The 143,392-nt window shown below is 45.7% G+C and overlaps 4 protein-coding genes across 11 annotated transcripts; 2 read left to right on the forward strand and 2 right to left on the reverse strand.

Moving 5' to 3' along the window:
• The first annotated feature begins 299 nt into the window (after positions 1-299).
• On the forward strand, positions 300-13,788 carry IGFBP6 (insulin like growth factor binding protein 6). Its single transcript, XM_028721258.2, has 4 exons — positions 300-1,008; positions 11,528-11,679; positions 12,352-12,471; positions 12,867-13,788. The coding sequence occupies exons 1-4, from the start codon at positions 657-659 to the stop codon at positions 12,978-12,980; spliced, it is 738 nt and encodes a 245-aa protein (XP_028577091.2). The 5' UTR covers positions 300-656; the 3' UTR covers positions 12,981-13,788.
• Positions 13,789-15,112: 1,324 nt separating this feature from the next.
• Positions 15,113-29,231, reverse strand: NEMP1 (nuclear envelope integral membrane protein 1). Its single transcript, XM_028721260.2, has 9 exons — positions 28,965-29,231; positions 27,054-27,169; positions 24,843-25,062; positions 23,624-23,696; positions 22,941-23,034; positions 21,337-21,451; positions 19,946-20,171; positions 18,026-18,202; positions 15,113-17,625 (listed from the first exon to the last, which is right to left on the reverse strand). The coding sequence occupies exons 1-9, from the start codon at positions 29,071-29,073 to the stop codon at positions 17,433-17,435; spliced, it is 1,323 nt and encodes a 440-aa protein (XP_028577093.2). The 5' UTR covers positions 29,074-29,231; the 3' UTR covers positions 15,113-17,432.
• Positions 29,232-42,927: 13,696 nt separating this feature from the next.
• NAB2 (NGFI-A binding protein 2) lies at positions 42,928-60,472 on the forward strand. Of its 4 annotated transcripts, none has more exons than XM_028721267.2 (7): positions 42,928-43,149; positions 46,225-46,990; positions 47,929-48,062; positions 50,429-50,480; positions 52,583-52,709; positions 56,463-56,663; positions 57,816-60,472. In XM_028721267.2, exons 1-7 carry the CDS (start codon positions 43,064-43,066, stop codon positions 57,914-57,916), a joined length of 1,467 nt encoding a protein of 488 aa, XP_028577100.2. In that variant the 5' UTR covers positions 42,928-43,063; the 3' UTR covers positions 57,917-60,472. The 4 variants fall into 4 exon arrangements, with proteins under 4 accessions (XP_028577100.2, XP_028577102.2, XP_028577101.2 ...); XM_028721269.2 differs by having other exon boundaries at positions 56,469-56,663; XM_028721268.2 differs by having other exon boundaries at positions 52,586-52,709.
• Positions 60,473-60,792: 320 nt separating this feature from the next.
• STAT6 (signal transducer and activator of transcription 6) lies at positions 60,793-115,175 on the reverse strand. 5 transcript variants are annotated; one of them, XM_028721263.2, is made up of 21 exons: positions 114,946-115,175; positions 88,972-89,102; positions 86,897-87,035; positions 85,994-86,074; positions 85,625-85,763; positions 83,995-84,047; positions 82,927-83,084; positions 81,358-81,477; positions 80,193-80,378; positions 78,984-79,071; positions 77,033-77,155; positions 75,716-75,808; positions 73,145-73,351; positions 72,968-73,062; positions 72,275-72,411; positions 67,644-67,781; positions 66,033-66,093; positions 64,842-64,937; positions 64,126-64,203; positions 62,299-62,466; positions 60,793-61,694 (listed from the first exon to the last, which is right to left on the reverse strand). In XM_028721263.2, exons 2-21 carry the CDS (start codon positions 89,100-89,102, stop codon positions 61,598-61,600), a joined length of 2,388 nt encoding a protein of 795 aa, XP_028577096.2. In that variant the 5' UTR covers positions 114,946-115,175; the 3' UTR covers positions 60,793-61,597. The 5 variants fall into 5 exon arrangements, with proteins under 5 accessions (XP_028577096.2, XP_077779883.1, XP_077779882.1 ...); XM_077923757.1 differs by lacking the exon at positions 114,946-115,175 and adding an exon at positions 114,853-114,873; XM_077923756.1 differs by lacking the exon at positions 114,946-115,175 and adding an exon at positions 102,132-102,279.
• Positions 115,176-143,392: the final 28,217 nt, after the last annotated feature.

Here is a 143,392-nt window from a genome sequence, read left to right on the forward strand (position 1 = left end):
GCTTGTATAGGCAGGCGCCCTCGGGGCGGGACGGGCCACAATCCCGGGGCCCGAGCCGCGCTCCGCTGCGGCGCCCTGCAGGCCCGCGTTGCGTTTTCGAGCGGCAAGGAGCCTGCAGGGAGTCCGCTCGGCTTAGGGCGGCAGGCGGAGGGAGAGGCGGCGGGCAGATGGTGCCCTCTCGGGCCGCGCGGAGCCTCCGGGTGAGACGCGAGGCTCGATGCGGTAAGCGCCCCCCGCCCGCCCCGCCTCTGCCTACAGGATTCTGAAGCGGGGTCTTTCCTCCAGTTCCTAATTCCGAGCACTCCGCCTCCCAGGTTTTCCGCGCCTTGCTCGGAAGGCAGTTCCCAAGCCGAGAACCGGGCGCATGGCGCGCTTCCTCGGCCGGCCGTTGGACGGGGCTCCCGCGCCGCGAAGGGCGCCTGGCAGCCCCGCGCCTTGGAGCGGCGGGGCCCCAGCGGCCCGCCAGCTCCTCGCGGTCGCCCGCAGCCCCACCCCGCGGGCTGGCGCCCTTCCAGCCGGGCAGGCTGCGCACCTGGCGCGGAAGGAGGCCGGCAGCTCGGGGGCTGGCGCTGCGCGCTGCACGCATTTAAGGGCTGCCGCGCGGCGCTCCAGCCACTCTCTCCGCGACTCCGGCACCGGGCGCCCTGCGGACCACCATGCTCCCGGCTTGCTGCTTGGAGACGGCGCTGCTGCTGCTGCTCCTCTTGCTGACCGAGGCGGCGGCGGGTGGAGGGCGGCCGGGAGGCGGCGGCGGCGGCGCCCCTTGCGCTTCCCCGGCGGGCGGCCGCGCATCCTCCGCCCGGGACGCGCAGGCTCTTCGCGACGAGCAGGGCTGCGACGCGCGGGCGCTGGGCGAGCCGTGCGGCGTCTACACCCCGAGCTGCGCGCCCGGCTTGCGCTGCGTCCCCCGGCCCGGCGAGCGCACTCCGCTGCACGCCTTGCTGCACGGCCGGGGGGTCTGCGTGGCCGGAGGCGGCCGGAACCAGACGGAGGCGGCGCCCGCGGCAGGTGAGTGCCGTGGGGGAGCCGCGCCTGGCAAGCGTGGAAGGGGGGGGGGCGGAAGGCGGTAGAGAGTCCCGCACGGGGGTTAGACTAGATGACCCTGCGGGGTCCCTTGCAACTCTACAATTCTATCCTTCCATGAAATATCGCGGGGCCAAGATTGCCAAGCAAGTGATCATAAAGTATGGAGGGTGAGGAAGTATAAAGGGGGGTTGGGAGCATATTGGATGCAGGAGAGGACTGAACCTCCTTAGCCTTTCATCGAGATTCACATGTAAGATCCTCGGCGCAAAGGGAGCAAAACCCTATTGAACACTGTGGGATTTACTCCCAAGTAAAGAGCCATAGGATTGCCGGCAGCGAAGGTGATGGAGTGAAACGATCAGCTATCCTCTTCCTGCACTCCCGCTGTGCGATTCAAGTGCTCTTTCTTTACATTTCTTTAATTTTGTAAATACAGCAAAGACAAAAGAAGAAACATCACCAGCTCACATTAAGAATGAAAATGATCCACACAGTCTGATTTAAACCTATATATTAATATAAGCAGTCCCTATTCCCCAAACAAAATTGAAGATTGTGAAGATGTACAATCAAGGGCAGAAAGGGAAGAGAAGTCTTTCGGGTGCTGAGTAGCGAATGCTGGCTGCTTCTTTTTCTAGCCTTGAAGCATAAAAGCCATAAGGGCTCATAGATTTCCCCCCTGTGCTTAAACTACAAAATTTGAATCTGAATTAGTTACTTGATTTGGAATCATGTTTGTGCAGGGGGAGTAGGTACTTTTGAAATGTGTGTGCTTTGAGTTCTTTGCTCAGCCGTTCATGTTTTGTTCCAACTTTGGAAACATTTAATGCCTCTCTGGTAACTCGGACCTAACTATATGCAACCTGAGGTCTAGAAGCCTCCATAGCCCTTCCAAACCAGGTATAAACACCAGGGACCCCTGAAATCGGTTAGGTCAAAAGGGTGTGAAAGGGCTGTTGTGAAAGCAGCTCCTCAGGTTTGGGAATGAATACCTTAAGAGCAGAGAGGAGCTAAGTGTTTGCTGTCAGGAATGTTTTGGGATGGGGAGATTCTGCAGTATCTTCTTCTGTTCCTAGACTTGTGTGTGAGCTGAACACACCATGGCCACCCTTGATCTCTCATGCCAGGCCTGAGTCACCTTTTGCTCAGACTAGTAGTGGGCGCAGTGCCAAACTTGTCTTGCAGGGAGAAGACTGCAAAATCATCTCTGCCTACCTGGACTGCACCTTCTCCTCTTCTCTCTGGGGAGGGTTCGCAAACAGTTCTTTACGGCTTCCCTTTGTAGACTGCAAGAATCCACTAGTTTGTGGGGTGGAGAGAGGAACCCTGGGAAGAAGAGCTTGGGCTTCAACTCTATAAAACTAATATACTGTACTGTGCAAGTAAAGTTTGGATCTGGCAGCTCCTTGTCATGAACCTACTTTATGAGTTGGATTTATGATTAGACTTGTGATTTAAGGACACTGTGCCTCAGAACTCTTGAAATGCTAGTACTGGTCTGTGGCAACAGGAGAGGAGGGGATGTGAGCATGTCTGGCAGCGTGTCCAACTCTGCACAGGAGCACAACTCCCGAAAACACGTTTTTGCTTGCTTCCTGGGCACTTGCTGACAGCAGTCTGTTTTCTTTGATTGCATGAAATGAGCCATAATCTGCAAACTGGATTACTTGCAAGTGCCCTTGGTTTTGCTTTTCCTCTCTAGCAAGCTGAAAAGGAGCCATTCTGCCAGATGATGGAAAGATGCTGGGCAACTCACATGGGTACTTATTTTCACGAGCAAAATTTGGCTCTTATCCTTTGTGTTGTGACACAGAGCAGTGGACAAAGAGAGAAGCTGGCCCTGCATTTTTCCTTTTTCAAAAATCTTGGTTACGCTTGGCTAGACCTTCTTGCTCTTTTTGCCAGGACCAGTTGGGGTGTATAACTAGCCAGAGCAGAATCCAGATTTTGGTCTGCTATTGAACTCCCAGGCTCCCTGGGACAACAAGTAAGCAGTTCATCTGGATCCTGAAAGTGCAACAGGGACTGTTGCTTTTGACCAGGGATTTGACCCTGGTTCTAGTACATAAGCCTGGCCTGGCCAGTCCAGAGGCTTATACTGCCTATAACAAGGCTGATACTGTGCATTCTTAGTTCTTTCTGCTCCTGATGCTCTCTGAAGTTGAACACATCCAGTCCATGGAAACAGCCAAGGCTAAGTGTTAACATCAGGCCATGAGATTCCTGGCTTCTGTTGGCATCCATCTGTCTCGAGAGATGAAATCAACCACTGCATTAGTAGCACGGATGTGACCTTCTCAGGGTGCAAGCCTGGGCAGTGTGTCTGGAGGTCCTGGGCAAACTCCCTCTCTGCCTCACTGATGTGGTCCAAAGGAAAGCAGAGCAATACGTTTGGCACCAGCTGGGCTGCAGGAGTTGCCACAAGGCATACAAGGCACCATCCAAATGTGGATTTCTGTAGGGTATAGCCTTTTCTTCCATAGCCTGTGCTGTGATGCGTTAACTAGCACAATGTTTCTGACAATACAACCCCTCGGGTGACTCCATAGCCTTTTCTTCTCCTGAAGATATCTCCCAAGCAGCGGCAGAGCGTATGCCTGCACTGCATGGGGTGTGCTCCCAGTGGTGCTGGGGCTGGAGGGTGCCCTTCTGAGTGCCACAGTCCAGGGGAGAAGGGGGGGGAGCTGCTGCCCACTCTCCTTCTACTCTCCTCCTCTGGGTCAGACCTGACCCAGTGGCACAGCTGCTGTGGCTGGGCACAAGGTGCACCGTGGCCAAGGAGGGTGGGCCAGCAGCATTGCTGCCCACTCTCCTTCTGCTCTCCTCCTCTGGCTCAGGTCTGACCCAGGGCTGAGCTGCAGACAGGCAAGAGCACCACAGCCAAGGCACAGCTGCTTCTTGATCAGAGTCAGGCTCTGATGAAGGAGCCTGCTGTAGGGTGCCTGTTGGTGCCCCCTCACAAAATTGTGCCCAGAGCCACAGATCTCACAAGGCAGCAGAGATTTAGGTTCAGAGTTTTCCTTCTCCTAGAGGGGCTCCCTTCCAGGTTTGACAAACCCCATCTGCCCCTCACGTCCATGTTCAGCACGTGCAGAACCTCCTTCTTGACCGTTGGACCCACTATCGGTCTCGTCCATTCAATCCACCAGAGCCTGTTTTCCCATGCAGGGGAAGTCCCTAAATCGCCAAGGGTCTGAGACCCATCGGCTCCCCTCCCCTCGTTTAGCTGGCCAATCGAAGCCGTTCCCGGGGTGTGGCTGCTGTCACATGCTGACAGCTTCTAGGCGAGAGCTGAGTGCAGGGTGGGGGCCAAAAGGGGGCAAACTAACTCAGAAGGAGCATGATGTGTCCCCCACCAGAGGTGCTATCCCTCTCCTAACATCCCATACACCCTGATTCCTGGCATATATGGCCCTGACATTGCCTCCGCCCCCCACCCTGTGGTCTTATTTATTAAAACATGTATTTGCTGCCATTCAACTCATTTGGATTTCAGAGTGGTATACAATCGGTTTATAGCATAAAAAGATAATAAAACAAAATTTTAAAATGCCTGAGCGAGTAAAAATGTTGGTTGGCACTGGAAAGACTGCAGTGTTGGTGGAAGCTGAGCCTGTATAGGGAGGGCATTCCATAACTGGGGTGCCACTGCTGAGAAGGCCCTTTCCCTTACTGTTGAATAGCAAATCTCTGATGAAGGAGGCACCTGGAGAATGAACATCAGCAGAAGATTTTAAAGCACAGACAAGTTAATATGGGAAGCCATGGTCTTTAACATTAAAAAAAATGCAATGCAGATTAAAATCCTGCCATTCAGCTGTTTGGCAGGAAAAATAGCAGGTCTGAATCTATTCTATTTTGCTCTCCTGAACAGGTGATATGCAGAATTCTCACCTTTTTCAATAGAGCTCCATAGATGCAGGGGCAATAATGGTGGCAGAGCAACCAAGAAATACAGAACGGTTGGGGTTTGCCAGCCTTAGTAACAGCTGCCTCATGGACCACTCCTCTGTGCTGGGTGAGTTGAGGCTAGCACTAGGATTGTACTAAAAGTCAGACAATTTGCAGTGAACTAGGTCTATAAAGTCAGAAAGACAACGGAGAGAACACTGGAACAGAATGATGTCATACCAACATCATCTGGATTCTCCAACATTCCCAAGTGAGCAAGTTATGTCACTTCTGGAGAAAACAGCTGTATTGGTAGCCCTTCCAGTGCCATGGATTTCCAATGTAATGTCTAGTTGCTTTGTCATCATTTTGTAGAAGGTATGCAGATTTGAGCTTAGCTTGGCACTGAACATGCAAAACATGTGCCCCAGTTACGCTGGCTGATATAAAAATAAAAAGATCTCTTAGTTTGTTAATATGGAGAAGATGAAAACCACAGTTGGCAGCAAGGAATTGTGGTCAGCATGTCCCTCAAATGGCTTGTGCAATAAATTGTCATTCTCTTCTCAAAATAAAATCCAGAGGTAAGAAGGGATATTGGAGATGTGGAGATCATGCCAAACCCTTCCCTCTGCTGAGGGATTGTGGTTGGAGAACTGCTTGTGTTGAGCTTGTAAAATTCACTCCGCTCCTGATGACTAAGAAGCACTGAATGCCACTGTCCTGATGATTAAGAAGCACCGAGTGCATCTTCCTCCACCTCCTGCTTTAAAATATTTTAAATGGCAACCTTATTCAGGCCTCTTGGCGTCAATTCAAGTATGTGCATGCATGCAGTTCAACAAACCCAGAAATGAGACATCAATTTTTTACATTACAAATTTAGCACTGAACATTGTTTCATGAATTTATGACAGCTTTCTGTCCTTGTAATACACTTGTAGCCTGACATTGTAAGGAGGAGCAGCATCAAACCTTGCTCAGAAACATTTACTGCAGCCAAACATTGTGTGAAAATCAGAATAAACCTGCATTTCAAGCTGCAATCCTATGCACGCTTATTTGGGGAATAAAGTGTTCAAGGATGCTTATGTCCAAGTAAACATGCAGAGGATTACACAAGTGGTCAAAACCTAGGAACACTGGGGGACGCATGTGGTGCTGTGGGTTAAACCACAGAGCCTAGGGCAGGGGTCTGCAACCTTTAAGACAAAAAGAGCCACTTGGACCCGTTTTCGAAGAAAAAAAACCTGGGAGCCGCAAAACTCATCATTATAAAAATAACTTTTTTGTCACTTTTTTTTATTATTTCTTTGTTTGACCCCTCAGAATTACTCCTCCTCATAGAAATAAACGTTAAATTAACAAGTTACCTTTTTGTGTGTGTGTGTTCTTCACTCCCCTTCAAAACAGTGACCAGCGTACATGCCCCCTTTCAATGCAGTGACCAGCGTACATGCCCCCTTTCAATGCAGTGACCAGCGTACATGCCCCTTACAATGTAGCGGGCGGGCGGGAAGGTGACGTCGGGACGGTGCGTGACTAACGCACGCACCGCCCCCATGCGATGTCACAGCCAGTACAGCGCCCGCCACAGTGAGGAGTGTCGGGGCGCACAATGCACCTCCTCCCCTCGCTAGTATCCACCTCAGAGCCGCGGCAAAGGTGTAAAAGAGCCACATGCGGCTCTGGAGCCGCGGGTCGCAGACCCCTGGCCTAGGGCTTGCTGATCAGAAGGTCGGCGGTTCGAATCCCCACAACGAGGTGAGCTCCCGTTGCTCAGTCCCTGCTCCTGCCAACCTAGCAGTTCGAAAGCACATCAAAGTGTAAGTAAATAAATAGGTACTGCTCCAGCGGGAAGGTAAACAGTGTTTCTGTGCACTGCTCTGCTTCGCCAGCAGTGGCTTAGTCATGATGGCCACATGACCCAGAAGCTGTCTGCGGACAAACGCCGGCTCCCTCAGCCAGTAAAGTGAGATGAGCGCTGCAAACCCAGAGTTGTTTGCGACTGGACTTTAACAGTCAGGGGTCCCCTTTACTCTTTACCTGAGTTGTAAAAGCTGGCTTAGAGACCGCAATATCCAACAAATCCTTTGGAATACTAAAAAAATCCACCTTTTTAATATCAAACTTTTAGACACTATTAATGCGGAAGTAGTTTTTGAAAGATGAAAGCAGTGTAGAGTCTAGGCCAGTTGTGATCTCGATGGGACCTTCAGTAACTCATGCATACATCTCTCTTCCTATTTTGCCATTTTACCCATGCCTTGTTTTTGCAGTTAGGAAAACACTTAAGCAACATCTGCCTGCTGTTTATGCTAGGCTAAGTGGAGCTTTGTATCTAATCGATTGAACCTTGATTCCATTTGATCAAATGACCTGGGTAAAGGTATAATTTATCATGTGGATAATTTGCAGATTGTCAGGGACCACCCTGAAAAGAGCTGCACTGAGGAGGAATGGTGGGAGCCGCCACCCCTCTCCTGATCCTGAATCTTCCCAGGAGCAGGAGGACAGTATAGCTTTGGAACGGTGGTTTGCAGAGGGGCATAGTTCAGAAGGCAGAAGCTGGGAAATACTGGATGGGGAACAGCTAGCAGATCTAACACTAGAAGAGAGAGAGTTAACAGATTCACAGTCTCTGGGTACTATCCACCCCCCTTCCCCAAAGTCCCAGAGAGCTCAGAAAGTGGCAGAACAGAAAGCACAGAGGCTAGAATCTCAGATTACAAAACATAGGAGTGACGTAGATTAATAGGGACGGAGGGGGGAGTGACCTTAATTGGGAGTACCGCCATTCTGGTTAGATGCTTTCTTTTGACCTTCCCTGTGTTTATTAAAGAAACTAACTGGTAAGAATGCCCTTTCGTTTGATCTGCTCATTTACGGCCACAGGGGAGGAAGCCGACCCCCCAAAGCCTGACACCGGTGCAGGATCCTGGATTTATCAATCACTGGTGAAAATGGTCTAGCATTTCACAGCCAGGAAGCCCCTGGAGTTTTTCAGGATAAGACTGCAGTTCTACTCATCCTTAGATAAGAAGGCAAGTCCCACTAATCACACTGTGAATTGCTTCTGAGTTAAACATGTATGTGATTGGGCAGCCTACAAGCACCCTGAGTTTTTAGATTCATCGTGCTCTCTAATAAATATGCATGTAGCCTCTTAAAACATGCTAATCTTTTATGGCTGGAACCTGTTCTGTCTTTTGGTGCTGCATGGAACTTGTCATTATGGCCTACTAAGTAGGCTTTGCCCATCGTTCTTCCTGCTGCTACCGTTTCAACAGCATTAAATGGTCTCCACTGAGCCAGGGTGCTATATGTACAATCCAGACTGAATTGGAGCTACAGTGGTACCTCGGGTTACAGACGCTTCAGGTTACAGACTCCACTAACCCAGAAATAATAATAATAATAATAATAATAATAATAATAATAATAATTTATTATTTATACCCCACCCATCTGGCTGGGCTTCCCCAGCCACTCTGGGTGGCTTCCAAAAAAAATTAAAATAATGTAATACGTCAAACATTAAAAGCTTCCCTAAACAGGGCTGCCTTCAGATGTCTTCTAAAAGTCTGGTAGTAGTTGTTCCTTTGACATCTGGTGGGAGGGCGTTCCACAGGGCAGGTGCCACCACCGAGAAGGCCCTCTGCCTGGTTCCCTGTAACTTGGTTTCTCATAGTGAGGGAACCGCCAGAAGGCCCTCGGCGCTGGACCTCAGTGAAATAGTACCTCGGGTTAAGAACTTTGCTTCAGGATGAGAACAGAAATCTCGCAGCGGTGCGGCAGCAGCGGGAGGCCCCATTAGCTAAAGTGGTGCTTCAGGTTAAGAACAGTTTCAGGTTAAGAACAGACCTCTGGAACGAATTAAGTTCTTAACCCGAGGTACCACTGTACTAGCAGTACAGGACCTCACAGGAAATGGGTTGATGCAAGGAAGCTCTGCTTCCCCCTTGAGGAGCTGTGTGGAAAATGCAGAAGTCTCATGTGAGAGCTGAGCCAGTGGTCAGCTGTGGAGCAAATCCACAGGTGGTCAATGATCACAGTCTGTAACGTGCTCCACATGTGTCTATAGACGTAACCAGTGATAATCTTCAGGTCCTCTGTGTGCTGCTGTAAGGGGTAATGTGTATATGATTGTGTTTTACCCACATCATTCATGTGCAGAAATTTTTAGCAGAGCTAATTTTACATCTTCATTATTGACTACTAGAAGCTGTCTATTTCACTTGGGCCTCATGGATGGTGGAGCGAAACAGTTTTTTCAACTAAACCTCCGACTGAGCTTTCCTTTAAGTCTGAAGTAGAAGCTGGGAAACCTAGAAGTTCCTGCCCACCCACAATGCCATGTTGGTGGTGGTTGGGGGTGCATTAAGGTAAAGGGACCCCTGACCATTAGGTCCAGTCGTGACCGACTCTGGGGTTGCGGCGCTCATCTCGCTTTATTGGCCGAGGGAGCTGGCATACAGCTTCCAGGTCATGTGGCCAGCATTATTAAGCTGCTTCTGGGGAACCAGAGCAGCGCACAGAAACGCCGTTTGCCTTCCCGCCGGAGCGGTACCTATTTATCTACTTGCACTTTGACATGCTTTCGAACTGCTAGGTTGGCAGGAGCAGGGACAGAACAACAGGAGCTCACCCCGTCGTGGGGATTCGAACCGCCAACCTTCTGATCGGCAAGTCCTAGGCTCAGTGGTTTAACCCACAGCAGTGAATTAAACATCTTTAAAAAGGGACTAACTTGCACAGATGTTCCAAACAAAGCCATGCATGCTGTGTCAGAAGGGCACTTAAGCCTGCTTCCTGGATCTGCCTTTTGGGGTTTTGTTTCTTTAAGTGTCTTCATTTTCAATTAACCAAAGCCTCAGGACAAACACATAGATCAACATGAAGTCAATGCAACAGCATAGTCACATTTGTCACCAAAGAGCGTCTTTCTGGAAGTATCCCTTTGTTGCTGGTGGGAAAAATCCATGCTCCTTCATGACTGCATAATTATTAAGACTGCCCCAAATGATACTAAAATCATCTGTCATTACTTTGACACGCCTGGACTTGGTGAGTTTCTCCATTATTCCAGACTTCCTGATGCCAGTCAGTTATTAAATGAGCATGCAAATTTCTGCAGTTCCTGGATCAAAAAACCCAATGGGACTTTTTTAACCTTCTTTTTCCCCAATAAAACAGCAAAAATATACTTCTTGGGTTGGTTGGTTGGTTTGTTGTTGTTGATTTTTGTCTCAGGTGCTTTTTGCGTACAGAAATGCTCACTTAAATGGTAAGTGGCTGGAATTTGGGGACAGAAAGGCTGCATTATACATCTATTTCTTCTCTAAATTCTACAGTAAAAAGCACAACTGGGCTAAGGTCCTGAACACACACACACCCCGGAAAAGCATAACTTGACAACAATATATATGGGCGTGAATTCAGCCAGCCTCCATTCTGGTTGAGGTCACACAGGGAGAACTGAAGTGTTCAACACTTACTGTCCCAAGTGACAACATTATGGGGCTGGAGGAGATAGGGATAACTAGATTAGGATTTTTTTATATATTAAAAAAATGGGAAATGCATGTGACTGTTAAGATTCCTCCAAAACTACCTTCTGGAGAATATTAGCTTTAAAAATTGTCCTTTGGACGCTGCTAGTTCTTGGCTGGAGATGGACAAATGGTTATTTGAAATAGCTGTTGGGCGAAACAGTGCTTTCCAGTCTACATTTCTTTCCTACATTTTTATCCTACGTGCCTTTCAGGGCAGTGTAGCTTCATGGCTGAGGGTTTTCCTGGATGAGTTGCTTCTAAGGTCTTTCCGGCTCTTTGAGTATGTCCCAGTTGCTGCATCCGGCAAAATACCAGGCAAGGGTAAGATTATCTGAAATGTCAAGGAGGAGAAACTAACCAAAGTCTTTGGCTGTATTGCAAATCCCATCTTTAGAGAGGTACTGCTCACTGATCACAACTTCTGATACCTGGCATAGAGGCACGTTTACTTTGCAGTTAATGCGAGATGGGTTTCACACATGTATTTTCTTGATCAGCTTCCAGAACAATGGGCAGATATAACTGCAGGGCAGTTTAGTTAACATCCCTACTGTGTCCTGCTTCTCTTTTGCCCAGTTACAGGACTCGAGGCAGGGCTGGACTTCTGGGATCCCTCAGACCCCGTCAGCTGCAGCTCATGAAGTGCATCCTTAATCACACCCCCTGCACAGGGTGGGTGGGTGGTGGTAAATGTTACCAGTTATATTGATAGAAATAACAGAGGCTGACTGTTCCATTCATCTTCTAGTTACAGATAGGTAGCCGTGTTGGTCTGCCATAGTCAAAACAAAAAAAAATTCCTTCCAGTAGCACCTTAAAGACCAACTAAGTTAGTTCTTGGTATGAGCTTTCGTGTGCATGCACACTTCTTCAGATACATTCATCTTCTGTTTTCATGTTCTGTTTGGAAGAGAATGTGGATGCACCCAATACTTCAACATTGTTCTCTGTAGAGTTTGGGAACTGCTGTCCTGCATCTGGTCCTCCCTCCCTCCCTCCCCTTGTCTTCCTTAAGAAGGTGACTGAAAGGCTGAAGCCTGTTTCCATCTCTCTAGGTGATGGTTGGGAGGAGACTCGCCATGCCGGTCAATCAACAGCAGAGCCTCTCCTGTTACAGAGCCAGGATCCACTGCAAGAGGTCACGGTTGGCAAAACCCAGCTACAGCAGCTCTCCCTGGGCAGTGATGCCAAACAGGAGCGTGATATGGTATGTGGAGCAAGCAGCCTGTACTTTCCCACCCAGAGAAAGAATAGAAGGGACTGCTTCCCTGCTGGCATTCTGGCTTCCTGCTCTGTACGGACCTTCCTGCACAGGAAAGTGATGCTAGAAGAACTGAGGAACCTGCACATTGTTGCTCTTAACTGTCTGCTTCTATTTCTCTCTCTCTCCTTCTCACACCACCAAATTCCTACTTACAGAAAAGCATGAGGTATAATCTTTCTGGGATTGCATATTTTCATTAAGCCAGAGAAGGATCTCGTAACTGAATACTTCCTCATGGTTTAACACATACTCATAGCCTTCCTCCCTATATGGGAAGCCAGCGTATCGCTCCCTGCCATGCTAGCACTTTTATACGGTGCCTTCTGTATAAACCCTTGACTTGTAAAGCAGACCCAAACACTTGTATTTAAAGTACTGTTAAACCCAGGCTGAATACACTGCTTGACTCTTCTGGCTTCTGTCCACCTATGGGTATCATAGCTCTTTTGTCAATCCAATAGCAGGGAACCTGTAGCTCTCCAGATGTTAGACTACAGCTTCCATCATCCCTCTCCATTGGCCATGCTGGCTGTAGCCAATGGAGTGATCTAATAACATCTGAGAGGCCACAGGTTCCCAACACACCTTAACTACTGTCCTATTTCTGTTTGGCAGGCTCCTTGCCGCAGGCACCTGGCAGCCATCTTGCAGGAGTTGAAGGCCCCGCTCTACCAGAATGGTCAAGACATCTTCATTCCCAACTGTGACACCAAAGGGTTCTACAGGCGTAAGCAGGTATACTGAAAAGTTGCCTAGAGGCAAAGTGAGCTACTCTTGGGCTTTTATAGCAAGCCATAACTCTGAGTAATAAGCTGAGTAATTTCTCAGTTGGTTTAGTGTTCTGGTTCTTTTGGCTTCAACTTTCCTACCAGAATCTTATGTTAAAAATATCCAGTCTCTCCCACTGTGTATACAGGCAACTCCCCATATACACAGAGGTTGTGCTTTGAGGCACTGTGTGTCAGTGGGATGCATGTAAGCCCACCCTACCCCGTCCTGCCCCATTGCAGAGCCGAAGTGGCTTGCGCATGCCGATCACGCACAGATGGGGAATTGCCGGGATCCATGGGCTAGAGAAGCTGCTGTTCCACAGTAGTCTTATCTTCCACTAACATCATTGCCCCCTACAGTGTCAGGCATCCAAGGGACAGAAGAGAGGCCAGTGCTGGTGTGTGGATAAGAGAGGCCGCCGGTTGGAGGGCATGGAAGAAAAACCCCTTTGCCTGCTTCCCAATGTCGACTGAGCGGTTGGGAGTAGAGTGCTCCAGCAGCAGAGATGCTTGTCCAGGAAGAATCGCTCTACTAGAACTGTTGCAAATATTTGCTTTTAACTTATTGTGCTGTTGCTGCCTTGCTGGGACCTTGCATTCCCTGGAATAACCTTGGAGCAGCTGTTGCATCTGATAATTTACAGAAGGGTGGAGGAGCCTGGACTGGCTGCATCACAACACGGGCCAAGAGGAGGCTTCTGACTACATGACTAAAGATGTTTTCTTGGATAAGCTATCAGTGGTTGCACTGCAAAGATAAGCTGGCACCTAAGCCAGCTTTACATTTAGTAGATGTTGCGTGCATCCTATGTTCTAAGCCGGTAGGGAGACAGGAGTAGCCAGCTACTGGGTGTGGGGAGGAGAACCAGGGCTGATCTAAAGCTTTTTACCAAGCTAGAAGTAATAGGAGAAATGGGAAAGGAGACAACTTTGTAAAAACAGATGACCATAGAGAGCCCGCAAGGGCACTATGAAATGGGAAAGGATGAGAACAGCAACCTCACACCATTACCAACACCTAGAATTATAATGAGATAGTGTGGAAGGGATAAATGGTACGGGGCACTGGGACACTCGTGGTTGTTCTTTTCCCACTAACACCTGCTTGGTCCTTAGCCTGCCCTCTGTATCATGTTGCCTTACAGCTTCCTCTCAAGTGGAGAGAGCTACATGGTTGCCTGGGTTTTCCCTATTCTCTGCCATGTGCTTCAATTGGGCGGGGGGTGGATTCTGTATGTTTCACTGGCACTGGATTCAATAAATCTGAGGACTATATAACATGCTTGCTATTAGTCCTAAAGACTGGTTTTTCTTTGGCTTCTGAAAATCTCCTGGCACCAACAATGAAAAGGATCCAGCTAAAGAAATAAACCTTGTCCCTAAGAAATGCTTGGAAAAGATGAAAAGGTCATAATTGCATCTGGTAATTAGATCTACACCAGCATTTTTGTGGGGGATTTTAACCGTTATTATTGTTTGCACCTAAGCATAACCTGCCACATTGTTTACTCAGGAAACCTGTCTGCTCAACAATTAGTAACAAGTAAAGTAAGTTGGGAGGCTACCATCAGTTCTGAGAGGTCTAGGTTCTACAAGGAGGAGCCCTGTAGATGCTACTTTACATAATAGCATGCTCTGTTCCTTCATGGATTTGTGGCATCAGTCTCCAGTGAACTCACCGAAAAGGAAGCTGAACTCAGGTAGGGCTATCCCAAGAGCTACTATGGTTACATGCTTTTCCTCTTCTCAGTAGCGACCACCCTTCTGCGTGTGACAAGACAGAAGGGTGTGGGATAGAGCTGGCCTTCTATCTACTCTTTTTCTCCCCCCCCCCCCGCCATGTCCTTTCTGATGAATGTGGTTACTCTATATTACCTCACTTGTATGTTTTTTAAAGGAATCAAATTCAACAAGTGAACACTTGTGCCTGGCCTTCTGTTAGAACTGCATCTTGTCTCTAAGCTGAGTTGTTTAGAAGTTCTTTGTAGTCAATCTCTTCACCATGCTCTGGAAGCAGAGAAACTAGTCTGGGGCACAGAGTTCAGTCACCCAAGTTCAGTCTTGGGCTTGTGTGTGTTTTTTAAAAAGCAAGTTTCTCGCCCTTAAGGTTGAACATGAGCAGATTTGATTAGAGGGTTGCTATTGCTACCCTTCCTTGGGCACTAGACGTGTGGGTGCCATTACTATTCTGCAAAACCCCTATGGCCTTGCATGCCTAAGGCACATTATTCCCACCGTAACATAACTCCAGAAATTACAGCTTGACCAGTGCCTTTAGCCCTTGGCTAAAAAATAATGTGTAGAAGTTAGATCCACATAAATTGCAGGCTTGCTGTATAAGGAAGCATCAACCAGGCCTTTCTGATCAAGCAATAACAGCAATCACCACCTGCAAGAAGATTCTCATGTTTGGGGGCAGGTTGTTGTTCTTCAATAAAGCTTCCAACTCACAAGTGGTTTATTGTACATAATGCTAGAGAGCAGTCCAACAAGCAAATAGCTGCTTGGAACAATCAAGAGGCAATTTTAGACAAAAAACAAAGCAGAGGTTTCTACTAAACCTTCCATAAGAAGGTGGAAAGGTTTATCCCTCACACCATCACAAGTTTCATTTTCTACCAAAAAAGACTTTATTAAAAATCTTAACCGTCACTACACAACCGAGAAAGCATTGATATGGCATATCAGTACATTCACAGTCAAAAGTAACTTTTTTAAAAATACTGACCACCTCCTAGGAGAAATAAAAGAGAAACACACACTTATTGAAACCTGTCTGTAGGCAGTTTGACCACAGTTAGGAGGTATTCCCCTCCACCACTACCCCAGAAATACGTAATGGCTTATATCCCCAATTTGCATAGATCAAGTATCTTGCTTTTGTGACAAAGTGAACTCAGCATTTTGTATTGACTGTAACACTTGGAGGAAGACATTTTACACATACTGTTTTCATAGAATGTAGAGCAAAAACCCTTGTTTTAAGTTTTGAACAAGTTAACTTTGCAATATACAAGGTCAGGTGCTTCTGTCTGATCAGATCTGTTTAGCTCTCAATATGGGGAAAGGGCATCAGCAATTTACTCCCCAGCCCTGAAATTTGGAACTGGAAAATCTTAAGGCAGTGGCCAAGGCCAGCCCCATGACATGTCTTCTCTCTTGCTCTTCCCCGTAGAGTCCAGTACAACTTGCTCTGGTCCCATTATCATAATGCTTCCCATTTCCTCACTGTGTTCCACATCACTAGCTGCAGCTAGTGGAGAAAGCACGGCAAAGTACATCAGGGCATGGGATAATTTGTACCATTTTGGATGCAGACGGGGGGTTGTGATTTTCAGAAGTAGTCCCATGTTTCTTGTAACACTAAATTCACTCAAAATGTATACCAACAGCATGGAGTTCTCCCCATTTTCTGACCAACTATATTGTTTTTATGATCTCTGAATATGGAGAAAAGGAAGAATTCCGATCCCAAAAATCCTGCTGACCAGGTTCTGCCAAATATACTGGGCAGCATTTGCACAAGTATCAGGCTACAGAGAAGAAACAGAATAGCCAGAACACAGGACATGACAGCTATTATCACCTTTTTGTGTTTGCTCATGTTGCTCCAAGACTAGGTAAATAAGGCACATATAACCAGTCAAATTCTCTGTCATATGCTGTCAACTATTTTGAGGGAGTTATTCCTGAAAGAACTTCATGGAGCCTCGTGCCACCCACTCTTGGAAGATACAATTCAACTGATCTCTGGAAAAACAACCATTTTGAAAATGTAGGCCTTTGCTACATTTCTCTGTAGAAACTAATTTGAAAAAGGCTCAAGGAATATGATAATAAGGACCTACACCTAAGTGAATCGGGTTGCCATTGTGTCTGTAATTCTTTAGGAACTATCCCCGAAGTTAAAAAGGTGGTAGAATTTGATAGGCTTAGTCGCCTATAACATTTAACAGCTCTTTATTAGATTGTGCCAAGCTGCATCTGCTAAAAGGAACAAACCCCCAAGGATCCAACTCAGCTGTCAGAATTTTTAAAGCCAGGTGGTAATGAGAGGGCCAAACAGGTGCTTGAAAGTAGCAAGGCAAAAGTTATATCCTGTTATAGTACCTGCATCAGTTTCAGAGAGCAGCTTCAGAGAGCTATACAGGCAAACTTATGTTGAGAGGAAACTAGTTCAAAACAAACAAAAACATAGAAAGCAGTAGAAGGCCACCCAAAAAAATTGGTTGCATCTTGTTTGCAAGCAGACAAAATCCTGTTTGAGCTGAAACATGCATAATGTGGGTCATCTGCTGTTCATTAAAGAACTGGGCCAAGCACAAGATCAAGCTTGATAGCATAAGAAAGAGTTGTGTAACAGATGATAAGCACAGGAGCCACCAAGGGGGCAGTATCTCTACCAACCACCACAGACACCATGAAAAGTCAGACCTCGGACGACAGCATCCTGGGCTTCCAAGAAACAAAGTATGACACCAATTAAGGTACTTACGGCAAAGCCTAACTCAGCTGGACATTACACATTGCTGTAAGCCCTTCCTCTGGAGCCCCTGTCTAATCAAGGCAAAATAATTCATTACCGGCAGGTTTTAAATAGATTGTCACAACTCCACCTTGCTCCCCAGTTGCCTAGCCTCATTCACTCACAGCCCACAAGATACTGAGTCCAGGACTCTGCCCCACGTGTAGCTCACTGCACGTTCGGTTCATTGTTTAGTGCAGGCAGCAGGGCTTTAATAGAACCCCAGCCCATTTGCGCAGTCTGCCAAGCATATACACCTTGTTCTGTATGTGCCATCCACAGTAGACTAGGTATACATGTGCTCACTCTAACATGAGAGCAGCATCACTGCAACTCCTACCCCGTGTCAACAAGGGGCATTACCAACCAATCTATTTGCATGAATACTAGCCGGCTTTGTTTCAGAAACTCAGATGGTTCTGGGGCCAAAAGGTGTCCACGCGTTCCTCTTCTTCAAAGCTGTAGTCTCGCTCTCCATCTTCCTCTTCAAAGAGCTGATCCTCCAGAAAAGAACCTCCCAGCCCATATTCCTGCTCATGGACAGAGACCTCATTGGGGACCACATGCGAAGCACCTTCTACAAAATCAGCAAATCTGGGGAAAAACCAGCAGAGAGCAGTGAGAGTACTGCAGCAACCAGCTGATGTCTGACTATTATTTAATGGCCTGCCATGAAATGCATGTAACATGGGCCAATTAAACATTTGTCAGACAATGTCCAAACTGCAGGCACGGCCAGGGGAATAGCCCCCATGTGTAGCATGCACTCAATAAAGCAATGCACACTTGGTAGTTTTTCCTGGCGTGTGGCACTAGCAGAGAAGCCAGCTTCAAACCTGCATCTCACCCTCACCCTTAACTACCCCAGATCCCACCTCCCTCCTATGGCTGAGTTTGTAACCAGGCTATCCTTTTGAAGGCTCCCAAAGGGTATAAGGACCCCATAGCACCATGCAGCTTTCCCCTCCCATCTTCCAATCATCTTGGACAGTACCTCTTGGGAGACTGGATGCGGGAGACTGCTTTCCAGGCAGAGAATTCTGGGCTGCTGCAGTACTCCCGCAATTCCTCCAGGGCTCTGCGTGTCTCCACCTCCCCCTGTATCCGGTACTCCTCCTCAGTCAGCAGACGTGGTGGGCTGGGCTTTTCTGGGGCTGTGGAGACCTTCCTGCTAGGATAGCAATGACATTAGTGGCAGCTGCAAGTCTGAACATCAAAGTCTGGTGCCTTCCAAGAACCTTTGAGCAGCTCAGGAAACAGTGTTTACTCTGGAGCTTCACTAGAATAGGGTGCAACTGGGAGTCTGTACCAAAAGGGCACAAGACTGTGATTTTGGGCTAGGACTAGACCTTCTTCAGAAAGATTCTATCCCACTAGTCTTACTGCATTATCTTGATGGTTCTTCCCAAGACAGTCTTGTGATGCACAACAACTAAACACAATTTGGCAGTAATCGGAGTAGGGTATTCTTTGAATTAGTGAACACTAGGTAGACATTTGAACGGACCTCAGACCTGTGTGTCATTTTCTTACATCAGACCCAAAGAGAGACCTTTTACAGACTGACTGTCTTTTTAGGGCGATTCGCTCCCAGACTCAAATTTTATGCCTTGAGCAGTCTTACGTCTCTTGTGTCTTACTGCTGTAAAGTTCAATTGAAAAGATGTTTGCCAGGTATTGTAAATATATATGTTCTCATATGCTATGCTCATAGGCCCACCTGACAGAAGAAAAGACACAGAGAGCAGGAGGACCCAGGCATCTAAACATGATGCTAGTCTTTAGAGGGAGATAGAGCTTGCAAAAATCTCTTAAGGCACCATCTAGTGGTATGTTTCAATCCAGCAACTGAAATCCCAATTTTAATGGTTTCAACACAATATCCATTTGACCATATTTGCCATTCAACATCCAGAGCAAGCTCACCAACAATTCAACCCAGCTTCCACCATACAGGCTGCAACCCAGGCTGCATGGAGCAAAAGCATACCCATTAATTGGGGGTTAAAGCATTAGGTTAGCTATTCCCCCTCCCACAACCTGCTTCCATCAGCTACCATTTCACCTGGCTTCACCTGAGGGAGGAAAAAAGAGATAATGGGTGTGTTCAAACATCACTGTAAACCATAAGTAATGGCTTACTGTAAATATGTCTGCTTCATTCATTTGTTTTATTCAAACAAACCATGATGAGAAAGCAAACTTTGGAGCAAAACAAACCATAATCCTTGTTTGGACACAGCAGTGAGCCAGGATCATGGTTTGTTTCTGCCCCACCTTACGAAGGAGGAGAGAATCGGGGAGGAGTAAAACGATGGTTTACAGTGGCACATGAATGCTGCGATTGAGGTCTGACTGAGCTGGCTGGGATCCAATCAATGGGTCCTCCTTTTTCAACACTGTCCCCATAGCACCTATTTCAACTGGTCATTAGAAGAAACTTTACCCAATTACATAACTTGCTATAACTTTTAACAACTGGTACATGAATTTGCCTGCTTTCCTCTCCATTCTTTACACTATTATATTAAAGAAACAATATAGTTTTGCAATCTAATATGCTGCACAGTGCCCCAGAATTTTAAGTGCTTAAATAATTAACAACAATCATCCCATTCTGAGCAACTATCCTCTACAGGAGTATATATATATATATTGCATATATATATGCAAAAGTATTCATTCTCCTTCTGATTATCCAGATATAAACTACAGACTTGGCCAACACTGAATGAAATATAGTAAGTGATCTTTGAATAGGCAATCCTTGTTCTCTCGTACATGTTAGAAATTTCACTGTGTTTTGAGTACATACACACAAACACAAGCACACACCTTATCTTACTAGTCTATTAATGTCTATTATTGGATTGTGCCTTCTAGGATGAGTAATGCCCTGCTTCCCATCCGTCACCTGTAGATAGCATAGGCCCACATGACTGGGTACTCCAGGTTTTTAGTGCAGAATGCAATTACGATCAGTGCGATGGCGATCTGCCGTATCTGGATGCCTGCGTAGAGGAAAAGCAAGCCAAGAACCTGCAAACCCCAAGTGAGGAGATTGATGCTGCGTTCGTTCTCCAGGGGCCCATATTTGTAGCACACTGCAAAGCTGATACACCCTACAACGAGCAAGTAACCTGCAAAGAAAGGAAAGGAAATAAAGGAAGAAACATAAAGAGATACTCCAAGAATTGTTTTTAATCTGGAGCCTAAACTATCCTCATGGTGAGTGACTTAATGAATGAAGCACCACCCCAGGAAGCAAAACAATGTGCTAAATCAGCCAGAAATAGATAGAAAACATTGACTATTCCCTAACAGCAAGAGGATTAAAACATGTTGCCAACAGCACGATTCCAGAAGGCAACAAAAGCCAGGAACTCAGGTCTTTTACACACTCTAGGAAGACTGGACCAAAAAGCCTAAAAATGAATGGGATGCTGATCTAGAAAGGTTGTATCATACCAAGTGTAATTAAATCCATGACTCCTGTGCTCACAGTGCGTGCTTCTCACATGGGATATTAAAAGGAAAAACCTCTCAAGATCAAAACCAAGTCAGGGTTTGGTACAGTCGACAAGGACTGCATAACTAGAAGCCTGAAACAGGTCAATTTCAAGACACATGCAATACAGTGGTACCTCGGGTTAAGTACTTAATTCGTTCCGGAGGTCCGTTCTTAACCTGAAACTGTTCTTAACCTGAAGCACCACTTTAGCTAATGGGGCCTCCCACTGCCGCCGCACGATTTCTGTTCTCATCCTGAAGCAAAGTTCTTAACCTAAGGTACTATTTCTGGGTTAGCAGGGTCTGTAACCTGGAGCGTATGTAACCCGAGGTACCACTGTATCCAGTAGTATAGCTGATGCCATTATTTCCTTCATAACTCCCACCCCAGTGCCTCATCCCACTAGGAGTCACCATCCAAATACCATTTTACTTAAATTTCTGTTTAAGTGACTCCCAATCATACTTGAACAGATTTTGCTGAACACTTTTTAGCTGTCATTTTGGTGTGAACAAATATCAGTGCAGCTAAATTTGCCTTAATTAGATCTCTAGGTACTCTTTACTCAAGCTAATTGGGAGCTGAGGATGAAGTGTGGAGGCTAAGCATTTCCCAAGTGTGAAGGCAATGCATTTTCCTGCATTACAGTGGGTTGGACTAGATGAAACTTGGTGCTACTTCCAATTCTAAAATTCTATGATTCTATAATTCTAGATTCACTCAAAAATATGAAGAATAGCCTAAGCCACAGGCTTTGATGAAAAAGAAAGCACAGAAAGTCAAGAAATACTCACCCAGCAGATATTCCCAGTACAATTTACAGATCTCCTGCAGGTTTCTGAAGACCAGCTGAATAAGGTAAACAGAAAAAGACCAGCCTCCCACTAGCATGAGGTAGATGGGACTTTTCTAGGGCACAAAAAGAACAAGCAAGCTATTTTTGCATTCTCGACAGAGCAGACAATCCAGCTTGCCCTAAATTAGGCATACAACACTACTAGGTTGTTACCATATGCAAACTGCACAATTTAAATTCTATAGCTGGCTGGGTTCTGGCAGGCAGGCATATTTCAGCATAGCCTGGCAAGATAAAGTTAGGCCAGATTCTTTGGTTGGGACTGATGAGAAGCATTTGGCCTAGTTCTCACAACAGCAAGTGGAGTGGCAAACCTGTATGTAGACTGTACTATGCAGGTTGCAGGTGGGGGCTCACACAACATGCCCTACTAGAACCCTTCTTCCCAGCACTCTACATGCAGGGAGAGGGTCTTTTTTTTTAACAGAAGAGGATTAAATCATTTGATGCATACCACTGAGAGACAGGTTTACCCATTTTACCCACTTATGAGAACCAGGTCTTAGACTACAGTGGCCAATTCCGGTGCTGAATGAGGGATTGCAGGGGGCGGGGCAGCCATGGCACTCTACTTAAACCCCACTGAACTGTGTATCTGCACTTGACTTGGTCCAAATGCTTTCACAAAGGACACACAAACACTTTTCACAACTCCACAATATGAAATATGAAGCACAATAAGAAACAGACAATTTCAATTCAAGCAGCTATTTAACTATCAGATGAATAGACTTGTCCAAAGACGGGCATTTTCATTTGCTGAATGTCATTTTTTTTCTCATAGGGAAATATACCATTTGAACTGTGCGGCTGATGGCATGGGTTTTCCTACATTGCAAAATACCACAACTGGGATTTTTATAAGTGGTTGCACAACCACTAACATTTGAATTTGCATATGGTAAGCTGGCGGAATGTAGTCAAGCAAAAATGGAATATACCCACTAACACACACACACTGCCAAAAAATATTTTTTCTAGTATATATGGCAACCACAGTAGTAAAGTATTTATCATATTAAGTTAGTCCAGATTCCAACAAAAACGTGCACTGAAGTGCTTCTGAGCTACTATATATCAGGCAAGAGCCATATATTGAGAAGGGAGCAATAAAAATCCCACTCTGTGATGATGTGAGCCATGTTCATCTGCCCACAGCAAGCAAATGTTTCTCTTTTCCCTATTTTCAATTATTCCCCTCTCTAGGGTCAATGATTATTACGTCTGTCAGTTCCTCATTTGCAAGGGAAAGAGCACCGCTGTACATCCTACTTCCTCTCCTCTTGCTTCTGCCATCTCACTCATTCCTCTTGCTGACTTAAAACAGTGAAAGGAGGAATATGGACAACAAAGCTGTATGGAAGACAAGCCAAGACTGGGTGGTCAATGTGTCCTGCATGTTCTTTAAGCCGTGGACAGTCTGAATAAGGCACTTGAAATTAAAGCTTAAGCATTTTGAAAGATGAACTCTGAACTCGTGGCTTTCTGGATGCTTGTTGTCAAAGAGTCAGGTATTGTCAATAGAACAGTACTTTCACTCACCTTGGGCACCATTCTGGACATTACATAGATGACAATTAGCAATGAACTTAGCACACCAATGCTTATTCCAGCCGAATAGAAGAAAAGTGGACTTCTGCAAAGACAATTGTTATTTCAGTTGCTGTGCAAGAATAACATTTATACGTCCACAAAGATTGTCAGGAGCAGCAAATATTCAGCACACGCCACAAGAACAAGGGAAAATGGCTGGAATACACCAAGAGCCAAAACCTTTGGCTGGCCTTTGGGTAACAAGCCGGAGTTTACAGTTGCCATGTAGAGGTGGAGATTGTTCTCTCTGTTGCTTCTGGCAAAGCCCACAAAGCCATGAGTCCACAGAGACACTGGGGGCAGCATAGCCATGATTTAGCAGAGCAAAAGGCAATTTTCTGTGGAACAAAGAAGCAGCATGTCCTTTGCTAGCCATGGCACAGCTGGAGACAGGCAGTCCTGAGTCCCAGGTCTCAAAGGCCAGATAGAGAGCCCTGGGATGGGGGAGAATATTTTGCTCCTGAGTCTGAGGTTCCCCACCCCTGCATTAGCCTTTCATTATTAAAACAAAAACCATATAACCTACTACCATTGCTTTAGACAGGAAAGATCAATCTGGTAGCTGTTACAAGCCAAGCAGATGGTTGCAGTAGATTATGTCTGGCATTTCTGCCGCCCATTACAGTCCTCACCTGCTCATCAAGTCAGCACAGAAAAACAGCAGAAGGCCCAGAAATGTAACCACGAAGAGCTTGGGATCAAATGCTGCAAGAAAATGAAACAGTTCATCCGTTGTGTTGAACTGACCTTTGAGCTGCTAAATCTTTTGGATCAGGGTGTAAGGTGACCTCAAATGCTGTCAGACCAAGTGCCCATTTATGATGAGGCTGCATATAGCAATACTGCCAGACACACAACACTTGTGATGACCGCTTCCTGTCTTTCATAGGGCATCATCCAAAACCACCCTATACTCTTTGTGCAAATCTAGAATTAATTCAAAGGGCAGAGTACAAAGTTCCTGTGCAGCAACATTAAGAGTGCTGATCTACTATAGGAACAAGCACACTACATCCTAACTTACCAAGAAGAAACAACACAGCATAGCACATAACTCATTCAAGCAGTTAATACTTTCCCTTAAAATACTAGTTCTCATCATCAACATCCCTCCCAAATAAAATACAAAAATGAATTGAACAAATTTTGACTTTACTCAAACTTTGGTACTCTGAGATAATACGCACACAGCTGTTCACTAATTGCAAAAGGTGCATGCATACTGAAATGGCCAAGCTCCTGTGCAATATATACAGGATCAGTGCATATGTGTCATTGACAAGTGATGGGTATTTGCACCCAAGTATAGAAGAATGAACCATTAATTGAAATTTCACACTAAGCAATAGGATCTCCTTTTAAAAAACATTTGGTATACGAGTGTCATGTGTCCATTTTGCAATAGAACATATTCTAGACACATAGGTTTTCACAAGGAATGGTAAGAGATCACTAAAACCAGAAGAATACCATATAAGTCAAGCTTACATCTCGTTAAAAAGCTAAAAAAAAAGAACTTTGGGTCACTGCGACTTATTTGGCCCTCACAAAATGAATCAACTTCTCCATTAACCTGACATAGTGAAGCTTCTGACATCAGTATGAAATCCTAATATTCATCCTACTTATGGCACCACATGTAGTACAAAGCATCTAGATTACGTAACTCACTTGCCCAGCTAGTGTCCTGATATTCCTGCCCTCGCATCACTACTACATTTCTGTCAACCAGAAGGCCTGCAGTTCACAGTATCAGGAAGTAAGCAGCTTAATCTAATTCATTTAGCAGTATTAGATGCACAACTAACAGCTTCCCCAGTAAGCCAGCAACTAAGGTAAAAGAGGACATACTACGAGCAACGATGATGGTGTAGTTGGAGCCTTCTTCAAGCACATCAACTTTCAAACAAGTTTTATTACTGTAGAGACCTACAGTAACATAGGTGTCATTGAGTTTTTCTTTGAAGAAGGAGCCGATGTAGTTCCACACATTGAATCCCTCCAGTTCCTTAAGTTTTTCCTCATTTTCCACCTGGATGACTCGGATCATCTTGCTGCTTTTTACTCGTATCTGCAAAAGACAGAGGTGGGAAAGGGTTAGCCACAAGGGAGATTCCAACATTAAAACACAGAAAAATCAGAATATCACCACTCAAGTGGTATCTAAATAAACAACACAAAACTTATGTACCATTATGAAATGCACGCTACAAAGATGAATGACAGGCTGGTTCAGAGGAAAGTACCAAGGAAGAGAAAGGGGCTTTTGGGAAGCGTGCCAACAAAGGAAGCTGATAAGATTGGTATAATGTACAATTATTATAAAGGAAAAGTATAAGCATTCACTTGAAGGAACAGGATCAGAAAGGGAAAAATCAGGATCAGGATGGGGGCGGGGGCGGGGAGAGAGAATGAGGAGACAGATGGCCAAAGTTCCAATGCTAAACTTCATTATGCAAACAACTGAGCAGCAAAACAAGTTTACAAGAGACTGTGTGAGTATTCCATTCAATCAAGGCTGAGGGCCTTTCCAGACACCGTGGCTCAAGTGGGTGGGCAGGAGCAACAGTCATCACTAAATTATTGATCCTGTTATGGAGAAACTGCTGTTTCCCAGGACACAAGCAGTTAAGCACCGGTGATAGTAACTGCAATCATTGCTACAAGAAGTATGAATATCCATTGTTCAAAGTGATGCGAGCACTTACTTGACCTTGCCTATGACATCACAAGTCCCTTCCCCCTGGCTATCGTGCCATCTTCAACCAATCTTTTCTATTTTCCAACTTCTCTTCTTCAGTAGCTGCATAGTCAACCCTCTCCCACAAATAAAAAAGGCAACTACCCAGCAAGGAAGAAAGATTAACAGCATAATCCTAACCTTGTCTACTCAGAAGTAAATTCTACTGAATTCAACAGAGTTTACTCCCAGCTAAGTGGGGTTAGGATTGGAGCTCAAATAAGCAACATTCCATTACCTGGGTATAAGAATACTACTCAGTTTATGTAATGCTGGTAAATACTGTGAAAAGAATAGAGCCGCTCCAATAGGGGAAGCACAGACATCTGCCAACCATTACTGTAGTTGGGTAAATCACAAATAGTGTATGGAGAGTTTGCATTACCCATAGAGATAGATAAGTAACTAACTAAGGGATAGGAAATCTGTGGCCCTCTAGATGTTGATGCACTCCATATGCCATCAACCACAGCCAGCATAGTCAATGGTCAGGGATGATGGGAGATATCATCCAACAGTATCTGGAGGACTACAGGTTCCCTATTTGTCAGCTACATCAATCTGCAGCATAACTGGGGCTCCAAGAGATGACCTTGTCTTTGACTTTCATCTCCAACCATGATAACCATCTATTTTTCTCAAAGCCTGAACCTATGAACATCATTCTATAACACAGAATGCTCTTTTGAATAAAAGTTTCTTTTAACGACTGTATAATACAACTTGAAACAGAATGAGAAGGCACAGAGAAAACATTTGACTATACTGTACAATGGTACCTCTGGTTGTGAACGGGAACCGTTCCACAGGCCCGTTTGCAACCTGAAAAGAACGCAACCCGCGTCTGCGCATGCGTGGGTTGTGATTCGCCACTTCTGTGCATGCGAGTGATGTCATTTTGCGCGTCTGCACATGTGCGAGCAGCGAAACCAAGAAGTAACCCGTTACGGTACTTCCGGGTCGCCGCGGGACGCAACCTGAAAACGCTCAACCTGAAGCAAACGTAACATGAGGTATGACTGTATACAAAACTAGCTTCACAGTAACACAGTAGAGCACTTCAACAGTAATCATGGCTCCAATTCTGAGCCTTGAGAAATGCATTACACAGCACCCCATATCGTTCATCCACCACACACTCCCAACCAGTATGCTGAGAAACAAAAGACAATGGAGGTTTTTATGAAAGCTACATGTAGCTACTTAACAGAGATTTACATAATCTAGGATTAGTTCCCTTGATTTTTGTTAGCAAGTATGCAGACAGAAAGTTCGGCTGAGGTTCGTCAACTGCCAGAAACTTAAAGGACTCCATTTCTTACCTGAATTCTGGTCCATATGTCATGCCATTTTGGGGTCACCTTGTTTGTGTAGCAAAACTGCTTAGAGGAATTCTCTTTTTGCATGCGATGATCTTCAAGAGGCAACACTCGATCTACTGAGTTCAAACAATAACCAAGGACTGCGTTAAAGACATTTGCAAGATCTTTGCCTGAAATCAGAGTTGCTGCCTGAGAATTGAGAGAACTGGGTTGTTTTATACAAAATGTAGATCAGGATTAGTCTATTCAGTAAGGTGCTGGAATGATGCTCTCTAGCCTACACCAAGAAAGCACTATTTCCGAGAGCAGTATTAGCAAGAGGACATAAAAAATTCCAAAACATCACTATTCATTTTCACACAAGTTATACCACACCAATGAACTGCAATAGGCAACTTAAAAGCAGCCACTAACACAGGGTTTGGTGGCCCAAAATCTTCACGTAGTGGACAATGAGAGGGAGCCTGCACATTCATGGACATGCATGTACACACGCACCTTCTACACATACCACCATGTTTTTTTCTCCTACGTTGAATTTGAAATTTTAAGATCCTCAGGGCAAGCACCTGATTGTGTAGATTCTGCAAAGCACTATAAAAATTATGTGTGCTTGGCAAAGAGGAAATTTCAAATAATTCACAAGCATGCAAAAAGTAACTTGTGAATCCTGGGGGGGGGGGGGGGAGGGAATACTTTTATGAATATAGCACCCAACCTGGTGTCCTTCAGAAATTTTTGACTACAGTGCCCATCATCCCTCACCAACAGCCATGCAGATTGAGGTTGATGGAGTTGTAGTCCAACAGCATGTGGATGGCACCAGGTTAGAGAAGGCTGCTTTGCAGAATAACTAAAAAGGTTCCTATCTCAGGAAGTTAGAAACTAAATTTCACTATGGAGTGTGTGCATGCATGAAGGAAAGTGGCAAGCATTAGCAAGGGATGAACAAGCACAATACAGTTAAATATACTTAGGTTTTAGAGCCACTGGAGATGCGGATAAAGCTATTGTTTTCAATTGATTAAAATTATACTCTGCGCTGATTTCCTGCGCCTCCAGGAAATGGCACTGCTGGGGGGAAGCCTTATCAAATTCAGATGGACCTCCTTCCAAGTTAGCAGGCACAGGACTGTGCTGTCAGTGTCAGAAGTTTAGTGAATCCTGCCTTTTACCAACAATTTTTCACCTGGGCTGTTCAAATCAGACACTTGCCAGTAAACGAGTGCCATCATTTACAGCTAAAGGAAACTTAATATACCCCAAATTCATAGCCAAGCATTTCTGGCATTTCCAGTTTGCTCTCTTGAGACTTGCTGGAAAATAACAGAAATGTAGTGCCTGACAACATTTATGTTTTTATATACAGTACGTTGGAAGCCGCCCAGAGTGGCTGGGGCAATCCAGTCAGATGAGCAGGATACAATTATTATTAGTAGTAGTAGTAGTAGTATCTTTACATACATAACAATTGTTATAAAGTTGTTTCACATAGAGCTAGGTCCTTCAGTTCCAATTCTTTGGTCAATTAATTATGAACGTTTTGGGAAACACCAAACTAACGCCTCTTATGTTGAAGCCCAGGAACAAATCACGTCGCCTTTCTGCCTTCACTTCCCAAACAAGACCACGGATAAATTATGCTGTCTAGTTTTGGCTGGAATTTGCAGCATTTTAACGAAACTGTACATTTCGTGTGAATTGTTTTTATTAGTAGTAATGTTCATTTATTAGGTCTCTATGGCGCCCTTCACCCGAAGATCACGGGGCAAAACCTGCCTTGGGAAGGGAAGGCAGCTCAGCCGAGATTCTGGCTCCCCTCGCAGCTCTGCGCTCCTGGGATTCCACGAGGGGGAAGCAGCCGCCCGGGGAGAGGGGAAGGGGCCGCCCTCTTCCCGCCCGCCCGCTTACCTGAGCCGCCCACCGGCACCACGAGAACCACGGCCCCGAGGAGGAGGAGGAGGAGGACGCGGTGGCCAAGCCTAGGCCGCCCCGAGGCCGCGTTCGTCCCTCCCGCCATGGCCTTCACCCGCCGCCCATCCGAAAGGTCGCTTTCTCGCCGCGGTTCCTCTGGCAACCTATCGGAGAGCCGAGCTCGCCGCCACGCGGCCTCCCCTGCGCATGACCGAAAGGGATATTAGCCAATGGCAGGCTGCTCGAGCGCGGCCGCTGTCGGGAGTTCGCCTTGCCTGACGGTAGCGCTGAATGATGTGCCAGCAAGCCTATCGCCGCGGCGGCCTCTGTGAGGTAACGCCTCTCGGCAAAACGGCACATTAACCTGCTGGCTCTCTGGCCAACGACAAAGTCAAATCGCCCGACATTGAGCCCGCCCCCAGACTCGTATTGGGCTGCGGACGTCCCTTGTCAGCCAATCAGAGAAACAGTTTTTAAAGCTAAGCCCCCGCCGCCGTTTTCAAGCGGCTGTAACACGGCAACCAAGGCGGAATGTCTGACGTAGAGCGAAGCGACTTTCGCTTCACGCGCGCGCTGCGCAAGCAGCTGTTGAACCTCGTTGCTGAGCAACCGCCTGAGTGACAGGTCGCAGTTTCAGCTCTCGCTTTAGATTTCAACTATTAGAATTCAGTATCTCCAAGTGGAGGGAAAGAAAACGACTCCACCTTGTGGGAATGTTCAGGGATGCAGGAGAGGATATATTGTTTGATTATAGCCTTTCCAACTTGTGTTAACAAGTTCCACAATTTAGCAGAGTAACATTCCCCTTTTTAAACTTGCACAGCGAATGCGTTTGCTCAGGCTCACTAAAGCCTCTAAAATACGTTTTCCTTTTGGTAATTTCCCATTTGGTCCCTCATAAAAAGATAGACACGACACAGTCTTCTATAAAAGTATAAAAAGAGTTTACTCACACATTCTGTTCACAGATGGATTCCAGAAGGCAGACTTTAAATTACAAAAGTAATATACACCTGGAAACTGTCCCATAAGGAGACAGTCCCTTTGTAAACCAATAAAATCTTTAATAAAAATTAAGTTTTATAAAACTCTGTAAAGTATAATTACCACAAGATCTAGATCAGGAAAAAGAGAGGGAATAAAGATCTGCATCAGAATCTGCTGCCCCTGTGGATCCTGCCGCCTGAGGTACCCAACTTGTGATTCCCAACAATGGCACAGTGGCTTTCAATTGCTTATCTTCCAATAATTTATCTAATCCTCTTTCAAAGTTAGTGGCCATCACCCATCTTTTGAGAGCGAAGCTATGCGAAGAACAGATAAAGGAGCTCACTGTGTACCTGGTTTCTCTCAGCTGTACGCCAAGTGTGTTGCCTGTCAGCTCCCTCCTAACATGTACACATGATGGGCAGGATTAATATAAGGAGTCCCATCAGTGGAAGCCCTGCTTAAGAATATATGCATGTGCAAGAGGACTTGCCCCTTTTTCTTACCCCATGCCTCCTGAAATTAGGTCTAGAACAATATACCCGTACATAGTGTATAAAGTACATTTGAAACACATTTTCAAATGTGTTTGTTAAGGGCTGCTGGGATTGTAATTCCATGAGGGATACTCCTGGGAGGAGTGCAGGAAGCGTTTGCATGACACACTTACACACTGCAGCTGACACGCTAATGTGTTGTGGCACACAGTTTGGAAAGCTCTGCTTTATACCATAGACAAACAGGGAGAGTCCATATTTTTTCCAATGGCTGGATGTCTCCAATGTAGCTCTTAATATAACAGAACACACTATACATGTTTTGATGGGGAAGTTAGCTCACATCACATAGGTTTCAGTTCTCATTTGTCAGCCAAGGCTGACACTACCCATTTCAACCCCCCAAACTCAATCAATATCTCACTTCCCTGTAGCTGTAGAGGAAATAAAAACGAGCACACTAAACTTAGAAAAAATAAAGTTCAAAAGACAACAGAACATTGTTACCTAAAAGTGTGGTTTGAGGTCATAGGCACCTGGTCCTGAGTTCTCCAGCTCCTACCACATTCCCCATGAAGGGGCTGGCACCTGAAAATGTTTGTGCTGGGGCTGTGCACACCACGAGGACTTGTGCGCCTGATGTCAGCACGTCTGCAGCAAGTGCGTCCAATATCACAATGCCCCGCTGATGTCACATGTGCACATCAGTGGGTATACTGACGTCAGACGCATGTGCGCATGTGGCGTGTGTAGCCCCAGGCACCCACTGACCCAGGGCCAAGTTCGGGGTCATTTAACACAAATGCTTCTGCTAGCCAGAGGCTATATCCAGGATTGTTCATTTTATAGTTTGGGTACACTTTATTGTTTTTCCAAAAATATAAAGAGTGGTGGTATACTCCCTCTAGTGAAGTCAAAAATATGGATGCATGATTGAATGGGGAAATTCCAGTGTTTCCTGCAGTAGGAGGAAGGAAAACACTAAGACGAATTCTGGAAATACTTAACCTGAAAGTGGGGAGTAAAAATGACATTATATTAAACCATTAAATGTTAATGGGCTTTGTTTCCTATTGCTTTTGTAATCATTTACAATTGTAGAAAGAAATTAATAATTTTCTGATGTAATGCATTGTCATATTGTCAGAAGCTAGGGCAATAAAAAGAGCAAAACAGTAACTGTTGCAATGTAGAAATAATAGCTTCCAAGAAGCCCAGCAATCCTTTGCTGCTTTCTCTAGTGCAAAGGTGGGCTACCTTTATTTTGTGGGGGACCACATTCCCCTGGCGGTGGCAATGGCAGGAGGGGGGAGTAATCTCTGTGGGGCTGCATGCCAATGATGGGTAGAATCAGAGACAAAAGTGTTCTGGATTGACTAATCCAGAATAAAGATTGCCCTATTCCAATTTTCACCATTGCTGTCTCAGATTAGAATTCCTGTTCTTATGCAAGTCTACTCAGAAGTAAGCTCAAATGGGCTTCATAAGACAAGCAGCACATGGTATTGATCACACAGAATTTTTGCATGATATTGATTGAGGTTCTATCTTACACAACTTAAGAACATGATAGGATACAATATTTATTTATTTATTTATTTATTTATTTAGTAAGCAGTTCTCCCACTTTCATGCTGCTTATCAGTTTGCAGGCCATTATTTAAGGGACTGAGTGCAATCCTTTTTGTTGTTTAGTTGTGTCCGACTCTTTGTGACCCCCTGGACCAGAGCACGCCAGGCACTCCTGTCTTCCACTGCCTCCTGTAGTTTGGTCAAACTCATGCTGGTAGCTTCGAGAACACTGTCCAACCATCTTGTCCTCTGTCGTCCCCTTCTCCTTGTGCCCTCAATCTTTTCCAGCATCAGGGTCTTTTCCAGGGAGTCTTCTCTTCTCATGAGGTGGCCAAAGTATTGGAGTCTCAGCTTCAGGATCTGTCCTTCCAGTGAGCACTCAGGGCTGATTTCCTTCAGAATGGAGAGGTTTGATCTTCCTGCTGTCCATGGGACTCTCAAGAGTCTCCTCCAGCACCATAATTCAAAAGCATCAATTCTTCGGCGATCAGCCTTCTTTATGGTCCAGCTCTCACTTCCATACTTCACTACTGGGAAAACCATAGCTCTAACTATACAGACCTTGTTTCAGGACTTTTTGGTGTAGGATGTGGGTCATAAATTTAATAAATCTAACCTGAGCTAACCTACTCAGAAGTAAACCCCATTTGATTCAGTGGAACATACTGCCAAGTAATTATGCAGCTTTTTAGTGAAATCCTATGTTTATCTACTCAGTACACCCCAGTGACTTCAATGGGTCTTACTTCTCCTAGGTAATTGGCTCTAGGAGTGTAATCTCAGTCTCTTTCATTTGAAAGGGAATTATCAAGAGTGCATGAACAGTTCAGAGGCATAACTAACTGATTCACTTCAGGGTCAAATCTTCCCTTTTGCTTTGTTATGTTCATTGTCCTATTTTCATACCGTCTAAGTCTCCCCAGCAGGGATAATGACTGTCAAGGCTCTGTGAGAACAGCATGTTCACACCCACACTATCTAAAATATATGTCTATGGATAACCCTTGTTCCCGTGCCAAGGTCACATCGCTATCCTACCGGTCCAGCAGTCCAGAAAGAGAGAGACCCTCTTCTTCAGAGGAACAAAACATGATGGAGAGAGGAAAAGAGACCTCCACCAAAAAAAAGTGCTAGGGTAAAATACGGGGATTCTTCCTTATGTTTTGTTTGCCTTGGAGCACAACAAACCTCACAAGAATTAAGGAGCACATTCTAGCTGAGAAAGAAGCCATTCAACCTGTTTTGATAGTCCAGCCTGATGTAATTCAAGATGGCTTTCTCATAAATCCCTCTCTATAACTGGTTTGCTGGTTGAGTTTATTGCTGCAAAAAGTGACTTGACGAAAAAGGAGATTGAGGTGCTCAGTCTGGCACGTCATGAAACAGATACCTGGACTGATAATGATCAGTGGCTACTGTTACCTGAACTTTCTGCTGGTGCATCCCTTTTCCAACAAGAACATACAGTATGTACTGTAAAAGCAAATCTCTTCTTCAAAGAAGAACCTTCAAAGGTTGCTATATAAGTGCAGGTGCTTGGGGAATAAAAAGGAACCAGGCAAGATTAACATCCTAGAGTTAAGTGTCCAGTGCTGGCTGAGACACCTTAAGCAAGGACAGTTGTGCAGCTCAGGGAGGGCTGCCGTTGAGTATCAGTCCTCCTGCTTTAAATGCAAAATGTAGCTGAGTGTCAGCGCTTGGAATGCATCTCCTGATACAGCAGAGGTCTGAAACACAGGAGAGCTGCTCTCAGTGTTGACAACACTGAGGTAGAAGGGCTAGTGATCCGACTCAGTACATATAAGGCTGTTTATGATGTTTTTAACACTGGCAGAGCCAAAGTCCCAATGTTTTCCTCTGGGCAGCTGGAGATAGCTTTTCGTGCAATGCTCATAACTGAGAAGCATAGGTACTCTATGGTGGGATGTAGTGCCACCAAGGCATCACAATGTAGCATGCATAGATGGATATCTGACTTGGTTCTTTTGCAAAAAAGGTAGGCCTTTGTAGCAGCAAGAGGAATAGCCTAAAGCGTGCCTGTGTGCGTAAAATTCATCAAAGCAAGAAAAGGCTTCTTTGTCTTTGGCTTCAGAGTGTGAGAAATTAAGCAAGTGCCTAAGAGCCTTTGTAAGGAAAGAAAGCAACAACCCTACTTCAGAACGGATCTCAATTGCTTTTCGTTTTTGATTCTCTCCGGGAGGCTCATATTAGTGGGAAGGAAAGGCTCAGGGGGTGGACGGCAGCCTTTTCAACAAGCCTATGTGGGCTGCAAATGCTTCACAATCCCATCCTTTCAACCCGGCTCTTTAATGCCAAATATTTTCTTAATAGCATAATTGTCAAGGCCCTTCCCACGTGCTGCCCACTGCTCTGCACTTGGCTTGCTGCACCTGGGTAGGGAATTTCACACTCACGGCGATAGTGGGAGAGGAGGGATAGCTTGTAAAGTGAGCTGATGGGAAGTGCTAGGACAGTCCTATTGCACACCCCACGATTGGCCAGCTCTCACAAGAAACCATGAGCTTCTTCAACCTCAGTCTGACCTCAGTCTCTGAGCTCATCCACTTCTCTGTGTTATTCCGACTTGAGTTGCCATATACTCAAGCTTGTGGAAATGTGGCTGAAGTTGGTTCCTAGCTCCTTATTCAACACGGAGCTACGTGCATGAACCGCCCAAATGAAGAACTGATGTTTATATGCCCCTTCATCCTCGAAATAAACTTTGGTCTACCTACATCTTGGGTGCATCTCAAAAGGAACAGTTTCTCAGTAGCAGAGATCTATGACTGGCACTCTAACTTATCACTCTAATTATCAGCTCTAAAGAGTTGATAATTTTGGGGATAACTAACTAGAAACTAATAATCAGATTAGTTGCTTTCATGATACAGTATTCTCAGGAAAGTCTTCATCTGACGGCTGGCCATTCAGATTAGTTTAGCTTCAGATGGGAACAGATCAGTTGGCATTACCTTAGCAAATTTAACTGATTAAGTAGTTGGAGAAATACCTGCAAAGCATTAAAGTAGGCTATCCATGTAGGCTACACGTTTACCCGGAAGAAAGACCCACTGTTCAATGGGATGCATGGGATAGCAGCTCTAATACATTGCCAAGTTGTACTAATTAATGTCCAAAACTCTTTGTCTGTAATTGTAGGATTGCTGCCCATATACAGTGGTACCTTGGGTTAAGTACTTAATTCATTCCGGAGGTCTGTTCTTAACCTGAAACTGTTCTTAACCTGAAGCACCACTTTAGCTAATGGGGCCTCCTGCTGCTGCTGCGCCGCCGGAGCCCAATTTCTGTTCTTATCCTGAAGCAAAGTTCTTAACCTGAAGCACTATTTCTGGGTTAGCGGAGTGTGTAACCTGAAGTGTATGTAACCTGAAGCATATGTAACCCGAGGTACCACTGTACCTAACTACAGTATGTGACACGTATGACTCTCTGGTGCCACATATACACTGCACCTATTTATTCCATATTCATCCAGAATAGTATGTCAATCCACTTCTACCACTTCCTTCCCCTCCCCGACATTCTATATGAGTGCACGGGGGTGGGGAAGAACTAGCCCCTTCTGATTGTGGGTGTTGTTGTTGTTGTTGTTTAGTCGTTTAGTCGTGTCCGACTCTTCGTGACCCCATGGACCAGAGCACGCCAGGCACCTCTGTCCTCCACTACCTCCCGCAGTTTGGTCAAACCCATGCTGGTAACCTCGAAAACACTATCCAACCATCTCGTCCTCTGTCGCCCCCTTCTCCTTGTGCCCTCCATCTTTCCCAGCATCAGTGTCTTCTCCAGGGAGTCTTCTCTTCTCATGAGGTGGCCAAAGTACTGGAGCCTCAGCCTCCACTGATTGTGGGTAACTACCGGTAATCCATGGCTGGTCACCTTGAGTGGGGCAGGGAACACAGAAGCACTGCATGCATTCCAGCTGTAAACATGAGGCATTTCTTCCTCAGTTAGAACTGGGGAAAGAACCCAAGGCTTCCTACATCACACACCCCTCTGCTATAATGCAGTAGGTGATGCTTCTTCTGAAGAGCATAGGAACTGCTTTATGCTAAACAGGCTTTATAACAGATTGGGAACCTTTTTGGGCCAGATCCTTCTCTGTCCTCACCTCCCTGGGCCAACTCTAACAAGTGGGTGGGGAAAACCACCTGCCAATCACCTGACACCAAATGATTGACAGGTGGGTTCTCCCACTTACCTGTCAAAGCTCGTTGCGCAGCTCTTCCCAAGTGCCCAAGAGCCACATGGATGCTGGGTGCCTGGGAACCGCAGCACAAGGGGTTTTGCTGGCTGTGAGCTTGGTGTTTCCCAAGCACCAAAAACAGGGTTGGTAAAGTTGTTTTTTGCAGTGATCAGCTGCACAGCCAATCCAGCTGTGCCTCTTTCTGTCCCACAAGATGTCAGGTATGGGGAGGAAGAGCATGGTTTGGCAATCAATCAATCAATCAATCAATCAATCAATCAATCAAGGCCTCACATGCCAAATTGGGATCTGTACCAGGGCGAACTCTGGCTCACAGCTCTATACTGAACAGGATGACGATTTATTGAATTTATATACAGCCCTATACCTGGAGGTCTCAGGGCAGTTCACAGGATTTCAGGAAGGAGCTAACCAGCTCCTAACTAGATTTGCTAGCTAAGGAGCCCGGGACCTTCTGCATGCAAAGCAGGCGCTCTGCCACTTAGTAGCCAGAGAGACAGGCCGCTCTGCTGGCACTTTTTTTGGGGGGGGGGGGTGCAGCACCGTGCATCTCCACCTCCAGGTCCAGCTTGACCCGGGGGTGGAGAGAGGAGAGTGGGCAGCAAACAGGCCGCCCTCTCATGGGCTGCGTGGCGCCACGCGAGGATGCTGCCAAGGCAACTTTCTCCGGGTCAGGCGTGACCAGAGGGCGCAGGGGGCTCCATCCGCGCCCCGCCCCGGGAGCAGAAGGGATTCCAGGGCCGCCCTCAACGCCTGCCTGCCTTCCTGTTAGAAGAACTAGATGGTGAGCCTTCAGGAACTAGGGGGGGGGGGGCTAAAAATCTCTCCTTTCTGCTGCTACTGCAGCTCCCCAAACCTCCAGAAATCGGGGCGGGGGATCTGCAGGCCGGCTGTTATTACTTGCTTGCTCCCCATTTGAGAGTGTGGGGAGCGGTCCCCGCCTCGGGGCTCTTTTCTTGAGCGTGGGCGTGGGGGTCTCTTTCGCGCCCGCGCCAACTTCCCTGCAGCGCCAGGAGGGGCGGCGAGGCCGCGCGTGGGCGCGCTCCTTTCTGCCAGCCCCGCGAGCAAAGCGCGCCACTGGCCGCGTGGGAGGCAGGATGTGCGTCAGTCCCGCGCGGGGGAGGCCAACACGTGGAAGCGAGCCCGACCGCAGCGCTGGTGGGGAGGGAGGCGAGGGCGGGAGCCTGTCCTTTAGGGAGGCGAAAAACAGGATTTATCGGCTTCCTTTTCAAAAGCCCTAAACTTACCTGTCACTGGCGAGAGCGGCCCATCCGAGGCGATAGAATGGGAAATCCAGACCACCACCCCCAATGGCGGGTGGTTGAGTTTCGAGTTTGTTTGTTTTTCTAATTGCACTGGAATTGGAGCATTCTTCTCCCTAATATGATTGCCCTCTTGCATCGCGGTGGGAAGGCGTAGACTGAGAAACGTCGGGCCGATGGAAGGCTGACTGTTGCTTACAACAACCCTGCACTGTCAGCCGAACGAGGACGCTTTTTACCATCACTGTCTTGCTCAATTAGACATTGAACCTCGATTTAATGATCTCTTAAGTTAAAGCTGAGTTTCTGCAGTCTCATTTAATCATGGGACTCTTCAGTTTACCACAAGATTTTCCAACCTCCATGTTCGCTGATCATCTACAAGTTGAAAGAAAAAGGTTAACCGGGGAGCTAAAATTATTTCAGGACAGTACTTTTAGAAATGCAGCAACTGCTAAGTGTTACTTACTCAATGATATTAAGAAGAAAGAGCCCCCCCCAGGGTTATTGTGCTCCTGCTGCCTGTGCTCGTGCACACACCTGCCTGGGGGTGGGGAGGCGCTAGTCTTTACAACCCCAACCTGTATTCCACCCACAGCAAAGTGCATCCCACACCACTATAGGGCCCTTTCTCTGCTGCTGCTTTTCAAACAGAAACAGTGGCAACAGCGGGCTGTCCTTTAGGTGCTTCTGTAGTCGCAAGTTAAACAGCCAGCAAGAGGCAGTTGCCAGAGTGATGGTCTTGGACCTGGAAGACCAGGGTTCAAATCCCTACTCCACTCTCAAGCTCGCAGGCTGGATCTAGACATGTCAAAGAAGCGATTCGTTTAAACTCCTTGTAAGCTCATGCAGGGAAGCCTGATAGGGAAAGATGGGACTCCACAGCACCAACTGGTGTCACAGTGTTGTATCGCATATGCAGCACATATAAAACGCTTTTTCTTTACCAATCTAGCTGAGTCCGCAGTCTCTCTCAGCCTAACTTACTTCACAGGGTAAGCATAAAATGGAGAATGGGAGAACCACGTATGCATCTTGTGGTCCTTGGAGGAAAGGGGGGGATATAAACCTACAAATAAATAATTAAGCATCTACCTTCCAGAGTCTTGTCTCCACCCAGAACATGGCCAGCTGCAATGCTCTGGTACTTGGCTGAGTCACTGATTCATAATGATGCCACTTAGGTTGTTGAACTGGCACTGTTGCACACCACCCCAGTCTCTGAGCAGTGCAAGATTCCAGGGGTTCCAGGCACATTTGCCCAGGGCCTGGGCTTCCTTTTGGAAATGAGGCACAACAGAGTCTGTGGTGTCTTTACGATATATGGTTTATATAGTACACATATTCTACAACCTGAGCCTACAATGGAGGGGCTCCCAGCATTCACACGCCAAGAGGGTCCTGCTTCTCCCACAGCTGCAGCCCTGGATTCAGGCAGACAGCAGCCATGGCTCTGACCCTCTCTCTAGCTTGCTGCGTTTTACTGACTGCTGCCTTTACCAGACTGCAACCGTCTACTCCTCTCTTCCATCATGGCCAATGTTGAAAACCCAATCCTAAACACTACTTCAAACTCTGAAGTTTGGTCTTTCTAACTAACTCAGAGCTGGAGGAGGGTCTCTTCTCCTTGGCTTACTTAAAGGTCCATTACTTTCCCTTAGTTCTTGGTTAATGGCTCATCTCCCAGGTGATTACCTCATGAGGTGTGGCTCATATTTTGCAGCAAACTGAATCCAGGAATTCATTGTCCAGCACTCAGTTTAATAACAAGCATTAAATTCTAAATCTTACTGGGCCCAGGAATTTAGGGGAGTCTGGAACCCCCGAACTCATATTGGTATGTTAACTCAAATGCAGGTCCTCCACTGTCCTTGGGACGTGTGCATAGAATTGCAACCCAAATCCTGTTTTCCCCCAAACACCTGCTTGTATGAATACGGCTTGCAGTTCTGACATGCAGCCTAGCTCTGTAGCATTATTCACAACTGGTTAAAGAAATGAAGCTGGTGTTAGCTCAGCCCTGGCTTGTGTGTGAGGAGCCCTGGTGGCAGATGGGGATTCAGAGCCCCTGCCGAGGTTGTGGGACTCAAGGATGGGATAGCTTGTGGGCCAGCTTGAAGAGCATTAGCACTTTGAATCTGCCCCCACCTGGGTAGATGCTGTCACCATGCCCGTGGGAGGTTGCACAGTGGGAACCATATGTTACTGCTCAGGCCTCTCTGAATAGAAACCTTTTCTCAGCAGCTAAAGCTGGTCAGGAGGATCCGGCCTCCACAGAGGCAGCTCCCTGCCTACGCCTTCCTTTGCATGCAGGGAATAGCTCTGACTTCCCGGGGCCTCTGTTGCTTAGATGAAGCTGGGAGGTTTCTCTGGGCCTGGACACTGCTGAAGGGAGGCAGAAGGGGAGGGGCCCCCAAATGCAGTGAAAGGGTGGCACAAAAAGTTGCTGAACTTCCGTTGCTACAAAACCCACAATGGACATTTCCTGTGCTGCAAAGAAGATGCAAAAATAAACCCACAATCAATTCCCAGCTGCATGGAGAAAAGATAAATTTAGCTTTGGAGGGAGGTGGGAGTCAGAGCTGAGAGGCCAAAGCACGAGGGAGCTTATAGCTGGGGTGGCAGAATAGGGGAGGGGTGGCACAGCATTGGCCTTGCATGCAGGAGGTCCTCAGTCAAGCCCCAGGTATGGCTGGGAGAGACCCCTGTCTAAAATCCTGGAGAGCCACTGCTAGTCAACTTGCTGAGTTAGATGGACCAACAAACATATTGCGCAGAAGACAGCTTCCTATGTTCCTATAATACTGTTGGTGGGGTATTTTATTCTGATCATCCTTTAGATGCAACTTTTGGGTCTTCAAGTTGTTTCTCTCCTTTGGATTCTTGGGGTCATCTCTATTGCCAAGTTCTCCCCAGAACCTCTGCACATGCTCACCCAATTCAACTGAGCTATATTTACACAAATGCACATTCTTTTCATGCCATGTGGAACAGGCTGAGATGTTGAAGTGAAAGGGCAGGATTTGGCAACTGGCCAATCCCACCCACATATGGCTACACTTTAGGTACAGTGTTCCTCTTTTTGGTGTGAGTACATCTGCAGTGTAAAGATGCAATCTGCAGGAATGGGGGCCTATTAAAGTGGCATTTATGCACTAAGCGCATGTGGATATACAACCCATCCCTCTATGTTCTATGGACATTTCCTCTCATTTACTGAACCCAATACATTGACTACTCATAAGTGTTGCAACATTATAGCCCCTTTTACTACAGCCCCTCCATCCTAGCCCACAAACCTCCAGCAGCTCCCTTTGGGTTTTCAAGTCTGCAATATCAGAAACTCTCCTTACCTGTAGCGGAGATGCTTGCTTTGCTCATTTAATTTTAATTTAGTATTTGAAACCCACTTTGCCCTGTGTAATGAAGCCCTAAGTAGGTCCAAGCAGCGGCGTAGGGTGGGTTAATAATAATAATAATAATAATAATAATAATAATAATAATAATAATAATAATTTATTATTTGTACCCCGCCCATCTGGCTGGGTTTCCCCAGCCACTCTGGGCGGCTTCCATAAAAACCAAAGATACAGTAAAATATCACAGATTAAAAACTTCCCTGAACAGGGCTGCCTTAAGATGCCTTCTGAATGTCAGGTAGTTATTTATCGCTTTGACATTTGTCAGCACCCGGGGCAAGGCAAGTAATTTGCGCCCCCTAACCCGTGGATTTGCGCTCCCTAACCTGTGGATTTGCGCCCCCTAACCCATGGATTTGCCCTAACCCCAGATGTTGCGCCCGGCCCCCCCTGCACCCCCCACGCTACGCCACTGGGTCCAAGTGTACAAGATCAAAAACGATTCAGGTACCTTTTCTATTGGATTGGATTTGCTACAAGCTGAGTAGCAAGTTTCAGAATGGCTCAGAAAGAAAACTCACCAGAGTGATTGCTGAAATTCTGCACCTTGCAAATGGAGAATGCATATGTGCTATTCTATGGGGCAAAATATGATATTTTGAAGTGTACATCTTTACAAGACTCGTGACGCTAGTCATCTGTCAATCCATGGAATCTCCAGGTAAAATGAAAGGCTTCAGTCAAAGACTCTGTTGCCAGTCAGATTAGATAACACTGTGCTAGATGGACAAAAAGCCTATTCCTAATGGGCTAGCTATCCAATATCTAGTTATTAGTTATTAGATTCTGGTATCACAGTCTCCACTCCAAATTTTCAGTGGAGTCATCCCCACTCTCCCAGTGTAATTCTTTGGTCACGATCAGGTCATTTAAAAAAAAAAATTAAGGCATTCAATTTTGCTTTTAAAAAGGCAATCCAAAAAAAATTGGAATGAAAGAATAATCCATTAAGCTTGTTTCCAGTAGAGTGAAAATTTGAATATATTCAACTATGGGCATAGTCGGGGGGGGGGTTGTGGGGGGGGGCAGGACTTTGTTAGGGGGCAGAAACGACGTGATTGGTCAGTTAGTTAAGTATTTCTATTGTTTTACTTGATGGGGGGGGGGCAGATGCCCTCCCTTGCCCATGTATTCAACTACAATGACACCACCAAGGGGAGGCATTTTTAAACAAGAGGAGCATGTATCTCAACGCTAGTCCCATTTCAGTTACCAAATCTGGCCACTAAAATATTTGTAAAATCATCCAGCAGGATTTCGACAAGGAATAATTTTATAATACGCCCCCCGCCGCCTCGGCACCCTTCAATTCACCTTGGAAGCTTGTTCCCCACAGGCACACTTCACCCACGGACGTCCAGTTCACACAACAGCGGGCAGCACGCCCACCTCACCAGCACTTACATGCGGGACCATGCGCGTCACTTGCACTTCCAAACACAACATCGCACACGTGAAACCCAAGCACTCACGCAAACGCAAAGCCGTGCACGCCTGCCACGAAGGGCGGGCGGGTGCGGGATATTGAGCGCGCAGCCCCACCCGCGAAACCCCTTTCTCTTTTGCCAGGTACTCCAAAGTCCTGCGCACCAATTTCTCCCAGGCGGGGCGTAACGCACAACGCCCAGAAAAGGGAGCCTCGTCGCCGCCCCCAGCCAGCGCGGCGGCGCCCGATCCTAACCCTGGCCTCGGGAGGCGCGCGGAGGAGGCCGCGGACAGCCATGCGGCGAAGCAGCAGCAGCAGCCCGGCGCGCTCGGCCCCTGCCCGGCCCGCGCGTGGGCAGAGCGGAGGGGCGCGCGCGCGCGCGAGGAGGCGGCGTTTTCCTTCGCCGCTGCCGCTTTTCTGGTCCGAGGCAAGAGCCGCCTGCCGCCCCCGACGCCTCCCACGCGCAGCAGCACCAGCAGCAGCAGCTCCGAGCCGCCGCGGCTCCATTGTAAATCCGGCGGCGTGGGAGGCGATTCCGCGCCAGAGGCTCCGCGCCGAGGCGGAGGAGGAGGAAGGAGAAGGGGGAAGGGGCCGAGGCGCGGCCAGGGACGGGCGCGGAGAGCCACCCCGGCGGACAGGCGCCACTCGCCTCTCGCCCAGAAGAGGAGGAAGGCGGCGCCGCCAGCGAGGCTCGAAGGCCCGGGGTCCATGCCCCACCACCCCGCCCCCCGGGACGCCTGCGAAGGAAGCCAGCAGCCCCTCCAGGTCGCGGCCAGGACGGAGCGCGCCCAAAAGTAAGCGGGGAGCGGGCGGCGGGGGGGGGGGGGTGAGGGTCGCCTCCCTCCGTTCTCGCCTCTGCCCCAAACTCCGCTCCCGCATCTAGTCAGGCAATTGCCCGCTTAGGAGGCCGGGGGGGACGGGGGACGTAGCTTGAAGGGACCGGGGCGCGGGGGGGGGGGGAGAAGAGAGGTGCTGGGACTCCAGGCTTTCGCGAAGGCGCACCTCCTGAGCCGAGCCGCTCGGGCTCCCAAGTGGGAGATGCGCGGCCCGGTGCTTCTTCCGTGCATTCTGCACACGCTCAGAGACGCGTCGGCCTGTCATTTTTCTGCCCCTGTTCGCGGGCTAAGCATTGCCCTTTCGGGTCCATCAGAAAGGATCTTCCCCAGCACCCCCGCCCGCAAATCTCTTACCGCAAATTATGCCCAGGGGTATTTTTAGGTTGGGTTGTAGCATCCCGAATGCACCTAATCAGGGTTTGGACGGTGAGTATCTGGGGAGGGGCAGGCAGGGCGAATCGTGGAGCTAAATGTCTTTGGGAGATGGGGAAAGTGTCTCCTAGGCGCTTCAAAAAGGACTTGGAAGCCTTCCTAGTCAGCTGGAGAGAGCAGAACGTCCCCATAAACTCCCAGTCCGAAATCCTCCTTCCAGAAGAGTGTTGGCAGGAAGCATGATGTGGGAGGAGGGCAAGGAAGTTTGGAGCTAGCAGTGCCTTCCCCCACCCTGCCTGCAAGCTTCATTACCCAGCTCCCTTACACCCCCCCCCCCCAAATCATTCACATTTCCACATTCCAGCACTTCCCCCTAGCATTGCTCCGGGGAAAAGACACACATAAACACATATGGGGGGGGGGGAGAGAATGGTAGTTTACAGAACTATCCTAAGTGCCCCAGTGCCTTTCATTTTGACGAAGACAGGCAAGGAGTGGGTGTCTGCAGAGTGTGGGTGGGTGTGTTTTAGGGGAGACAAAGAGCATGTGTTTGTGTGTGGCCTCTTCCTAGTTTGCAGAGAAGATCCAAGTAATTTGAGTTTGTTTGAAATGTCCTTGGCTTTAGTGCAGACAGAAGGTCCCATTCAGCTATTGGTAGTGCATCAGTGGTGTGGGGGGTGGGGAGAGCTAAAGGTGAGTTTTGTACCTTCATTTCGAGTAATTCAGGGCAGGGACAGAGGACTCACCTTGCATGCCATGGTCTGAGTGCAAAGTGGGTAAAGGGGTAAAGTAGATGCACTTTGCTGCCTGGGGTGAAGGACAAGACAACACCCCCACCTCCCATTTCCCATTCCATGCCAATTTTGAACAGGCTCATAGCTGAGTCTTCCTTCCACACCAGGCTTTGCCCCACGACTGAGGGGGCCGCGGCCGCGTGACACCACCATGCTGTACATGCATGAGCTTGGAGGTGGCCCCTTAATTGAAAGGGGGGGGGGCTGGCTCCCATGGCCCCGCATAGATGGCGCACGTGTTCCACACTGTGCAATGGGACAGCATTCTTCACCACTCCTGAGGGCAACAGGCTAGTGTAAGAGGCACAGGGCACACCTAGCACTGCCACCCAGTGTGAAACACTGCAACTCCCCGCTCACCAGCACCCTGCTCCCTGAGGCATGTGCCCTCAAGCTTGTCTGGCCCTCAAGCTTAGGACTGTCTACGCGGACTAGTCGTGGTTCTCTGGAGTTTTAGGCAGGGGGTATGTCCAGCCCCACCTGGAGGTGCCAGGAATTGAACCTGGGGCGTTCTGCACACCCAGCAGTTGCTCTACCAGTGAGCTGTGACGCTTCCCCAGTTTCAGCATGCATTTCGTGTAGATCTCACTGAATAGGCTCAATGACAGTGCAGAGGAAAAAGTGACGTGGGGGGCGAGCTCTTTGCTTTGATGGGAAGATGGCTGTGTGTTACGGTTGGAGGTTGTTGTGTAGGATGTGGGTACGCAAGATGACACTTATTCCAGGCGAATTCATCCAGAGAAAATGCCACCCTCTGGCCTCGGGCTCACAATCACTAATGATGATCCGAATCACAGTCGCAATGTTTTACAGGGCGGCACGGAGGTGGGAGGTAGACCTCTGGAGTGGGGGGGGGGTCTCTTCCACCCCCTTTATAGAATCACAGAATTGTAGAGTTCGAAGGGATCCCGAGGGTCATCCAGTCCAATCCTCTGCGATGCAGGAATCTCAGCTAAAGTATCCCTGACAGATGCCCAGCAACCTCTTCTTTAAAACCTCCAAGGTTGGAGAGTCCACCATCTCCTGAGGGAGTCTGCTAACAGCACTTAGCATCACAAAGTTCTTCCTCATGTTTAGTCGGAATCTCCTTTCTTGAAACTTTAATCCATTGGTTCGGGTCCTACCCTCCAGAGAAAGAGAAAACAAGCTTGCTCCCTCCTCCATGTGACAACCCTTAAGTTATTTGAAGATGGCTTTCCTATCTCCTCTTATCCAGGCTAAGCATACTCAACTCCCTCAACCGTTCCTCATAAGGCTTGGTTTCCAGGCCTTTGATCATCTCGGTCCCCCTTCTCTGTGCAAGTTCCTTGCTTAGGACCAGTTCACACAGATAAGTGGTGCTTGTTTCCTCTGCACAATCGTCTTCTGTGGTATGTTAACCACATGTAGAGACTTCAGTGTGAATTAATAGCTTACATGGGGACAGTCTAATCAAGGGCCTCTGTGTTAGCAGAGTACATAACCATTCACTTGCAGAAAACAAACACCCCCATTTTAGGGGCGAATCAGGCCTCAAACCAAATGGATTGTGGGTACAGGTTAAATTATCCATGTTGGTAGAGCATAAGACCCTTAATCTCAGGGTCATAGGTTTGAGCCCCAGGTTGGGCAAAAGATTTCTGCAATCCAAAGGGGTTGGACTAGATGACCCTCTGGGTCCCTTCCAATTCTACAGTTTTATGATTCTATCATTCCAAACCTGGTTGTGGCTAATAAGCCCCAGCACGTGCTCTCCATTTGTCCACCAGTCCCATGCCTGCCTTCTCTCCCCCATCAACCATGGGGGCAAGACAAGAGGGTGCGACTTCATCTCTCCGTTTCGCCCACCCTTTCTGCCGGCTCACCTTGCACTCTGTCCCTGCTGCAGGCCTCTGGCTATGGCCCTGTCCCTGCCTCGTACCCTGGGCGAACTCCAGCTGTATCGTGTTCTGCAGAGAGCCAACCTCCTCTCCTACTATGAGACCTTCATCCAGCAGGGCGGCGACGATGTGCAGCAGCTGTGTGAGGCAGGCGAGGAGGAGTTCCTGGAGATCATGGCCCTGGTTGGCATGGCAACCAAACCGCTCCATGTCCGGCGCCTGCAGAAGGCCTTGCGGGAGTGGGCCACCAACCCAGGGCTCTTCAACCAGCCAGTGCCTTCCATACCTGTGAGCAGCATCCCTCTGTTCAAGATCTCTGAGTCTGGGGGCCGCAAGTCCCTGACCAACGGGCACACCAGCCCCGGAGAAACCCTCAGCAAAGCCAGCGCTACCTCCCCCGCCAAGAGCCCCTCGGATCCAAGAGAGAAGCTGTCCCCCTTGCCGGCAATTCAGTGGGGCAATCCAGAATCGGAAGAGGAAGGAGGAGCCTCCTCGCCCAGCGAGCACCCCTCATCCGCAGAGCACCTGGATCCAGAGCTGGCGCAGGCGGTGTCGGAGGGTGTGGACCGACTGCTGCGCAGCTGCCCCCGTGGCGGCGAGACCGAGCTGAGGACCCTCATGAAGCTGAACAAGAAACTGGCCAAAGCAGTGGGGCACATCTTCCGGATGGACAGCGGGGACCCTCGCAAAGAGGAAGAGATACGGCGCCACAGCGCCATCTACGGACGAGGCGAGACCCGGCGATGCGAGGGCAAGCAGCTCACGCTTCATGAGGTGAGCCAAGGAGGCTGGCTGGGGAGGCAGGATTGCTCACCATCAAGGGACTCCTCCAGGCCCAAGCAGAGCTGGCTCAGATCCAGAGTTTGCAGTGGAGCAGCCCCATGCGGTGCACATGGGGATAACACTTTGGGGCAAGGGGAGTGCATGTCTGCTAGTTCGTATTGTTTTGTTTTTAAGATGGGGTTTGGGCGCTCCAACTCTAAAGGGAGCTAAATTAGCTGAGAGCCAGGCTTCCTTTTCCCTGAACGAGAGGAGCTTTGATCCGGCAGACACTGCCAGTGGTGGAAGGGTTGTGGGAAGGAATTTCTCCCAGTCCCCTGCAGCTTTCAGGGTAGGTTTTCAGGGGGCTGAAATTGCTTCCTTCACCTTTCCACCCACTGGGAGTATTGCATGAACAGAGTTCTGCCTGGTGATCTGTATATCACAGGCATTTTTTATCCAAGAAACTGGTAATAAAATATTGATTCTGGATTGTTACAGAAGAGGGGAGTTAGACTTGCTGTTGTTCTTTGTCTGCCCCCTTCACCCCTCCAGCGCCCCTCCAGTCTTCCCCACAGCATTGTTACAATGGGGAGCTTTCCTTTAAAAGAGACCTCAAACTGGCAAGCGATTGTGTGGGGTGTGTGCCTGGCACTCCTCACCAATGTTGCCCAGTGGTAAGCCATGTGCTGCTCTCCAGATGGCAGTGATTGGCTGCTCTTTGCTCATGAGTTCCCCAAGAACCACAGGGGTAGACAACATGGTGCTCTGTGGGTGTTTTCGTACTCCAGGTCCCACCCTCTGTGCTCATGGGCCAGGCTGGGTAGGGTCGATGGGAGCTGGAGTCCAGCATCGTCCAACGTTGCCTCCCCTGGCTGTACCGCAAGAGCCCTGTGGACTCAGTATCCTCATCGCTTCCCCAGAGACTCACTCTGCCCTCTCCACCCTCCCAGCTCACCATCAACGAGGCTGCCGCCCAGTTCTGCCTGCGGGACAATTCCCTGCTGCTGCGAAGGGTGGAACTCTTCTCACTCTCACGCCAGGTGGCCCGGGAGAGCAGCTACCTGTCCTCACTTAAGGGATCCAGGTGAGAACCAAACCCTCTCGTTCTTGCTAGTGGTAGAGCCTTGGGGGGGGGGTTACCTGAAAGTGAGGCTGCGGCCTCCGGCTGTAATGCGACTGTGGGTCAGGGGCGCCAGCTCCTGGGGACTGAGCCCTTCTCCTCCCCCCATCCCAGAAGGCAGAGGCGAACCGCAGAGCAGTGCGCAGCGCAGCTCCAGTGGCAGCTCTTCCTCCTCATCCTCCTGCTGTGAAGCAGCCTTCTGCTGGTGCCAGCGCCAAGAGGAGGCGGATCAGGAGCCGCCAGCCACTGAAGTGACGTTGCCCCCCCCATTGCCCTCACAAGCTGGCGCCTCTGCTGTGAGGCGGGGTGGGGAGATGGTTCAGCAAGCAGCCTAAAGATTCTCTGCCTGGTGGAGAGCCTTTGCTTCTGTTTGAACCCTCCCCAGCTGTCCTTCCAGATTGGCAAGAAGGGAGGCGTCAGTGCCTACTTTAGTTAAAAGTAAATACAACCAAAACTCTTGTTTATCTGGAAACACAGATTTCTGATCTAGAAGCCCTGTCCCCTAATTCCTGATAGGTGAGGATGCTTTGCCATTGCTCAGTGACAGAAGAATGTTTCTAATGATTATTTTTCCTGATATTTTTGTGCCCCAACATCACGGAGACCTGGACTGAGCTTTGCTGGGTCCTGGGACAAAGTGAGTTCTGCCGAGGGATGTCCACCTAGCCTGTTTATCTCACACACTGGCACGGCCTTTTCTGCAGTGACACCCCAATTTTGAAATACCCTGACTAGTGATGTCAACATTAGAATATTTTCAGTGCCAGATTAAGACTTCCTTGTTTGCCCAGATAGAGCAGTGCCTAGTGGGTGGCGCAGGTGGGGCTCCAATGCTCTCCCAGCTTCCCAAAACTTTAACCCGTCCCCCTCTTGGCAGGTGGTAGTGACTGAGTATTGGGAAGCCAGGAGAGCAACAGAGCCCCACGCGTGCCTCCACACTGGCTGCTACTGCCCAGATATTTTACAAGGTCTATATTTGTATTTTATCTGCTTTTTGCCTGTTAGTTTGTTTTATGATAGGTTATGCTTTGCTTCGTAGGATGCGGGTGGCGCTGTGGGTAAAAGCCTCAGCACCTAGGGCTTGCCGATCGAAAGGTCGGCGGTTCGAATCCCCGCGGCGGGGTGCGCTCCCGTTGCTCGGTCCCAGCGCCTGCCAACCTAGTAGTTCGAAAGCACCTCCGGGTGCAAGTAGATAAATAGGGACCGCTTACTAGTGGGAAGGTAAACGGCGTTTCCGTGTGCTGTGCTGGCTCACCAGATGCAGCTTGTCACGCTGGCCACGTGACCCGGAAGTGTCTTCGGACAGCGCTGGCCCCCGGCCTCTTGAGTGAGATGGGCGCACAACCCCAGAGTCAGACACGACTGGCCCGTACGGGCAGGGGTACCTTTACCTTTACCTTATGCTTTGCTTCAGTTGTATTTTGTTGTTGTTGTTAGTATTATATACTGCCTCGGGACCTGTTTGGATGAAGGGCAGAAACTTTAGAAATGAAGAGCTGCTTCCCCACTGCTCCAAATAGTAGTTTGGGCACCCAGTAAATGGGCTTGGCACTCTTTGGCAACTGGAGCTGACCCAGCTGTGACTGTGCAGTACATGCACATTCTGCCACCCTTTCTGCTTATGGCCCTTGCTGCTGCTCTCACTCATGGAAGGGCCTGGTTCAAATGTAAGAGGAATCCATTGTTTGGCACTGAAGGTCAGGGCCGTGCATGAGCCTCTGGTTTGCAAGCACTCCCTCCACACCCCTCCTCCTTCTGTGCATGTGCAAAGAGATCAAAAGCTTCAGCGTTCACTTTTGAACTAACCACAGTTCGCAGTTCTGTCCAAACTTGAGGACCCGTGGTTTGTTCTAATTGAGGCAAGTTATCAAACCAGAGCATCAAACTACAGATCACAGATTCCCAATGTAACAGAGAACTGTGATTAGTTCAGAAGGGAAAGCGGAGGGCACAAATCCAACACCCACCGCAACATGTTCTCGTGGTTTCCCATTACAGTGGAATCAATGTGGCAGTTAATGGGCAAAAAGAGTTTATCTGTGTGATATTGTAGGTGCCCAGCGTCTCACTTAAACAGGCCCTCAGCTGCTGTGCCTGCAGCGTCCAAGGCTGCAGAATCATGTATGCGCTAAACTGGCATGTTCAGGTGAGGGGCTCAGTTTAAATGTAGGAAGGCATGCAACGTTATATGGCTGAGTTCCTCACTACCTGGCAGCATGTTTAAATCATTCTTGACACCTTTTTGACTTCTTCAGTGCCCAGGCCAGGGACAAAATCCTGGCCCCTTACCTAGCAGAGTGTTCTGACTCCATGGTGTCTTTTGTCCTCAGGCTGCATCCAGATGAGAGCGGTTCTGGGCAAGCCAAGCGCTTCAAGCAGGAGGTAAGCTTCAGAGCCAGCCCAGTTGCGCCTGCATGAGATTGCAAAGAGAATGAATGGGAAGCCCTGTGGATCCCCAGAGAAACTGCTACATAAATGGTGGTGGTGATTCACATGTTCACACACATAGAAACTGGCAAGTATATGGTACGATGGACCAGGGAAAAGCACTCGCTTTGCATGCAGGAGATCCCCAGCTGAATCGCCAGCATGGAGGTCTCTTGCCAGTCAGAGCAGAGACAGTGCTCAGCTAGATCAGGGGTCAGCAAACTTTTTTTGGAGGAGGCCGGTTCATCGTCCCCCAGACCTTGTGGCGGGTTGGACCTCGCATGCAGGCGCACATGTGTCAAAGGGAGCTTCTCTCCCCCAGCCCCTCCCCTCCCCCTGCCTCCCTATGCTGCTGCCATCGGCACTGCGCTCTCCCAACCGCGGCTCCTGTGCCTGCCCTTGTGAGCGGTGGAGGGACGAGCGGCCCAAAAGGGCTGGCTGGCTCCGGAGAGGCGCTGCCCAAAATGGCGCTCAGCCAGCCCCCTTCCTGCACTACAAAAATGTGAGTCATTTTGGACTCACAGCTGTCCATAGAGGCACAGGTTAATTCTGTGTCCAGGGCAGCTCTCTACCAGCTCCATCTGGTACGCAGGCTGAGACCCTACCTGCCCGCAGACTGTCTCACCAGTGGTGCATGCTCTGGTTATCTCCCGCATGGACTACTGCAATGTGCTGTGTGTGGGGCTACCTTTGAAGGTGACTCAGAAACTATAACTAATACAGAATATGGCAGCTAGACTGGTAACTGGGAGTGGCCGCTGAGACCATATAAAACCAGCCCTAAAGGATCTTCACTGACTCCCAGTATGTTTCCGAGCATAATTCAAAATGTTGGTGCTGACCTTTAAAGCCCTAAACAGCCTCGGCCATGAATACCTGAAGGAGTGTCTCCACCCCCATTGCTCAGCCCAGACACTGAGGTCCTCCTCTGAGGGTCTTCTGCTCACTGCAAGAAGCCAAGTTACAGGGAACCAGGCAGAGGGCCTTCTCGGTAGTGGCACCCTCCCTGTGGAACACCCTCCCAGCAGATGTCAAACAGATAAACAGTTATGTGATTTTAAAAAGACACCTGAAGGTGTCTTTAGGGAAGGAAACTTTAGGGAAGTTTTTAGTTTTTAGTGTGTGATGTTGTATTGTACTTTTACAATTTTTTCTTGGGAGCTGCCCAGAGTGGTTGGGGCAACCCAGTCAGATGGGAGACATGTAAGTAAGTAAGTAAATTAGTAGTAGTAGTAGTATTAGTAGTAGTTTAGAGTTCATTTCATCAGATCTCTGAAATATTATCCTCAGTTGTAACATAAGCTGCAGCTGCAGGTATACATGTGGGGGTGGAATCATAAGCAGTGGGATTAGAGGATAATTAAATGCAAAAAGTACTGGTCATAGTGACAATTCAATTAAAGCTGGAGCCTCTGCCGAAATAAGCTTCCTGGCTCTGACTTTTCCCTAGCAAGGTTCGAAGCTAGAGAGCATCCACCCGCCTTTAAACCTCCCCAGTTGGCCTCTCCTGCCCTGTCCCATCCTGGGCCTGCCTTCCAACACCCCTTCCCCAATCTGATTCAGGGCTCTGGGGGACACACAGGAGTCAGTGGAGACGCTGTGACTGCTGTATCTCTTGCAACATCAGGAGATTAGGGGCCAAACTAAACGGGTCATTAAATATGTACAGGGGTCTAATGTGCATTTTTATCTTTCAATAGCAGCTGCAGTGGGGGGGGCGCGGGGGGAGGTTAACCCTTTCCATGCATCCATCTCTTCCCGTGAAGCCATTAGTCTCATGTGGGACGATTCCATCGTGTCAACTTTTGGTTGAGCATTAATTCCCTTCCCCAGACACCACAGTCCCATTTCTGCTTGAGCATGGGGTATAGCTGACATTTGCAGATAAAATAAAGTGCACATTGAACAGTTGCATGCATTTCAAGTCACTTTTAAGTGAATGGTCTCCAGCATTGAATCTGACAAACCTAGTGGGGGATGTGTTTACGGTGGAGGCAAAGTCTTTTGCCAAAGGACTATACGCCCAGCTTTAATGCCTGCCTCCCTTGTCCTTCCAGCAGGTTGCTGAGCACAGCCGTCCTGAACTTCCCTTGGTCTGCGAACCCTTCCTTCCTCAGTACCGGTCCAGCGTGGAGGAAGACACAGCCAGCTTGTCAGGGGAAAGCTTAGATGGACACCCACAGGGTGAGTGGACTGAGCTCCAATTAAATGTTCCAGCTGCATGGAGAAGTAAATTAGGGTGCCTCAAGACTGTCACTGTTTTGTGGGGCAGGTGCAAGTAAGTTTAGGTTTGCACTGTTTTGTTTTTTATTATTTTTATTTAGAGCATCCGTTCCTTGCTTTTTAGCCAAAAAGGCTCCAAGAGTGGATTACATGCAGTTTATTCAAACAAAGTAGTACCTGCCTGCAGACTTACTATCTAAAAACCACAACAAGTAAAGAAACGGGCAAAGAGGGAAGAGGAAAAAAGCAAATTCGGGCACCAATTCCTAAATAGTAGTTCATATAATGATCAGCTGTCAGGGAAACAGCTCAGGGACAGGAGGTCTGATGGATTAGAGTCCAGAAATGGCTGAAATCCAGAAAAAATAGTCTGTTTTCCCAGTGCAACAAATCCACTTTTTTAAAAAGTATGACTTTTTGAGGCTTGGAAAGTGACTGGTAAATGTATTGAAAAATGTGGGGTGAACAAATGACGTAACAGGAGGACATATAAAACACCATGCCAGCAAATCAGGAAGAATGCAGGACGAATGTTCATTGCCATATAATAACCCCACAAACAAATCAGAACAAATGCTCAATAGAAACTGGATCTAGAATCTAACCTCCATGTAAGCTTTGGGTGAGCAAATTGGGATGAATGCTGAATAAACAGGCCCCCTGGATCTCATGCCCTTTGGCCATGGGGCCAGAAGAAGTCTCCTAGACTTACAGGCAGGCTCAAATACCCTTCCTTTGTGTTGGAGCTCTGATTCTTTTGCCCTTTGTTTGTTTGCTCTTTCTAAACTTGGGACATGTGTTGACTTGTACATAATTTGGAATCGTATTCTGTGGCTCACAGACTTTGCACAACAGTACTAAGTTCTGTCTGATTTTGACTTCATCCTGAATGCTTTCTGCATTTTGCCACCTCAGATTCTTCATGCGCACAGACCTTTCCCTCGCCAAACAATACTGATATTTTGAGCTTTAATTTTTTTAAAAAAACCCTTGAGTATCAAAACCTACTCTTTCAGGCATATTTGTGTTTCCTAAAAGCTATCACAGTGTCCTAACTGCGGTTTTCCAGAGGGACTGTGGATTTTGGGCAGAAAAGTTTCAGTATCCTGACAAAACCAGCAGCCCCAGGGCGTTTATTAGAGGGATATGCAGCAGTAAAAGGTAAAGGTAAAGGTACCCCTGCCCGTACGGGCCAGTCTTGACAGACTCTAGGGTTGTGCGCCCATCTCACTCAAGAGGCCGAGGGCCAGCGCTGTCCAGAGACACTTCCGGGTCACATGGCCAGCGTGACAAAGCTGCATCTGGCGAGCCAGTGGCGCACACGGAAACGCCGTTTACCTTTCCGCTGGTAAGCGGTCCCTATTTATCTACTTGCACCCGGGGGTGCTTTCGAACTGCTAGGTTGGCAGGCGCTGGGACTGAACGACGGGAGCGCACCCCGCTGCGGGGATTCGAACCGCCGACCTTTCGATCGGCAAGCCCTAGGCGCTGAGGCTTTTACCCACAGCGCCACCCGTGTCCCAGCTATGCAGCAGTAGGTTGGCTTTAAAACCAGCTTTTCATTTCTGTTGAAGAAACCTCCTGTGTTTCCTTCTCAGAACTATGACAACTTTCTCTCTGAAATGCAAACCATGTCATGTACATCCCTAAGACTTAATTCACTCACTTTATATTCCATCTTTCTGCATAGAGCAGCCAAGACTTGTTTGGCAACTCTCAGAAGATTCCAAGAGATTAGAAAGGGATCCCATAGCTCAGAGATAGAGCACCTGCTCTCCCTGCAGAAGGTCCCAGGGGCAGCTGTCTTGCAAGACAGCCTTCTCAAATCTGCTGCTCCAGATGTTGTTGGGCTCACAGCTGCCATCATCTCTGGCCTCTGGCAATGCTGACTGGGGCTGATGGGAGTCAGAGTCCAGCAGCATCTGGAGAAGGCTGAGTTAGAATAACCTTGTGTAGCAGGACTCGTGCCTGAGATCCTGGAAAGTCACTGCCTGTCAGAGCAGATCAGCCTTCCCGTACTTGCCCCTCACCTGGCGGTTTTGGCTGCGACTCCTTCACCCTGAACCATTGTTGTGTTGTCTAAGGCTGATGGGAGTTGTAGCCCTAAACATCTGGAGAGCCAGAGGATGGGTAATGCTAGAATGGACAGTGCTGGGCTTTGCAGATCTGACTCAGGGCAGCTTCACCTGTTCAGAGACGCAGCCAGAGAAAATAAAGACGGACACATTAAGACCAAAGGCTTTCTAACCTTTGGTCCTCCACATAGTGCTGGATTATACCTCCAGACCCAGCTGGCTGTGTCTGATGGGAGATGGGGTCCGACAGCATCTTTCAATACCACAAGTTCCCCCTTCCTGTTTTGCAATTTTCAATCGCCACTTCTGATTTGGCATTCCAGCAACTCCTCCTGCAATTCTGATAAGAGCACAGCAAAGCTTTGCAAGTCTCAGCACGGAGGTGCCCCCAGGTGCCATCGTTCTGAGGTGCCAAACTGACGTCATTGACGGGATCAGGTTCGTTGGGGCAAGGCCTCATGTTGGCAGGGAGCTGAACAGCAGCCGAGTTCCCATGAACGCAGAGGTCTTAAAGGCATGTGATGTGCTCCTGACCCCTGCCTCACGCAAGTCTCGGGGTGCTGCTCCTGTTCTCCTCAGCAGCTCCCACCATAATAGGGAACCTGCCTGGTTGCATCCCCAGCTTACGTGAATGGGTTTGTTTTCTGAGTAGAGGATAATGGTGCTCTGGAGCATGGTGGTTGGCCTGTGCCCTTCCAAATGTTACCACAGTGCCCTTTTGTTGTTTCTCCTAGATAATGCAGATGCTGTTTAGTTGTAGATTAATAGGTTTTATGTGACTAGATCAACTAACTACTATGCATAATTTAGGAAATACATGAAGTGCCAGTGGAAAACATGATTTAAATTATTCAAATCATCTGGGTCCACTCCCCCCCCCCCCATGATTTTAATTGATGTGCCCTGGTTGAATTGCATGCAAGAGATTCATAATAATAGTACTATAATATTTATTATTTGTACCCCATCCATCTGACTGGGTTGCCCCAGCCGCTCTGGACAGCTTCCAACATATATAAAAACATAATAAAACAATACACATTAAAAGCTTCCCTATATAGGGAATTCTTTCTGACAGGATTGAAAAAAGCTGGAAGGTTTGTTCCCCTTGTATTTTTGGTCCCACCAAACATAAATTGATCCAGGAAACAGTGCTGCCCATTTCTACTCTAGGTATCTTCAACCTTTTTAGACTTAGGACCCACTTTTAACCCAAACATGCATTTGGGGACCCATTCCGTATGTTTGCATGGTGGTTAGCGTTTCTGTTGCGACCTACCTTGGATCAGGCTGCTCCCACCAGTTGAAGAACAGTGTTCTGCTCTGTATCTCACTTGCAGAATGCATGTCCTTTGGAAGGGTGTGAAAGGAAGAACAGAATCCCTACTCAATCTGCCTCCCTTGGTGATTCCAGTCTTTAAGAACCTATTCTAAGCTCCGTTTCTTGACCATGTTAGAGCAGGATAGACAATGGGGACTTGGCTTTTCTTTGTCTAGGTTGCTCCTAGTTCCTAGCGTAGCTTTAGTTTGGAAGAGATTCTAAGTTCTGGAGTAGATTGGGTCATTCTGTTGACTCAATCCATTTTCACACAAGTTCGCACTGTCTTCCCCATTGATTCCCCCTCCCCCCTTTCTGCAGCAACAGGATCCTGTCCTCGGCTTACACCACCCCCCAACGCTGCCCCTGACACACTTCTGAGCCTCCCGCCCCATGGACTATGGAGTCGTCATATCCTGCAGCAGACTTTGATGGATGAAGGGCTGCGTCTGGCCCGGCTGGTGTCGCATGAGCGGGTTGGACGGCTCAGCCCCTGCCTGCCAGGGAAGCCCCCAAGCCAAGGTAAGAGGCTTCCTCTCCCTGGACTTTATTGGGCAGCACAGGCCTGGGATAGCGAGAGAAGCCTTGCCCATCAGCTTCACTAAACTAATAAGTGGGCACCACCGCTAGGATAGCAACGGGCATATAGAACCAGAACTGTAGAGGTGGAAGGGACCCTGAGGGTTATCTGGTCCACCCCCTGCAATGCAGGAATCTCAGCTAAAGCATCAATGGCAGGTGGCCATTCAGCCTCTGCTGAAAAACCTACTTGGAAGGAGAGTCCACCACCTCCCGAGGGAGACTGTTCCATTTTCAAACAGCTCTTGCAGCCAGAAAGTTTTTCCTAATGCTTAGTCAGAAAGGATAAGGAGCCTTCACAAACACTGCCTAGCTGGGCTTAGACAGGAAAGACATCATTAAATCAAGAAAATGCAAAATACATGAATGTCTGGCAAGACTAACTTTGATGGCTTCCAAAACACAGTTTTGGGCACAGCAAAATCTCAATAGCCACATTAAGCTCAAGATCATCGTGCTACCTTATATTGGTTATTACTATGTCGCAAGGAGATGGCAGGAATAAAAGCAGCGTGTCATAGATTTTGTGCCTGCCAAATTCTTTTTGTTTCATTAATTAAGGGGGCTTCCAGGCTGACGCTGTTTTAGGGTGGGATTCAGTCACATACTGGCAAATTCAGGTTGTGCAACTAAAGCCGATTTGGACCTCTTGCACAAAAGGTTGGATGTTTTGCGATAAGGAATGCGACAAGAAAATGCACTGCCAAGTGTAGGATAATGATTGGGTGATGCGATGTTGTATAACCTCCCCACAAACAAATCACAACGAATGCTTGAGAAAAGGAATGTCTGGAAGCACCCTAAGAGTAAGCTTACAGGAGCAAAATAATTTTTGACAGCAAAGATGATCTTTTCTTGTGGTCACTGGAGAATGGCAGGGAAAATTGAGGGGATGGTGCTTCAGAGCTCAGATGCTAAGCGTATAACCTTTGGAACCACCCAAAAAAATACATTGTGGTTGTGGGGATGTGCAACTGAAGGGAAGCCCACAGTTGTGGCAGGAGCTCCTTGCCGCTTGAAGTTCATAACAACAGAAAAAGAGGCCAAGGGCAGGAAATTGCATATTTCTGTCTGACTTTCAATTTCTCATTTTAGAGTTTGGGGAAAATCTTTCTGAGCGGTGCCAGCCCCCGGCAGCACAGGCCGAAGCTAGAAGAAACAGCATCAAGGTGGAACCGGATACCAGCCGGCAATGAGCAGCAGGTGACTTGAGGCTCAGTCGCCAAGCAATAACATGCCAACCAGCTCTGAACATCAAACTCTGGCAGGGGAGAGGGGCGCAATTCTCCCCATCACCACAAGGAGGCGTGCTTGGTTTCCTCAACAGAGCAAGGCTACCATATTAGCACAACACATTTTATTACTCCTGGTTCTCGCCACAAAATGGAGAACCTGCCTCTCCCCCTCCCTATTAACTATGTAAGATGTTGGGGGCCATCCTCACTACAGGCGATAGCCATGAGCTCAGGGAGACCCAATCTGTGTCTGGCTTTGCCCTGTGAAAGGCTGCTGGAAGGTCAGCTTCACCCATAGCCTTTCGCCCCTCTTGAAGCCTGGAACTCTGGGGTACATAGCCATAAAAACACAAACCCCCACACCAATACACTTTATGCCCTGAACAGAAAGCTGATTCGATTTCTCAGACACAAGCATTGATTATCTTTCTGCATCCAAATTTCTTATGATAACGCACTGACTTACACTTGCATCCCATACGTGTACATACAACACATTCTCTCCATAGCCCTTCTCTCTCTCTCTCTCTCTCTCTCTCTCACACACACACACACACACACACACACACACACACACACACTTGCCTTGCAGACAAGTGGCAGACATGATATTCCTTACATTATTGTGTATCGGTTGTCACACTTTCAATTGTAGATTGCGTATACAATGCTCAAAATAGCTCCAGCATCATTACCTCCCTTGGTCTTGACCTTATTCTGGTGTTTATAGCCACCAATGGTACTGATTCACTGCTCAGTCGTGTTCTGGAATCCTGAGAGGTATTTGCTTCCATGCCTGCCTGAGGGAATCTGTCTGAGAATTTGACCAATTAAACAACATGGATCTATTTAGTGACTGCCATTAGTTTTGGGGGCATGCTGGCGAAATCTACAGTTCCATCCTATTCCAGCAGCGGATTTGTTTTTTAATTTCTTATTTTACTAAACTTGTGTAGTTGCAGGAATTAGAATTGACTTTTGAAAAAGGCTTACCGCGCCCACCCCAATTTTAGGTGATCTGCAGTAGCCCCCTAAAGGGAGAGGAAACACGTGAGTCTTCTCTCTGCTGGATCCAGAAGGAGCACCAGGCTCACTCCTTCACTGGGAGCAGCTTGTTTCTCCCAGCCGCTGCTTTCCTTTCCTGAGGCAACCAGTTCATACTCTTGGGGCTCATCTAATGCTTTTGCTCCTTGCAAGGAAGAGAAGCCAGTGGCCTCAGGACCAAGAGGTGGTGGTGTACCATACAGGACGACTCAGAACCAGTGTTGCCTCTGGTACTTCAAGGGGAACGTGATGATTTGAATGGCCCTGGGTTGCTGTGTGGATCTTCCATCTTGGAGCAGCTGCATGTAGGCAAGAAACTGGCGCACAATTGCATTTTTAAATTGGTATAACCCGCCCTGGGACCTTATGGCAAAGGCCGAGTAAGAAATTGAATAAATTATAATATTCTAGCAAAAGGCAGCCATAGAGAAACAGGTAAAGGCAGAAGGCCCCAAGTGCATACACTGAAAATGCCACCTATTTATTTGAGGTTCCCACTTTGACAAGTGGTTTTTCAGTTAGTTCTGGAAGTTCTGTAGTACTTTACCACTGTACCGCTTGGAATATCTGAATGGGAGATAGGACACATTTCTAGTATTGCTCAACCACTTCCGGGGCAGAGGATTGATTATAGTGACCTTTAAGGAGGCCAGGAGTGCATGAACTGTACAGCTGCCATAAGGAAAGATTGTTCAGCCTCAATCCTGCATTGTGTTGTGGGTCAGATAAGCCAGAGCTAATCCCTCCTTTGGGCTTTCTTGAATGCAGCCCCATCTCCCTTCTCCATATGAACGGAGCAGAGGGGAAGGGCTGCAACAGGAAAGGAGGAGGGAAGGGGGACACCTCCCTAAGGTTCTGGGGTGGGGAATCTATCACATGTGGCATTCTGCTTAAGTAGACCTACTGAAATTAATGGGCCTAACTTAGACACGTTCATGGATTTCAGTGAATCTGTAGTCTGGGGTGGCTTGAAGAAAAGGCAACACAGTCCATTTCTGCAGTGCAAGGGAATATGGTGTTGCCAAGGGAAATGGATCCTCTGGATCTCCACACGTTGCTGAGCTGTAATTCCTGTCACCCCTGGCCATTGTTCATACTGGCTGGGGCTGATGGGAGTTGTAATCCAACCACATCTGGAGGATCCCTGGCTCCTCATGCCTGGCATAACCACTGCTTGTCAGGATGGAGAAAAAAGAACAGTGACTGCTCTGTATTTTGCTGATGATTTAAGCTAATTGTACTGTAGTGAGGTTTTGTTTGGACATACAGGTGCAAAACATGGATTGTCCAAGGAAGGCCATGAAATCCTGTTGAGGCAAACATTAGCAGCCACAGGCTCTTGCTTCCGGTTCCTCATCTTGTCCCATAGAGCCTTGGTGTCTTTTTAGAGAAAATTAGCACCCTTTCCTTTGTAATGTGTACAGTAGATTATTTATTTTGTTATTTTGGAATAAAGTCTTATTTTACGGCTTATTTTACCATCTATTTGCACCTCTTCACAGGCTGGGAGATTAAGGGGCATTGGCAAACGGGGTGGGTGGAGCCCGAACAACAGAGAACAGAACGGGGAAGGGGGGGGGGAGATCTCATTATTACGTGGAGTAGCAAAAGACACTTTCCCACACTTCCCCAGGAATGAGAAAGGACAGGGGATTTTTACCCCACCTGGGTCTCTCACAGCCCAAAAGTCATACCATCACTGCTTGGGAATGGGATAGTTCTGGAATATGCACTTGGTAGTGGATCTTGGTCCCACCCAACCAGGCGAAAGTAGAAGGTCTGATGGGGAGAAGTGGCATCTGTGGGTTTTTAATTCTGGGAGTCTTCTGCAGCAGAAAAACAGAACCCAGGATAGAAGAGCCAGTTGGAGTAATCCCACCTGCCCAGAGTAGATAGAGGAAAGCTCCAGCAGTCCAGTGAAGGATCCAAGTCTCTAGTTCCTGAGAAAAATACCCTCTCTCTCCTGTCTGGGCTGCTGGTGGGGAAAGAAATCCACCCCATGTTTTGCAGAAGGAACCACTTCCATGGCAAGCAGGAAAGCATCCAGGGCTATATTGGCCCCTCCCCAAAGGACAGTGCCAAGCAGCAAGCAAATGTGAGCCTCAGCCCTGCTCCAAAGCAGTGGCACTAGCGCAGTCCTAGCTCAGCAGTACAGCACCAGCTTTGGATACAACAAGTCCCAGGTTCAGTCACTGGCATCTCCATGTAGGACTGGGAAAGCCCTTAGTCTGAGCTGCTGCCAGTCAGCGTAGGAAATGCTGAGCTAGACGAACTAAGGGTCTAACCTGGAGTAAGGCAGCTTCCTATGTGACTTCCCTGGATAATTGGCATAATTGGCAAGAATCCCTTGACAGCACATATCATTTCGCGGATCTGGCCCATCACAGAATCAAAGCTGCCCTTGATTTAAGCAAGGAGAGGAGGGTCCTGGGAGAGGGAGGGCACGCCTGGAGCCAGGGGAGGAGCGTCCTGTGCCCCACAAGGATTTAGGGGGCATCAACCACCACTGCTCTGGGAGCATGTCCAGTCTTTGATTGCTGTGCAGTCCATAAAAGTCCCCAGAAAGCATTAGATGAAAAGGCTATGAACAGATGCTGATCACCCCAGATTCTGATGATAGCGATTCATTTCTGACTCGGGATGTAGCAGATGGGCCAGCTCCTCGTCGGAAGGTGGGGAAATGGTCTCAGGCACCCTAGGGAGGGAAAGGAGAAGGTGGGCAAAAGGAGGATGCAGCCCTCTTGAAACATGTCCACAAAGAGATGTAGTGGCAAAGCACCTCCTTCGCGCTCTGTCTCCATGCCCCACTGTCTGTAGAGACACTCGGCTTCACTAGGTTCCAGGACTGAGCATGGCATCTACTCTGAACCTCATCAGCAGTCAAGTTACGCCCATCAAAGCTACTCCTGCTCCTCTTGGACCTGTTCCCACCTCTCCCTTTCACCCACATCCTGCTGAATTATCCCATACACTTGAATTTCCAACTCACACACTTGCAACCATCCCCCTCCCACAACCTTCCTAAAATTGGAGCATGCCTGTATTATATATTTAAACTACTTTCCCACCTCCTTAACCTTTCAGAAGCTCCCAGCTAAGAAATGCTGCAAATTGTAGGACAATGAAAAGGCAAGTAACTGATAGTGCTGCAAGCTACTAATTCCTAGGATTCTTTGGCCCTCAGACTCAGTCACAGGAGGAGGCAGCACAACAGGAAAAGCTTATCAACTGCAGGCAGTGGAGAGAAGGAGCCTTGGCCTCCTCAACCTTTATCCTTGCCCATGACTCGCTACACTTACCTTATCAGATTTGGTAGCACTGGGAATGAAAGATCCCTAACATAGGATGTGGAGTTCTCACTGTGTGAGCAGTCCAGTGGCATTTCCACATCATGAGGCATGGGGTAGGCATCCATTGAGCCAAGGGGTGAAGAACTTCCCAGGGAGTAAGGGCAGCCCATTAATTCACTGTAGGAAGCAAAAGAAGAACTGAGTGGAAACATGTCCAACTTAAGAGAGTCACGGAGAAAGGAACAGAACGTGTGTGTGTGCGTGTGTGTGTGTGTGCGTGCGCATGCACAATTAGATTCCAACCCCCATAAGCCTTAGCCAGCATGGCTAATAGTCAGGGATTACAGAAGCTATAGTACAACAACATCTGGGAGAGGCATCTAATGGGTTAGAAGTCCTGTTCTAACTCTCCCACAAAGCAATAGCTTAAGCTAAAGCTGGCTGGCTGGCTAGTGGGGCTGATAATGATGTTCAGGGCTTTTGCCTTCTAAGCAGTATTCTTGCTGGAAAACCAAAAGAAGCACTAGCTTAACTGGGCAAAACTCTAAGTAGCCTTAGTGCTAGGAAAATGCACACAGAAATATATTTATTTAATATATAGAATGTTCCCAACATCACTATATTATGCTGAGGAGCCAAAATGCATTCACTGAATGCAGCGAATTGTCTCTTGATGAATAGATGAGGTATTTAAACTGGGTTCCACATATGCTAATATTGTGCATGGTGCTGTTTCGTTTGCTTTAATATTGTATGCATTAACTAGCAGCCTTGCAGTCAGCATTGCTTGGGAATTCTAAAAAACAAAGAAACACAGCATGGTTTTGAAACCAGTGGTTAAAATCAGTGTAAGCTTGAAAGGCCCAGCCCATTGTGATTCAAAATGGCATCCAATTGTAGATGAAAATTTAATCTCAGGGACCATCATTCAAAATTTGGTTACAATACCTTCAGAGGTGCCCGAATGCACAGTTATCAAGCAGCTTTCATATACATACACAAAACCTAAACCTTAGACCTCACCAACCCTGCATCTCCCTCCCCTTGCAGACTGCTCTCCCCAAAACGTCACCGCTTATTTGCCCCCCCCAACCCCACATCCTTTTCAGCTCATCCCATTCATTTCTGCTCACCCAAACTGTCCTCTTCATTGCCCTCCTCTCTAGCAGTGGCACTGTGGGAAGGTTTGCCAAGCTCACCCTGCAGTGATCTGGCCTCCTATGTTGTATTGTGCCCACCTGCTTCCATTTGCCTCCAATTACCTCCTCCTTGCTCCCTTGCTGGTCTCAGACACCTGCCTGCTTGGTCAAACAACACCCCCTCCTCTTATAAAGCTCAGCGAAACTGCAGCCTAGACAAGCCAAAGAGGAACAGGAAGGACAAGACAGGTCAGCTCCTTTAGCAACCATCCTGCTCTGCTGCTGCTCTCCTCCTCCTCAACCTCTTGGCACTGCTGAGGCCAAACACCAACACTGGTGTGAAGTGTGAAGTATGTAGTAGTAGTAGTAGCAGCAGCAGCAGAGCAGCAGTTCCAACAGCTGCCTCAGCCTGTCCTGTTCCTCTGCAGCTTCCTGGGCTCATCTGCCTGCCTGGGCTGTGAGCCTGCTGTTCTGTCACCCATGCTGCAGTTTGCGTGGCCACATGAGCTGCAACATGACAAAGGACCACTGCAAATATAGTACAGACACACTACCCTGGATCTCTAGGTTTTGCCAGGTAGGAAGAGAACAGGCTGTTGGTATGTTTGCCCCCAGTGGGGCTCATTTGTAACATTCAATCTGACACTCATTCACACACAAAAAGCAAAGACGTCTGCAATTAGGGAACGATTCTTACGGCAGCAAGTTCGGACTTCCATATGTTGTATTGATGGAGGGAGACATGCCCATAGGTTGCGCAATCATCAGATGAGGACTGTGGAAAGACAGAGCAAGGATATGTTAAACATATCCCAAAGGAACAGCAAGTTGGAGATCCTATCCTATCCCAAACTCTGGAATGGACATGCAGAGCTGGGGTCATAGAATCACAGAGCTGTAAGGGACTGCAAGGGTGATTAAAAAAAGAAATCCCACCCTTATTACTTTATTTATTCATTGCACGTTTATCTGTCCCTTCCTCCAGAAATCTAGGACAGTATCGATGGTGGTGCTTTTGCTCTCACCACCCTGTTAGGTAGATTAGGCAGAGAGAGGCTGACTGAGCCAAGGTCACCCAGGACAGTTGCTCTACAACCTCAGATCCCCAGGTGTAGTTGGGCTCCAACTCCCACCGTCCCCAGCCAACTTAGCCAACGGCTTAAAGTCCTGGCAACTATAGTCCCCCACAAAGCTACAATTCCCAGTGCCCTGAACAAACTACAGTTCCAATTATTATTATTTTTTTGTGGGGGGGAGTCGTGTTTTAAATGTGCATCAAGCATATGGTTGGAGTGAGGTGCACGCAGGTCCTCCCCACTCCTAAAGGATGATGGAAAGTTATTGAGAGTTTAGTGCTGTTTCACATGCACAGTTACTGGACAAAAATGGCAGGATTCATAGCAGAGGACTTACTCATAAGAAGGACCAGATGAGATTCCAGGATTCATGCTAAGGTTGCTTGTGGAGCCACCTGGGGTGTGACTCAATGAACCAGCGAATGAGCAAGGTCTGGAATTCAACATAGTTTTGGTATCAACATACATTTATTTATTTGCTTGCTTATTTATTTATTTAACATTCTTTCATTTATTTATTTCCCGCCCTTTAGGATACAAATCAAAGCTGTTTATTAGGATGGCAGTTTGGAGACAAAATCAGGGTTTTACTATCTGACCACAGTTATCTGCCCATTGCCCTGTTTCTAACATCTAAATACAGTACCAAAATGCTCAAAAGAAATATAAGAGAAGCCAGAGACCAAGTGTGGAGGTTGCTCTGGGCTCCCTCATTTCTCTTCTCCATGAATTAATTTAGACTACAGCTTATGCTGTAAAGTGCAATATACACCAATGATGAACCACCAAGAACAATACACTTCTAGTCAATACAGTAGCTGCTGCTCTCATTAAGGCGCTCTTAGGTGGTGGCCCAGGGGATGGAGTCCCAAGTCTCTTGCAGTGAGGCCTAGACCTCCTGTTCCCACTTTCCCCCTTTTTTGGTTCTGTTTCTTATTTTTCCAATATTAAATACACTTCTCCAGATTTCCACCAGCAGTCTGCTTTTCTTTAGTCTTCATGGAAATTCAGCAGCATTTTAGTATTGATTTCTCTTACACGTTTGCAATTCTGTCTAATACAAACATTTTTGCAGTGCAATTTCCGACAATATAATTCATTTGTGAATGTTGTTTTCACTAATATATGCATTTTCATGAACACTTTATCTCAGAATATGCAGTTTTGTAAACATTACAATTGCATTGCAACAGTCAGAAAAATGCAAATTTTGAAGGATGGCTGTGCCCCGGCTTCTCACTGTTTCAAAAAGTGCAAATTAGGCCATTTTGTTTTGCAACATAAACTGAATCAAAATTCTCCCCATCCATACTGAGCATATTGCTTGCCACCTACTATCTTTAGTTTCCCAGCTGCATTTATACATATAAATCAACATATTAATACTTTTTTTGCAAATGTGTGCCCTGGGCCCTTTCACCTATTTAGGAATATCTCCAACACATATACACTGCAACCCAAGACAAGAAAGCCTCGTGAGAAGAAGCAGGGCAGTTTTCACCAGAAGTGTAAAAATCCACCCACTTACACATCCACGGTCATCTTCATCTTCGCTGGCTGGTACTCTTTGTTCTTCTTTGGTGGGTCTACTGTGGGAGGAAACACACTCAGTGTTCATTCCTCTCAACACACAAATAGGTATCACCCCCCCCCCGTTTTTCTATAAGATGAGATTCGCAGTGATTTTTACATCCCTCTACAGGAGGGATGGGGAACCTGTGACTCTCCAAATGCCGCTGGACTTCAGCCCAACATCCCAAGATAACTCAGGCTTTTGACCCATAACTTGAATGGAACATGGGTATGTTCTTAGCCTCTTCCTTTTTTAGCAAAAAATAAATAAATTAGTTATTCAAATTTACATGTACAAACAGCAAGAATGAGGAGACATGAAAACAGGAAATGACCATATTGAGTAAAATTACATAAAATTGGGGGGGGGGGGTTACATAAAACATCCTAACCTGTCTTAACCAGGGTCAATGGACTTTTCTTCTGCTTGTCTTTTTTTAGTGGGGTGGGCTGAGTTCTGCCCTTTTTTATATATTACCAATGAACATTTTGGGCTCTTGTTTTATTCTTGTTCTAATTCTTGGTTTAATTGTTTGTGTGTTTTTGGGAAACATTAAAAAATGCCCATTTGAGGCACTTTCACAAAGTAATAACGATAAAACAATTTACTACTAGCAGAATAAAGATACCACCAATGAAAGGCCTGCTTTCCTCGGCGGAAGGAGGTCTCTGTAGTTTTAGATATAACAAAAGGGCTGCTTGCTGCTGTCCAGGTTGGGGCGAAGGAAAGAGATGTGCATATATGGCAGACAGCCCTTCACCCCTTGCACATTCTGGGTGGGAAGAGGGAAAAGGACAAGGCTGCTGGATCATTGCCACATGATGAGGTGAGGAGGAGGTGAGGAGAAACTGCACACAATCCCACTACCTCAAGTACAGAAGGATTAAAAATTGGGTGCTCAAGTGGCCCAAGAGCACCCAGACTCAGACCCAGGCAGAAAGGGCAGAGAGAGCAAGGCCAAAAAGTGGAAACTGCAAATGGGCGGCTCCCCTGCCCCAGGAGGAGAGGAGAACCCACCCACTGTTCCGGTGCCCCAGGGACATGTGGTTCAACACCTGAGTGCGCGCCGACAGTGGAAGAAAGTTGTTCAGCAAAACAAAAACTAAAACCTCAGCCAATCCCCTGCCCACCCCACCTCAGCCCTGATGAAGATATGTTGGCCGGGGAGAAGAGAGGTAAGCCCTTCAAAAACACACATACAGAAATCAAGATTAAAAAAGTGTCTGACTCAAAAAAGTTGATGAGCTCAGCTAGTGCAACCACAACAGTTATGCCCCTTGCCCTGGAGTGGATATTCTGAGGAGGAAGGACTAACTTGGAAGTCTGGAATGCAGGAGAAAGGCTAGTTTTCAGCTGTGACTTTTGAATGTGGCCATTAAGTTAATAAATACAAGGGAATACAGTTTTCCAATTGTTTTAGAATTTGGGATGCAAATACTTTGCAGCAATGAATGAATGAATAAAAGAAATAAATAAATGAAATAATGGGCCTTCTACTGGCCTTAAAAAGCTGAGGCCAGGTCCCTCTGGCTGCAAGCAAATAAGGTTCCCCCTGCCCTCACTCACCTCTCCTGAAAGCCTCGTGTTTAGGCCTGTCAGGATACAGGATCTCAAGCTGCGGCAGATCCAGAACACAGTCAGCAAGGTTACAGATGATCAGCTGCTTGGTTGTGAATGGCTGGATGTTCTCCACCTGAGTGGAACCTGAGCCAGGTGGGGGAAAAGCAGCACAGGAAGAAACCAGTATATCAGTCCACCGCAGAAAGCAGTTGCCTGCTATCTTGAACACTGTCATTCATCCTTACTGTCAGGGGGCCAGCCAGCAATAAATCACATGAAGTTAACTTTTTATTAGAAGAAACAAGGCCTGCACAGGGGAGCCATACCTAGTGAGCACAGCAACTCTTCTCGGTAGGTTTTGCCTCTATAAGGCAGTTGTGGAGACTGCAGGTCCCCGCCCTCCCACAGCTAAGGCCAACATTTGGTCCCCCTCCCAACCTCTTGCCTTCCATTCTGCTCAATTCACTACATCACAGTTGCAACGCCCTGCGGCACCCACTGAGCTCAGCACCCAGGGCAGGGGAACCAGCCGCGCTGCCCTAAACCCACCTCTGACTGGACTGCATCTCCTCCACTTTCTGACCCGTTGTCACTTAACGTGACATGCATTTTTGACCATGTACTTTGCATTAAACAAATGAATGCATTTAGCAGCTTCTCAGGACAAGAGTTGTTATCTTACTTCCTTGGCAAATGTCCCTCACGCACAGCAGGAAGTTCTACTGTTTTAGACAGCAGAACTAGTCTCTTTCCCAAAGTTTCTCCAATTCAGCACAGAATCTCCTCTTACTCCGAAACCCTCCCTTTTACATGAATTTGGTGAGAGCAAAACGCATTTAACAGCTGGGTTTAGACAGAAATGAGGGCAATTTGAGCTCCAACTACGTACCTACACTCTCAAGGCAGCTATGTTGGATTTGGACCACAGGCCTAAAGGGTTTTTTTATGCCTTGGTGCAAGCTTGGAGGCACAGAAGCTCCATCCCTGCTTCTTGGTCAGAGCTCCTACAAAAATGCAGCTGTATTCCACTGCTCCTCACCCTCTTGGGCCTTGGCGAGGTAATTTCTGATACCTGTCATTTCTTATAGCAGCAGGGGCATTTTATCTCTTTTGTTTGTTTGTTTGTTTGTTTAGTAGAAAGCACGCATTTTAATTATTATTTTTCTTTGCCCCTCCTCTTGCTTTTATTTTTTTAATGTATTTTTATTAAAGATTTTCTTAATTTACAAAGGTATGTGCAATGTCTCTCTCTCATATTTTTTCCCCATGTAACTTTTTTTTTTACAAATCGGTTTCATTTGTTGAGACATTAGGAAGAATAGGGGGGGGAAGGTGGGGGGAGATGAGTAGGTGTGGGGTCGGGTGGTGATGTTTCTATTTTACTTAATATATGTGGGGTTTTGTGTCAACATTGCTTGTGCAGGTTCTCTGCTGTTCACTTATGTTCCTTTGGTGGTGAGAGAGGTTGGGGGTTGGCCTAGGGTGTGGCTGTTCATTTGTGGTTGGCTGTGGTGGTCTTTGTTTTCATGTGTGAGTGGGGTGGGTGGGTGTTTTGGATCAGGTTAGCCATATTGATTTGTATGCTGTTGGTGGATTGTCATTGTCTTGTTGGACTGTGTATGTGATAAAGGGGAGCCATACTGGGGTAAAGGTGTCTTCTTCTATTTGTCCCCGTGTCAGTTTCAGTTTATTGGTTAATTTTTCCTAGTAAGGCTGTTTCCCATACTATTTGGTACCATTGGTCTATGCTTACTCCTGACAGGTCTCTCCAGTGTCTGGTTATGTTTCTGGCTGCTGAGGTTATGAGGTGGGTGGCTTATGAGTTCTTTGTGGTGTAAGTGGGTGTAAGTTGTCTTGGAAGATGTTTAGTAGGGTCAGTTTTGGGGTGATTTCTAATACTTGCTTGGTTATTTTACATATTTCTCGTACGGCTGTTGTTCAGAATAGTTGGATTTTGGGACACTCCCACCACATGTGGAGGTATGTGCCTGTGGAGGTGCACCCTCTCCACCATTTTGGTGAGGTTCCTGGGCGTATTAGTGCTAGTTTTCTTGGTATTAGGTACCACCTGTAGGTGATTTTCAGAGTGAGTTCTTTTCTTTTTGATATGGATTTAAAGTGGGGTTTAGACCACATTCTGGTCCATTGAGTGGAGTTAAACTCAGGGGCCAGAGGGAAAGCAGGCGGAGCTATGAATGCAAATATTATCTCTGCACATGAGGCTGCAAATATTTTCTCCAGCCACACAGAGGTTTCCACAGACAAATTTCTCCATCCTAGCAAGCAAAAGTATATCAGGTCAAGGACACATTCCAGCCAGGCAAAAGCACTCAAGGAGGGCAAGGAGTAGGGTTGGCAAGGGTTGGGGCCTACAAAGAGTCCCAAGGGCCTGCTAGAGAGGAACATTTAGCCCCCAGGCCTGAGTTCCTTCACCCACGCCACAGAAAGAGGGCCCCTGGCTGAATCTAGGCTGGGTAAGAGCAGCTTCCACAAGCCCTCCATGTTTTTTCCTGTGGTGTCACACTGTAAGCTCCTCATGAGGAGAGCTGGGAGGAGGGAAGAAGAAGAAGAGAAGAGTTTGGATTTGATATCCCGCCTTTCACTCCCTTTAAGGAGTCTCAAAGTGGCTAACATTCTCCTTTCCCTTCCTCCCCCACAACAAACACTCTATGAGGTGAGTGGGGCTGAGAGACTTCAGAGGAGTGTGACTAGCCCAGCAGCTGCATGTGGAGGAGCGGAGACGCGAACCCGGTTCCCCAGATTACGAGTCTACCGCTCTTAACCATTACCCCACGCTGCAACCTACCCCTTAAAGATGGAGCCACTCTTCCCCAGCCCTTCAGCAAGAGGACATCTAGTACTCCTTGAGATGTTTGTTCAAATGCTGCAGAGTTCAGAGGGAAGCAGCTTCCTCTTTAATAAAGGACACACCACAAAACCAGGAAGTGAAGCACCAGTAGTGGCCGTACCCAGGATGTGGTACAAACTCACTAGCTCGTTCCCCTTGGCAATTCCTTCCGCAGCTGGAGGCAGCAGTGCTTCTGAATGCCAGTTGCAGGAAACCACAGGATGGGAGAGAGCTCCTGTGCTGAAATTCTGCTGGTGGGTTTCCCCCAGGCATCTAGCTGGCCACTGTGAGAATAGGATGCTGGACTAGATGGGCCATTGGCCTGATCCAGTAGGCAATTCTTATGAAGCTTTTAATGTTTGATTTTTTTGTTTTATTTGTATTTTTTGCTGGAAGCTGCCCAGAGTAGCTGGGGCAACCTAGTCAGATGGGTGGAGTACAATAAATAAAATTATTATTGCTATTGTTATTATTATTTTCTTATAAAAACAAAGATGGAGAAAGCACACATAACCTCTATTCCTCACACCATTTCATTTCCAGCCACAGATAACTGGCCAGCCTCTGCCAGAGTGGGTGTTGGGGGACGGGGACTGCTGTAAGGGACGAGTATTCACTTTGCATGCATAAGGTCTCAAGTTTAATTTCTGGCATCTTTAAAAGATTTCAGATAGCAGAGCTGGGAATAAAACCATACAAGGCTGAATGGGGTGATTCTAAACAGAGCAACGTGCTATGTTGATGCTGACACCGTGTGCTCCTGTAAGCAACCTGCTCTCACTTAATGCAACACTTGTAACACAGACCTGTGGCTCTCCACATGTTGCTGGACTCCAGCTCCCATCATGCCTGACCACTGGCCATGCTGCCCAGGGCTGATGGGAATTGGAGTTCTATTACGTCCAAAGGGCCTCAAATTCCCCAGCCCGGTTCTGACACCAGAACTGTCTTAACACTGTGAGGACAGGCCAGGAATCAGCACGGGAGAAAGCCCACAACTGAAAGCTGGCTGGCAGAAAGCTAGAATGCCTTCGGACCCCTGCCCAAATCAGAACCAGGGCTGAAGGCATAAGTTCTTGTCTACCAATCCATTTCCAAACCAGAACAGCAAGGGAGAATGCTAGTTTCTAAAGCACTGGCGGACAAACAGCGTGAGCCCAACATATTGACTCACATGTAAGACCTAATTGGCTCAGTGGGTCTCACTCCTAAGTAAAGATGCATAGGCTTGCAGCCAAGGTGATTTTAAAAACAAAACAAACCCCTCTGACTCCGGGGTGGGGGCTTAGACAGGGGATCCTTAGGGAGGGGCAAATCTGTCAGTTTGGGTTTCTTTCACTTCCTCATTTTTCCAGTTCATTAAGTTCAGCTCTTTGTATTTCCACATCAGCTTGTGTGTATTTTTTAAGACCTCATGAAAATTTAGCAGCATGTTAGTGCTCATTTCTCGCAATTTGTATGCTATTTTGTTCAATGCACCTTTTTTCCAAAACGATTTTCCTTTATATAATGCTTTGTTGTATGCTGTTTTCACTCATATATGCATTTATACACATGTTGCCATAGTGGGCACATTTTGTGGTTGGAGAACTATATTGCAACATTCAGAGGACTGTGATTTGCGAAAGACAGTTGTGCTCAGTTTCTTGTTGTTTTTGTTTCAGAAAGTGCAAATTAGATAGGTCCGTTTATAAATGCAAAGTGAATCAACCCCCCTCCCCCAACGATCCCCTACAGCTCTAGCTGAGGCAAGAGGAAGCCAGCCCTGCTGTCCTACGCGAAGCCGTACCGTCCAGAGCGTATGTGACGTAGGCAATGCTAATGCCACCAATCTCGGAGTCACTGAAGCGCAGCAGGAAAGTGCCGGGTGGAGCATTGCTCAGGCAGCTGAAAACATACTGCTTGCTGATAAAGCCCATGATGAGTCTGTGTGGGAGAGACGGACACAAAGAGAGAAAGAAGGGCGGGGGGGTAGGGATTTAAAAGATCAGCCTTTTTGTGATAAGGAAAAATGATGGGGGGGGGGAGCACTGGAAAGTGTGGAATATCACTTGCTTTGATGAAATGTCATCTAATCTCTGCACAAGCAAATCAGAATGACTGCTCAGCACAAAGTCAGTGTTGTCTAATCTCCCTGCAAATGAATCAGGGTGAATGCTGAACAAACACCTGGAAACCCCCCCAGTCAGAAGAGCCCTGCTGACCCTGAGGCCTGTGAGTTTTTTCAGCTCTGGGAAAGGGAAGGAAACACCAGCTGTGACTTTCAGCCTAGGGACCGCTAGTTCAGAAGTGGTGCCACAGACCCTTCTCCTAACACCCTGGAGGACCCTCCCCCTCATCTTCTTAACAGCCCTGTGAGGTAAGCTAAGCTGAGAGATAGTGACCGGCCCAAGGTTACCCCATGATGTTCTCCTCAGGCCTAGTCCAACACTTTTACTGGCTAATTACACCACACAGTGGCTCAGTCCAGTTGCTTTCTTACCGGTCAGACCAGTAATCCTTCAAGTGCTTCTTTGTGAGGTAGAGAATCCCATCAAACCACTGCCAGAAGGTGAATCCTCGGCCAGGAAGAATCTCCTGTAAAGGGAAAAGGTGAGTGAGTAAAGGAAGGGAGGGAACCAGGGAGGCCCCACCTTCCTTACAAAACCCACTGAGGGACCTTATTGAACTGGGACCACGAGACTTGGCGCTTCTGGAATTCCTCAGGGCTGGCGTTGCTGTCACCAAAGATCTTCTGAGCCAAGAAGTAGTAGTGCTCCTTGAGCAGCCCTTTAGTTGTCTCCACCTCAGCCATGAACTTCTGGTTGAGAGTCTCACACATGGACTCCCAGCTGACACGCTCGGCTACCATGAAAGGGATGCGATTCTGGAATAGGCCAGAGAGAGAGAACCTCATGGCAATGCAGAAACACACACAGAACAAACCACCAGAAGCAGCAGCAGGAGGAGAATGCACATTCATAATCTCTCCCACTCTTTGGTCTTCCCCGCCCACCTCACAATGGCAACGGCACACAAAATAACAGCAAAGGAGTAGCCCAAACTAAGAACAGACTCTATTATGTCCTACCTACAAGCTTCCCCTGCATAGCCAATATTCTCACTCACTTTGCACTCATGGGGGCAGGACTAGGCTTCCATGTTACATTACTGGCCTGGCATGAAGTTTTTCTCCCTCTCTCATCATATTGAGAGGTGGGGACATCCAATAAAGCTGAATGCAGGAAGATTTGGGGCAGGTAAAAGAAAGTCCTCACATAACTGAACTATGGAATTCTCTCTCACTTGGATGTCTTTAGAAGAGGATTAGACAAATTCATGGAGGAAGACAGGGCTATCGATGGCTACTAGTCATGATGGCTAAATGTTCCCTCTAGGATCAGAGGCAGTGGGCCTCTGAACAGAAGTGCACCTAGGGGGTGGCTAGGTTAGCCTCCACCAAGGACATAGGCCCTAGCCCCCCCCCCCAATATCACACCTCCACTCCGATACATGTGGGATATAATCCTCTGGAGCAATCAAGTACAACATTTCCTGTTTGCCTACAGTGAACATGCATGGGGAATGTTGGTCCAGCCAGTTGAACTTCCTGTTACACCTGGCTGGAGCATCCTTCCTTTTGCATGTGACTAGTAGGTGGGCATAACCTTTCCAGACCTGGTAAAAGGTCAATCCCTCCCCCCCCCCATCCTGCCTGCTTCCTGCTTCACTTCGACTGCACTGCTGGCTGTCAACCAGTGGTCCCTAGGTCAGGGGTAGACAACCTAAGGCCCGTGGTCCGGATCAGGCCCAATCACCTTCTCAATCCGGCCTGCAAACGGTCCAGGAATCAGCGTGTTTTTACATGAGTAGAATGTGTCTTTATCTAAAATGCATCTCTGGGTTATTTGTGGGGCATAGGAATTCGTTCATATTTTTCCCCAAAATATAGTCCAGCCCCCCACATGGTCTGAGGGATGGAGGACCGGCCCCTGGCTGAAAAAGGTTGCTGACCCCTGCCCTAGGTTATCTCCCATATGGGGTAAACATGTTTGTACATGTTTGTAACTTTAAGCCTAAAGCCTGCCTTCAGGGATCACACTGTGCTCTGCCTGATCGTGGGTAAAACTACTTTTTGTTACTTATGAATAAGACTGTTGTGTCTTTAGTCTTTTAGGAGGGATTCAAGGGATCATACCAGGAACATATCCAATCTGGGCAAGCCAAACTGAATTGCTTATGTAAAGGGGGAATGCATTCTGCTGTATAAAGAAACTTGTTAGTGCGAGTTAGGAAGGATTATATTAATCAATATATCCTCTCCTGTTACCCACAATACTCCCACAATACATCTCCTTGCCAAGGGTGCAAGAGAGCCTAGGTATGCCTCTGCCTGTGAATACCAGTTGATGGGAATCACAAGTGGGGAGAGTTTTTCTGCAGTGAGGTCCTGCTTATGATCTTCTCATAGGCACAACAGAGTGCTGAACAAGATGGGTCTTTGGTCTGAACCAGCCGGGTTCTTCTTTTGTCCTTAATGTGAGAAGCTATGGTCATGTGGAAGAAGTCCATGCACACTACAGATCACCTTCCCAGAACTTGGGATAAAGCTGGCATGGTCACAGCCTGTGATGCAGAGCACTTCATGCTGCTTCAGTAGCGTGGACAGCAGTGGTGCAGCAGTGGGTCCCAAATCACTGCCATAACATGAGAAGCATTTTGCTTTGGTTTTGGTTTCATCCTAGTGCCCCCTCCCATCTGAAAACACAAACACGTTGTGCTGTTACCAAACCTCTTCACTTTGCCAAAGCCAGGTGTTGGGCATCTCCTTGTTCAGGTGCAACTAATCATGGAATCACAGAATGGTAGAGTTGGAAAGGACCACGAGGTTCATCTAGTGCAAAGTTTCCCAAACTTGCGTCTCTAGCTGCTTTTGGACTACAGTTCCCATCATCCCTGACCACTGGTCCTGCTACCTAGGGATGATGGGAGTTGTAGTCAAAAAAAATAGCTGGAGACCCAGGTTTGGGAAACCCTAATCTAGTCCAACCCCCTGAAATGCAGGAATCTCTCTGTCCCAACCGGGGCTCAAACCCACAATCCTGAGATTAAGAGTCTCACGCTCTACCAGCTGAACTATCCATTTCACTTGATGTCACACCGTACTCTTTAATTCTGCCCCCAACAACAAGTGCTTCTACCCCTTGGGGACACGGACAGCTTTATATGTCAGCTTATGTCAATCACTTACAGCAGCGGCAAAGGCATTGTCCCATAAGATGGTGGCTTTGGCATTGTTCTCCTGGTTGCCATGGACGATCACCACAATGGGAAGTGACAGGGCCTGGAACACAAGAAGTGGAAAGAGGAAGCACACTTTAGCAGGGGGGTTGCTTTCTTTACAGACAGAGCCCTCTCCCTGCCCCTCATATCTCTCACAGGAGCACAAGAAGCTGCCTTAGACAGACTCAGACCATTGGTCCATCTTGCCCAGTGGACTGACTGGCAGTGGCTCTCTAGGGTCTCAGGCAGGGAGCTCCCCCAGCCGTACCTGGAGATGATGGGGATGGAGCCTGGAACCTTCTGCATGCCAAGCAATGCTCTACCACTGAGCCACAGCCCTTCCTTTGAGTTATAGCCCTCTCCAAATTCACTGCCAAAAACGAAGAATTTCCAATTCTAGAAACCAAAAGCGGTGACCTGCAACAAAATGTTGCACTGTTTCCCCAAGTCCCTAACAGGAGTGCTCCTGTTTAAGTGGAAAATGAGGTGTGTGTGTAATATAGAGTTGGCTTCAGGAGGGAGGAGGAAAAGGAGTAACACTTTTCCTTTCCCAGGTAACTGAAACTGGGCTATCTAGTAGTAGAATTCAGATGTGGGGCTCATTACAGATTTATTTACAAGATTTTCAAGGAAACTATTGCTGCCCACAGCTCCCTCAGCTCACCTGAAATTGCCTCCCATACAGGGCTGGCCCAAGACATTTTGCCACTTGAGGCAAAACAGAAAATGGTGGCCCTCCCTGCACCACCAGACTGGAGGCAGCCTGGGGAAGCCCTGGCACACTGAAGATGGCATGGGGGGGGGAGAGGCCATAGTGCCCCACTCATTCCAGGTAGTGGCTGTGGGTGACAAGCTCAGGATGCGACCAGTGGTGCGCTTCCTGGGGGCCTTCATAGCTCATTCCATGATCTGGTTCTGAGGTGGTGGAGAGATCCTTCCCCTCAGGGGAAGGCTGAGATGGTGACAGCTCCTATCCACAGCAGCAAAGATGTGCAAGGACACCCCTAACCCTTCTTTCCATATCTGCCTGAGGTAACTGGGCAGGCTTGGAGGTGGTATTTAAAAAGGCCCAGGTTGTAGTTTTGGGGGATTTCAACATTTCCACCAAGGCCACCTTGGTTGGGGCTTCATGTCTACCATGCAGAACAGCCTGTTGCAACTTAGGAAGTGGGTCATCCCTGGAGCCTCTCTGGAATCCATTTGTGTCCTTCCAGCAACAAAATCACCAACAGGCCACAATCTGCAAGCCAAATAATGAGATAAACCTAAGCAGCAGGGCTGTTACCTGCAGGCGGAAGATGGTTTTGTTGGGACCAAGGCTGACACTGGCACTGAAGAGGATAGCGCATTTCTCTTCGGTCACAGACTCGGTGCTCTTGCGGTCACAGCGCTTGATCTTCTTTAGGAGCTGAAGGAAGAGAAAGGCAAAATCACACCTGGCTAACCTAGAAAATGTCACAAAAGTTGTGGGGTCAAAGTAACAACTTCAGCTACTGCTTGGGAAAGTTCTACTCCATACTTCAGCCTCCTTTTTATCTGTTTCTGATCCAACAGCCACCTTGAATTGTGACACTACAGTGGTCCAGTTGTTCACAGAGTCCAAATTCAGAGTCTACAGCTACATCTGAACACACAGAAGAAGAAGGACAAAATGGGGAAGTACCGTTCTGACATGGAAGATCAGAGTGCCTGACTTCAGAATGTAGGAAGCTGCCCTTCTTTTTAAATACTCCCTGTGAGTAGAAAACTAGAACAGAGTTTTTGTATTTTCTTTTTTCCGTTTAAGTTTTGCATTTAGATTTATGGATATGTGCAATACAATCAATAAAAAGAAAAAGAAAACTAGCACGGAATGGCAAGGATTTAGCGAGAACTTTTCTCCCTGCTGTGCCAATTTTCTTCTTGAAGCAAGTATTTTAATTTTTTTTAGTGGAAGACTATTCTTCCCCTGCAATCTGAAATGGAGCAGCCTATTCCTATCATCTCATAATTTCGTCATCCCATCCTGCTGCAGGTGTCTGCTGCAGATGCCAGGTTCTCAGCCTTAGAGCATTGGCAATGGACTTGTGGCCCTCCAGATGCTGTCAGATTACACTCCCACCATCCCTGACTGTTGGCCGTTCTGGCTGGGGGCTGATGGGAGTTGGAGAGCCGCAGGTTCCTCACCCCCACCCAAAGCTATGCAATCCCAGTTAATGGTTTGAAGGCACACAATGCTGTGACAATTCTAAAACTCTCTGTGTGTGATGCAGTCTGCTCAAGGCCTGGACGGAAGATTGCTTTAGAGATATCTTCATAAGCCAATTTATGGTTTCTGAAGGAAAGTAGGGTATGTATAACATACAGTCATACTTTGGTCGTCAAACGCCCTGGAACTCGGACATTTTGGCTCCCGAACATGGCAAACCCGGAAGTGATTGTTCCGGTTTGTGAACGTTCTTTTGGAACCTGAACGTTCAACAGGGCTTCCATGGCTTCTGATTGGCTGCAGGAACTTCCTGCAGCCAATCAGAAATCACAATTTGGTTTTCAAACATTTTGGAAGTCGAATGGACTTCTGGAACAGATTCTGTTCCGACCTCCAAGGTACGACTATACAAACAAAATTATCCAGAGTCAGGTATAAAGCCTCAAAGCAGCTTTCTCCCAAACATACAACCTAGGGGAGAAGCACCAACTTGTGAGGGAGGCTCTGTTAGGATTCTTGCTCCGTGCTTTCAGTCATGGGATTGCTTTCTATCACATGATGGTGTATGTTTTCATCCCACATAGTGGGAAGTGACGGAAACAGGATGTTTTGTATTACTGTGATGTGGGACTATTGTCCTTTGCTCTTTCTCTTTGCTGTCTGATGAGAAAGATGAAGGAGCTAAGTCAGAACGCTCCAAGTGTATTATATGTAAATAAAGTAGATTAGCCAAAATGCTGTGCTACTGAGTTTGTTACGTGAACTGCTAACACTCTACAGGATCCCTACGCGTGCTGATACTTCTTGGTATCAGTCGCTGTGATGTTCGGGCTGAAGAAAGCTTTGGAAGCTCCCGAACAAACGACCAAGAGGGAGAGAACATGTCAGTCGGGCATGTGTCTCTGCCAGGGTCCTACACGCGAGCAGGATGATCCTAAAAGGCTCGGGAGGCTAAATGTCACCAGTTGTTTCTCTTCCTCCCATCGCAAGCATTCAAATGTATGCATACACACACACACACACACACACACTCCACTGCTGTAGTTACCATATTCTTAAAGAGAGCACAGCAGGCATTGCTTGTTGCATTTGTCTCCAGAGGTGCTGTGTTGTTCTGAATTTCTCCAGTGTTTTCACTGAAACCGAAAAAGAGAAAGTGCACATGAGTTTATGTACTTCCATTCTGAGCCAGGGGTTAATAATTGTGGGTGTATCAGGCGAAAAACAACATTTTCAGAGTGACTTCCATGAAACCACAATCTGATCTTGGAATCAGACCAACAAATGTAATAAAGGTGACCGAGAGCTTTGCTTTCTGTGGAATGGCTATCCCACAAACCCACACCACCCAACTCCAAAACAAGGGAGGGGCCCGTGAAAAATGTCCTCTGCCTCCCCTACCGCCCCGATTCCTGGCATGGCGGCGATCAAGCAGGAAAACGTGCTGGCGGACATGCTCCCCAGCGTCGGGGCACCTGAGAAGGCAGCCCAGGAAGGCTGCGCACCGCCTTTTGCCAGGAAGCAGGAGGAGGACAACGACCGGGAGCAGAGTCTTTAGCAGATGCAGAGGCTTCCATCCTAAGCCTCTGTGGGGATAGGTCTCCTCCTGCAAAGGCTTGGGAAGGAAGCTACACGCCTGCCAGCCATATAGTTGGTGGGGCGCAGCTGGCGGGCGTGCAGGGAAAGGTGAGACCACTGGCAAAGCCACACAGCTCCCCCACTCGCTGGGGCATCCCTGAAAGGCCAGCGCCCGGCCGTGATGAACCACTAAGACCAATGGGAAAGATGGCTCTGCTTGCAACCCTCCAGGAACTCTTTGTAGTGAAGGGCCCCTGCAATGTGGAAGCACCACTAGATATAAGCCTGCTCAGTGAACTCTCGCCCTAGAAGTCCTTTAGGAGCTATGGGGGAGGTTTTGCAAATATTTCCTGACGCTGATGCAGAGGGTTCTCCCCACTGATGCTCAGAAATAGGATTTCAGGATATGTCAGACACAGAACGGAGTAAGTCGGGGGGGGGGGGAGGCAGGGGCAGAAAGTCTGGCAGGATTGTTTTAACTGAAATGCCTCCCTTAGAATGGCTCACCATGTCTCTTGTCTTCTATTTCCGCTCTAGAATATGTCAGATTCACCTTGGGAAAGATATTTGGGAAAGACCTCTTTGCTGCGCCTAGTATTCTAAACCTCAAAACGTTGCTAAAACCGAGAAATAAAGCAACAGGGAGAGTGGCATGTTCAGCTGCAAGGGTTCTGCTCACCTGAGGACAGTCTCCAGGTGGCTAGTAGCTAGCTCCCGTGCCTGTTTCTCTGTCACAATGTCAGCAGTGACCGTGAAGGAGTGTGGAGACTTCAGCAGCTGTGGGCCCAGCAGGAAGCGTGTGGTGGCTTGAAATTTGGTTTGGGTCTTCAGAACTTGTAGGGGTTGTTTGTCCACCAGGAATGAGCTGAAGAGGAGACATGAACAGTGGTCAGAGAGCCAGGGAGCAGTGAGAAGGATTGGCTATTAGCCCTGCTGCAGTCAGCCTCATCATTCTCCCTGCTCCCCAGTCAGTATGATGGACAGAAAACATGGATCTAAAGGAAGAATCAGCAACTGAAGGCTCCAGGGACAAAACTAGCCCCTAGAGTAGGACCAATCTGTCTTTCCCCCGTTGTCAGCACAGAGACAAGAGTGATTTATGGAGGAATGTCATGGCTGTGGCAATGAACTTGCCAGTAGCCTACCTTGGTGTGAGTGGCCTGCAACTCTCCACCCCCACCCCCGCAAAGCAGCCCTTCTTTAAAACTGAATTCTGCTGGCAAATGTATGGAGACCCAAGGCTAGCGTTTAAATGGCAGTGATGGGGAAGAGGAATGAGGAGAAAATGGTGGAAGCACAGATCTCAAGGCTGAAAGGACTTATCTCAAGAGTCCTGTCCCAGTCTCCAGGAGGCAGCAACAGATATTCCACATTTACATTGAGGCCACATCCACATCATACACCTAAAGCACTATGACAGCATTTTAGATGGTCAGGGCTTCCCCCCAAAGAATTCTGGGAGCTGTAGTTTGTTAAGGGTGCTGTGAGGTGTTGTAAAGTTACAATTCCTAGAGTTCTCTGTAAAGAGAGACTGGTTGTTAAACCACTCTGGAAATCTCACTTCCGTGAATCTTGGGGACTGTAGTTTAACTCTCACAGAGCTACAATTCCCAGCACCTTAACAAACCAGAATTCCCAGGATTCTTTGAGGGATGCCTTGTGCTTTAAATGTATTGTGTGGATGTGACCATACGCTGCATTGTTTAACCTGTTGGGAATTGGTAAGGGGAAAGCCAATCTTTGAGATGAGGGTATGTGGGTAGGGGGCAAGCAATTGCTCTCAGTGGCCTTCTGATTCTCTTCAGATCTATGACCTTGGTGCTTCTGGCAGAGATTCTCCTTACTTTTTGACGAGGGAACTAAATACATTATCCAGACGTTCCTGAAGCTCAGAGCTCAGCTCAATTTCAGAGGCTACCAACTGCAGGCGGAGCTGGAAGCAAATGTCCACCAGGCTTTCAAATCTGCCAGGAAACACACCAGGTGAGGGTTAATTTCCCCTGCCACCAACCAAAATCCCACAACAACTCCAAGATTACACAAGCTTTAAGAACCAAACAGACTGGACAAAAAGGTGCTGCAGTCACCCTCACACCAACCGGCAACAGTGTCCCTGCCTTTAAGTCTATCAAAAGGTTAAAGCAGGGGTAGCCACATGCTGAGGGCCACCTTCCCTTCTGGGGGCCACATGCCGGTTGTGGGAAGGACCAGAGACAAAAGTGGGTGGAGCAATGAATTTTAACTTTGTACAGTGGGCTAGCTTCGTCAGACAAGTAAGAAGCATGTTGGAGTTCAAGGGCACATTCCAGCCAGGCAAAGATATTTGAGGGGCAAAGGAGGCCCAGTGAGGAGTGTGGCTGGAGGAGATTTGGGAGTGACCTAAGGCAAATTCCAGAGGCCAGACAGAGAGGCCTGGAGGGCTGCACTGAGTTCTTGGGACCCAAGGGTTAGAGAAACATCCAAGTTGATCAGCAAGGGTCCAGACAAGGGCTTTTCTGGCTATATGTATACTTGTAATAAAATAATAATAATAATAATAATAATAATAATAATAATGTATTATTTATTATTTATACCCCGCCCATCTGGCTGAGTTTCCCCAGCCACTCTGGGTGGCTTCCAATCAAGTGTTAAAAACAATACAGTATTAAAAACTTCCCTAAACAGGGCTACCTTCAGATGTCTTTTAAAGAGAAGATAGCTGCTTATTTCCTTCACATCTGAAGTTCCACACAGTGGGCGCCACTACCGAGAAGGCCCTCTGCCTGGTTCCCTGTAACCTCACTTCTTGCAATGAGGGAACCGCCAGAAGGCCCTCGGTGCTGGATCTCAGTGTCCGGGCTGAACGATGGGGGTGGATACTCTCCTTCAGGTATACAGGACCGAGGCCATTTAGGGCTTTAAAGGTCAGCACCAACACTTTGAATTGTGCTCGGAAACGTACTGGGAGCAGTGTTTAGGCAGAGCTGCATGTTTGCGGGATGCTGAAATATTGTGGGAGTGTGCAGAGTGGTACTAGGTGAGGAATTCAGCCTCTGGAGTGTCAGAACTTTTCTTTTAAGGGTCACACACGTAAATTTCTAGCACGTGTGACTGCTTTGCTCTAGCCACAGGACATACACAGTCCTGCATATGGTGTAAAAATAATTTAGAACACAACAACTACATACCAGGCTTGTCTGGACACAGACTGGTCCAACAAGGGAGATTGCTTTGCCCCTTTTATATCTTAGGGGTTTGTTTAAGCAGCACCAAAGGGCCATAGGCACATTTAGACCTCAAGCTTCCTTACCATCAGCACTAACAATATGACTGGCTTTGCAACCTGAGTTGGAAGAAACTCCCAACAGTGCCAAAATAGTAGTTCCCCAAATGAAGCTATGCACTAACTAAGCTCTCCTTGCACTACTCACCTTTTCTGGAGTGGAGCCAAGTCCTCATCAAAGGGAGTTCCATTCCCAGCCAGCTGTTGCTGCCTCTTCCAGATCATAAGTCTCATCAGCACCATTTTCTTTGCACCTTCTAATTCATTAGCTGCTTTCAGGAACAGATTCTGAAGATTTTGGAGAGACTGAAACAAGAGACAAATAGGTTGGTAGGCATGAAGAAGACAACAAATGCTGTTGAAGCATAAATCAGATGTGCCACAGAACAGGGTGATGGTCTCAGAGAAAGGGAACCAGGCAAAAAAGATACTGGAGTGTGTTCCCAGTAGACTACTTCCCCCAACCACAGAGCCATCTGCCACCAACTGCCCTGTGGGGAGAGTCCTGGTGACTTATGGTATGATGGTATCCTTTATTGTGGCTTTAAAGAATGTATCTGAAAGTTACTTGTCACCTTCACAGGACCTGTATCCTAAAAGGAGGGATATAAATAAGTAAATGATTCAGCACCAATCTGTTTGCATGTTGTGTCCAGGGGTTAAATCAAGGTGGTTTAGGGCGTGGCCCAAAGGGCTGCATGCAGCCACTGAAACCCTTTTTTGGAGGCTCTCAGCAACATTTGACTCCTCTTCCTCAGCTCTTGTGCCTCCTTCCCAAAGCTAGGTGCTGGGCTTTGGGAAGGAGGAGTGAGCGCTCTGACAGGGTCCCAGAGGCTTCCTGGTTCTTCCCAAAGCCTACTTAGCATTTTCCCAGCTTGGGGAAGGAGATGGGAGGACTCTAGGACCCTGCCAGAGCCTCATGCCTTCTTCCCAAAGCCTGGCACCTCACTTAGCCAGCTTTGGAAAGGCTGTGTGAATGATGGAGGGGGCATCAAATTTTGGCCTCGCTCCTCCCTGCGCCATGTGACAAAGCAGTGTGCAGCCCATGACTTCCATGGCAAAGTACTCCTGTGGCTCACTTCTTATGAAGGGCCACAGGTTCCTTCTCCCCAATCTAGGTGATGGAAAGATATAAATCTTTTAAACAAAATCCATTCATCAAACAAGAATGGTGTCTGCAGAATGAATGGACCACCATCATGAATGGGTTACTCACACTTTCTTGCAGCTTCTCCTGGGGTGAAAATTGCAGGTTCAGCTGCAAAGGAACTGAAGACCATAAAATCATGATTAGCGTCTGCAGAAGAACTTCAGGCCTAAGTTAAGTTATCACAGAAGGACAAGGCAAGGACTTACTCCCTTCCCCCAGCATAACCGGCATATATGATTGCTCTGCCCAGCAACTTCCTGTTCCTAATACTCTGTGGGCAAAGCGTAGCAGTTTTCTGCTGGGAAAAATGTGTGGGTGCATGATGAGGTTCAGAATTACATTCTGTTTCAAAAATATACCTTTGTGGCAGGGAAAGGCTTGTGCAGGTCAGCAAAAAGCATCATGAGATATATTTTACAGAAATCTAATTATATTGGAATTTTGCTCGCTATCTCCATACTGACCAAAAAACCCACACCAATTCCCTAACTAGGAGCTATGATTACTGCTCAACAATTGTGCCCTGTACTCTCTCTATATATTTAATAATCTAAAATAATGTGGTATTATTTGACAGCCAGTATTATATTTGTTCACAGATGATCACAGGGCCTGGAGACAGACAGGATGTGCACCCAAAGCAGTGACCAGGGGAGGAATGGCTGCTGGGAGGAGAGCAGAGAGGAGAAACGCCGTGCACCTGTAACAGCGAAACCTGATGCTTTCATCTGCCCCAGCTGCAACAAAACGTGTCACTCCCGTATTGGTCTCTACAGCCACAGCAGGCTTTGTAACCTCCCAGCAGTTTGGCTTGGCCCCTGAAGGTGCACTCTTCCACTGTCTCCGGAGACAGATGGATGCCAATAAATTTTGTTCACAATAAGCTCCTTGATTTCATACAGGTTGAAAAGGTGGCAAACCTTGCCACAAAAGTTGATCTGGTGAATTTTGTGGTCAAGCAAGCACAGCTAGAAAGGGAAGCCTCTCTCTGAAACCCTATCAGTGTCTAGGATCTTCAGTAATTTGTTTAAATCTCTTTTTACTGTTCTATTTTAAAACTGCATGTAACCTTATGATGAAGGGGGAGTAAGAAATCAAAATCAGCATTGCCCATCCATGCCATCCTTCCACACCTCTCAACAGTTTTATCTCTACAATTGTGACATTAGGACTGACTACAGAGGTACCTCGGGTTAAGAACTTAATTCGTTCCGGAGGTCCGTTCTTAACCTGAAACTGTTCTTGACCTGAAGCACCACTTTAGCTAATGGGGCCTCTCGCTGTCGCCGCGCCGCCGGAGCCTGATTTCTGTTCTTATCCTGAAGCAAAGTTCTTAACCTGAAGCACTATTTCTGGGTTAGCGGAGTGTGTAACCTGAAGCGTCTGTAACCTGAGGTACCACTGTATAGTGATCAAGTCCAGGACTCTTTGCAGCCCAGGGTGGTTCCATACAGCACAGAAAGCCAGCAGCATTAGCATGGAACAACTGCCATTTTAAGGTAAGCCATTTCTGACCCCAATGCAAGAGTGGCATTTTGCTCAGCCAACCTTCGGGGTTGCGTGAGGGCACTGGAGCAGTGAGGGGGCAGCATCAGGGGGAGAGAAGAACAGGGTGGCCAAAGTGAGGTGCTGGTGGAAGAAGGCACCTGTTGCTGTGTACCCTCAAACCTGGCAGCGTTCATCTCTGCCTCCTCACCTCTTGCGTTGCCGTTCATCTGATTCAAGGTCTCCCGGAGTGTCTGGATCTCCTGCACTCTGTATTGCAGCTTCTGCAGACTGAATATAAACCTCAGTTCTTCCCGTTGGCGTTGGATGAAGAGGGCCACATTCTGAAACTATAAGAAGCAAAAGTGAGACGTGGCACTTCCTGCTTCCATCTTCTACATATTTAATAGCTAAATAGCTATTGCTTCGTGACATGCTGAAGAACTAGGGTAAACTGGGCAGTGAAGCTGCAGTGATCCTACAAAACAGTGGCCACAAGCAATCAGAAGAGACTCAGCCTGAGGGCCCAGATGTAAAAGAAAGAAAGGACCAGCCGCCACACATTGGCTATTCCTCTTACCTGTTGGGCTGCTGCTTGCTCTCCCTCTAAGATTCTTTTTATAGCCCCCACCAACTGCAGCGGCTCTCTCCGGTATCTATTCTAGAATTATTGGGAAGAAGACAAATGTTGTTAATGCTTGTGCCTCAAGCCACCTGTGAGGTTGTCCTATGGTTTATCCCTATCACAAGAATGGACTGAAATTGCTGTATAGACAAGAATGGGGAACCTGCGGCCTTATAGATGCTGTTGGACTACAACTCCCATCACCCCTGGCTGTTGGGCAAGCTGACAGAGGCTAAAGGGAGCTGGAGTATAGCAACAACAGGTTCTCCAGCACTCCCTTAGTGACCCTGGGAAGGAAGGGCACTCTGGGGCAACAAGCTGGGGTAGGTCATGTTCCCCAAAAGTGAACCCATACTGCAAGCTGTAAGCCCACCATTGTTTATTATGTCACACCTTGCCTAAGAAACTGGCTCTCAAAAGCCTGGAAACTTAGCACATAATTGGCGAAGGGTTGTATCCAATGCTAGTCATGCTCAGAGCAGACCCACTAAAATGGCTAAGTTAGGCTCATTTATTTCAGTGGGTTTACCTTTCCTTCCCCCATGAAAGCCCTCCCTGAGGTTGCTTGGGGAGGTGTTCAGCAATCCTAAGACAGCAATCCTTTTCAGTCATCAAATCCACCCTGTTCCTAAGTTACCAAAGGCTAGCAGAGGAAACCCAATCCTTACTGATTCTTTCCTAAAGTTTTGAAAAAACACACCTTCATTAGGTGACCCAGTATAACAAACTGCTGCGTTGTCCACAAAAAGGGACAAGAAGGTAATGTAACAGGATAAAATTGGCAGAGCGGAAGGCCCTGTTTTGATCTGCCCCTCTCCAGCGGGGGCCCTTTTCAGCAGACATCAGTCTCCTACATACCTCGATATTGGCAATGACCTGAAGCATTGGGCCAGTCTGGCAGTTTTTGTTGGCTAGGTCTTGCAGTCTCTCCACCATGGCAGACAGGAGCCTGTCAGCAAGAACAGCACAGAAGGTGTCTGAGCTGTTGATGAATTCCCTGAGGAGACCAGGATAGTTGGGGCAAGCAGGAGTGGGGACAGGTTGAGAAAGAGAGAAGGAGAATTGGAGACTTGTCAGTCATTATTCCACAGCCAAATCCACCCACTCCTTCCTTTCCAAAATTTTGTCCAAGCCACCACATCACCTCATAGGCCCCATTTCTCTCAAGCAACAAAACATGAAGAGTTTTTGTTTTTTGCCAAAGGCATTCCTACACAGCCAGCCACTGGAGAAAGGACAACTCTCTGAGGCTCTGTACACACCATAATAAACCACATGGCTTCCCCCAAAGAATCCTGGGAACTGTAGTTTGTTAAGGGTGCTGGGAACTGTGGCTTTGTGAGGGTCCTAGGATTCTTTAAATGTCCTCAAAATTATTAATCAATTATCTAAATTTGTATACCATCCTTCATCCGAAAATCTCAGGGCGGTTTATAACATAAAAATACAGAACAACACAAAGTAAATAATAAAATCAATAATAATAAAATCAATAAGAAAATAAGAAAAACAAACCCCCCCCCCAATTATTGCCCTCTCTAGGCTCAAGTAGTATTATTCCTGTCAGGTCCTCATTTCCAAGGGAAATGTATGATGTGTACACAGCCTAAGGCTACACAACACTAACAGTATGCCTATACCTGTCTACTCTGAAGTAAATCCCACTCAAAAAAGGACCAGTATGAAAAAAAGTGTGGTTTCCTTTTTCAGTTATGTAAAAATGAACAAGTTATTTGAGCCTTCCTCCAGCATCGCATGTATCTGTGGGGAGAGGTTATGGACCTAACAGCCCACCTATGAGGGAAGATGATGCACAACGGGGAGCTAAAATGACTGGGGTTTTTTTGTTAACAGGAATGTAATTTTGATAATGCATGTTTTTGGGTTTTTAAAAAATATATATATATACTTTTTAGGTTTATACATTTCACTAATTTTACAAGCATTATGACATTTCAAAACTTAATTTCCTTCCCCCTCTTTCTGTGGTTCCTTAAATTTACTCTTAATATCTTCTGCATATTCAAATTACAGTAGTTTAATTTGCTCATTTATTCATCTTCTTTAAATATATACTCTTATAAAACTGCAGGTTATTACAATAATCCTGCCAATGTTCTTATCTGTTTACAATTTATCTGTAAAAATTCAACAAGCCATTACCATTCTTTTATAAAAAGTTTTACAATGTATGTTTTTTGGAACTGGAGTACTGCACTTTGTTGTTCTGTTTGCAGTTGTTTTATAACTGTTATTTGTTCTGAAAATCAATTTATAGTATTTTAAAAGAAAGAAGAAAGAAGCCCTCCCCCTTCACTTCAATGGGACTTGCTCTTAGGTAAACCTGTATAGCATGACAGCCTTTGTCTGCTGGCCAAAGGAGCAGGTCTGGAGAAGCTGGACCTTAATAATGTTCTTGTGCAGCTGAAGAGCCATTTCAGCAGACTTCCCCAGACTTCCAGATGGGGACTACAACTCCCATCATCCTTGACTACTGTCCATGCTGACTGCAGCCAATGGGAGTTGGGAGTCCAACAAGATCAGGAGGCTACTAGGTTGGGGAAAGCTTCTTTAAGAAAAATGACCTAACCTCTGTGTTATGACCTGAAATGTGAAGATGGTACAGGGATGACATCACATTGCAACATCTTACCCTGAGTTAATTCACTGACGGTAAAACTACTGGTTTTATGTTTTTATATTGTTGTAAAACACTATGATATATTTTTATGACACAGCAGTATACAAATATTTCTATAAATAAATAAAATAATAAACTGCAAAGAGGGAAAGCCCTACAAGGACACGTCTTCACTTTAATCTGTATATGAAGAACAGTTGTGCGGGATGAGATGAGGGAATGAATAGCAGTGCTGGGAGTTTGTCTGGAGAAAACAAAGCTGTTTTTGAACAATGCTCCTCTGTAGACTTACCAAGGCTGGTTTTCTAACCAGTCCCCCAGTAGGCATCGCAGGCTTCGAGGAAATTCTTCAAAGAGGCCACTGAATAGCTCTGGAGGCATGTCAGAGACAAGGCTCCACAGGGACATCTTGGAATTCGTCATCTGCAGTGGGAAAAGTAGAAGTTGGCTGTCACCACACTCAAGAGAAGCTACGGCACATTGGCCATTCTGAGAATGTCTTATTTACTGATGAAAAAGGGCCTCTTTCCTCAACATCACGCCCCCCCCCCCAGACCATCTATGACAGTGTTTATATCCACAATAGGAACATGGGAGGCTGACTTATACCTGAGACGTCAGTCCATCTGGCTCAGCACTTTCTACTTTTAACTAGCAGCAGTTCTCTAAGGTCTCAGGAAGAGAAGGTTTCTTGCTTCCTAATTCTCTTTAACTGGAAATGGACAGATTGGACACCAGGCTTCCTGTCTGCAAAGCATCTGCTTTAGAAGTGAGCTGAGATCATCTTTTAATAAGATGCTTGTAAAATATTCCAAGATTGCCAGCTCACTGCAAAGCTTTCTGGAATGATGATGACGATAATAATAATAATAATAATAATAATAATAATAATAATAATAATAATAATACCAGTTCTGATGAATAAAAAAGGAAGGCAGTCTGGTAAATTTCTCTTGAAAGCAAGTTTCTCAGAATAGCAGCAAAGGTAACCTATCTGTTGACTGCTAGGAAGGACACAGGCTACAACCATTGCTGTTGACAGCACCCATCCTGTGGAATTCCTTCCCCACAAAGGGCTGCCTAAGTCCTTCATTGCATGCCCTTATGCAGCTGGTGAAAACCTTCTTGCATGAGTTTACCCAGCAGCAGAGGTACACCTAGGCTCCCTTATGCCCTTAGTAAGGAGCTAGATGGTGCCACCCCCCATCCCTTGTGCCCTTCTAGCCACTCAAAGCCAAAGTGGAGGGGTGTGGTTTTTGTGCACCCCTGGACCTGCACTGTTGGTGGGGGCCAACTTGGCCAACCCCTTGGTAAGCCCCTGCCCAGTGGGAACAGAAAACTGATGCTAGCATTCTGTCCACAACTAAGGGCTGGTCCACATTTCTGCTTGTCTCATGCCTGGAAAGCACGGGGCCAAGTTTTCCGCTTGCTCTGTGCTTTCTAGGCACGGGATGATTGGTTTTGCTTTTGCCTTGCCCCTTTCCTCCAGAAAAGCCACTCAAGTGCTAAATCGGAGCTAAAGGCAATCTGTTGAAAACCCAGTTGCTAAACTGCAGGTTTTCCCAGAGGAAAGCAAAGGAACAAACAGAGATGTGGATAATCCCTAAGCTGTTTTTAAATACAGTATATGAGTCCCTTTAGTTTATTTCAGTTTCATGGTATCAATGCATTTATGTAAACTGTAATTTGGGAAAAGGACACTTATTATGAAAAGGTGACTGACCCTGTGTTTAAAAATGGATCAGTTTACAAATCCAGTGCAAAGTCTTTCCAAGAGATGTTTTATGGAGTCACTAACAATATCACCAAATACGCAGTAACAGCGGCGAGAATACTACTGGCCCAAAAATGGAAACAGGAAGAATTACCGACAGTTGAAGAATGGAGAATGAAATTAATGGACTTTGCAGAACTTGACAAACTAACGGGGAAGATTCGATATTTACGAGACCATAAGTTCATCGAAGACTGGGGAAAATTTGTAGATTATCTGAAAAGTATATGTGATGAACAGACAACGCTTGTGGGCTTTCAAGAAGCTCTGTGAAAGTATGAGGAATATTGTAAAAAAGGGAATAGGAGTGGAGAGGGTATATTAAAAGGCAATATTAAAATTAGGAATGCGTAAACAAAACAAAAAAATTAAAACGGAAGATTGGCAGAGAAACTGAGGGAAGTCCAAAAGAAGAATTATGTGACAAATTTTGATATGGTTTTATAAATTTGTATCTGAAAATGAATAAAAATATTATAAAAAAACAACCAATATCACCAAAGTCTGTAAATTTCCTAGTTGGAAAAACAAATCTGTCCAGTTTATAACACTTGGCAGTAATAGAAGTGGAATGTCATCCTTTCCCTCTCCTTAGAAGTTCTTCAACAGCTCAGACTGAAAATAAATAATAACAATAATAATAATAATAATAATAATAATAATAATAATGCATACACACATTAGTAGGTTTTCAACTATTTTTTATCCAGTTAACTTCACTCTAACCCTTTTCCCTTCTAAGAGCCATTTTATAACCTCCTTGAAGGCTGTACACAATGCTAGTCTAACGCAGAGGAGACCCACTGAAGTGAATGAGCATGACGAACTTAGATCCATTAATTTTTGTGGGTCTACTCTGAGTAAAACTTAGTTTGATTTTTTTAAAAAAAACACACGCATGAAGAGTTTTATCAATCTTTTAATTATCTTAAAAGATAATTAAAGATAATTATTACTTTCCCACGTATAGTATAACACTATAACACCATACTGGGTTAATGTTAATGTTAAATTATTATGTTGCTATTGTTTTATAATGCTATATAATGCACAATAGTGCTATAGTGTGATGGTGTTATAGTACTGTGTTTGTTTGTATGTATGTATGTATATTTGCCAGAAAAGCATTCTATAAATAGTTAAAAGACAGGTTAAAGAAACCAAACAACAGTTATCAAATGGAAACCCCCCCCCCCCAAATGTAATACTGAATTTTTGTTGTACTATGATGAGTTCACTTTCTGAACAGGCCACTGCCCACGTCAAAACCTCACCTTTTAAAAAAGGCATGAGTAGTGCTAAAGGCATTTACACTTGCACAGATGATGCTATTCTTCCATTTGTCTGTGATCCAAAAAAGGAGGAGGAACCACAGGAAAAATTCAGGATGATATGGATGGGGGGGGGGGGGGTTGGACGCCCTGCAGAAAGCTAATGAACAAAGCACAGCAAATCCACACAACTGCACCAGGTTCACCACTGAGCCCAATTCAAGGTGCCAATGTGTAAAGCCCTAAATAACTTAGGATCCAGTTATCTGAAGCAGCACCTCCCCTTATATTATCCTGCACTGAGATCTGCTGCTGAGGCCCTTTGTGCCGGGCTGTTGCCCAGCAGAGTCCGAATGACTGGGAATTCATTTTTAAAATGATGAAAAACTGCTGCTGTTTGTGGTCTCTGGGGTGAGTTAGTGACATCATGAAGTTTACAATCAGCTGGTTTTCTGCACCAGGGTGTGGACAAATCTGTCAATTTCAGATTTTTTAATTGTTCTAATCTTAAATGGAGTTCTCCGCATTTCCACATCAGTTTGCATTTTTTTAAAAAAGCTCATGAGAACTCATCAGCATTATATTGTTTATTTCTCTGATACACATACTTCTGTATACAATTTTCTTCAATATACATATTTTTGCAAGTAATTCCCCATATGCAATGCAGTTTTGTATATTATTTTCACTAACATATGCATTTTTATGCACCCATTAATAATAATAATAATAATAATAATAATAATAATAATAATAATAATAATTTTAAAAAATTATTTATACCCCGCCCTCCCTGGCCAGAGCCGGGCTCAGGGCAGATAACACCAGTAAAATTACAATAAACATAATGGGGGGGGGGCCAATTTAAATGTGGCCTCATTTTAAAAGTAGCCCATAGATAAAAACTGTAAGGGGAGGGAAACATAAGGGTCAGACTGAGTCCAAACCAAAGGCCAGGCAGCTCTGTCTTGCAGGCCCTCTGGAAAGCTGTCAAGTCCCGCAGGGTCCTAGTCTCTTGTGACAGAGCATTCCACCAAGTCGGGGCCAGTACTGAAAAGGCCCTGGCCCTAGTTGAGACCAATCCAACCACCTTGCGACTTGGGACTTCCAAAAAGTTGTCATTTGTGGACCTTAAGATCCTCCGCGGGGCATACCAGGAGAGCCAGTCCCGTAGGTACGTGGGTCCTAGGCATATGCACCCTAGCATATGCATTTTTGGACACATTCCTTGGCTGGAGAACTGCATCACAAATTCAGACAAGTGCAACATTTTAAGGATAACTGAGTTTCACTTTGCACAATGTTCCAGAAAGTGCAGATGAGGGAATTTTGTATTAAAATGTGAACTGAACTGAATCCCCAGCATCCCTATATGCACAGCTAGAAAAAGCTGGTTTCCCTGTAGCTGGATCTAAGAGAGAAGACTGCACATCTAAACAAAACATGGCAAGCTGGATTCCACAGCGGACATTGAACTCTCAAATTATGTGCATCAGTAGGCAAAGTTCCACACCATCCCTCAGCTGAAGAGCATTCAAGCTCACACTGCAGCTCTTGGAAAGGAGCACGAATAACTCCTGGAAAGACACCTAACCAAACAATTCAGTACTCCTGGAAAGAAGTTTAGCACTCAAGCAGTTTTTTGTTTCTCTCTAGGGAGCAGGGAGCAGCTCTTCCCAGTGTAAACAAGAAGAAAAACTAGAGTAGAGCTGCCAGGTTGTAATCTGGAGATTTAACAGATCAGTACCAGCAAAATAGGATGCAGCATATTCTCTCCTCCTCTGAGCCTGTTGCACACCCTTGCCTAGGGGAGCAAATAATAAAATCAATTAAAATACTGTAAAATAAAAGCTCTTGTTATTGTCCTGTAGCAGATCTCTTAGATCTCCAGCTTTATCCCACTAGAAACTCTAAGCGGGTGGGGTGGGGTGGGGGGAGGACTAACAAACTAGGAAGCAAGACTTTAGAGGATGAATAGTTAATGCAAATGGAGTGTTAAGTGTACACTCTGTACGCGAGGTAAAGGGCTGAGGAAAACAGGTATCAGCACCCCACTCCCTCAGCCCCAATATAGTAAGACAGAAAAAGGAGAATCTAGGATTGTTTTCTTCTGGGTTAGGATGTCAGGCGACTTGCACCATGCTACTCACTCATACATACAAGGTTACAAGCCTAGAATCCAGAGAGATCTGCCCTGTACATTTAAATCCCCCAAATGCATCAGGAAAGCAACGCAGCGAAGTCTGTTCCTCCTCCGGTCTTGTCATCTGCCCCTCTCCCCCACCCACTTCCACCCTACTCCTCCCTCAGCTGCTGCAGTGAGCAAGTGTCACACAACAGGAAGGAGACGGGGCGCGGGGTGTGTGTGTGTGGACAAAGAAACCACAACATTTGCAGGCTACATGGCAACCCTATCTACATAAACTTCTGTAACTCTCCAGTCTGAATAGCTTATTGCACTGCCTTGCCTCATCTCTTTCCTCCTTTGCTCTGAGCATAAGAAGAGCCCTGCTGGATCAGGCCAATGGCCCATCTAATCCAGCACACTGTCTCACACAGCAAACCCTGTGCCACTCCGAAACCCCACCTAGTTCCCACCCTGGAGAAGCTCCTCCCTCCACCGCCAATTGCTTCAATTGGCTCAGCAACTAGCCAAGCTGTTCCAAAAATCATGAAAAGAGGGAAAGAGAGGCATACTGATCTTAGCGCCTGGTCTAAAGGCACAGGAGCTAGAAAAGGATCTAGGGTTCTTAATAGACCACAAGTCAACAGGGTGGTGAAATGGCAAATAAAGCTGGGCTGCATCAACATAAGTGCTGTGTCCTGATGAAAGGAAGTCATAGCACCACTCTATTCTGCCTTGGTCAGACCACACCTGGAGTACAGTGGAGTACAGTGTCCAGTTGTGGGCATCATGAAGGATGAAGAAGGATATTAATAAAATGGAAAGTGTGCAGAGGAGGGCAACCAAGATGATCCAGGGTCCGGCAACCAAGCCTTATGAGGAACAGTTGAAAGAGCTGGGTATGTTTAGCCTGGAAAAGAGGAGACTGAGAGGAGATATGATAGTCATCTTCAAATATCTCAAGTGCTGTCACATGGAAGATGGAGCACACTTGTTTTCTCCTGCTAGAACCCGAACCAATGGAAAGGACATTGCGACTAAACATCTTGAATAACTTTTTAATGGTAAGAGCTGGTTCACGGTGGACAGACTCCCACGGAAGATGGTGGACTTTCCTTCATTGGAGGTTTTTAAGCAAGAGTTGAATGCTGTACTGTTTTTAACACTTGATTGGAAGCCGCCCAGAGTGGCTGGGGAAACTCAGCCAGATGGGTGGGGTATGTATGTATGTATGTATGTATGTATGTATGTATAAATAAATAAATAAATAAATATATATTATTATTATTATTATTATTATTATTATTATGGCCATCTGCCATGGATGCTTTAGTTAAGATTCCTTCCAACTCTACAATTCTATGATTCTATGAAGCTAGCGCCTTGCTGAAACTAAGCAGTTCTGGGTCTGGTCACCCAGCGCCTGGGCCTGAGCATCACATACATGCCACCTTGGGTCCCATGATGGAAAAGATGGGATACAAATAAGTAAGAAAAGAAAACAAGACTTGTAAGGAAATACCAAGGATTGCAAATTCCATGTCACACTGCAACCGTGTGCCACAATGGGCTGCGGAACACAAGGAGCGGAAGAAGGAAATACTTAATCCAGAATTGGGGAACCTTTGGCCCTCCTGTTGTTGCTGGACTATCAATGCCAGCAAGTATAGCCAACGGTCAGGGATGATGGGAGTTGAAGTTCAGCAACAAGCAGGGGAAGGCTCTCCATCTCCGACTTCCCTCCCTACCCATTTCCCCCTAAAACTCCCTGCACAAGCTGCTTTAGGGTTCTGGACCCATTTGGGAGGAGAGTCTCAGAAGGAGAAGGGTTAAGCATTCCTTCCCCGTGGATTTTTGCATGAGAGATACTTTTCCTGCACAGACTTATGTGGGTCTGTGGCTGGATAGGGACACATACATCAACTGTGAAGTATGCAGTGGGATGGCTGGGTAGCAGAGCTCACTCCATTGGCTTCGGTGTGGCAGACCAGCTCCACCAGACCTCCTCTACTGTCAATTGCCAACTGGGTGCAGGTGCACCTGCTTTTAAAGGGACTGAGTTTGCATGATTAAAGAAAAAGGTCAAAGTGCAGGTAGGGCAAGGCGAAGCTCCACCCAAGTCAGGAAAAGAAAGCTGATGAAGTATGCCAGAGCCAATTCCTTAGGGATGTGGGTGGAGGGACTGATGGTTTATGGCAGGGAAGTCAAAAGGTTTTCAGAGGACTCAAGAAAAATAACAAGCCCGGCATTGGGAGACATGCTCATGCATTTCCTCCTAACATCTAGTTTGGCTCAGAGATAATCCATTTGCTGATCAGTTAAATGCACACTGTGGAAAGTTGTCACTTGGCAAATGCTGTGCATCCGAATTGCATACACACACCTCCCAAGCCCAGATTAGGCTCTATACACTTCACCCACAAATAGCCCCTGACCTGAGTCACATCATGATGTTATAGCTGTTCTATGTTAAAATTATCTTGTGGACGTGCCCTTCCTCATGTTTTCCAAAAACGAGCCATCCCATGAGAGTTAAGCAGAGTTCTCTTCAAACAAGCCAAAGTAGATTTAAGAATCTGTCGTGCTTCTTAGTTATTTTTAGCAAGGTTTTCTGAAGTATTTAGACTCAACTTACTTAAAACCCACTTGCTAATGATTCTCCTCCTCCTCCTAGGTCTAGGCTTCAAGTGTGAATCTTGAGGTTACCATGGCACAAAACCACCACACAAAAAACAACGAAAAAAGTGTTAATGAATCAAGAAAGCAGCTCAGGATGAAGCTATTCTGCATATCAATAATATATTTATATTACGTCAATGTGGCAGAGTGGCCAAGCATTGGGCTTGAATGGTGGAGACCTGCCCTTCAGATCTTCGCACACCTATGAAACTTATTTGGTTGCTCAGCTCCCACCCATAAGCTGTGGGGATTGCACAAAGGAATCTCTTGGTGGGATTGTAGCCGTGGTTCAGGGGTCAGCAAACTTTTTCAGCAGGCGGCTGATCCACTGTCCCTCAGACCTTGTGTGGGGCCAGACTATATTTTGAAAAAAAATATGAACAAATTGCTATGCACACTGCACATCATCTAGTCCAACCCCATGCGATGCAATTTGTGTTGTTTTTAATCCCTAGGCTTTTTACCAACTCCTAGGAGGGGAACAGGGCGGAAACAGATAAAACTGCCTTGATAACTATGAGCTGGACCAGGTTGGTTTTTTTGTTTTTTTGTAAGATTTTCTCACGGCTCACCCTACAAACCTTCCCCCCACCCCCCGCAGTTGCTCAGCTAGTCATCTACAGGAGTTTGTGTGAGAAGAACCAAAGTGAGAAAAGGCTGAACGCCAAAATTAAATAGGAATGGGGATGCCACGGCACACGGGTTGAAAACCACTGCACTAAGGGCTCAGCCACACTTACTGTTTGCTCTGTGTTTTCTAGGCACAGCTCTGAGATTTCCTGGTCCATGTCCAAGCACTCCCCCTGCTCCCCCCAAGAAAACCCACTCTGGAACGTTGAATCGGAGCAAACAGCAATTCAGGTTTTCTGCAGATTCCTGTTTGCTCCAGTGCAGCAGTAAACATGGGTTTTCACAGGGAAAGCGCTGGGGTAAAAAAAAAAAAAAGGGGGGGGGGGACGTGGAAAGTCTGGACCTGTGTCTAGAAATGTGGAGCAAAGGTACAGGTGGATGAACCCTAACACAGTTAGCACTCGGATAAAATTTGCATTTGATCCTGTTATTTAAAAACACATCTTTCAAAAAAGTAGAGGGAAGAAAAATTTACATGAAAGGGGTCAAAAGAATGGATCTGTAAGAGATCCTGCAGAGCAATTATGTTATTTTAAGCACTTACCAAAGGTAAAAGGGGAAGAAGCACAAACACCTGAAAGGAGCAGAAATCTCACACTAGGCAGGTTTGCCACAGCAAAAGGCAAGATGACTTGATGATTTAAAGGTACAATCTCTGACCAGCGCAAGTGTGTGGCTGAGGTCTTTAACCTGAAGATTCAGAAGTTCTTGTTTCTCCAACTAAGCTCCTCCAGACAACCTATTTATTCAGCATTCTAATTTGCTTACACATTGGTTAGATTATGGATGGTCCTTACTGAGCATCCAATCCAATTTGCTTATGGGGTGGTTAAACAACCATTAGGATTTGTCTTGTATTCATCCCAATTTGCTTGCAGGACGCTTACATGTCTTCCCATTAATCATTTGTTCATTCTGCACTTTTCAATCATTTCCCAGTCACTTTCCAAAGTCATGCAAAGTCTTTTTTTTTTTAAAGTGGATCTGTTGTGCTAGGGCAACAGAGCGCTTTAATCCACTTTAACTGTGCAAACATAAAGTTCTGCTATGCACTTTAATGCCCCTTGCAATATATTGGCCAGAAGTACCCTCAGACAGGGGCGAAAGTAGGCTTTATTTCACCTGGGTCAAAGACCCAGTTTGGCACCCGCCCACGCACATTTGCATACACAAACAAACAAACAAACAAACACACAAACACACATGCTGGGAGGCTTCACCCAGGGCAATAAACCTGGCTAGCCCCGTCCTCCGTAGATACGGCTCTGCTCTCAGAAGCACACGATTTTAGTTTACGCATATGTCTGAGAATCATCCCAGCTGCAGGAATGGGTAACACATGCTACTCATCAGATCCTGGCAATTTCCTGACAGCACTAAAATCTCTCTTCACTGCCAAAAAAGCCTCCAATGAGCTAGGCCTCAGCCCACTCTTCCCTACAAAACCAAGAACTGTGACAAAAAAACTGATCACACCACAAAGAATAGAAAGTCTTTTCTGCACTTTTCCCTCTATATGTGTGCCAGTTTTCTCTGGTGTGTGAACCCAACACTGCCCTGGAGTTTATCTGCCAATTGCATTGGTTTGGCTGGTTGAAAGTCAGCTTCACTGCTTTGACAACTAATTCCAGAACTATTTTGCTATCATATATGGCAGGGCCAAAAGATATGAGGACCTCCAGATGGTCATGGACTGCAACTCCCATCATCCCCGACTGTTGACTTTGCTGGCTGGTCTGATGGGAGCTGGAGACCAACAACATCTGGATGGCCTCAAACTCGTCACTCAGTGCACCCAGCATTAGTCTGAGCAGACCAGTTGAAATTAATGGGAGTGACTAAGTTAGGCTTGTTAATTTCAGCGAGTCTTCTCTAAGTAAAAGCACTGAAGTGTTCTATTATTCTATTGCTGCAGTTTAGACACCCAGTTTCCTCCAGTCTGGCTCCTTCTTGACTTCCTAAACCAGGTACCTGCTTCTCTGAAGATTCAGGAACAAGAAATCAGAAGCAGGGTAGAGGAGTTTGGATTTGATACCTCGCTTTATCACTACCCTAAGGCGTCTCAAAGCGGCTAACAATCTCCTTTCCCTTCCTCCCTCACAACAAACACTCTGTGAGGTGAGTGAGCCTGAGAGACTTCTGAGAAGTGTGACTAGCCCAAGAGCAGCTGCATGTGGAGGAGCGGGGAATCAAACCCGGTTCACCAGATTACGAGTCCACTGCTTTTAACCACTACACCACACTGGTTCACCAGAGGCCCCTGGAGCCAGCTGCTGTACCACACTAAGAAGAAATGCAGGGCTCCCCTATCCAGAAATGACCAAGAAATGTACAGTATCTGAATAATTTGGTGCAGATTTTTCAGTATATATTAGCACTGTATTCTAGGGAATGTTTTTACACTCTTGTATCTCAGACTTCTTATTCCATCCTCAGCATTCTGACCTCTTCACCTGAAGCACGGCTGGTCCCTTTGCTGTCTTCCTTCAACTCTGAGTAACACGAGGCAGCTGGGTCTAGCTGTCCTCCAGCTACTAGAAATAATGATTGACTATCAATTAAATAAATATGTCAGCCTCCCGATGAAGCATCTGAAACAATCAGGATGTACTTCAATGTGTGATTCTGCCTGTAGCGTTTTCAAGCTTTTACAGTAAGTCAAGCCACTGCATTTACTCATTAACTATTACAAGGGAGAGGGTCAGAAACCATCTAATTTAGATAGTTGGGCCAAGACTGCAGTTAAGAGGTACTTAATAAAGAGCCATATATAGCACACTATTGCAACAGCTATTATCACATGTGCAACAAAATCCACCAGCAAAAAGGCTGGAAATCTTTTTTAAATGAAATGAAATGAAATAAAGGTTTATTGACATAAACAAGGAAATCTTGAGACAGGTAGACATAGCTCTCATTTACGCCCAGATTGATAATGGGGCAAATGGGGCAACTGCCTGTAGGGGGGCAGAGGTTCTGAACTGTCACTAAAAAGAAGCAGAAATAAGACTCAAAGCTACTGGAAAGTTATAAAGGAAAATATGAAGGCACCCTTCTTTTTTCCATACACACAAATATTCATGTATTCAATTTTAAGCAAGCAAACAAAGAAACAACTAGCAGCCCCTCACCACCACCTAAAAGCCCCTTCCCAGCGTCCCAAGCAGACCCACAGATTGCAAATACTCTAAATCGCATTCCCAGGTGCAGCCAGGCCCACAAAAAGAGGAGTAAGTAATTTAAAACAAAGTACAAATGAAAGGTCCTTTACTTGTCCTTTCCACAGATTTAAAAGTTCAGCATTGGAATCTCTGGAATACAGTCATTCTGGAAACAAAAGTGCAGACACCCTTCTAAGTAATTTCAAAGAGATAAGGCAGCCTGGCTGTTTCTACGTTTCACTGTGTACTGGAAGAAGCAAAGATCACCAGAGTCGAAGCAATGATTCTTCAACATCAACTTCATTGGACTGGTCATGGGGTGCAGATGCCTGATTATCGTCTTCCAAAGCAACTCCTCTATTCCGAACTTAAAAACGGAAAGCACAATGCTGGTGGACAACAAAAGAGGTTTAAAGACTGTCTCAAGGCAAATCTAAAAAAAATGTAGTATATACACTGACAACTTGGAAACACTGGCCGAATGGAGGATTTTGACACAAGTTGAACTTACTAGTATTTATTAAGAAAATCACATGAACAAAAGACCTATTAAGAAAAGAATCAATACTACACCTAATACTGTTTTGTGTTGGGCATTGGGGGGGGCCAGGGACCAAGCAGTTGGTAGCTGGTTTAGGGAATCCAGGGCATGGATTTTAACTCTTCTGAAATTCATTTCATCTGTCCAACACCTCTCAGTGTCACAAACTCTGTCTTTATTGCTTCTTCCAGCAACCAACCCCTCCAACAACAGACTGCATTAATAAATAAATAAAAGCCCAAATTCAAGCCATACATGTTATCTTCAAAGAGGGGGGAAACCAAGATATGACAAATGCTCACTTGCAGGCTTCCTGTTAATTAGCATAAGTGCAGAATATGTATTTCCCCTCCAGTGAACCCAGTGTTTCAGACCTCTCTCTCACATATCCAAGGTACAGAATTTTAGAACAGCCATTTATTAGGGTTTTTTTTCCTTTATAGGAAAATGCATGATGCCTCTGCAAACATATAGGTTGAGTAGAGGGGCAGCAAGCTTCCAAGTAGGGTGGCAGTGCTCGTCTCAAAGCAACATTGATCAAGCTCCCCCAAACCCTTTCCCTTTTAAAATAAAATTTTAACAAATTTAACAGAGAAAAGGGAAAACCACACACCAGCTCACATTGAGAATACATATAGGTTAAGAAGATGGGGAGCAAGCTTCCCAGTTCCAAACAACATCAGTCAAGCTCCCCAAAGCCTTTCCTTTCTTTCAAAAGAGTATTTTATAACAAATTAACAAAGGAAGGAACAGAGAGAAAACAAAACAATAGTGAAAAGAAAACACACCCACCAGCTCACACTGAGAGAATATAGTAACCATCAATATAGCCATCGTAATTTGAACGTATAAGATATCCAAATGTCCAAATCCACACAGAATGCTTCTATCCACCTTAAACCTCTTAATCTTTTCCAGCAAGCACAAAACACACAGATTGTTCCCCTTTTTTGCCCACACTGAAACCACAAAAGCTGCTTCTTTTTCAGCCCCCACTCAAGCACAAATACATGAATTCTAGCATCTTGACCATAAAAATACATTAATAAAAAATCTACTGTATACCAGGAAGTGCCAGGCTATGTTTAGGGAGTCCCATTCTGCAAATCGCAGAACATCTTCACGAAAAAAGGAAAACAATCACAATGTCATTTGTGATCCTTCTGTAACAGATCTTGCTACTGCACTGAAAAGTGCCGATTTAAACTGCCATGTCCTTTAAGAATCTGAACACTATCAAATGCCAGATGTCATTAAAAAATCATACTTGCATCTCCTTATCTTCCTGCCTCTCCCCCTGCCGCCAATGTTACCAACTCCCTTTGGGAGGTAGATTGTACTGTATTATAAAGTACTTGCACATAATTTGCTGCCCATCTGATAATACCAGTAACAACAACAAAAAGACTTTAAAACTTTGCAAACACTGAACCAGAGCAGCTGGGGGGAAACATCTCCTTTGCAAAGCAACTAGCAGCCAAAACCTAAACACAATAAATTATGTAAGCAAAATATATTCTACTGAAGCCAACAAGATTTCCAGCCAAGAGCTGTGGAAGTGCCAAGTAAAGTTTGATTGGCCAAGATTTCAATTTCTGTTCATTTCAGTTGAACCCTAAAAACAAAAGAATGCATTTTTTTGCAGATGGTTGTAGCAAATGTTTGTTAACATAAGAATGTAATTCCGAAGGCAATTGTAGAGGAAGAGAAACGGGATTGCAGAACGACCTCTCCCTCTGCTCTGCGGAAAGACAGGCAACTTCTGGATCCTCCTTGAAATCTTTGCATCTCAATTGATTATTTCAAGAACTCTGTAGTTTCATACCTGAGCTTTCTTTTTTCCTCTGCCCTCCCAATCCCTTTCCCTTTTGTGTTGAATCTTTTAGATTGTAAATCTGAAGGATGAGACTGCTTTATCACTGACATTTATAAGCACAGTGGGGAGCCACTTTTGGTTGAAGAGAAGGATTGGAATGCTTTAAATAAGTACATAAATAAAAATTAATGCAAATATGATCCTGCAGTGCTGTCAGGATCAGGCTCTGATCCTGCACTTGGGCAAAAAAAATGAGAGGCACAAATACAAGATGGGGGACACCTGGCTTGAGAGCAGTACATGTGAAAAGGATCTAGGAGTCTTGGTTGACCACAAACTTGACATGAGCCAACAATGTGACGCGGCAGCTAAAAAAGCCAATGCAATTCTGGGCCTCATCAATAGGAGTATAGCATCTAGATCAAGGGAAGTAATAGTGCCACTGTATTCTGCTCTGGTCAGACCTCACCTGGAGTACTGTGTCCAGTTCTGGGCACCACAGTTCAAGAAGGACACTGACAAACTCGAACGTGTCCAGAGGAGGGCAACCAAAATGGTCAAAGGCCTGGAAACGATGCCTTATGAGGAACGGCTAAGGGAGCTGGGCATGTTTAGCCTGGAGAAGAGGAGGTTACGGGGTGATATGATAGCCATGTACAAATATATAAAAGGATGTCACATAGAGGAGGGAGAAAGGCTGTTTTCTGCTGCTCCAGAGAAGCGGACACGGAGCAATGGATCCAAACTACAAGAAAGAAGATTCCACCTAAACATTAGGAAGAACTTCCTGACAGTAAGAGCTGTTCGACAGTGGAATTTGCTGCCAAGGAGTGTGGTGGAGTCTCCTTCTTTGGAGGTCTTTAAGCAGAGGCTTGACAACCATATGTCAGGAGTGCTCTGATGGTGTTTCCTGATTGGCAGGGGGTTGGACTCGATGGCCCCTGTGGTCTCTTCCAACTCTATGATTCTATGATTCTATGATTCTATGAGGAGGAGGAGGAGGAAGAGGAGGAGGAGGAGGAGGAAGAGGAAGAAGAAGCATATGGTGCAGAATTGTGGGCACCTGGATTGGAGGAGGGAGCATCGCCCCTTTCCACTCGGTCTTCAGTTGCTTTGGAAGTTGGAGGTGCCAGCTCTGCTGCCATGTGGCGCTGCAGAAAAGCCTCAGTGGAGGCTGAGTTGGCCTTTGATCAGCCAATGAGGAAGCTGAAACTGAACAGGATGAGCAGGAGGGTGGAGCTATGATGCCTAGAACCAGGTGTTGCTTTTGTGGATGGGAGCAGACCCACCCGCCCCAAAGGAGGGCATGCTTGCAATCCCAACATTCTCATAAGGTGAGGGAGTCTTGCAAGCCCAAAACCTTGTAGGTTAAAGCTTAGCAGGAGGAGTGGGGAAGCTTGTTGGGACACCTTTGTTGCTTCTGTCCAGTTCTGAACTTCTTGCCCTAATCCTGATCTGCAACTGCAAAGTGCTGCATCTATCTCTTTCACACTTCCAAGAGCCTCTGTCTGCAAGCGCTGGGAGGGAGCCAGGAAAGCATCTCCCTGGCAGAGGAAGTGCACAAATCACCAACTAGGATGTCATTCACACTTCCTCTGTCTAGCACTTCCTCTGACACAACACCCAAAAACCGCTCCATTTCTCTCTCTCAGAACTGCAAGTTTCACTCTCTTCTGCACACCAGCGCTCTCCTCCAGGGTTTCAATGCTACCTGGAGATGCTGGAGATTGAAGCTGATACTTTTTGCATTCAAGCAGTGATGCAGGCCAGAAATACATGCAGCTATTCAATGCCAGACAGCCACAAAAGCACCTGCTGTCCTAGAACTTCTCTGAAGCTGCCGCTCTATATAAACAGTGCAGGTCGTCTGAAGCATCCATGTGATTTTATCAGCTGATAAGCTCTTAGAACAAGGCAAGCATGTAAGAATAGTCCTGCTGGATCAGGCCAGTGGCCCATCTAGTCCAGCATCCTGGCCTACCAGATGCCTATGGGAAGCCCCCAAGCAAAACCTGAGCACAACAGAACTCTCCCCATTTGGGATTGTCAAAGGCACACTGCCTCCCAGTACCTACCAACAGCCTTATCCTCCACAAAGGGAGGGAGAAAAGCACATTGTCCAGTGAGTTAATGTTCACATTGTACGTTAACTAACTGAGCAAATGGGGAAGACAGCAGCTGAAAGTTATAATCTTATTCAAGAAAGGACATTTTGGTAAACAATGACAGCAAGCTTCTTTGCACCCTACAGACTCGGGACGGCTTTATCCAAGGTCATCCAGAGAATGGAGCGCGCTTCCCCAAACCAGGATTTACCGGCATCATATGAATCACATATATTGTATAAGAGCAAGGTTAAGGTGTACATCTCCAGCCATTCTTTAAACTGTTCTGAGTGGATTGCATACAAGACATTTCTCATCCAAGCAGTTTACAAGGCTAGATCTGTTTAGCTTCATAATCGGGGCTGCCTGCAAAGGAGGTGGTATGCAGACCAAGCTATTTAAAAGGAAGGGCTAGCTCTCAATATTTATTAATGTGGCAAAATGATTGGGACACGCAAGTGAAAGGTTGCAGCGTTTCTTCACTTCCCAATAGAAGTGCCCGGGATACTTTAAGCCATGGTGGGGAGAATGTGGCCCTCCATGTGTCATTGGATTTCCATCAGCCCCAGCCAACGTGACTGGTGGCCAGATATGATGCTGGAAGCTGCACTCCAGCAACCCCTGCTATAAACTGTAAAGAGCACAAACAGGGCATTCCTCTTCCCTCCACCTCCGTTTCGGGATTTCCTATCTGACATCAGCTCTCCATAGTTACTCAGAATGCTCAATCCTCAGTGAGTCGATTTTTGGGTGGGTTGCCTCCTTAGGTTTTTGTAAAGGCTTTTTTTCTGGAGGGTACATCTATAAACCTTGGGATTCCCCTAAGAAACAGCTACCTCCCTCTTGTTTCTCAGTGGCCACATCTTGGCTCCATTCAGGTTGGCACTCACCCTCTGAGTCTGCTATTATAGGGAGTGATGTAACTTCTGTGTAGGGGAAAACAGGTGATTCTGCTCCTATTCAATGTGCAAACTGAGTACGCCACAAGGCAGAAATAATATTGCTTTATTCACGAAAATGAATGGTACGAACACACAAATATTGACCAGCTTTGCTAAGCACACACAGCTACATTAATGATTTATGGCACAAGACTGATAGCTGGGGAAGGACTGGAGAGCAACCAATCTGTTCCAGTTTATTAATGATTCTCTACGACATAAAACAGAGGCAAATTTAACTCAACTGCAAGTAACCACACACCTGAATATTTACCCACCTGTTTAACTTGAGGAAAATATTGTCAGCCTCAGAAGGCTTTCTAACTGAAGTCTACACATGGAGCAGAATCAGGTGGTAAGAATCCTGAAGGGGTAACGTGAACTGGACCAAAGCCACAGCTGGGGGGGGCAGGCTAGCTGGGCTTTTTACCCCGGGTGAAGCCTGCAGAGGGGTACCATTGAAGCTCCTAGACTGTGTGTGTACAAAATGCATGTGGGGGTGCCAAACTGGGTCTTTGACGCGGGTGAAATACCGTATTTACTCAAATGTAATGTGCACCTTTTTTTGTCAAATATGTCGTGAAAATTAGGGTGCCCATTAGATTCAATGGCACATTAGATTCGTGTAAATACAGTAAAGCCTAGTTTTGCCCCTGGACTGGACTATTTCAAACTACAGGAAGGGGCACCCATTTTTGATGATCCTTCACATAAAAACAACCCATTGTCAGATTGCACAACAGGGACAAAAACAGGAGCCTTGTTCACTATTGAGGGGAACACTAAAAAATCTCATCCCACAGATGCAGTCCATTCTAGCACCACATAACCTGAGAATATTACAATATTGGGGCAGCATATAACTTTTAAAATTATAGAATGAGAACAACATTAGCAATAGCAACAACTCTACTCCCTCATCTGACTAGGCCTAATTCTGGATGGCAGGTTATAGTACTAAAGTAACTGAAGAAGTAAAACAGGAAAGAAAGCAGACTTACCTCCCTATTACCATGCCTGAGAAGCGTCTGCCATGACCTGCAAGGCATGTCAACATGGTCTGCGCCAGATATTCAGGACTGCAACTCCCATCATCCTCAGCCAGCATGGACAACGGTCAGAAAATATGGGAGCTGTAGTTCAAAATATCTGGAGGGAACTATGTTGGTGAAGTGTTTCTGATGAAAATATAGTTATGAAGCAAACCAGCCCTTCCTTTTCCCTTGAAAATGTAATTACAATACCTGCCATGGCAAAGCGAAACACTAATTGATCAAAAAGTGATGAGACAAAGCCAAACTCCATTGGCTGCTGAATTTTTGAGACTTCCAGAGCTATCTATCAAATGGGTTTAAAACAAACAAACATTTGATGGTAAAACTTCAATGGTGCCATAAAATCCCCAGGCAGCTGATTAATGAGATCAGTAAATTCTTAGAGGGGGAGAGAAATTTTTGGATATTTTCTGCCACGGGTTCAAAAATGACATGGTCGCCCTTGGTACTATGGCCATGCATCTCAACTTGGGGAACGGGAGAATGAGGAGAGGCAACATTTGCTGTTTCACCTTGTTAGGAGACCCCTTATCCCTCAGAGTTACAATTCTTAGTTTAACAGTCAGTCCCTCTTCCCGGGGAACTCTGGGAATTGTAGCTGTGAGGGGAACAGGGGTCTCCTCACAATTCTCAGCACCCTTAACAAACTACACTTCCCAGAATTCTTTGGGGAAAGCCATGACTCTATAAGGTTGTGTGATACTGCTTTAAATATATAGTCCAGATGGGACCTCCGGCAGCAAAATTGTGTAGGCCAGCTGTGCCTATCTGGGTAAACTAATAGAATTTTTCAGTATTCACACAAAGGTCATGCAGTACAAGTGGCTCACATCTAAAGTCCTGGAATTTACAATCCGATGCATGTTACATAATATGTGGTGGGGGTAAGATTTTAAATCTCTGCAATCACACCCACGGAAAGCTGTTACAACTTCCTGCCAAAGTTTCCTTCTTGGGGAGGAAGAAAGTTTATACCACCTGCAACCTTTCATCCTATCAGCAATATAAGGTGTGCAGCAGCAGGTGTGTGACTCTTACCTTTGTACAGGAGGGTACAGCCCAGCCATACAAAAGGCAACGTTTTCCGCATGCATCTCTCTGTCCCCCATCCAGCTAAGCAAGAAGTGTGACCAGAGCTCAAGAAAATGTTCCAGCCAGGCAAAAGCTCTCAAGAAAGGACCAGAGCAGGACCCGTCTGGGCTGTGGACTGGAAAAGGGAGTGTGACCTAGAGAAATTTCAAAGGGTGAGGTAGAGAGGTCTAGAGGGCAACTCCCAGCCCCAGGCCCTGAGATTTCCCACCTCTGCTCTAAATGCACAATGATGCTTTGCCTCACTACAGAACAGAAGTCTTTTAATTTGGCATGAAGGAAACAGGCAAGACATATCGCAAGGAAACCTGACAGCACTCTCTATTCAGGAGCATATTTCACTGAGTACGTCATAGCGAGTTCATCCTGACTCAAACATCCTTCTTTCAATTTATTTGAAGTGCAAGATGGCTGTGTCACTGCTTCTGTTATTCTTCAGAATTCATTCAGTGGTTTGAGAAAGGGATCCCTGCCCAGGATCTGTAAATTCATTCCACTTTGCTTCAGGTAAACAGATTTTGCAGGTTTTGTTATTGTTTAAAAAGGCCACAGAAGCCTGTATGCTCAAAAGCAAAAGTGGGATCTAAGAAATATCTGTTCAGTGAACACACAAAGCTAGAGGAGGACAGTGCTGGATAGCCAAACCCTCAGCATCAATGTGAAGATAAAGGCAAAAGACCCCTGGACGGCTAAGTCTGGTCAAAGGCGACTATGGGGTTGCCGCGCTCATCTCGCTTTCTGGCCAAGGAAGCCGGTGTTTGTCCACAGACAGCTTTCTGGGTCATGTGGCCAGCAGCACTAAACCACTTCTGGCACATGGAACACCATGACGGAAACCAGAGTGCATGGAAACACTGTTTACCTTCCCGCCACAGCGGTACCTATTTATCTACTTGCACTGGTGTGCTTTTGAACTGCTAGGTTGGCAGAAACTGGGACTGAGCAAAGGGAGCTCACCTGGCTACACCCCCTTGGCACTGTATAGTGGCATTTATGTCGAAGGGGGCCAAACCATGTAGAAATACACACACTAGACTCCCTCTGCACAAGCAGGAAACCGGATTGGCTGTCAGGGGGTGTGGCTAGCAGGGATATTCCAACTTTCCCCTCCCATGTTCACTGAATGGGGAGGTAGTCCATCTGTAATATTGTTCTTTCAAACCACTTTCAGCTCTCTGAAAAACTATTGTCCATCTCCAGCCTCAAGTCTATACAGTGTTACCTTGGGTTACATACGCTTCAGGTTACATACGCTTCAGGTTACATACGCTTCAGGTTACGGACGCCGCTAAGCCAGAAATAGTGCTTCAGGTTAAGAACTTTGCTTCAGGATGAGAACAGAAATCGTGCTCCGGCGGCACGGCAGCAGCGGGAGGCCCCATTAGCAAAAGTGGTGCTTCAGGTTAAGAACAGTTTCAGGTTAAGAACGGACCTCCGGAACAAATCAAGTACTTAACCCGAGGTACCACTGTAAACTGACACATAAATATCAACCGACTTTGACCCAAGAAGAGCAGCACATGCTTCCTCTCTCTCTTTCTCTCTGGTAGATTTACTCCATTTCCACTATATGTTGCTGCCCTGCCAGAGATCCCCAAACACCTTCTGACCAAATGCAACCTACTGCAGGCACTGAGCCTCTATTAAAGGACCACAGGCTCTCTGATCACCTTGGTTTTAGAACACTTTCCTGCTGCTATCAGATGCCACATTCTCCACATCCTCTAGTCACAAATCCCAACATGTTTTGATTTTGCATTTCCTTTGACCATAATTGCTAATAATAACTGATTTTCAATTTCAACCTAGAAATGCTAGGCTTGGCTCCTATCAGCAGCACCCAGTGATGCAGGCAGCATGGGTGGCGCACCGTTGCTCCCATGTCTCCCAACACTGTGAGCTGCGGGCATTTACCAAGTGGAGGTGGGGCGGGAAGAGACGTGTTTGACCCGGTGTGGTGTGTAGCAGCAGAAAGAGTAGTTTGGCCCTGCCATCACAGGCCACACTGGGCCAAGATCCCTGCCTCTCGCCCCTTCCAGTCAGAGCCAGCAAACACTGCGTTGGGCAGCTGGGAGAGCAAAGGTGCCCCACCGGTACCACTTCACAGGCAACTGCAACTGTCTCCTGTGTGTACAGCCATGCAATAAATCAACCATGAAGCAGGTGGATCATATCCACACCACGCCATGATCCTCCTGTTTCATGGTAGCTTTATTGCAGTGCTGCTGTACACAGAAGATAAGCCCAGGATGTTTGGATATTTTTAAAAATTGTATGAATTGACTACAGTCAAACCTCGGTTCCCAAATGCCTCCGTTTTGAAACGTTTCAGCTCCCGAATGTTTATTGAAAGCTGAACGTCCGACACAGCTTCTGCTTGAGTGCAGGAAGCTCTTGCAACCAATCAGAAGCCGCACCTCAGTTGTCAAATCTTTTGGAAGCTGAACAGACTTCCAGAACAGATTATGTTCGACAACTGAGGTTTGATTGTATTTGGTTCTAAATATTTAACTGTTTAATTAACTTTATAATTTTATTAAACAATTCCTATATTATTATTTTAAAAGAAACAGTTAAATCAATTAAAATACAGATTACACCATGCAAAGTGCATGATATATAAACCAAGAACGCAACCACCAAGTAGCCCAAGCATTTTTTCTGCACTGAATTCAGAATTTGAAAGGAAAATTTCAGCCCATGCTCTTTACAGGAAATGTTAAATAGGCTCCACTTCATCTGAAAAACATCTGTTTGAATTCTACGTTCTCTCAGTTCAGTTTAATAAAACTTTTCCCCCATGATTGTGACATCCCAAGCAACTTTTAAACAACTGGTACCCTACATTCCTTCTAACATCGTCTTTTTCTTTCTTTACAGAAACTAAAACACATTCTGCCAAATAGCATTATAACATTCTTCCTGCTTAACTATTTCTTAGGCATTTCCTTAAGCTAACATTAAAAGGAAAAAAGGCTTCAAATAGGATAGTGTGTGAAAGTAAGAAAAAGGGTCTCAGAAAATGAATTAAGGAATTGTCCATTTTCTTTATACTGACTCATCAGAATAAAACTTCAATTAAAGGCAAAAAAATTAAATCACTTTATAGTTTAGTAGTCAGGAAATTATATTGTATTGCAGGATTTTGGCAATGATAACCCAAGACCAGGAAAGGAAGGAAATCAAGGCAGATTATGTAAGACCAACTCTCTCTCTCTCCCCCCCCTTGCTCCTTGGATGTACACAGCTGACAGAATTCCTAGCACTGTGCCTGCCCTGTCTGGCCCAGAGGGTCCTAGGAAGGCCAGCAAGAGAATGAGGCAAAGACTTCTCTGGACCCTTCTCTTGTGGTAGACCAGAATTTGAAGAAGGTTGAAGACCTGGGTGGGAGTAGGAGGACAAAGGAGGTGCCTGATCCTGGTGCAGCTGCGGACACTGCCCTGGGCATTTCCAGTGAGCAGGGGAGGGGAGGGGAGGGAGGGTCTGTGCAGACCAAGGCCAGACCTTTTGCCTCCTCTCTCCTTTCCGCATTTGGGGAGGGGGGAATGCTGAAACCAGTAATTCTGCTGCACTCCGAACTTGCCACTTGGGCCATGTGCCTCTTTACTTCCCCTTCCAGATCCAGCGCTGCAACAGCACTTTCTCCACTTGCAATTCCCAGAAAATGGCATTCAGAGATATACCGCCTCCAACCATGGAAACAGAAGGCAGCCACCATGGCTAGTAGCCATCAACGGCCCATTCATGGGCAGTAAGGCTATTACTAGATACTGTGCAAGCACATTCCATAGTTTAATTCTGCACAGTGTGAAGAGCTACTTCATTCTGCCTACCCTCAATCTTCCAGCACTTAGGTGCTATCCACACTGTACATCTGAAGCACATTCAACACACATTTGAAGCATATGGCTCCCTCCCCCAAAGAATCCTGGGAACTGTTGTTTATTAAGGGTGCTGGGAACAGTAGCCCTGCGAGTTGTAAGGTACAGCCTTAAGCTGTGGGATTTATTGTCCTAAAAATCCAAGCTTCTTTGAAAGAAGTAAACCACAATCCTGGCAGCGTTTTCTCAGACTTTTCCTGGACTTCCTTATGATTTTGGCAAACACAATATGCTGTATCTTACCATTTGCACAATATACCCACCGATATTCTGCTTCCACTGTATTACACCACACGACTTGACACGGATCTTACTCATCTTCTGAGCAACCACCACCCACTGTCCCCAAAGCTGCAGGCTGTACACATTTTGCTGGTTAGGCAATCCTCCCCAAGGAAACCAAGTGAATAACGTCTTTGAAACACTTCCCCTTTATTACAGTCTCCACTGCCCCTTAGACCTTAGTACAGTTTGACAGGATGCCTCGTTGGGCAAGACTATGATCATGATTTCTGATTTTTATACCACTCTTCAACCAGATTCCCATAGTGCTTCACTACAAGGAAAATACTATTATTATGAAAGTACAAACGCCTTAATTTACCAAAAGTCTCAAAATCATAAGCTGTATAAAAACAGTAGGATTAAAACTGTATCTGAAAAGTTTGAGAAGATACAACAAAGCCTTTGCTTGGCCCCAAAAGGACATTAAAGTAGGTACAGTACAGGCAGACCTCTCTGGGGAGAAAGGTGTTGAGATCTATCCTTAGCACATGGGGAAGGACATAAATAGGCTGGCTCTCCTTCAACCACCCTCCAGCCCAAGATGTTAAGTAATAATAATACATAACACATATGCATTATCTTGCCATGATTCTGGTATTGCATGCGGAGGAGTGGAGCCTGAGATAAAAGCGATGAGACAACAATAAAGATTCATAATCAGATCTCCGGAATCAGGAGTGGGAAATTTTGTTCAGTTGGAGGGTCACATTCGCTTCCCTTCTCAGAGGACCACAGGCCAGCAGTGGGCGGGACAATGGCAAAAGTGGGTGGAGAAACAAATATAAATGGTATCTTTGTACAGCTGGCCAGTTTCTACACATATTTGCAGCCCTTTCTCTGTTCTTCATCCAGACAAGCAAGAGGCAAAATGTGATTTCAAGGACATGTTCCGGTCATGTAAAAATCTTTGGGGTGCAAAGCAGGGCAAGGGCAGGAATGTGGCTTAGGGAGAGTTGCAATGGTCAGATAGGAGAGGTCTGCAGGGCTGCATTTGGTTCCTGGGCCTAAGGTTCCCTACCCCTGCTTTAAATGTTTGTAAAAAGCAGCCACAGTGGGCATGCACACAGACCCTAATCTCAGATTCAGGTTAGGGCCCTGATGCTTTGGAAGTGAGGTGGTGGGGATTAACACTTTCTTTGGTGCTTTCTGCAACTTTACAATATGCCAGATGAGCATTTTATGCTAAAATATTTCTTGCTGGTTTGGATACATGAATTGAGAGCTTTATGCTGCCATTATGGTGCACCAAAATGAACTGTTGTTAGAATTGAGCATTATTGTATTAATTACTAAACTTGACTATTCTAGGAGTTTGGTCAATTATTTGTTCCTGTAATAAACCTTATTGCTATGAAACATTGTCAGGAGCAACACTACTGTGAATGTAGTGGTTCCTAACCAGGAGGCGTCACACCCACACAGACTGGGTCCTGTATTCATCGGGTTGAATTCTGTGCTCAGCTTATCACTGTGGTATCTGTATCTCTTGTGTTGACTTGCCTTCTACAAAAACAAATCAAAACTGAACTCAGGGGGATAAATGAGATAGATTTTTGTATATATACTCCATTTAGGTGGCCCCTGGTTCATGAATGCATCTGATGAATTACACTTTGCATTTTTAAAATTCCTGCTTTTAACAGTCTTTTATGGGCAATTCTAAAGTTTGTTTTATTTTGTGTAAACCTCTGAGAAGTTTTGTATGTGACAAACCAATAGTATATAATTCTTGTAAAAGGAAAGAAAATGGAACGCTCCCTAGGCCACAGAGGCACAAGCCACAGAGATATATTTTAAGTCTGTGAGGCAACACACGCTCTCTCCTGGGCTGTGTGTGTGTGTGTGTGTGTGTGTGTGTGTGTGTGGCTTCTCGGTGCAACATCCTGCTAACAAGTTTTCTGGAATTCCCCAACATAAATTTGCACACACGCTGCAAGCACGTGCACCAGGACACACTTTCACAGCACGTTTGTGAGCTGGGATTTGAATCTATTAGCAGTGACCTTTTTAGGAATAACGTTTTATTGGGTTTTATAAACAAAGATCATAGGAATAATAAATGATACAAATAAATAAATAGACCAAGTCTTCTCATGTGATTTGTAAATCACAAAAATAGCATAATAAATGTGCAGCAATATCTACAACATAAGGTTCATGATTAGTGGTGAGCGTCTAAGTTCTTGGTTTCTGAAATGGTTTAAACAAAAACAATGGGGGAACAGAGGATAGAACAGTTAACAGATAACATTCAACATCACATAGCTAAATGCCTAATCAGGAGCTCTTGTGATTGTGCTTAGATTAAGTGTGAATAATGTCGTTTTTCTTTTACTTTACCAATGAAATAATACAAAGTGTTGGCATATTGATAAACGGGAGGGCGAGCGTTCAAAGAGAAGAAAAAATTTTCTGCTTGAATTTAAATTTAGACCAACCAGATTGAGCCAAAGGCTGGGCTGCTCGTTTTCTGGAATACTGGCAATAGGTTACGAAATTAAACTGGAGTAAAGTCACCCTTCTTGATCTGTCCACGTGTCAACTGTAGTTTATTTGTTAATAGCAGTGGCCCTTTTTAAAAAAGGCAGGGCGGCGAATTACAAATCTGGAACGAGACCCAAGCGAGCCTGGCACTGGCACTTATTTACTTGGAGTAAGACCCGCTCAAGCCAGCATGTGCTCGGAAGCGTGCGCAGGATCGCCCCTCGTTTCCAAGGCGCCTTTTCCCCGGGCACCTTTTGACGCGGACGGGCCCCCCGGCGCCCCCGCAGCCTCTTTTCCGCCCGCCCGCCCGCCCGCTAGGAAGCCACCTGGGCGCACCTGCGCGCGTCTCCTCGGCCCCTCGCCTCGCTCCGCCGCCGCCGCCGCCCCGGACCCGGCAGCGCCCCCCGCCCGCCTCCAAGTCTGGCCAACCTGCTTGAAGCCACCGGGGTCCCTTCGCTCGCTCGCTCGCTCGCTCCTCGCCGCCTCCAAAGAGTCGCCTGCCTCGAGCCCTCGAGTTTTTTAATCCACCTGCTTTTAATCCCAACTTTCGATCTTCGAAGGGAGGCGACGCCGCCGATCCCAGAAGCTGGGGGTGGATTTCCTACTTTGGGGCGGGGCGCGATCTGGCGGGCGTCAGAGCCCGGAATCGAAAAGCGAAAGGAGAGCGAGCGAGAGAGAGAGCGAGAAGCACCCGGTGATCCAGGAAGAAGGACGGGCCGGGGCGTCGGCGGGGCCTCCTCTCCGCGCGCGCGTGGCCCCCTTTCCTGGCAAATGTCCGGAAGCCCGACAGACGAGCGCTTCCCAAATCCCTTTGGCTCGCGCGCCGGGAGAAACCCCGCGCCCCGGCCTGGATTTTATTCTTCGTGTGGCTTTTGCATTTTCTGCTGCGCTACTTAAAGTCGCCTCCAGACCCTCGTGGCAAAAGATGGTGGCTAAACTTAGGAATTACTGTTAACAGATGGAAAATATTTCTATTAAAAATATTTCTTCCCTTAATATTTAACGCTGTATTGTTTTTAACACTTGATTGGGAGCCGCCCAGAGTGGCTGGGGAAACTCAGGCAGATGGGTGGGGTATAAATAATAAATTATTATTATTATACATTATTTGTACATGAAAGCAGCTTCTCCCTGATGGAAAGGGCTCAGAGGCTGCGCTGAGTAACAGCAACGCCTTCATGACACCCAAAGGGGCCTTTTGGCTCTGGATGGATTTGGAAGAAGGAACTGGGTAAAATGGCCGCACATTTGGAGGTCCAAACTGAAACTCAGAGTAGCCCTGATGGTATCCCTGTTATCTCACAGTATATGGTCACTGTATTTGCAGCTGTTTTAAGTTTATTTTAAACCGATTGCATGGATTTGCCATGACCTTTGGCTAGTATAATAAATTTATTAACGATTACAGTGCTTTTAACATAGCAAAGATGGGGCATGTGAAGATCTGCATGAGGAACAAGGGGCTAATAAAGATCTACATCGGGATCTGCTGCCTCTGTGGATCCTGCCACCTGAGGAGCTCACCTCACCTTGCCTCATGAGAGGAGCCCAGGAGGGAAAACACACCGAGAACAATCTCATTACAACATTTTAAAAGCCTTTCGGAATGCCGAGGAACCTTCTCGAATGCTGGGGACAGAATTGTTGCTACTTTTCGCGCTTCCCTTTTTGTGCGCTCCACGTGTTCACCTAGAGCCTCCCCTTGGGAAAAGGAAAATGGGGGGGGGGGGGATGCAATTGCCGGGTGGGTCTGGTTCAGGACCCTGGCGGACCAGATCTGGCACACAGACCGTAGTTTGAGCTCCCCTGCCCTAGACTCGCAGGTAGCAGGGACTGTACTTTTTAATGGTAGCACCACAACTGAGGAATTCCTGCTCCTAATTATTATTATTTATTTGTACCCCACCCATCTGGCTGGGCTTCCCAGCCACTCTGGGCGGCTCCCAAACGAATATTAAAACATAATACAGCATTAAACATCAAAAACTTCCCTAAACAGGGCTGCCTTCAGATCTCTTTTAAAAATAAGATAGTTGCTTATTGCCTTGACATCTGATGGGAGGGCGTTCCAAGAGAGATCAATGTGGCAATGAGGGTCCATTTCACCATTATTCTAACAGCCTTTCAATGGATGGTTTTACTGTTGTTTAAATTGCCTCCCTGCTTTTTTCTTTTCTTTTTTGTTGCTGCTAATTACAGTGGTACCTCGGGTTACAAACACTTTGGGTTACAGACTCCGCTAACCCAGAAGTAGTACCTCAGAAATTGCGCTGCAGCGGGAGGCCCCATTAGCTAAAGTCATGCTTCAGGTTAAGAACAGTTTCAGGTTAAGAACGGACCTCTGGAACGAATTAAGTTTGTAACCAGAGGTACCACTGTAATTGTGTACAATGAAGTGTAATTGTTTCTTATTATTTCAAATTTTGACTGTTATAAACTGTGTATTTTAAAAAAGCACAAAACACCAGTACTGTAATCAATGAAGCACAGAACTTCCCTGAAAACATTGTTAAAAGTCTTTTGCGGGGGGTGGGGGTGGGGGGAGTTGAGGCCTCCATTTATAAAGAAAAAACATTGTTATATAAACCAAAAAACCCCAAGCAAACCTGCAAAAACTGCAAGATCGCACAATAACCTACACCACGATGTTGCCTTGAAGTTTCACTAAGCAGAGGGAAATTTCTTGTCGTATTTCACAACTACTCATCCGGTTTCAAATTCATATTTACTCGCTTCCATGCTATCATTTGGGCCCCCCAATTTTGTATTTAAGGGGGCTTATGTGTACAGTGGGAAGGGGTGAGGCAGGGATGGGTGGTGAAAACTTGATGCAAAACAGCCAAAAGTTCAATAGAGACCCTTCTGTGCTATTCTGGATACTGTATCTAAAAGAAGCTGAATGTTGAAAGATTTAGCATAGATAAAACAAAGTACTTCTTCAGTGCAGAGTTAATCTATGGAACTCACTGCCACAGGAGAATCAGACCAATTCATGGAGGATAAGGCTGTCAATGGCTGTGTTCTCCCTCCAATATTAGAGGCAGTGTGCCTCTGAATACCAGATGCTGGGAACTGTGAGAACAAGATGCTGGACTAGATGGCCCACTAGCCTGATCCAGGAGGCTCACCTTATATTCTTATTTATTTGTATTGAATACTATACAGCATACAATAGACTACTTAAAAAATAAGTGTCTATGAATGTGTCTTATGGCAATATCTTTGCAGCCGTTGGCCAGAAAAGAGGTAAGTAGGTGCTGGGTTACTATAATTTTCTCAGAATTTGGGTAGAATATGGCCTTCACATACCTAACCTCCTTTATCTTTTCAGGCATTAGGGACTGGCTTTTTAAAAATATAAAGCTGAACATTCAGAGAAGAGGCACAGAATATCCATGAATGGCACAGCCCACCCCAAGCATGCATACCCCCCCCCCAATCTGGGCTTCACAAACCAAGTGAGAATTACATTATTTAATACATCATTGTTTTTTTAAACAATATTGGGGAGGGATGAGAGCCTAGGTCAAAAGCTTTGCTTGTGGGAGGTGCCCCAAATCCTGGAGAGCGGCCATGGGACAGAATAAGTAGCAATACTGGATTACATGAAATGGGCTGACTCAGAATAAGGCAGCTTCAAAAATAAGTCATGCCAGACCACTCTGATTTCTTTTTTTGACGGAATTACAAACTTGGTGGATCAGGGAAATGCTGTGGGCATGGTGTATCTTGATTTCATAATACTGATACACCAAACACTCAGGCAGAGCCATGTCCCATATTTTGTCTACCCCCCCCCCTTTATGGTAAACTCCAAAGTTTCCAGTGTTGGCCAAGCATGCTGCTACAGGCGAGAAGTGCCACTGGAGAACTGTCTTACAAAATTTGAGAAGTACAGTGGTGCCCCGCAAGACGAATGCCTCGCAAGACGAAAAACCCGCTAGACCAAAGGGTTTTCCGTTTTTGAGTTGCTTTGCAAAACGAATTTCCCTATGGGCTTGCTTCGCAAGACGAAAACGTCTTGCGAGTCTTGCGATTTTTTTCACTCCCCCCCCTTTTTCTAAGCCGCTAATAGCCTTTTAGCCGCTAAGCCTTTAATAGCCGCTAAACCGCTAATAGCGCTAATCCGCTAAGCCGCTAATAGGGTTGCTTCGCAAGACGAAAAAACCGCTAGACGAAGAGACTCGTGGAACGGATTATTTTCGTCTTGCGAGGCACCACTGTACAAATTTTGGAGGATGATTGGATTTGATTTGCAAACTGTTAATTAGGTAAGCTTGAATTTAAATGCAGACTGAATCAAATTTTTACCCCATCCCTATCCCTGATCCAGTCCGAGTGAGAGTGATTCTCCAGATCCGAGACAGAAGTACTTTCTCTTGTTTGCTCCCTGAGCCTTTTTACTGGGCATGGCGCAGGGCTGAAGCTGCTCACCAAGGCAGACTCAAAGTTGCCTTTTAAAATACAATTTATTAATGTAAATGATAAGAATCAAGAAAAAAACAGAAACACAATACAGTGGTACCTTGGGTTACATACGCTTCAGGTTACATATGCTTCAGCTTACATACACTTCAGGTTACGCACTCTGCTAACCCAGAAATAATGCTTCAGGTTCAGAACTTTGCTTCAGGATAAGAACAGAAATTGTGCTCCAGCGGTAGTAGGAGGCCCCATTAGCTAAAGTGGTGCTTCAGGTTAAGAACAGTTTCAGGTTAGGGGAAGAATCAACACAATTAAGATGAATGTTTTACCAAGGTTGATGTTCCTATTCCAAACCATCCCTATAATTAAGGGGAGCCGAATCTTTAAAGAATGGCAAAGAGTACTTTCAAGATACATCTGGCAGGGCAAAAAACCTAGAATTCAGTTTAAACTACTAACAGATATAAAGGAAAGGGGGGGCTTCGCCCTGCCAGACCTGAAACTATACTACGAGGCTTCATGCCTTTGCTGGATAAAAGACTGGGTAAAGTTGGTGAATAAGGAGCTACTCGATCTGGAGAGCTTCGACAACAGATTCGGCTGGCACGCCTACTTATGGCAGAATAAAAGGAAAGTACATAAGGGATTTGAAAACCATATCTTTAGAGGGCCACTAATCGAAACATGGGAAAGGTATAAAAATCTGTTAGAATTCAAAACACCACATTGGCTATCACCTCTTGAAGAAATGAGTGTGAAGACTATTAATATGAGAAGTAATTGGGCAACATACAGTCAGTTATTAACTAAGGAAGACGGGAAATGGAAATTAAAACCGTACGAGCAAGTCAAGGAGCATGTTTATGACTGGTTACATTATTTTCAGGTGAATGAGATGTTTAGAAAATATATCAAAGAAAGAGGTTATGTAGATAAAGATTCTAAATTTCAGATGGAGATTATAAACAATGAAGCGAAAATCATATCTAAAATGTACAGGATGTTGCTAGATTGGAACTTAGGAGATGAGGAAGTCAAATCGGTGATGATTCGTTGGGCAAGGGATGTAGGTCACAATATACAATTCGAGGATTGGGAGAAACTTTGGAAAGATGGGCTAAATTTTACGGCGTGCATAACGATAAAGAAAAATGTCATGAAGATGTTCTACAGGTGGTATTTAACACCTATGAAACTATCGAAAATGTATAAAGTGGACAACAAGTGTTGGAAATGTAAAGATAAAGAGGGCTCCTTCTACCATATGTGGTGGGAGTGTGGAAAAGTGAAACAGTTTTGGGGGAAAATTTACATTGAACTAAAGAAGATCTTAAAATACACGTTCACAAAGAAAACGGAAATCTTCCTATTAGGGGTACTGGGGCACGAGATAAAAAAGGAAGATTGTAGACTAGTATATTATGCAGTTACAGCAGCAAGGGTAGTCTTAGCCCAGAGGTGGAAACAGCAGGAAATACCAACGGTGGAGGAGTGGAGATTAAAGCTATTAGACTACGCGGAATTGGATAAATTGACAGGAAAAATTAGGTATATAAGAGACCAAAAGTTCATCAAGGATTGGGGAAAGTACGTAGATTACCTGGAACATATTAGTGAGGGACAAACAACGCTAAAGGGATTCAGAGATGTACTGTGAAAGACTATGAGCTATTGTACAAAGAAAATAGGAGATAGAGAAAGGTATAATGGCAATAGAAGCCGGGAAATGCGTAACTTTATTGACTACTTCGAATGATTTACGGACAAGCTGAAGGAAGTCTTGAAAGGGATAGCGAAGTAATTGGACTGATGTGAAAATTATAAATTTGTGTAGAACAGTTTCAGGTTAAGTACAGACCTCCGGAACGAATTAAGTACTTAACCTGAGGTACCACTGTATACATGTTGAAAAATAACCACCTCCAAAGTCAACAAGATCAAATACGGCAACTGCACTCAAACAAATGAAAGAGATATTATATATATATATTTTTCCTGTTTTTCTTCAGATCATGGACCAGAGAACACTTGTGTAACTGCTAAACATTCCTTAAACCCACAACATTGTACAAGAAATTGGGGAACCATCTTAAATTTACCATTCTAAACCTCAGGCAAGTTGTTAGTTTCAATAAATCAACTTGTATGCCAACTTGTATTCATTAATCAGTACTTTGAAACAATTATCTTTCATCTCCAACTTTGTGCACCCAATATTCTTGCTGAAACCAGTACATTAAATATTGTTTCAGTCTGTATTTGAATTTAAAATTTTAGAGGAAAAATGTTAGTTTATAATTGCTCTTTTTAACATGGGCTGAGTATAAAAGAGATATCAAAATAAAATTGATATCTCTCTGCCACACTCAACATAATCTGAATATATAAGGGCTAACAAAATTATATGGATGTTTTGCCAGTCATTAAACTGGAGTAGCCAATGTGGTACCTTCCAGATGTTATGAACTGACTGTTATCTATCTGTCTCAGGAGGCCTTCAAGAGTAAAGTCAAACTATCCGAGAGTTATAGTGCCTGTTGTGGCTGTAGAGACCAATACAGGAAAGACATGTTTTGTTACAGCTGGGGCAGATGAAGGTGTCCAGCTGAGCTGATGCATGTGTACCATGGTGTTTTTTCTGTCTGCACTCCTCCCAGCTGCCTTTCCTCCTCTGGTCATTGCAGTGGATACAAGACCTGATTGTCTCCAGGTGCTGCAGTTGTCTGCAAGGGATTCCCACATGGGGTTCATGCTGCCAGCCTTCGTGTCATGTTTGCAGACACCTTTGATATACAAAATTGATCTGCCAACAGACCTGGTGCCTGAAACCAGCTCCATGCAGAGTACATCCTTGTGAATCCTGCCATTTTCCATTCTGTGGGTGAGACCAAGCCAGTGTAGACATCCCTGAGACAGGAGTGCGAACAAGCTGGGAAGGTGGGCTTGGGACAGCACATCTGCCATGTGATGCCCAAAGTCTTCCTGAGGCATCCTTCCTGGCAGGCGTTAACAACACAATTTTAATAGAACAAAACAATCATTTCCTCATCTCATAGAGAAGATAAGGGGAGTCTAAAGTACAATGTAAAAAACAAAAACAAAGTAAAAATATTAATCTGTCAGTTTTTTAATGTTGTATTTTGTTTTTATATATGTTGGAAGCTGCCCAGAGTGGTTGGGGCAACCCAGTAAGATGTGTGGGGTATAAATAGTAAAATTACCATTATGGAATGGGACGTCCCTATTTTCATCAGAGAAATGTTGGATGGTATGCCACCATCCTTCTCCAAATCACTCCCCCTCAAAACGTATTCAAAATGCCTGTCAGGATTCTATATATGTGTTTACATGTAATTAATTACATGTAATTAATTAATTAATTAATGCAAAGTATGGATAATCATGATCCCTGTGTGGTGCAACATGGGCTATAAAAGCTTTTCTTCTTGCTCAACAACTGCTGTCTGGGATTGCTGGAGCTGACAATTAAGTTCAATTAAGTACAATGAAGGTCCCTGAGTTCATCACTTTTTGTTCAATCTGTTTTTTGAACAGTTGCACAGTTGCTGGCAAGCAGTAGAATTCACCCTATAGACATCTCTGTAATCCTCAGTGCCTCACGCCTATTCCCTCAGGATGTGCAATGCAAGGACTGCCTCTTAGGATGCTAGTGATCAGGGGTGGGTCTTCTCATAAGGCTAGACTACAACTCCCATCTTTACTGGCCATTGGCTACACAGGCTGGGATGATGGGCTATGGTACTACACCTATCTGGACAGGAGAGCTGTCAGAATGCCTGTGAATTATTGTTTGTGTATCTGTGGCCAGGGAGAGGTGGAAAATATTGTCCACTTCATTATGTATTTTCTTGTATAATTCTCCTAGGGGTAGATTTCTCAAAGGAATTCCCTAGATAGTTTCCTTTTAAGCAATGAGGAGAAAATTGGTTATTTGCTGATGAATGAATACACTGCCTGTAAGGTTTCTAGGTTCACCTTTGCAGATCAGCAAAGGCATGATTTCTTTGCACAAAATGGGTTGCTGATTTTATTTGGCACTGTTTTATTTGGCACTGTTGCACTGTTGCATTCACATAGATAACTTATGATTTAGAGCAGTTTATCTTCAGGCGTCATAGGACTGTCGGTATTTTGTGGGAGTGATTCAAGTGCACACTGGGAAAATTAGGTTTGAGCCAAACAAACAGAGCTGGAAGAGGGAAGACACAACTCAGACCTCCTACACTTCAGAGCATCACAGAGCTGGAGCAGAGGCAGATTTAGGGAGGCGCAACCGGTTAAGTTTCCCTGGGTGCAGAGCCTCGGAGGCGCCACAGAGGCCCCGCAACTATGAGGTAGACTGGAAGGCAAGAGACAGAGGGGCACCAAATTTTGGCATCAAACAGAGCGCTGATGAAATGTGAGATCCCATCATGGTCCGCCACTGGTCACAGAACTCGTCCACACTTCCCCTTGTCCTGTGCCTAGAAAGCATAGATCTGGGTCCATGCAGTTTCCCCTGACCTGCTCCTTTCCTGGGGGAAACCCGAACTTTGGTGCTAAATGGGAGCAAATGTTACTCTGGGGGGGAAATTGCTGTGCTCCGACTGAGTGCTAAAAAGTGATTTTCCCTGGGGAAAGCAGATGATCCCAGAGGCATAAGGCTCAACCTGCACGATACATATAAAACAGTCTCAAAAATAAGGAGGAGGCTGCAAAGAACCACATCGAAAGCAATGTTTTTTTATACGCTTCCAGGATACACGTGATTTCTATTCACCACCCCATGCTAAGCCCCTGCTAATTTTCCTATTTGTTATATGTTTTCCAATATCCTCTTTTATCTGTCTACAAAACAATTCAAGATCAATCACAATTGCCATGCTTAGCCGATTCTCATTTCATTCATACAATGGCCACCAGAGATTTCTAAGAGATTATCCTTTTCAGTGTTCCAGAACGATCATTCACTACCTAAAAACAGCTAGTTCTGTACTGTAAAAGGTGGGCAGACACGGGCCTTTTTGGTTTAGGTAGGTCATAGACTCCAAAGAAAATGGAAATTATACTGTTTTATGACATTATTATTATTATTTCCATCCACTAGGGTGTGTGTTGCAGATAGAATTCACTGCACTCCCATGGCTGTAGAAGTGGAGCTGAGAATTGTGTTGTATCTGGCTATCCTTCCTATTATAGTTCTGAGATGACAGGTGTTAGCAGTCACCAACTATTGTTTTTTTTAACCACTTTCACTCTTTTGATGTTTTCTGCATCTGTAGATCAAATGTATATTCTTCTGTGCTGATTTTAGTTTTGTGTTAACACTATTCAGTTGGCATGTGTCCTGCTTGGAAGTCACTAACATTGCCTAGGCGAGGTTTCCAGTTTCCAGTAATCCTTTCCCTTCAGCACAGTTTCCAGGAAACCCCTTATGTTAAATGAAAAATGGAAGAATAGCACTGGAGGTGATTGCTCAAGCTCATTGTGGCTTTGTGTGGGGATGTGCAGGAATGGAGGGGGATGAAGTGTGAGTGTGGAGTAAGAGAAAGTAGCAGGGGCAGGGCAGGGGAGCGAGAGGAGCCCTGCAATGCAAAAACTGCAAACTCACATTCTCATTGCAAAATCTAGAGAAACAAAAACAAGCCCTCGCTGTGCCTATCACTGTGGGTTTTCAATAACGTGGGTCTGATGCACATTTTACACCTGATTCTGCTGTAGATACCACCTCTTCATTTAGCTGCACATGCCATTTTTTCACATAGTTGTTTACAATCCCCATTGAAATTGGAAGGGCAGCTGGTGCAGGTAATAATTTTGCATAAGATTCATAGTTCATAACATGCAGGGCCAGTCTGTGGGTCTGTGTGACCCACAGGTGCATTAGCAATCTGGTGTGTACATAGCCTCAGAACCACTCCCACATACCAATGCTGGCCTCCAAGGCAGCTTACAAAGTTTTATAAAACCGTTCTAAATATGCAATTAAAAAAATCTTGACACAAAGACGAGATTCAAGCGACAAAGCTGACTGAAAATATTATGTTTTAATTCATCTATAAGTTTCTGCGAGTAAAATTTGTGAATGTTAAAGTCTGGACATTGGTTTAATTTCCAAAGTAGGGTGCCACACATATATATGATTTAAGCTGCTTTTCTGCATTTTCGCTACTCTTACTTCAACAAGGGACTGAACAATAGGTGACGTTTAATGAGCAATAGCCAGTAAAATTCAGGAGAGGTCCTGTTTTAAATGTGTTTGTTACCAAAAATTTATTTCCACACCTTTCTGGAGTGCAATTTTAACCCAGTTTCCCATGGTTATGAACACAAAATAAATTTGCCTTCCCTGAGTGCTGACTGACGTAAACAAATCACTGATAGGACTTTCTGCGAACCATGACAAAGCCAGAAGTAACAGAAAGTCAGGTGATCAAACCATATCAAAAGAAGCCCTGTTTGAATGCTGAATGCTTCAGCCAGAACTCATGCAAAATGCACAGGAGACAGGGATGCTTACTCCATGCGTTCATTTCAGCACTCTCTCCTAATCCCAGGTGCTCTCTTTCTTGAGATGTGGAGATTTCAGAAGGCATGGGATTGGCGACCTGGGGTGAGTTTTGACTCAAATGACCTCAAGGAGTTAAGGTGTTCCAAGATTTGTCATCTGTATTGTTCTTCTGATGCAACAAAACATGTATGTCCCCAACTGCATACCCTCCAACATTTCTCAAATGAAAATAGGGACATCCTATTCAACAACATCAACGTTATTTATACCCTGCCTACCTGACTGGGTTGCCCCAGTCACTCTGGGCTGCTTCCAACATGTATAAAAACCTAACAAAACATTAAACATTAAAAAATTTCCCTATACACAGATGACTTCTAAAGGTTGTATAGTTACGTATCTCCTTGGCTCAGGGGCAACTTGGTTGTCATCCCATACCCTCCAAGATTTCTCTGATGAAAATAGGGACGTCCCATTCCATAGTGATAGTTTTACTATTTATACCCCACACATCTTACTGGGTTGACCCAGCGAACCTGGGCTGCTTCCAACATTAAAAAAAACCATAACAGAGCATTAAACATTAAAAAACTTCCCTAGGCAGGATTTCCGTACCCCCCAACATTTCTCTGATGACAACAGGGACTTCCTAAGGAAAAGTGGGACATTCTGGGATCAAATCAGAAACTAGGATGGCTTCTTTAAATCTGGGACTGTCCCTGGAAAATAGGGATACAGTATTTGAAGGGTCTGGTATTGGTGTTTACAGCTACAGCAGGTGCTTTAACCTTCCAACAGCAAAAATAAAAACTCACCTCTTTTGAGGTTGAATATATTAACCACTGATGGCACATTTTTCACCACGTACTGGTCTTCTCTTATAATGTAGAGGAGAAAACACTCAGTTACTTGTGTCTTTGGAGAAATCATGTGATACAACCTGCTGTGATCCATGCTGCTGCAAATTATCACTGCAATAGTCCAGTTAGAAGGGTTACTGTAATTTAAGTCAGACGCAATACCATCTTCTCTCACTTTTCCTGACCATCTCTTTTTCCTCTCTGTGTTTGTGAAACTTCTATCTTGGAGCTGATATCCTTTGCAGTAGGAGCACCACATCCAGCTCCCTTGGTGCTAGTTTCAACCCTGTTCTTGTTCTTCAATGTGTTGTGTGTACAAAGGTATTTCAGGAAGAACCCCTCTTGCTTTCCTTTCTCCTTAGCTTTTCCTGCGTTCTGCTTATGGCACTGAGCTCCGGTACCACAACCATAACTCGGTAGAAAATGAATGCATTTTCTAAATAAGATTGTGACTGTAAAATTTAAAATTAAGTGCAGTGTGTGTGTGTGTGTGTGTGTGTGTGTGTGTGTGTGTGTGTGTGTAATATGATAACCCTCACTCTACAGTCGGTCTAATATATATATACATTATATATATATTTATATATATATATATATATATATATATATATATATATATATATATTATTGAAGTAATTCATACATAAGATTTGTTATATATCTTATGTATGAATTACTTCAATAATGATAAAATACTTCAAAAGTGCAATATTATCAGAAATTTATAAGATATAACAAAAACAATCTATATACAACTGTGCCCCTCAGAGGTCTGTGCCCTAGATGGCTGCCTAGTTGATAGCACTGGCCCTGCTTTGCGGTCATGAAGGGGAATAAAGAACGTGTTATGTGGAGGAACTGTCTGTGGTACTTCAAGGGACTCTGCAGCCTCTGCTGGAAGGAAGGGAGGGAGGGAGGGAGGGAGGGAGGAGTCCCTGCTGACCTGATCAGTGGTCAGCACAAAAGTGAATATTCTCACTCCACAATCAACATCAGGAAACAGTCACTGCTGAAGCCCTCCCATTAACCTTCCTTAAGACACAGAAAACGGAACTTTTAAGGATGAATATGTTTCATATTTCTGACGGATGAGCAGCTCCGAGTTACTGTGGAGACTGCAACTTTCATAGATGCCCATCAATATATTTGACATGGCTTCTATATGAAAGCTTCTTTCTGAACCTCACTATCAATATATGCTCCAATATTTAGCAGCATGGCACTAGAGGGGAAAAAGTTAACAGCTTCTCTGTTTTTTTTCAATATATCTGAGAAATCACATCATGAATGTAGTGCAAAGCTGGATTTTTATTGTTCTGAGCATGAACATGTGGACTCATTCATGCAATCTGTCATCTTAGGGATACAACTTCCCTCTCGTCATCAGTGACGTAGTATGCTTTCTTAATTCTCTGTAAATGTGGTCATACTAAATTTAAATATTTCTCCCACATCTCCACCTCATCTGACGCATCAACTGAGGAGGCTGGCATTGGGTGGGAAGTGCTTGGAGACACATTTGAGGAGGCGGAAGAAACTCAGCCACATCAGTAAGCAGAAGCGGAGGGGGCAGGTGAGGGAATGCTAGTTTCTTTCTCATCTAAAGGCCTACACCATTAATTGCACCATGAAATGCCTCATCTGCTGATGCACAGAACTGATGTGTCACGGTGAATGTGCACAAATAACTGGCTGCAGCACAAATTCACTTAACAAACCTAATCACCACAATTCTGACTGTGTACTCAAATGCAAGTGTGTAGACTTTTGAAGCAAGGTCTGCTGCAGCAGTAAGAGTGCTGCACATATCACTTTCTGTACCGATGTCACTTTTTTGAGTGACTTTCTTTTCCAGGTCCATCATATCCCTATTCCGGCCCAAGTAGGTAGAGGAAAAGAAGATGGTGATGCGCAAGACATGCACTTCACAGACGGCATATTTAATAGAGGCACCCAAGTATCGAGGGTTGATGTCTTTTTGGCGAGGAGGGGCATCATAAGCGTTCCAGTACAGTAAGTGCTGTCAAAGCTGTGTATTCGCAGCACCACATAGGGCTCACCCATGCTTATATTTTGCACCACACTTTTTAGGCACAGTTCTGTGCTTTAAAGCTGTGTCTCCGAGTGCTTTTTTTTTTTTTTTTTTGGTCTTGTTGCCATTTCCAGGAAAACCTGATCTTTAAAGCTGAATTGGAAAAAAGGCCAATTCAGCTTTCTCGCCATATGCCGTTTGCACCGATTCAACATTAAACGGTGGGATTCCATGGTCAAAGCACTGGGACAAATAAAAAAGTGGGGCTTGGACATGTACATTGAAATGTGACGCAAAAGGAAGTCTGGATGAGCCCTTAGTAACACACCACCATGTACAGCACTGAGATCCAGCGCCAAGGGCCTTCTGGCGGTTCCCTCACTGCAAGAAGCCAAGTTACAGGGAACCAGGCAGAGGGCCTTCTCGGTGGTGCGCCCTCCCATCAGATGTCAAGGAAATAAACAACTACCTGACATTTAGAAGACATTTGAAGGCAGCCCTGTTTAGGGAAGTTTTTAATGTCTAATGTTTTATTGTATTTTTTTATCTTTGTTGGGAGCCACCCAGAGTGGCTGGGGAAAACCAGCCAGATGAGCCAGGTATAAATAAATTATTATTATTATTATTATTATTATTATTATTATTATTATTACAACAACATTGCTTAACCAAAGAAAAGAGTTGCAGATGTCATGTTGTAGTCACCTGGAGATGCCTGCAGCCCTAGTTGTTTCTAACAATGGCATTTATGTAAATGCAGTGGTACCTCAGGTTACATACACTTCAGGTTACACACGCTTCAGGTTACAGACTCCGCTAACCCAGAAATAGTGCTTCAGGTTAAGAACTTTGCTTCAGGATGAGAACAGAAATTGTGCTCCGATGGCGTGGCAGCAGCAGGAGGCCCCATTAGCTAAAGTGGTGCTTCAGGTTAAGAACAGTTTCAGGTTAAGAACGGACCTCCGGAAAAAATTAAGTACTTAACCCGAGGTACCACTGTAAGTGATATATTTAGTTGTATGCACCATGAACAGCATGGCATAGTGATTATGCGGATACCTGAAATTATCTCATGACAACTCCCTGAGCATGTACTACTCCTTGTTACCCTAAATGAAATATGCCATGTTAAGAAAGGTAAACCTGGGAGCGGGGATTATATAGATTTTAAAAGTGGGCCGGACTAATCTCCACATGGCCTTTGGCTTGGAGTCAATTTGATTCGCACCCCCCTTTCTTTTTCTTTTCTCCCCCTGTGATGAGGCTGCATTTTAATTGTTTTAATGTTGTATTTTATTCTTGTTTTTAAGTTGTATTCATTCAACTTGTTTTTATTATTGGTTGATAGCTGCCCCAAGCCCGTGTGTGTGTGTGTGCGTGCGTGCGTGCGTGCGCGCGTGCACACACACACACAGAGACAAAAAAAAAAGCTCTATGTTTGTACTTTGTGGTGGGTGTGCATTTAAAAATGTATTCCATAAGTTAATGTTCAGATAAATTTAAAAAATGTTTTTTAAAGTATCAGCACGTACTAATGTACACACTACTGCTTACAGTCCAAAAGCACGTCAAAGTGCAAGTAGATAAATAGGTACCGCTCCGGCGGGAAGGTAAATGGCGTTTCCGTGTGTTGCTCTGGTTCGCCAGAAGCGGCTTAGTCCTGCTGGCCACATGACCCGGAAGCTGTAAAGCGAGATGAGCGCCACAACCCCAGAGTCGGCCACGACTGGACCTAATGGTCAGGGGTCCCTTTACCTTTACCTTTACTGCTTACATCAATGTGCAGCTGGTTTCTGAGCTTTTACCTTTTAATCTGGGAGAAAGAGTAGACCTTCCTTGCATAAGAGCATATGAAGAATGTTTGGCCACAAAACCCATCCCCTGAGCAACATATGCATGTACAAACGTGCAGGAAGCTAACAAAAAAATAATGTTGAAGTGCAATTTATCAGAACACAATTTGCACACAGCCAGCCACACCCCACTTAAGGCTGCTATTGCCTGTGTGGCATCGGTTTACAAATGGCACCGGAGTTTCTGGGGCCCCTGGAGTAGACCAAAAGTTCCCCTAACTGCATGCAGCAGCTGTCTGGGACAGCAGGAATTGGTATGAGTTACCCTGTCCTTTAACCTAAGTTGGGGATGCTACTTCCTTTGTGTGCAGAATAACATTTTTGCCTGATGTACCTGCTGGGGTGCTCCTTTCACAATTGCTCTGGAATTAATAAGCGGCAGTTCAGAAAACTTGTTGTGCTTCACCAGAGACATATTTGTTGGTGATAAGCAAGTACATTTCCTTTCCCCAAACTTCTAGTTAATGCATGTGCTAGTTTAAACCACACAAGGGAATCTAGCCAGTATTTGCAAGTGATTACTTCACTCTAATTCACTGAAGCTGCATGATTTGCTAACCGCATTCTCCTTCTCTGCCTTTCTTCTACTGCTGGTCACCACACCATTATATAACCTCTATTTTTTCCAATATCTGGCATAGAAATTCCTACTGTAAATGATCCAATGCTTCTTGGGCATCCGATACCAAAGGTTCATTTGAGTTATGAATTAGGTGTATTCCATTCACTAGGATCCTGGAGAATATACCATACTGCTGTGTTACAGTATGCTGAATTTTTTAACTTTTGAATTCCCAAAATAAAGGGTGTTAAAAAATGTAGCATGACAGGAATTCAAAAGATATTTTGGTTTTACTAGTATAATTTAGTTTTGCTTGATAAATAAATAAATACATAAAAATATTGACATTTTATGTTTTGTGGAAATTTCATTAATTTTAAACTTATTTTTAAAAATTGTGAAAATGTGTGTTAAGTTGCATAAAAATCATGACAAATGATTGCCAAGTACTTGCAGTTATATTATATATGGTAGAGTATAACAGATAAATCAAGAAGCAGAAACAGCAAGCAGACAAGGCTTGCTGAATATAAGTAGAGAAGTAAGCAGAATGCTTCAATCAAATAATTTTTCTGCTGGTGAAAATGAATAACAAATAGCTGATGCCTAATATGGACGGCGATGTCACGCTGGCCACGTGACCCGGAAGTGTCTCCGGACAGCGCTGGCCCCCGGCCTCTTGAGTGAGATGGGCGCACAACCCTAGAGTCTGTCAAGACTGGCCCGTATGGGCAGGGGTACCTTTACCTTTTAATATGGACCTGATGGAAGTTATGAACTGGTATTAGAAAAACAAAGTATGCGTTCCACTTCTAATAAATAGACAACTACAACACATTAGAAAGACATAGTATTGCCCAGCACCACTGCTGCCTTCAGGGATGCTGGCTTGATCACTGAAGAAGACAAGAGACATGGTTCACAATGAAGTCAAGAGGGTTGAAGAAAAAGCCATTTGATGATTTTTAAAAAAAATTAATTTAGCTTTTCCGTCATACAGTTTAAAAGAAAAGGAGAAATAATAGATAACAGAAAAGAAGCATTAAATCGTTATACATTAAGTCATTATACAATATCAAAAAAAAACCCCACCATAAACAAAATAAGATAAACCCACCACCCTATTTAACTTCCCTCCACCGCTACTCGTCTTCGCTAGAATCAATTTTACCCTTATCATTGCATTCTGATTGTTTTTACTTTCTCTATATACATATATACAGTGGTACCTCGCAAGACGAATGCCTCGCAAGACAAAAAACTCGCAAGACGAAAGGGTTTTTTGTTTTTTGAGCTGCTTCGCAAGACGATTTCCCCTATGGGCTTGCTTTGCAAGACGGAAATGTCTTGCAAGTTTGTTTCCTTTTTTTTAACATGGTTAATACAGTTGCGACTTGACTTCGAGGAGCAACTCATAGAACGCGGTGTGGTAGCCTTTTTTGAGGTTTTTAAAGACTTTGGTGATTTTTGAAGCTTTTCCAAAACTTTCCCGACACCGTGCTTCGCAAGACGAAAAAAATCGCAAGACGACAAAACTCGCGGAACGAATTAATTTCGTCTTGCGAGGCACCACTGTATGTCATTGATAAATAATTTGTTTTGGTGCATTTACATTCTTAGTCTAAGCATATTAGCGTGTCTTTTTTAGAGCAGTAATGGATGCAGTTAATTTAGCCAATTTTAAATATTCGTTTAATTTGAGAATCCTTTCCTCCTTGGTAGGTAGTTCTTTAGGTTTCTATTTAGATGCTATTACTATCCTAGCTGTGATGGTTGCATATAATAAAATTCTTTTTTTCGATTTCAGTATTTCTTTTCCTAATAAGCCCATTAGGTAAGCCTCTGGTTTTTTCATTAATGGAATTTGAAGCATTTTTTCAACTCCTCATGTATTTCTCCCCAGAAGTACTTAATCAGAGTGCAGCTCCACCACATATGCATTGTTGTTCCAGCTTCCTTGTTGCATTTCCAACAAAGGTTGGATTTCAGTTTATAGATTTTTGCTAATTTGACTGGTGTTATATACCACCTGTTATATACCACCTGTTTGATGATCTTTGTCAGAAGGGTGACATTGACTACATATACTTTGATGGCCTTGAAGATCCAACTAAAGTTATGCTGAAAGTTGACAATTCAGATCACCAGTTTCCCAGTATCATCACAGAATAGCATCATTCTTGTGAAGTAAGATAGGTGGAAGATATCTCTACCTCTTTATTCCAAAAAACGCTGAAAAACCATTTATTGCTAATATTGTAATACTGCAGCTTTCATGAAGAAGAAGGGCATGACCTGCTGCAAATAAATGTTTCAAATGTGTTGTAAAGTGCTATATGCAAATGTGACACTAGATGGCGATGGTGAGCTATGGTAAATTCAATATATTTTTCAAAACCTTTTTTTTTAAAAGGATCTTCAAAGCATTTAAAGAAAAAAAAATATGTGTAGATTACAACCTTGCCTAACAGCAAGTGGACAGGTAGCATTGGCAAGATGCAAGACACTGCTACAGAACTTGAAATTGAACCTTCATTCACCAGATTCTCAGTTGGAGAATTTCTTACTTCACTGAGTGACTGTGTCATAGAGGATCTGTTCACTGATTTCAAAGCATGGCAAAGGCAAAACCCTCAACCATTTAAGACTGAGAGTGTAATTCAGCATTTGTGTTTACTACCCTGCTGGTTTAACATCAGAATAAAACACTCTTGGGTGGAAGGCCTATGCCATATCTTGTTTTAGCTGATAGACTGGTCTGATGTGAACCTCCTTTGTATAGGAGTCAGCTCCTGGGGCCGAGGATCTTCGCCCTCCCCCAATAAAATATTTGAGGGGCTCCCCCCCCCCCCGTTAATGGGCATTGCCATTCAAATGGTGTGTGTGTGCTTTGTCATGTGATCAGTTATGCGGGGCGAGCTTACCTCCCCCCCCCCCAGCAATATTTTATTGAAGTTGGCACCCAGTTCCTTTGACATGTAAGCATACTACAACGGAAGTAAAGAAGTTCACTGATGAGCCCATGGAAGTTCCACAGCTGCCCTGCCCTGCTCAGTCTATAGCGAGGTGTGCGAAAAGTCACATAGGCAGAGGGCTGGGCGTAGACACACGAGAAACGTGAGGGCTACTTCAGAGTACAAGAAGCAAATCATTGGCTGCTGTTCAATAACGAATCAAAACAATACTTGATGAAACTTGTTGTTTAAATTTCTTATTAACTGATGTCATGGTTGTCTAATGTTGTTTTATGATTACAAGGCAATGTATTCTTAGTAGGATATGTTTTACGTAGAGAAACTATTTTTAAAAAATAGTATTATGATTATCTGACATTTTCAGAAGGTAAAATTAAAATTATGTGGTTTTCCATAGATTTACCAAGCTAAACGTTGTCCTGTAATAAAAATAGTAGATTTGATTTTCTCACACCCAAAAACGTATTTCTAAGACCCTGACTGAAGAAAATTTCAAAAATCAAATTTCACCCCCTACAATGACACACCTTAGAGCTATGTGTCTGTTCTGTGCTGCTTCTGTTTCCGGCTCCCCTCCTGTGTCTCCTGACTCCTGTCCTCTGCCAAAAGTTATCGATCCATTCCCTCTTTACATTTTTTGAAGGCAAACGTTGACTTTGCCTTATTTTCAAATCTGCATGATTTTTACTTGCAGGAAATAAGATATTTTTTAAAATGGTATGTATAAAACCTAATTTCATACACATATAACAAACAGCATTATCAGTTATTAGGTATATTTATGTATACTTCCATTACTTTTACATTTATGAGCTAAATGTAAGATTATATAAAATCCTGTATGCTAATATATAGGGTTGGGCTCTGCCATGAAAATTTATGTTCCTCCTTGAAGATCAAGCGGGATTTCGAGAAGCCGTTCAACCATCGACCAATGTTTAGTTCTTCAACATCTAATAGAGAAGTACTCATCTAGCAATATTGCTTCTCTCTATGTGGCCTTCATTGACTTCAGAGCAGCCTTTGACTCTATCTCCAGAATGAAGTTATGGGAAAAACTGGAGACCTCCACAATAGATAGATGCTTGCTATACCTAATATGCAGGTTACATTAAGGGACCTCATTAAAAGTGTGTTGTACTTCTCAGGGCCACTTAACCAACGTAACAGAAACCGAGAAAGGAGTCAAACAAGGATGCATACTGACTCCATCCTTGTTCAATTGTTATATAAATGATATGATTCCTTATCTTCGCAATATAAATTTCCACCCTCCAAAACTAGCAGGAAATCATAATTTGGTGCTGCTATATACAGATGCTGCTGCAATTCTCTCTAGAACACCGATAGGCCTTAAAAGAGCCATGAAAACACTAGCTGCATACTGTGAAGAGAGCCAACTGAACCTCAACTATCAGAAAACCAAAATCATGGTCTTTGCCAAGAGACCTAAATTACATGTATTGTACATTGACGGTCATAAGATCGAGCAGGTTACCTGCTTTAAATACTTGGATATAGCCCTTCGCTCTTTGGGAAGTAGAAAAACCCATGGCGACTACGTTGCAGGGAATGCTCAGAGAAGCGCTAACGCTATCCTTAAGTACCTCAGATCCAAAGGTGGACACTACATACCAGCAGCCTCAAATTGCTTGAGGCCAAATCAATTGCACAACTGTGCCCAATTAGGCAACTTCGCCAACTGCGCTCCATTAGAATTGGTGCAATTCAAACTATTAAGATCTGTCCTAAAGGTAAAAGGACCCCTGACCGTTAAGACCAGTCGTGGATGACTTTGGGGTTGCGGCGCTCATCTCGCTTTACTGGCCGAGGGAGCCGGCATACAGCTTCCAGGTCATGTGGCCAGCATGACTAAGCCGCTTCTGGCAAACCAGAGCAGCGCATGGAAATGCCGTTTACCTATTTATCTACTTGCACTTTGACGTGCTTTCGAACTGCTAGGTTGGCAGGAGCAGGGACCAAGCAACGGGAGCTCACCTTGTCGCGGGGATTCGAACCGCTAACCTTCTGATCAGCAAGCCCTAGGCTCTGTGGTTTTTGACCACAGTGCCACCCACGTACCTTATAAGATCTGTCCTTCAAGTACCTAAATATGTCTGCAATGCCACAATACACCTCGAAACTGGATTCATAAGAATCAAGGCCAGAGTGCGGCTCGCCACTCTTAATTATTGGCTGAGACTAGCCTCCCTTCTAAGCAGCCTTGCTTCCTTGACTATCAAAGACGATTTCCAATTGATATGGATACAAGCAGTGGATAATATAATAACAACTAGGATTCAATCCACAGTTCTTACTTAGCATGGGGAATGAACAAGCAAAGAAAACATTATTAAACAGTGTGTGGTAGACATAGAATGACAGGCAGACCTAGCCAGGTCCCTCAAAAATTTAATTAGCGAAACTAGAAGATACTCGACTTCCCAAATGCCATACACAGCTAATCTTGAAATACCAAAACAACAAAGGGCTTTCACGTTGTCAGGCCCTCCCTTCAGCAATTTGGGAAGACCGCTATAGGAAGATACCATACGAGGAGAGGAAATGCCCGTGTGGCTCTGGGCAGCAGGAAACAACGGAGCGTGCCCTTCTTCACTGCCAGTATTACATAGACATTCGAGTTGGTTTATCCAGCCCATCCTATATAAGTTCCCTGGGCATTCAGAACAACACTACATCTCCCTACATCTCCAGGACGAAAGCCCAGAAGTCACATATTTAGTCGCCAGATTTTATTCTGCCATGATAGATATTTGTTGAAGGATGGTCTATGCTACAAAACAGTCCTAAATAGAAGGCCCAAATTGTTAGATCCACACTTCTGAAGCCCCACCCCATACAGCTGTTCTTTTTTAACTGATCTCCTTTAAATTTTCCTTATCGGTTTTTATTCATCCATTATCTATGCTTAATCAAGCATATGTATGTGTTTTAATCCACGTTTGGTTCTTGCTCCCAATTAATTTAATAATTATCTGCTTATAGATACTGTTATGCTATTTATTTAGATGTTTTGCTTATGCTGGTCTGTGACCATAATAAAGTAAATTCATTATGATTCCAATTATTAACAAAAAAAATCAATGAATTTGGCTGCTGCACATCCTTCAATATCTCTTTTATAGTACATGTGTTAATAATGCTAAATCCCACGCATCATATATCTTTTCAATCTTGCAAATTAGTATCTGCCGTTCTAATCAATCATGGCTACAGCTCCAGGCTTGAATGCTGTTTCTAGCAATCCAAGATTCCTTCTCCATGGGCAAGTCATCTATTGCTCAACATGCAGAAAGCCTGATATGACCCAATGCAGAAACCTAGATGTTTGTCTTGATATGGGATGGGAGTGCTTTCCAGAAAGTTCTGATGTCAAAATGTTGTACTGTTTCAATGGATTTCTAAAAAGATGAATGCAAATATCTAAGGAGTGCATGGATGGTAACAGCTGTTTGGGCACGGAAGAGCCTTGCTCTATTTTGAAAAATCCAGTCATTTCCTTAAAAATAGAGACCCGGACAAATGTCGGCTCTCTTGGCCAGTAAAGCAAGATGAGTGCCGCAACCCCAGAGTCGTCCGCGACTGGACTTAACTGTCAAGGGTTTCTTTACCTTTACCTTTATAGTCTTCGGTTGTGCACGGGGCCACCTGCTCAAGTTGCCTGTGGTGACATTTGCACTTGACATCTTCCAGGGATATGCCCAGAACAGAAGAAAAAATTATATCCTTCAAAAGAATACCTCCCGCTTGAAAGCAGCTTTCCAAACACACACAAAATACAATCAATAAAAAGAGGTCAGCAATAGAAAAACTAACTCAATAAAAGCAGCATAAAACTAACTTAGTCAAGAATGGTGATTATGTCACTTCACTTGCTTTGTAATGGTAGAGGAAGAGCTTCCCGTGTACAATCCCAGACACCTCTGGGTCGGGCTGAGAGAGAGACTCCCTGCAGAGGTGGGTTTAGGGGAGGGTGACCGGTTCAGTTGCAGGGATGCCATAACTTTTATTTAGAATTTACTTAGAATGGAGGGCGAAAGGCACCGAATTTTGGTATCGCACAGCAAGCCGCTGAAATTTTAGACCCCAGGGCCCACCACTGGTCTCTGCCTGGAACCCTGGAGAGCCACTGCCAGCCAGTGTAGACAATATGGAGCTAGATGGAGCAATGGCCAAACATAAGGTTGCTTCCCATGGGTAGCATTAAGTTAAAATAACTTAGCGCTAAATTTGTTCACCGGCGAAAGTGTTTTGTCATATTGCTGGTAACTTTGCTACACTATACATTGCACAATCTCTTGCAAACTAGTTTGTGCTACGGCAACGGTTGCAATGGATTCCTCTGTTGCGTAATATTAAAACCCACCTTGTGCTTGTGGACAGACAACATTGGATGCAACCCAATTGCTCCTGAAGCAACCTTACTGGGGTCAGAATGCTCATTTCCATTACAAATGCTTTCTTTCCCTTTTCTGTACTGCTTTAGCACGTGGCCTGCTCTTGCAGAAGGCAGGAAATAAACAATTTGCAGTTGCCTGACAATTGCAGGAGCTGCTCCTGGTCACCTAGACCAGTCTTCACGATCTCATATTTGGACTTGCCTAGGTGTGACATGGAGCATATCCTGCAGTTGCCAGACAACTTTGGTTTGTTTACTTCCTTCCTTTGCAAAAGAGATTAGCTGCTGCAGCTGAGCCACAGGGGCATGATCAGCCCTCTGGATCTGAATGAAAGACCTGTCCAGTCCAGCATCCAGCTCTTGACGTAGCCAACCAGACGTCTATCGGAAGCCCGCAAGCAGGACTGGAGCTCATCAGGGCTCTTCCCCTTCAGGAACTCGTATTCAGAGGCATATTGCCTCCAGCAGTGGGTTGGCGGACATGGTCCTGCAATTGGTAGACTACCACAAATAATCCACAACGTGCTTCCTTGCCCCCTCCAGTGGCAGACCTTGCCATCTCAAATTTCAGTGGCACCCTGTGTGATGCCAACTGGTGCCGCCTGCCTCTCACCTTACCTTGGACACTTGGAATATAACACCTCCATGTGCCCTGATTTTCCAGGGACAGTCATCCCTGCTTCTGATATGATTCCAGAATATCCCTATTTCACCTGCTGCTGCCTATTTCACCTGCTGCTGCCAAGCTTGGGGAGGAACAAGAGCTGGCGCTTGTCCTGAGCGATGGAGGCTGTGGCTGTGGAAGCTCCAAGGGAGCATGCCATTGTTGCCCTATGGCCGCGGCTGCCATCCTCCTCCCTTGGGCAGCTCGTAGTGGCTGCTGGAGAGCGGGGGGGGGGGGGGCTGCAGCTGCTGAGGCCCTGAGTGATGCACTGGCTCTGAGTGGAGACAAAGGGCAGGGCTGCCCTGGGGGGGAAGGCAGGGGGAGCGGAATGTAGTGAAAGGAGCCTTTATTTTTAAAAAATATGCTTTGTGCATCCACGTCTAATCTTACCCCTTTATAGAATTTATTCATTTACCTTTTGTAAGTGTAACAAAGAATAAAATAAAATAAAATTGGGATTAAGGGGTTTTCTCAGGATGATGGAGGACTTGCGCAGGGCTGTCTTAAGCATATCCAGCGCCGTGGTGCAAAGATCCCTCCGGCGCCCCCCCCTTCCCAAAGTTTTCGACCTTTTTTAGGGCTGGAGGAGGCGGGCAGCGGCTGGAGTGCGGCTCCTCTGGCGGGGAAGAGGTGGAGGCTGGACGCAGCGCCTCCCAGCTCAGCTGACCGAGTGAGCGGGCCTGCGCCAAGCGAGCGAGTGTGTGTGCACCGCTCCCGCCGAGCCTCGGCCCGGTTTTTTCCCTTTTAGCCTTCTGGCGCCCCGCAGAATTTGACTCCTGCAGGGTAAAAGGGAAAAAACCGAGCCAACACTTGGCGGGTGCAGTGCATACACCCTTGCTCACTCAGCGCACTCATTCGGTGTTCCCCGGACTCTCACCTGGCGCCCTCCAGAACTTGGCGCCGTGGTGCCCTGCGCTACTAGCCTCTATGGGTAAGATGGGCCTGGACATGTGTGCTGTGTCCCATTGGTGTGATGGTGGTGGCACTCACCCTTCTTCTGATAGGAAATGCTCTGTGGGGTAATGACGAACAGTGTGGGAGTCGAGGAGGGTCAGTTTGCAGGGAGTGAGAACATTCACTTAAGGAATGTTGGAGGGTGCGCACATGCACACACACACACACACACACACACACACACACACAGTCCGGACACAGTAAAAGCTTGTAAACTGAAGAGGGATGTCCAAGTTAGTTTGTTGTAAGCAAAAATAACCAAGAGTCTTGCAGCCTGTTAAAGAGAGAGGACCAAGCTAGACTGTGATTGATTGAGTTTATTCTGCCTTTCCACAGGGAGCTGTGCCCAAAGCAGCTTAAAACAAACATTCAGAGAGTAAGAAGACATAGCATTGAAGTGGGATAGACAAATAAGTGTGCAAAACATATTGTATCAATCAATTCATATGAGGATACAAATATCAACTTTAGCAAATAGAGAACAAATTCAAGACGAAAGACAAAGCAATAGTAAAATTATCAATAAAAAATTAAAAACAAGTATTTAAAAATGTTTTAAAACTAACAGAAACCAACAATAAGCTAAAACACAAAGAACTTCTACGTAGGTTTGTCTGCTTTAAGCAGGCAGAGGAAGGAGTTAAGCAATGTCAATAGCCAGGGCATTCCAAAGTGAAGACGGCACTCCATTAAAAGATTGATTGCAACTATGGAAGTAGTATTATGTGGCTCTCGTATCATTGCCAGTTCTGCAGTTGGGACCAGTAGTGAGGTGTGAAACCAGGGGGTCTCTTCATGCCCAGGCAAATAGAATAAAACTTATTGATATGTTCTAATTCAGCTGTAGTAGTTGAAATGGCAATATATTAATTTTTTTCAAAATGAGTAGAAGGACTTGTAGTAATGTCATAAGCAGCATCTGACAGGTGACAATGACATCACCATAACAAAGATTCATCCGGGGTGGAGGAAGGGGGTGCGGTGGGGGCAGGTCACCCCAGGTGTCACCATTGAGGGGGTGACAAAATGGCAGGCGGCACTGACCACGGGGCCTGCAGCATGCCTGAGCCACGCCTCTCTCCTGGGAGTGACGTGGTGGCTTGGGCGCCCGCAGGCTCCGCACTGCCCCAAACGGTCCGCCTGCTGCCTCCCCCCCAGCTGTGGGGCGGCTGAGTGGGAGGAGGCAGGCAGACGGAGGCCCCTTGGAGTGTCCTGCCCGGCTAGCCCCGCCCTTGGCCGCAGGGCACCCGCACCACCCCAAGCGCCCGATCGGCTTGCTCCACGGCTGGATTCGTCAAATGTTATTTCTGTTCATTTCTTCTCCCGGTCAGGGGAGCAGCAGCAGCTCACAGCCGTTTGAATGTTAGGAAAGTGTAAACTGACTGTAGCAAAGGAACAACTGGGCATTCCCAATGCAAGAATGTCATGTGAGAAAGATCTGGTCGTCATTTGGGAAAACAGATTCAATGTCATAGAATAGGCCGGTTTCCTATATTTGTATGCAACCACGCAGAAAAATTACTTCAGTATTTCTGGCAGTATGCCTGGATTTTGGGGCTGTGGTCCTTTCGAAGCTGTGTTTTCCTTTCCAGAATTGTCAGGTCTTGTATATTTAAACTACCGGCCTCTACAAAAGATAGAGAATTTGGTGGGTACTCCATCCTCCTCAAGCAAAGAGAGTTCTGCAGTCAGGGCTGGAGTCACGTGGGGAGCCTGGGTGGGCTCGCCCCCCGCAGAGAGATTCCAAACCCCTTCCTTGAATTTCCAGTTTCCGTTTTTTAAATAATTGAGTCCCATTCACTTATGGAGACCTAAGGAAAACTGTGCAGGCAGGACTCATCCACCCAAGTGTTCACTGATCTTTCCTTCCAGTGTTGTGTCTGACATCTGCAAAGGCACTGGGATAATTGGCGCACAACAGGGACATTTCATTTTTTAATAAAATTAAAATACCTGTAGTTAAATTTCACCTGTTCCACACCAATTCAAATGTATCTCACCAGGTGTTATCACTCAATTTCTAGGTACTGGTGCAATCTTCTGACACTCATGATCTGCTTGTGTTTGGAGAGAATGCAAAATGCAGATTTTCATTTCGCCTGGAAATGCAAGCATTATCTCAGGATAAGTCTGTACTATACCACCACCTTGTGGTGATGTGATGAATATCAGTCTTGAATTTTAACTACACACTCTGTGGAGTCCTTTCTTTTGTCTGTGCTGAATCTTCCAGATTCACCGGATGCCTTTGGAGGCAGAACATAACCATCCTAGCTAGTAGCTAATGATAACCTTCACCTCCATGGATTTTTCTAACCCCTCCTAAAGCCATCCAAGTTGCTGGTCCCCACTGTCTCCTGCGGAGCAAGTTGCACAGTAACTATCTGCTGTGTGAATAAGTACTTTCTTTTTGTCTTTCCTGAATATTCCAAAACTCAGCTTCAACAAGTTCTAATGTTAGGGAGGAAAACTTTTCTCTATCTGCTTTCTCCATGCCAGGCCCTGTTTTTTACAATTCTATTATGTTGCCACTTACTTGCCTTCTCTAAACTAAAAAACCTCAAAATATGCAACATTTATAATATATACTACAGTCAGGTTGCACGTTTTCGGGTTGCGGACGGTGCCGAACCCGGAAGTACTGGAACAGGTTACTTCTGGGTTTCGGCACTTGCGCATGCTCAGAAACACAAAATGACATCATGCGCATGCGCAGAAGCGCAAATGTGCCTCCCACACGGATCACGTTCACAACCAGAGGTATGACTGTCTATCTGTCTATCTGTTTATCTGTCTATCTCCTGCCCATCTAACTGGGTTGCCCTAGCCATTCTGGGCAGCTTCCAACAAATATAAAAACCTTCCAACAAATATAAATACACATTGAAAGAGAACTATATTAAAAGGATTCATAGATGGTATTTAACTCCAAGTAGATTGGCTAAAAAGTACAGTGTGGAATCGGCTTTGTGTTGGAAATGTAAAGAAGTATTTTTTTTAAAAATAATTTTTATTAATTTTCCAAACATGTAATAAAAACAAACAATAAAACAAAAAAAAAACATACAAACAAATAAACATGTATAATTTCATAAACTCATTTTCCTTCACCTTATTTCCCGGACTTCCCCATACCTCCCTTTTTCTGCATCCTTATTTTTCCCTTTTGACAGCAACCCTCCATTTAATTAATTAACACATCTTCATTATAATTCCCTTAAATTTATGATTTACAGCTGCAATTCTCTGTTTCTTAACACCATAGCATCTCAGCACTCCTCAATGTTACAACAATTTTTAAGGTATATTTTAAATTTCTTCCAATCTTCTTCCACTGTCTCACTCCCCTGGTCACGGATTCTGCCGGTCATCTCTGCCATTCCCATGTAGTCGATCACCTTCGCTTGCCATTCTTCCAGAGTGGGTAGCTGCTGCGTCTTCCAATACTTTGCCAGAAGAATTCTTGCTGCTGTGGTAGCATACATGAAAAAAGTTCTGTCCTTCCTTGGCACCAATTGGCCCACCATGCCCAGGAGAAAAGCCTCTGGTTTTTTAGAAAATGTCCATTTAAGGACCTTTTTAATTTCATTATAGATCATTTCCCAGTAGGCTTTAATCTT

The sequence above is a fragment of the Podarcis muralis genome, chromosome 2, assembly GCF_964188315.1.
Source record: "Podarcis muralis chromosome 2, rPodMur119.hap1.1, whole genome shotgun sequence".
Classification (NCBI taxonomy): Eukaryota; Metazoa; Chordata; class Lepidosauria; order Squamata; family Lacertidae; genus Podarcis; species Podarcis muralis.

Coding starts and splice junctions, on each gene's coding strand:
- NAB2 (XM_028721267.2), top strand. CDS start 43,064: ATGCCCCACCACCCCGCCCCCCGGGACGCCTGCGAAGGAAGCCAGCAG. Junction 46,991..47,928: donor AGCAGCTCACGCTTCATGAG/GTGAGCCAAGGA, acceptor CCACCCTCCCAG/CTCACCATCAACGAGGCTGC. Junction 48,063..50,428: donor TCCTCACTTAAGGGATCCAG/GTGAGAACCAAA, acceptor TTTTGTCCTCAG/GCTGCATCCAGATGAGAGCG.
- STAT6 (XM_077923755.1), bottom strand. Junction 85,764..85,993: donor AGCAAGCAGCAGCCCAACAG/GTAAGAGGAATA, acceptor TGCTTCTTATAG/TTTCAGAATGTGGCCCTCTT. Junction 61,695..62,298: donor GTGCTACCAAATCTGATAAG/GTAAGTGTAGCG, acceptor TTCCCTCCCTAG/GGTGCCTGAGACCATTTCCC.
- IGFBP6 (XM_028721258.2), top strand. CDS start 657: ATGCTCCCGGCTTGCTGCTTGGAGACGGCGCTGCTGCTGCTGCTCCTC. Junction 11,680..12,351: donor CCAAACAGGAGCGTGATATG/GTATGTGGAGCA, acceptor TCTGTTTGGCAG/GCTCCTTGCCGCAGGCACCT. Junction 12,472..12,866: donor GGTTCTACAGGCGTAAGCAG/GTATACTGAAAA, acceptor TGCCCCCTACAG/TGTCAGGCATCCAAGGGACA.
- NEMP1 (XM_028721260.2), bottom strand. CDS start 29,073: ATGGCGGGAGGGACGAACGCGGCCTCGGGGCGGCCTAGGCTTGGCCAC. Junction 27,170..28,964: donor GGTGCCGGTGGGCGGCTCAG/GTAAGCGGGCGG, acceptor GTTTGAACTCAG/TAGATCGAGTGTTGCCTCTT. Junction 21,452..22,940: donor TGTCCAGAATGGTGCCCAAG/GTGAGTGAAAGT, acceptor TTTGTGCCCTAG/AAAAGTCCCATCTACCTCAT.